The sequence below is a fragment of the Nelusetta ayraudi genome, unplaced genomic scaffold, assembly GCF_046127955.1.
Source record: "Nelusetta ayraudi isolate G7.1 ecotype Tasmania unplaced genomic scaffold, CSIRO-AGI_Nayr_v1 ptg000183l, whole genome shotgun sequence".
NCBI lineage: Eukaryota > Metazoa > Chordata > Actinopteri > Tetraodontiformes > Monacanthidae > Nelusetta > Nelusetta ayraudi.
In genome coordinates this window covers 1-115000 of record NW_027466232.1, presented here as the reverse complement: position 1 = coordinate 115000, position 115000 = coordinate 1, and the positions used below count along the sequence as shown (strand labels likewise).

Genomic DNA, 115000 nt, shown 5'->3' with positions numbered 1-115000 from the left:
AGAGAAGAAGGAGGAGGAGGAGGAGGAAGAGGAGGAAGAGAAGAAGGAGGAGGAGGAGGGGGAGTGAGTTTGGGTGGCCTCAGTCAGATAGCATCTGTATGATCTAGCAATGTGCCTTAATGCTTCGAGGGATAGTCACAACACACACACACACACAGGCTGTATATACACAGTGTCACAGGGCCCATTTGTAGCGTCTAAGTGCTCGTCTTTGTAGTGCGTGGAATGTCCCCATAAAAGCGCACACACACACACACACAAACACACACACACACACACACACACACACACACACACACACACACACACACGGCACTTTTGTGCACTTTGATATGAGGTTCATCTAATTCCACTTCAAAGGAGGCATTAGGAGGACTGGAGGCTCGGATCGCATGTCGCCCTGCTGGATGGAAACACACACACACACGCACGCACACACACACACACACACACACACACACACACACACACACACACACACACACACACACACACACACACACACAGTGTTGCAGGTGTGTTGCAGTGGACAGAAGGTCGTCTGCTGAAACCTGTGACTTTGTTTTTGTTTCCTTTTTTAAAACTTTGCTTTTTATAACCACAGAAATGAACAAACTGCTTCTGAACACAGGAGCAGAGGACAGGAATGTGTGTGTGTGTGTGTGTGTGTGTGTGTGTGTGTGTGTGTGTGTGTGTGTGTGTGTGTCTGACTAACATTAACCTCAGACTAAACAAAAGCGAGGAGGCCAGCTGCTCTGACTGATGTGTTACTGGTGGCTGAGGAAGAGGAAGAGGAGGATGAACCTCCAGGGATGAAGACTCCCACCACCACCACCACCACCGACAGCCTTGTGATGGTGGTGGTGGTGGGAGTCTTCTCCTTCTTCTTCCTCTTCTTCTTCTTCTTCTCCTCCTCCTCCTCCTCCAGTACCTGGAAGCTGCAGTCCAAGTCTGTCCTTTACCACCAGCCATCTTTCTTTCTATTCTCGCTGATGCTAACACTAATGCTAATGTCGTTAGCCTCCAGGGAGTAAACCCACGGCGCCACACCGGGCCGGGCACGGCGGGCACTGCATCCTCTTCAGTCGGGCCAGTGATCTTGAGAAGCCCACTGGGCCCGGTGGGCCGGCGGTAAACATCGCTCACCGGCGCCCCCCGGTGGTGTACGTACTGCGTGGCTGGCTCGTGGTCACCGACTCGATGAAGTTCTGCGGCGTCATGTACAGCTGCCCTTCGTACTCCACCGAGCTGAACACGCGGAAGCGGTGCTCGTGGGCCGACATGTACACGTCCCCGTCCTCCAGGTCCGACACTCGCTCCTGCGCGCACACACACACACACACACACACACACACACACACACACACACACACACACACACACACACCTGCTTGTTAGTTTAGTTTCCTGATGGTTGACACTCATTGATTTGATTCAATCCTTGTCACAACCAAGCAGTCGCAGTAGAAGCTGGAGAGTCCAGTCCTGCCGTTCTTTTTTATTATTTATTATTTAGTCTCTAATCTAATCATTCTAAGCGTTGCAGCCTCAGCCACACTCCACATATTTCTTGATGCCAGTGTCGTTTAAAAAAAACTAAAAAAATCGTTGTAATGTCGTGTTATTCTATACCAGGCAAGGACAAACTACGGCCCGGGGGCCCATATGCGGCCCTGTCAAAGCTTTTTAAAAGGCCGAACTTGTAGAAATGATATTAATAGTCAGTCAGTCATCCAACTGCTGCTGCTCCGCTAGCCCCCCCCCCTCCCTCTGGCCACCCCACTGTGGCAGAGAGTTGACCCCCTGCTGGTCTACTTTGGTTCCTGCAGCTCTTTCTTTCTTCACTGTGTTCACACTGGACTTTACATCCAGCACTGAGCATGAGACCAATAAAGTTATTGAATCTTGAATCTCTTGATAGTGACAGGATTTATTTTTGGCCACACGGCCTGTTAGCGCTCTGTGCTATCATTAGCGCTGTGTGCTATCATTAGCGCTGTGTGCTATCATTAGCGCTGCTGCGTGCCAATGAGGACCAACTGAGGAGAGACTAACGTGAGCTCGTGGTCTGGCTTCAAGCTTCAGGCTACTGGAGCTTGAAGAGCTGCAGCTCCACCTGCAGCAGCAGCAGCAGCAGCAGCAGCAGCAGCAACCCAGATGAATAATTAGCAGTATATAATAATTACCAGAGTGTTTTTTTCCCGCTTCAAACCAGTTTTAGCCGCGGGGCTCCTGCAGCACAGGAGGATGTTGCTCCGCCAGCTCGGCTAACGTGCTAATGAGCAGAGCGAGTGGTGGAGCAGGGCTTTGAGGCCGCCTCCACCACAGGGGGAAACCATCTGGCCACTGGACCTGGAAGTCAGCATTCAGGAGGCGTTGCAGTAGAAACTGAGTGACTGAGGCTGAACGTCATCCCGTCGTCTTCCACACAGCTGCTTCTTCCTGTTTGTCGCTGCACTGCGATTGAATGAGCACAACTACCGAGAGATTTTGGTCAATTCCCAAATGATCTCAGTTTCTACTAACAGAAGAAGAGCAACCCCCCCTCCCCCCACCACCACCACCACCAACACCACCTCCTCGTCTTTCACTGGCTCCAATCTGCAGCAGTCACTTTGCACCAGTGGTTCTCAGCTGGTGGAGTCTGAGGACCATCATGTATATACACTATATATATATACATATATGTATATATAGTTACTCCATAAATATATTTTGTGACCCAATCAAAAAAGCTCCACGACCCACTTTTGGGTCCTGAGCCACCAGTTGAGAAACACTGCTCTTTTCCTATCCATTTCGCTGCATTGGTTGCTAGCAGTGTTGCGTTGTTTTCCTCTTTGCAGCTGATTTTCCTCCAGATCTGGTCGACCTCATTATTCCGCAGGATCCCGCCGCTGCCTCTAGTGGCCAACAGATGGCTACTTATCCCCCCCCCCCCCCCCCTTACCCCCCCGCTGGAGCCGTCGCACTGCCAACCCGGCCATCTCTCTGAGGCCACCGTGTGGTCCAATCAGAGGGCCAGTCAATGGAGCCACACAACACACACTTCTCTAGACGGAACTTCCCAGTCTGGCATCGAGCCGACCCACTCTGGAACTGGAACCGGGCCAAAAGCAGTTAACTGGGAAACTGCAGCTGATCTGCTGCTGCACACTTAGCAGTTAGCATCGGAATCGGAATCAACTTAATATCACTGAATGAAAGTGCTTGAAAACAAAGCTGAGCATCTATTAATATTCTTCAGATGTAGCGTGACGTGATTGGCTATTGATCAATCAATCTCTCGGCTGCCTGCAGCATCAAGCATCCGGGATGACGCTTGAACGCAACACACAACCATCAAATAGACTTTGTTTGATGTGAGGGATTTGTGGCCACTGTAGTGTTTATATTATGCACTGTTTTAGTGCTGCATCAGTGAAGCTTCTCAATTTGGGATCAATAAAGTACATCTATCTATCCATCCATCCATCTATCCATCCATCCATCCATCCATCTATTCATCCATCTATCTAGCTATCTATCTAGCTATCTATCCATCCATCCATCCATCTATTCATCTATCCATCCATCTATCCATCCATCTATCCATCCATCTATCCATCAATCGATCTATCTATTCATCCATCTATCTATTCATCCATCCATCTATCTATTAATCAAATGACATCACCATAGAACAAACAACTGGACCGACCACTGTGAGTCAGTGAGTCAGTGAGTCGTCATCTTTCGGTTCTTCACACCAACTGAACTGAACCTGCTGAAACCGCAGCGACTGCTAACCCAACTAGCAGGCTGCTAACCCAGCTATCAGACTGCTAACCCAGCTATCGGGCTGCTAACCCAACTAGCGGGCTGCTAACCCAGCTATCAGGCAGCTAACCCAACTAGCAGGCTGCTAACCCAGCTCGCCTACTGGCTAACTGTGAGTAAACACCAGACCACCGCCGTGCTCTCGTTTCAGCACCGGCACGTGCGGAGAGCGCCAACGTTCTGTTGTGCCTGGTGGTGCGCGTGCGCGCGCGCGCGCGCCTCCTCCCTCCAAAACCTCCCAAAACAGTGAGCAAAGTGTTTCCACTGGAACCAGTGACGTCAGCTTAAACCGCCTGGGAAATGATTGGAAAGAAAGAGAAGCAGCAGTGAATCAGCAGGACGACAGAGTGGAGCTGCTGCTGCAGCAGCAGCAGCAGAGGCTCCAGCACTCACACTGTCGAAAAATAAAAATGAAAATAGAAACTCAGCGCTTTCGTTTCAGCTGAGACGTTTCCACGACGTCGCTGTTTTTTTTTGTTTTTGTTTTTTTAAATCGCGGCACCGAGTGACGTCATCAGCACCAGACTCCGTTCAAACTAGTGTGGGGAAAATAAATAAATAAGTCCAGTCTTACCTTCTCCTTGGCTTCCACCACGGCCGGGATGGAGGCCAGCAGACCGCTGATGCTGCTGCGGGTCCGCGTCTCCCTGCTGCCGAACCAGCAGAGCCCCGCAGCTGCTGCTGCTGCTGCTGCTCCGCCCGCCGCCACACACACCCCGGCGGCCCAGCGCCTCCGTGGCCGCCCCGCCGCGGCTCCCTGCCCGCTGACAGAGCCGCTGCTCCGCACCGCTGCTGCTGCGGCTGCTGCTGCCCGGAGACCGAGCAGCGCCACCACTCTGCGGAGGGCGGCCATGACTGTCCCCACCGAGGCTGCTGCTGCTGCTGCTGTGATTCCAGGCTTCCAGTTAGCGTCCCGTGCCAAAGTATCGCGAGATGTCTCAAGTGGACGAGAGCGAGTTTTTTCATCACTACTACGTGACAAGGAAACTTCAGTGTGATGAACAATTTAGCACAGACATTGAGTACACACACACACACACACACACACACACACACACACACACACACACACACACACACACACAGTTGCACATCATGAAAAAAACACACACACACAAAGACTTGAGAGGATTCAGGAAGTCAGGAGTTACAGTTCGAGAGCAGCGACTTTCATATTTCTGCCAAGTTTAAAGATCTAATATTAAGACATAATTCTGTTAGTGGATGAAGTGGGGGAGAGAGGAGGAGGAAAGGAGAGGAGGGAAGGGAGGGAGGGAGGAAGGGAGGAAGGATAGGAGGAAGGAAGGGAGGAAGGATAGGAGGAAGGAAGGAAGGAAGGATAGGAGGAAGGAAGGAAGGAAGGAAGGAGAGGAAGGAAGGGAGGGAGGAAGGAAGGGAGGAAGGAAGGAAGGGTGAGTGTTATTATGCTGCGTATATTTGAACAGCTGCTGTTCATAGTCGGAGGTTGAAGATGAATACCAGACTGGATTCGTGCAGTTGTGTTGACCAACCATGTTGACACAGTGGTGTGTGATGAACTGGATCAGGGCTGTCCACTGCAGTTGGACAATGAGCTCAATGTAGAAGTATAATGACTGCACTGAGTATGATTCCCCTCCAGAGAAGCAATGAAAGACATTTACACACCTGTCACATGATTAGATTAGAATTTACCTGATGATTCAATATCTTTTTTTTAAATAGACCTCGATAAACAGATTTTCTTTTTAGCCCGATGTTGAACACAGGTCACAACCTGGTGCTGCAGTAAGAGGGAACTGATTTTAAATACATCATCTTCCAACATCTTCTACCACCACTGCTCCTGCACTCACAGCATCTTTCTTCCATACCAGGCGTGGGCAAACTATGGCCCGGGGGTCCCACATGCGGCCCGTTAAGCTTTTGAATGGGGCCATTAGGCCGAACTTGAAGAAATGACACCATTAGTCGGTCAGTCATCAAACAGCTGCATCTCCTCCATGTCTGCAGTGTTCAGAGTGGTTTCAATAAAGAGCCAAACACATTTTATGTTGCAACTTTGCTTTGCTTCATTCTAGCCCCACCTGTCTCACCAGTTGGTGGTTCTGGGGTAGTTCTAGATGATTCTGGGTCGTTCTCGATGGTTCTGGGGTGGTTCTGGGGTAGTTCTAGATGATTCTAGGTCGTTCTCGATGGTTCTGGGGTGGTTCTGGGGTAGTTCTAGGGTTGTTTGGGTGATCAAGCTGGTTCTGGGGTAGTTCTAGGGTTGTTTGGGTGGTTGTGGGTGGATTGAGGTGGTTTTGGGGCAGTTATAGATTATTCTAGGTCGTTCTCGATGGTTCTGGGGTGGTTCTGGGGTAGTTCTAGATGATTCTAGATCGTTCTCGATGGTTCTGGGGTGGTTCTGGGGGAGTTCTAGGGTTGTTTGGGTGGTCTAGGTGGTTCTGGGGTAGTTCTAGGGTTGTTTGGGTGGTTCTGGGTGGATTGAGGTGGTTCTGGGGCAGTTCTAGATTATTCTAGGTTGTTCTCGATGGTTCTGGGGTGGTTCTGGGGTAGTTCTAGGGTTGTTTGGGTGATCTAGGTGGTTCTGTGGTAGTTCTAGATTATTCTAGGTCGTTCTCGATGGTTCTGGGGTGGTTCTGGGGTAGTTCTAGGGTTGTTTGGGTGGTTCTGGGTGGATTGAGGTGGTTCTGGGTTGATTCTGGGTGGTAGGTCACCAAAACACTCCATCCATCTGCTGCTGCTCCGGGTCCCTCTGTCACCTTTTACAACCCACTGTGGCCCCACCAGTCAAAGGGTTTCCCCCTCCTGGTCTAGACAGTCCAGTGGTGGTTCTGGGGTGGTTCTAAGTCAAACTATCAAACTGCAATCTATACGTTTTTCTTCCTATGAGGTCACTCTCCAAAACACTCCATCCATCTGCTGCTGCTCCGACTCCCTCTGTCACATTTTTAGAAGCCACTGTGGCCACACAAGTCAAAAAAGTTAGAGGCCCAACCTTTGACCTTCAGTGAAGGACAAAGCGAGTCGAGGCCTCGACACGCGGTGGGACGTCAGTCTTTTGTTTTTCTTCCTTCAGTCGAGGGTCATCGTGGCCACAAAGTTTCTCTGGGCAGGTTCCCAAGGATGAAAGGGGGAGAAAGGAGACAATATCAAAGAGATATCAAAGAGATATGAAAGATGAACTCCTCCTTCAAGTGTCTCCGTGCAGGACTAGCGCTCACCTGATGGGGCTTTTCTCACCTCTTTGATGGTTGCAGAAGAAAGGAGGGAGGGAGGGAGGAGGTGTGGCGGCCTATGTCACCTGTTCACACATGAAGCAGCAGCGCCGCGGTGGAGGTGGAGGAGGTGGAGGAGGTGGAGGAGGAGGAGGGGGTTCAACCTCGGCCCCATTTAGCCTCCAGTTTGAAAAGACATCAAACGGAGGCAATCACAAACCCACCGGGCTTCAAATGGGAGGAATTAGAAGGTTCATGAAGGCCATTAAGCTCTTAATGTGTCGCTTTGATATTCTCATTTCTGTGCCGACTGCAGAGAATTTTCCCTGATGGTGATAACAGTGGAGGAGGAGGAGGAGGAGGAGTGAAAACTGGAACATCTGTTTGGTTTCAGCATCTTTCACTACCAGAAGCCTTTCACTGTTCTCCACTGTTCTCCACTGCTCTCCACTGTTCACCACTGTTCACCACTGTTCTCCACTGTTCATCACTGTTCACCACTGTTCTCCACTGTTCACCACTGCTCTCCACGGTTCTCCACTGTTCTCCACTGTTCATCACTGTTCTCCACTGTTCTCCACTGTTCATCACTGTTCATCACTGTTCTCCACTGTTCATCACTGTTCTCCACTGCTCTCCACTGTTCATCACTGTTCTTCACTGCTCTCCACTGTTCATCACTGTTCTCCACTGCTCTCCACTGTTCATCACTGCTCTCCACTGTTCTCCACTGCTCATCACTGTTCTCCACTGTTCATCACTGCTCTCCACTGCTCTCCACTGTTCATCACTGCTCTCCACTGTTCATCACGGTTCTCCACTGTTCATCACCGTTCTCCACTGTTCTCCACTGTTCATCACAGCTCTCCACTGTTCTCCTCCCTTCATCACCGTTCTCCACTGCTCTCCACTGTTCATCACTGCTCTCCACTGTTCATCACTGTTCTCCACTGTTCTCCACCGTTCATCACGGTTCTCCACTGTTCATCACCGTTCTCCACTGTTCTCCACTGTTCATCACAGCTCTCCACTGTTCTCCACCCTTCATCACCGTTGTCCACTGTTCTCCACTCTTGGCTCATGGAATAAAGTCTTCATGTCTGTGTCCAATGATCAGCCACCTCCTCCTCTACTTGCTTTACTGTCATTCACCTGCCAACACTCTTGTACACACTGCAATCATCACAATCATTGTGTGTCAGTGAATTACTGAATGCATTGGAACAGGGCCATGCCCTAATAACAATAATAATAATAATAATAATAATAATAATAATAATAATAATAATAATAATAATAATAATAATGATAATAATAATAATAATAATGTCTCTCTCTGCTTGATGGAGCCAGATTGTGTTCACAAAAATAACATTTTACGCAGCAGTTAAACTACCGTCCAGATGGTCCCCCTCCGCCCCCCCCCCGCCCCAACACTTCCATCATTATTATTTATGACCCGTAAATTAGAAACTCGCCCCCCCCCCCCCCCCGACACCCCCATCCCAATGGAGCGGATTGATTGATCCGAGTCGCCTGCAGCTGATCAGTTCCTCACTGACACATTGGATATTGATCGGGGGTGGTGGGTGGGGGGGCTCGGGGGAGGAGGGGGTGGGGGGGGCAGAATGAAGACGTCAACTCCAATCACCATTCACTGCATGTGACCACTTTCCCAGGGTCACATGACTCCCACCCGCAGCTGTCACTGGCTGCTGCTGCTGCTGCTAGGTGAGTGACGCCTGCTATCCTACTGCAGGTTTGGAGAGGTGTGTGTGTGGGGGGGGTCCCCCCACCCCAAGGGTTATAACCCCCCACCACCACCATCACCACCACTCACCCACCCACTCATGCAGCCACAAAGTGACGAGCCAATGGGAAGGCAGCAGCAGCAGCAGCAGCAGCAAATGCATCAGTGGATTGGTAGCCTGGAGGTTATTAATGTGTGTGTGTGTGTGTGTGTGTGTTTTGTCAGGAGGAGGGGGTTCTAGCTGCGGTCTGGGGGAACTCCAGCGGTCCTTGAAGGCAGCACTGAGAAAGTCCCGCTTTGAAAACGAATCATCAGGAGCTTTAAATCCCTGAGAATGACAGAGTTCACATTAGATCAGATTAGATCAGATCAGATCAGATTAGATCAGATTAGATATGCAGACAGCTGTAAACCCAAACATGTCGCTGTAAATGTAAATATCTGGGGTTTTTTTTTCATTTTATACCCTACAAATGTTTTGTTATTCTTTATTGACTCAATTCTATTGATTGATATAATTTCCATCTTTGCACTGTACAGTTGCTGTCATTTCCCCACTGTGGTATTAATAACGGCCTTCTATTCTATTCTATTCTGCTTTACTGTCACTGCACATGTCACAAGTCCGGAGCAAATTAGCAGTGAATCCAATGCAAATGTCCAGTACGTACACACATTACATTACACATGATATCCTGCAACTCTGCTGTGGTTGTTTGTTGGATGGATTTCAGTGTTCTTCTCACTGCTGGAATTACTGTGGAGCTTTTTGGTTGTCTTGTTTTTTTTATTAGTGATGCAACCGTGTAGTTTCCCAATCTGGGATCAATAAAGTACATCAATCTATCCATCTCTCTCTCTCTCTCTCTCTCTCTCTCTCTCTCTCTCTCTCTCTCTTTCTCTATCCAGTGTCAAGGTGCTGCACTGCTACCTGCCTCCTGGCACATCAAACAGGTCCAACCCCCCCCCCCCCCCCTCCAAACCTCTTAACTCCGCCCCCCCCCCCCTTTTCCCTGGTTGTCGTTATAACACCCCCCCCCCCCCCCCACCCCCACGCCCCACTTTGAAGCACGTGCGCGTCTCCTATGATTGCTCTCAGACCACATGACAAGAGGAGGAGATCAGAGATCAATGAGGCGGGATTGACAGTCAAGTGATGCCGTTTGCACAGGTGTGTGTGTGTGTGTGTGTTACATAAAACAAGGGAGGCAATAAATCAACAGCTGAGTGCGAAAATTACGCAAATGGGGGTTTTCCTGCGCGGCACCTGAGTCACGAGGGGGAGGGGCTGTAAAGACCAATGGCAACATCTCTCTCTCTCTCTCTCTCTCTCTCTCTCTCTCTCTCTCTCTCTCTCAGCAGAGTTGCTGCCAGTTGATTCACCGAACGATATTAACTAAATAAATGACTGCTGCTTTGGAACCAAGAACAGCAGCAGCAGCAGCCACAGCCGTGGTGGCGGCGGTGGGTGGGAGATCCAGTCCAGTCAGTCATCCACTGTGGAGGGGCGTCACTCGCCCGCGGCGCAATATTTGCATTAAAAATCAGGGAACACGTGGGAAATTTCCATATAGTGCAGTGAGCTGCTGCTGCTGCCGCTGCCGCTGCAGGAGCCGAGAGAGAGCGCAGTGGAGCTGCCGCAGACATAAAAAAAAAAAAAAAAAAAAAAAATCCGAAGTCAATTGAGGGGAGTGTGTGGGAGTGCGTGCGTGTGTGTGAAAGAGAGAGAGGAAGAGAGAGAGTGAGGCAGCGCGTAAAGGGGCGGAGAGAGAGGAGGAGGAGGGAAGGAGGGAAGGAGGGATGAATAAAAGCAGCGGAGGGGTGGAGGCAGAGGACAGGCGGGCTTCTACCTGCTCGCACCAACAGCAGCTGCCAGTCGCTCCCAGTGGGATCCTGGACTAGAGCAGCGCCGCCGACCAGGACCACCGAACCTCCTCCTCCTCCACTCTTTCAGTTCACGTCTTAAATTGCATTTTTTTTTTTTTTCTTTTTTCTTTTTTTTTTTTTCATTTTGGGTGAACTTTCTTGCGCTTCTATCCGGACACGCACAGCGGACCGAGGCTCCCATCACCAGGACCGCTACTCGGATCCCGGACCACCTTCTTCACCTCCTCCCCCTCCCCCTCCCCCTCCGGGGAGCCTCTCTGTGATGGGGGCAGTGGCCGGGGTCGGGAGCTTCTCCAGCGGATTCCTGGACAGCTTCGGCCCGGTGGGCTCCCAGTTCGTGCTCACCCCCGCCGGGCCGGCGGACTACAGCTCGGTGACGGGACTGACGATGCTGGGGGGCGGCGTGGGGCGGCAGCAGCAGCAACAGCAGCAGTTACAGCAGCAGCTCCAGCTCCAGCAGCAGCAGCAGCAGCAGCAGCAGATGGTCTCCTCGGAGCGGCTCTCCCGCAGCCTGGCCAACCTCAGCCACCTGCAGGGCATCCTGAGGCGGCGGCAGCTCTACTGCAGGACCGGCTTCCACCTGGAGATCCGAGCCGACGGCACCGTGCAGGGCACCAGGACGGACCACAGCAGGTTCGGTACGGAGCCGCAGCATCACCACTCCATGTAATGTTCGTGTACTGTTCGGGCTCCGGCGGGTCTTTCACCACGATGGCTCCGCTGAGGCCCGCAAGATAGAATAGAAGGCGTGAAAGTCACGTGGAGGAAATGTGCAGAATGACAGCGAAGGAAGAGCAGAGCAAAGAGGAGAAGAAGAAGAATTATAGGAAGTCAACAGAAATAAAGACATAGATAAAAAAAAAAAAAAATCATTTATAAGTAAGAAGAAAACCTGAAAGGTGGAAACCATTGAACCGGAAAGTGTGTGTGTGTGTGTGTGTGTGTGTGTGTGTGTGTGTGTGTGTGTGTGTGTGTGTGTGTGTGTGTGTGTGTGTGTCGGTCAGGGACTCTGCTTCGATTGGCTTGAAGCGATCTTCTTCTTCTGAGGTGTCAAACCGGGGCCTCTTGCTGGACACCAAGCAGCGGGAGCAGTGGAGCAGAGAGCAGGAGATCAGGAGGTGGAGCACTGAGACATGAACAGCCAATCAGCAATCACTTCCACAACATCAGGCCAGAGAATCACCGCTCCACTGTCATCACTCAGAGGCAGCTCCAGCTTCAGGCAAATCCCAATCAGCAGCAGGAAGCTGCGAGTGTGGCAGCTTCCTGCTGCAGAAACACTGCAGTCCAAGCAAAGTTAGTTCCATGCAAGGAGGAGAAGGAGGAGGTGGAGGAGCAGGAGCAGGAGCAGGAGCAGGAGCAGGAGCAGGAGCAGGAGCAGGAGCGCCTTGAGGGGAAGAGTGTTTGCATTTCCTGGCCCAGATTGAAGTGGTGTATTATTTTGTTACAGCAGCTCCATCTGCAGGCGTCAGAGATCAGAAGCAGGTCTTCCTCCTCCTCCTCCTGCTCCTGCTCCTCCTCCTCCTCCTCCTCTTTTGGCTCTTCACTCGTTCCAAACACTGAGAGGAGGATGTGACTTTGTAGCCAGAGGGCCGCTGCACATTCCCAGCTGCTGCTGCTGCTGCTGCTGCTGCTCCCTGTCAGGTTCTGTCGAGTCACTTTAAAGACTCTTGACTCTTTTATTTGGAGCCTTTTGAACGATTCAGCAAATGAATCTGTAGGCGAGAGGCTGCAACCTTTGAAAAAAAAAATAATCGATGTTTAAACCCAAACTTACACATAAACAAGTTGGATGTGATTACTATTGAGAAGTGGTAGAATATTAGAATTAGAGCAGTGTGTGTGTCTCATTGACTGGGATCAGAAGGTCTTCGTTCATGCCACACTGGGCTGCGTCTTGCCTGCCTGGTGTTGCTGTAACAACTGCTGCTGTGTCTGCAGGCATCCTGGAGTTCATCAGCCTGGCGGTGGGCCTGGTCAGCATCAGGGGGGTGGACAGTGGCCTGTACCTGGCCATGAACAGCAAGGGGGCCCTGTACGGATCGGTGAGTCTCCACGTCCTGTCCCTGTCGCGCCACTGACGGCCAGCAGGTGGCACATGTCTGACTACCTCACTACTACACTCCCTCAGTGGTGGAGTCCGCAGCTATGCGCTGCAAAGCCACAAGAGAAGGTCCTGAATTACCGTAAAATCTGTAAAAAAAAACAAAAAAAACAACAACGCATCACTGTTTTTTTTTACACAACCTTCAACTTTCCCGTTTGAAATTGTGATAAAAAATGATGTTTTATGTTGTGATGTGTTTGAGCGAATCAGCTGCTGCTGTAGCGTCGCTGCAGAGAACTGATTGCACTGGATTGATGAAACTTAGACGTGTTAATTAATCTATTAATTTTTCTTTATTTTAACAACTCTGTCTTGCGACTGTACTGACTCCTCCCACCTCCTCCCACCCCCTGCAGGCGCGGCTCTCCGCCGAGTGCGTCTTCCGGGAGCAGTTTGAGGAGAACTGGTACAACACCTACTCCTCCAACATCTACCGCCACGGGGAACGAGGCGCCTTCTACTTCGTGGCGCTCAACAAGGACGGCAGCTCCCGCGACGGGACCAGGTCCCGGCGTCACCAGCGCTTCACCCACTTCCTGCCGAGGCCCGTGGACCCGGATAGGGTCCCCGAGCTCTACAGGGAGGTCCTGAGCCAGAGCTGAGGCCCGGCCCGTCGGGTCAGGGGGAGGAAGAAGGAAGGAGGAGGGAGAAAGACAGAAAAAAGGAGAAGGCCTTTCTTGGAAAAGCAAATCCGAGCAAGCGCACCCCTGCAGTACCGACGACTGCCAACAGGGGGGGGGGGGGGTGAGAGCTCCTCTGGGCGCCCGCAGCAGCAGCGGGACGACAGGAGGCGAGCGCTGCTGCTCACAGCTGGCATGGCTGGATGAAGGAGAGACCCTCACTGTGTGTGTGTGTGTGGGGGGCGGGGGGGGGGGGGGCTTTAACTCAACTGGTGCTGCTCTTCCTGGAGAAGCCAGACGCCCACTGACAGACACGGAGGCAACCTGAGCCCCTCGCTGTCGCCCCCTTTTGTTGGACTAAGCAGCAGCAGACACTCGAGCGGCACCCGACCCCCCCCCACCCCCCACCCCACGGACCCCCACCACCACCACCACCACCTGTGAATGGCAACCTGCTCATTCAAAGTGCATGAAAGCAGTGCAGGGTGTGAGATTTAATGACCGACTGCTCGTAGCTTCTCTTTTTCTGATGATAATTCTCATTCTCATTGTAAAAGCTGTGGCCCAGGATGAGACTCAGCATTCCCACGACCGCTTAAATTATTAAAACATTTACCCACAAGACGGCCGTGCGGCTGGTTTACACAGGAAGGTAGTTTAATGCACTGCAGAGAAGCCACGTCAGCTGAGAGAGAAGATGGAGAGATGGACTGCAGCACTGAGATGGGTGGATGGTGGATGGATGGATGGATGGATGGATGGATGGATGGATGGGTGGATGGATGGATGGATGGATGGATGGGTGGGTGGGTGGATGGGTGGATGATGGATGGATGGGTGGATGGATGGATGGGTGGATGGATGGATGGATGGATGGATGGATGGATGATGGATGATGGATGGGTGGGTGGGTGGATGGGTGGATGATGGATGGATGGGTGGATGGATGGGTGGGTGGGTGGATGGATGGATGGGTGGATGGATGGGTGGATGGATGGGTGGGTGGGTGGATGGGTGGATGATGGATGGATGGGTGGATGGATGGGTGGGTGGGTGGATGGATGATGGATGGGGATGGGTGGATGGATGGGTGGGTGGGTGGATGGATGGATGGATGATGGATGGATGGTGGGATGATGGATGGATGGATGGATAGATGATGGATGGATGGATGGATGGATGGCTACTGCTGGAGGAAAGAAAGAAAAACTCCAAAGACAGATGCTGCTCTGAAAATGTGACTTTTTTTTCTATACGAAATGCATGAGAGAAACAACCAGAGGAGGAGAAGATGGAGGAGAAGAAGATGGAGAAGTGACGGACTGGCTGGAGTTTTTTTTTTACCGCAGACGTTGGACAGATGTTGGACAGATGTTGGACAGACAGATGTTGGACAGATGTTTGACAGACAGATGTCAGACAGATGTTGGACAGATGTTGGGCAGATGTTTGACAGACAGATGTCGGACAGATGTTGGACTACCGTGCGGTTCTGCTGGGACTAGTGGAGCCCAGCGCAGAAGAAGAAGGAAGCAGCAGAGGCGCACGTTCACATTCTGGATGATTATTTATGACTCGTTCATTTCCTTGGACATACAGTATATATTTATTTCATATATTTATTTATTTTGAGAATATATATTTTTGCAGGTATGAGATGAAAAAAAAAAGAAAAAGAGAAATAAAGTGAAGAGCGTCCGGAGAGAAGGAGTCCCGTTTCCCTTCATTCACTCCTGTGTCTTTCTGCTGAAGTCACTTTGACTCTCTTTGTTTTTAGTTGTGTGTGTGTGTGTGTGTGTGGGGGGGGGGGGGGGGGGGGGCTGAGAGAGCATCAAAATATGTGACGAGGCAGCAGCGCCAGATGTTGACAGACGACGGCAATCAGAGCAGCGATTGACAGGGCGAGCGTGCGACCGCAGCCTTTCATCCTCCCTCCGTCATCATCATCACCCCGTCTGTCTGTCTGTCTGTCTGTCTGTCTGTCTGGCTGGATGGCTGAGTCACGCCCCCTTCGCATGGCGTCTGTCGCTGAGCAGGCCAGACGTCACTCACATTAGGAGACCCACAAAGTCTCTGGGCGGAGTCCCAGGATGAGAAATGAAGGAAGAATGGGGATGAACTCACTGTGGTGGACCGGACCAGGTATCTGTATTGGACCGGACCTGGTATCTGCGCTGTCTTCATTAGATTTAAGCTCTTTTTTTTTTTAGGTAGACACAAAAGGTCAGGAGGTCGTTCTTGTCTTATTTAACGTCACACATTTAATCTCATATGTGGGGAAACTGCGACCGCTGCTCCGCTGACAAAATACGCTAATGCTAATGGAATGAAATTTATTAGCATGCTAATAAACGAGTCCAACAAAAATGATTTGTTTTGGCTTCTTGTTTGTAGCTTTATAATGACGACGCCGGGAGGCGGGGGCGCCGACCAAGTACGTACATGGGAGAGGTGCTTGGAGGAGGCGGTCCTTAATGTGGACTGAGCTCGCATTCTGTTCGCACGTCCGTGACCAATGCGTTTTCATGCGATGCGACCACCAAAACCACCTCCCGAGGTGGTTTTGGTGGTCGCATGACAAAACGGATTTGGAGTGTTTGCACTTGGTTACTTCCTGTGTTTTTTGCCGATCAGAATACGAAAAACGCACGAAATGACCGAGTGCAAACAGCGCCTGAGTTTCCTGGCGGTGCAGCGACATCGGATTTTTTAACCCAGAATCGTTTGCGCGCATGGAGGGGAAGAAAGACATCCGTCTTCTTCATGACCCGTTCTCCGGTTTTTAGGATGGCAGGGGGGTTCCTGGATCCAATCAAGGGTGGGGGGCAGATGGTAAACAGCGGACAAATCGACCCAGCGTGCAAACCAGACACGGTGAGGACATCCTGAAAACAAAGAAAAATGGGAATCCAACCCGCAACCTTCTCTCTGCATGACGACAGTCGCCACTCACTGAGCTAACAGCATCACACCACCATCACCACCACCATCACCACCACCACCACCACGACAAACAAGCAACCAACCAAACCGTAGGCCTGGACTCTTCTTGCCATCTCCATGGATGAGGTGGAAGAAGAAGCCCAGCGGCCTCAGCAGAACCTTTCAGACCTGTGGTTGCCTGCTGCTGCTGCTGTTGCTGCTGCTGCTGCTGCAGTCTCAGGACATCGCTGTCTGTCCTCCCCCTTAATCATGAGGTGGCGTGGCGGCACCACAACACAACACAACACACAGCAAATAGCAGCGAATGATGCAGCAAACCACAGTCAGACGCCCCCTACGGGCCGGCCCCCTTTAGAACAGCTGCTGTCTCCTTCAAGCATCTCCTGCATCACACCATCGGCTTCCCAACACTGCCTTTTCATGTCCTGCAGCTGCACCGTCAGCCTGCATCAAGCGCTGCACACTTCCATGCAGCAGCACCTTGCAAACAGCGTCCAATCAGAAGCCACCTCTGCAACCCAGCGGGGGGGATACAATGTGTCTGGTTGAAGACACAGCTCAGTGCAGCCGCTCTGATCCGCTGGTGCGGGCGCCGGCCGGGGGGGGGGGGGTCTGAGCAGGACTGAAGGGGGCCGAGTAGTACTGGGAGGGGAGGGGGGGCACCGAGCAGTATTGAGGGAGGTATGAGGGGGGGCCCAGGTGGGTTGGGGGGCCCAGCAGGACTGAAGGCGGCGCTGAGGGGGGCTGAGGTGGGGAAAGATGGGGTTGGGGGGCTGAGCGAGGGGACATCAGACGGACGGTGGCACCTGAGTACCAGCATGGAGCTGCCAGGGATGGAGTGATGGCTGAGCGGGAAGAGAGAGAAGGGGGGGGGGGGGGGTTGGTGAAACATGAAAGTTTGCAAGAAAACAGGTGGGTTTCAGGTGAGGGGGGTGAGGGGGGGGGGGCATGTGGGTTCTCAGTATTGTCGGCCTGTCAGGTTACCGTCTCACTCTTTGATCTGAGTGTTTGCAGGCAGCAGCGGAGGGTGGGGGGGGGGGGTGAGGGTCGTGGTGGTGGGGGGGGTGATGTTTACGTGAGTCAAAGTGACGGCGTGGATTCATGTTGGTACAAATTCTGCCTGTGTGATCTGTGGATCTGTGTGAAGGTGAGCCAGGGGTTCTCCTGACTAGAGGCTGTCTGACTGATGTGTGTGTGTGTGTGTGTGTGTGTAGGGGTGTGTACTCTGGGGTTTTCCACTCTCTGGTTAGATCTTCCTCGCTGGCTGGGAGGTGAAACTTCACAGCAGAAGTGATTTCTCAGGAATATTTCACACTGATGAAGCTGAAGATCAATAATAATAATAATAATAATAATAATGATCACTTCTCTCTCCTGTGTGTGCGTCACTCCTCTCACGCCCACACGCTCTCAACCCACCCGGCTATGGTGCCTCATCACCGGGGGAGCAAGCGTTGCAGGCAAGGCCGTACCAGCGGAGACCAAGACCAAGAAAAGCTCCTCACCCTGACCCTGAGGGTGACCCAGAAGAAGAAGAAGAAGAAGAAGAAGAAGAAGAAGAATCAACGCAGCTTTGCTTCTACAAAGATTAGCATTAGCATTAGCATGGACGCTTCAGTAACAGACGGGAGGAGACCGGGTCAGAGAATCAGGCGCTGTTCTTTTTTTTCTAGACAAAAACATTCAGCAGCATTTCTCAAACCAGCAGTCTTGCATGTGTGTGTGTGTGTGTGTGTGTGCGTGTGTGTGTGTGTCTCTTCTAAAATGCAGGTGTAGAAGCTGGTGATCTCTGGCGGTACACATCCACACAGGTGTTCTTCCTGCAGTCGTCAACACACACCCCTACACACACACACACACACACACACACACACACACACACATACACACACACACACACACACACACACACACACACTCAGCAGAGCACTCACTGTCTCTCAGCGCCGCCATGTTTGGGACGAACGGCGGTGACTCAGCCACGGTGAATTCAGAGCGTGAAGAACAGAATGCCGAGGTCCTGCCGGGCTTCAGGGAAGTTCTTCTCAGACGCCGATGACCTCACGCTGTCGCTCCACTCACAAGTGACTCAACCTCCGACTCTGACGTAGTTTGCCGTTCCACCGCTCGCACGCACACGGACACACACACACACACACACACACACACACACACACACACACACACACACACACACGCTTTGCACTGGGCCTTGAAATAAAAGATACTCCTGGTCTGTGGAACTCCGGCACTGTTGCGTGGATTGGAGAGGAGTTACAAAAAAAGACATTTCACCACCAGAGGGCAGAGTGTTGCCCAGAACACCGCGAGAATAAAAAATAAAATATGAACAGCTTGGCTACAAATGCATGAACTTGAACACGAGTTTCTCGATGAAGCGCAGTACAGTAAGAGTCATGTGGTTTTCCTGCCCTTAGAACTGTTCTCATGTGAGAACCTCCACAGATCAACCAGGGTCCCAGTCGCTCCCAGTTTAGCTGCCATCTTGCACCAGCATATTTCTAAGGAAGCCTGGTGTGGACAATCCACACTGCCCGACAGTTGAGTGTTTGGTTTTAGACTGAACGCTAGGGGGCACCCTCAAAACAAACCCACCAAGTAGGAAGAAGAAGAAGAAGAAGAAGAAGGTGGATCAGGTACCCGGCAAAGCTCAGCAGGGGGTCTCCATAATGACACACTGGAGCGCTAACATTGCTACGTGACAATATCTATTGTTAGCATTTCAGCTCGCTACACGTCGTCGGATCGATGGTGACTGGGGGGGAACCTGCTAACCTGAAGCTAGCATTGTGGCTAACAGCTCTCGCGCAGGGACAGCAACTGTGGGTGCGAGGAGTCCCACTGAGTGGAAGCTTCTCTGGTCAGCGCCTCCTGCTGGACGCTAGAAGGAAGGTCCCTGGAGGTTCGAGACGGGGTCCGACTGCTGGCATGCGTGTCCGAGCCAAACGCCGCCAGCAGGCGATGGGGAAAGAGTCGGATATAAAAACACTCATCTGTTCTGAGATGGCAGTGTAACCCTATTATGCATCAATCCCAAATTAATTGGCCTCACGTTGAAGCCGTCTCAGCCTCTTTTCAAGGAAACAGCGCCGACTCAATTTTTTTGGCTGGGCACGACATTTCCTGTGGAATTTCAGATTAAATGTCTATTTAAATCTTTTTTTGGGGTCAAATTTAGTAAAAACAGGGGGGTGGTACAGAGGGGACAAAACTGAAAAAAAGCACCGCAATTCGCTGTTCCTACTTCAAAATCTGGAAATATTACACAACTGGTTTTGCTTGGCTTGCTTTTATTTTTCTTGATTGTGTTCATGCAGATTTTGAAAGGGAAATTAATAAATAATTAATTTATCCTTTTTTGGATGCGTCTTCACTGTAGTTTCATGGCAGGATACAATTCTACCCAGTGGAGAGAGCAGTGTAGTCTCTCTCTCTCTCTCTCTCTCTCTCCCCCTCTCCCTCTCTCTCTCTCTCTTTCTCTCTCTCTGAGAGTGATTGATGGGCGGTGCCAGACGGACCCGGGCGGCGCTGCTGGATGTTTCTCCACCCTGTCATCATCAGGAGCAGGAACACGTTGCCGAGCAGAAGGCAACCTGCTGCAAATACCCGGCTAACTACCGTCTCTCTCTCTCTTTGTCCGTCAGCTCTCATCCGCACGCCGCAAAATTACAACACGCGACGTGCCGCAGGAAATGTGATTTTCTTTTGAAAAAAAAAAAAAAAAAAGAGGAGGAGTTTGAAGTCACTTCCTGTTGGGCTCAGCGGTCCCAGGGACGGCTGCTCGATTGCAGCGACGCCTCAAAAATCCTCGTGCTTCGCATTAGTGTAGGCCCACCGTAGTTTACTGGCAAGCTCGAGAGAGAGAGAGAGAGAGAGAGAGAGAGAGAGAGAGAGAGAGAGAGAGAGAGAGAGAGAGGGAATGGGGGGGGGGCCCTTTAACGGCCCACTAAGCAGACAACACGCTAACACAATACTTTTTATTCATTAATGTTATTATTATTATTATTTTGGCTTAACGGTTGATCCATCCAGAAATATTCACTCGCTAATCATTTCAGTCTTGTCGCACAAAGCCCCCCCCCCCGCCCCCACTAGGCCCTTTGTGCGACGCCCAGTTGTGCAGTTGTGCAGTTGTGTAGAGTTGCCCCGCTTGATTTGACTGGATTTGGCTGCGACGCGCTGCGCTGCTGCCGGTGGTCAGACTTTGCGCTGCACCTGCTGCTGCGGCCTCGCCGTGTTGTTTCAGAACCGCCGTGGCGGGATGGATTTGAATGGGACGAGGTCGCCGCCGCAGCAAAACGCACACGAGACTCACAACCGTGAGACTCACGACAGTCACGATAAGAGCAGAGTTTCAAAATAAAGGAAGAAAGAAAGCCCCGAACGGATGGAAAGGAGAGGGTTTGACCCAGCGACTCGGTGCCGATCCGTGAGGTCAACGTGAGAACAAAGCGATGTGATTGGCTGAAGGAGGGCAGAGGTGAAGAGAGACAAGTGTGAGGTCTTTGGAACGGGCTCACAAAATAAAAGCCATACTTATGAAATTCCCCATTGAACTGTTGCGAAGATCGTCGGCCGTCACTCTGGTCGGAGCTCGTCCGGCCACCTAGAGGAGGACGGAGGCACAGAACATTTTGGCCATAAGTCTGCATTTCCGTCGCTCTATTTTATATATTGCGTCTCCTCCTCCGTCCAATCGTAACGCGCCCCTCTCACTGGTCAGTCGACTGGTCACGTGACCCCGCCCCGCACGAGGCCACCCAGTAAAGTGTTGCCATGACAACTTTAGCGATATTCCTCCATACGGAGGCGTCTGGAAAACCTCCTGATGAGATGAGAACCTTTCCAAGCTGAGCAGTTTTGTTTTTTTTATCATGGCCATGTTCAGGTTTGGTGCAGTGCTAGCTAGCTAGCGGTGCAGTGCTAGCTAGCTAGCTAGCGGTGCTGGGAACGCCTCGGCGCTCCGTCCAATCAGACACGAGGCCGCTCGGACGAAGTGGGAATTGGTTGTTTTTTTTGTTTTTTTGTTTTTTTGCAACAAGCCCTCTGTGATGTCACCGAGGGCTCCTGACTGCGGGATGTCAGCCGTGCGCGTCTCTTGTCTCACCCTGCACGGCCGCGTTGCCCTCGTGCTGCGCGGCCCCATTGTGGTTCTGCTACGGCCGCCGACGTCCTGCAGGGATCAATAAAGAACTGCGACCACGAGGGTTGGGAAATGTGTGGGAATCTGTCGAGGACTTTCCAAAGAATATTGAAGGGCAAAATATTTCATCATTATTATTATTATTAAGGACAAAATGATTGAGTTGTGATGCAGTGGAGTGCTTTTGTTCCTTTATGGTCGCTGCATCAGGAATATTCATCAGTAAATATCACCTGCAACAGTCACCACATTTACACACAATCCAGCATTTCTTTTCTGCGGCAGTGTACAAGTGTGTGTGCGTGTGTGTGTGTGTGTGTGTGGGGAAAGGGGGGTGGGGGGGGGGCTGCAGTGTGTAAATCCCCCCCAGCAGCCTCCTGCTGGAGACTCAGCACAGCACACAGCAGTTCAATAACAGCCAGAGTGATTTTTATTATCAGCCTTCACGGGGAGTCCAACACCAGTGGGACACACACACACACACACACGCACACACACGCACGCACGCAGGCGCGCGCACACACACACACACAAACACACACACACACACACACACACACACACACACACACACACACACGGTGGGTGGTGGTGGTGGTGGAAGTAATTAAAGCAAGTGGAGCCAAATTGAAGAATATTGAACTCATCTCTCACTGGCTGTCGATGGATCAGCGGCCAAGTGCTATCGACCAGCGCACTGTGTGTGTGTGTGTGTGTGTGTGTGTGTGTGTGCGTGTGTGTGTGTGCGTGTGTGTGTGTGTGTGCGTGCAAGCGGAGGAGAGATGGAGGTGGGGTGGAGGAAAAAGGAGGCTTGGAGGACGACAAAAGGAAAGAAAAGAGGGCGGAGCCAGCGAGCCCTCTGCTGGAGCGAGAAGCTAATTTTATATTTTGCTTCTCTCTTTCTTCTTCTACTTGTCTTTGTTTCAGTTGTTGATTTTGTTCAATTCCTCTTCTTCTTCTTCTTCTTCTTCCTCCTCCTCCTCCTCCTCCTCCCCCTCCCCCCCCCCCCCCCCCCCCCGCTGGAATCCCTCCATCCTCCATCTTGCCAGCTGCTACTGTTGCAACCAGCGCTAACGATTTGAACGTTACCGCACCCCTCCCCCTCCCCCCGGCCCCTCCCCTTCTCCTCCCCCAGTAGATTAGCGGATCAATGAAAGTGTGTTTGTTTGCGCGTCATTGTTGGAAAGACGCTGTGTGTGTGTGTGTGTGTGTTTAAAGCCCTAGAGATGATGCGGGGGGGTGAAAAAGAAAAACGACAAAAAGGCAGGATGACAGCCCCCCCCGCCCCCCCACCCCCTCCCCCCTCCCCTGCACGGCCACCAGGGGGAGCAGCAGAGCCGTATGGATTTTTTCAGAATAATCGTTGGAAATTCTCCACCAGGTCTCGACATGACAAATGTGTGTCAAGCACCAAGTCGTCAATGGCTGCAGGAGAAGAACGCCTGCTTGCCCCCCCCCCCCCCACACACGTCTGTCTGATGTGAATTCAATTGCAGCAGTATTGATTATCTCCTATTTGCAATCAATCTGGAGAGAGATTCTGCATCCAAGGTGCCTCCTTCCTCTCCAATGCTGAGCCTAGCCTAGGCTAGCCTAGGCTAGGCTCAGCCAAGCCTAGCCAAACCTAGCCTAGCCCCTTCTGCTGCTTTTCCCTACTAGCATTGAATAATACACAAATATGATTCATTTAAAAGAACCGTTGGTTTTTTTCAGTGAACGACCTGAACCGGATCCACATTGTCATTGTAGGAGCGACATTCCCCCCATTAGCTCGAGGCTAATGGGGGGTGGGGGGGGGGGGGCATTGTTGAGCTCCCAATCAAATCCATGACAATCACTTAAACAATAATAATAATAATAATAATAATAATAATAATAGAGATAACAACGCTAATATGGATAATAACAATGCTTTGATCAAGCGTTGCTCAAGAGTTTCGATTCAAACAGGAAGCCGCGCCCCCTGAGGCTGCGTCAGGATTGGCCGTCAGGATTTATGATCATCATAACAGAGGAAGAAGCTGTTTAACCTCACTGACAGCTCCCACTGAGCTGCAGTGCTGCCATTAGACCAGCGCACCCAAGAGGCAACACACACACACACACACACACACACACACACACACACACACACACACACACACACACACACACACACACACACAGGCCAACGCAGGTCCCAGCATGCAGCTCAGCAGCTTCAGCAGGGACGGCCTATCAAAGCACTGCGTTCCTGTGTGTGTGTGTGTGTGTGTGTGTGTGTGTGTGTGTGTGTGTGTGTGTGTGTGTGTATGTGTGTGTGTTAGAGCGCTCCCAGCTGGGCGAGGTGTGAACAGCGGTCAGGCTGCAGAGTCTAAAAAACACGATGACTTCACTTTGCTCTTTTGTTTGCAAAAAAGAGGAGGATTAATATTGCACGCGCACACACACACACACACACACACACACACACACACACATCGACTCAGGTATGGATGCTGTCAGCGCAGACACACAACCTGTGTGTGTCTCTACACAACTTGGTCAAGTCTCTCACCAAAGACCAAAAACTACACACTGGTGAAGCAACAACGAGGAAGCAGCCGGTGAGACACAGGCTGCGTCTCAGTCCAGGCTCTGCATCCTTCCAAGGCTGCATCTGAAAGGAAGTTGCATCACAGCACTGCGTGAAGGCTCCTCCCACTTCCCAGAAGTCAGAAGGACGCTCCAAATGCCCCCTACTGTTACCAAGGCTGCACCGCTACTATCCTTCACCTCCTTCTGTATCCCAGGATGCTTTGCGTGCTGCTGCAAAGCATCCTGGGATCCTGGGAAGTCGGCTGAAATTAGCGCCATCTACTGGCAAAGACACAACGTAGAAATTTAAGTATTGAAATTTCACATCAAATATTCAGTTTTTAACGCAGGGTTTTTACTTATTTGAATATCCAACCAACCAATGGTTAGCTTGATGCTATGAAAACGTCACTTCCGGGGTTGGCCAGCAGGGGGGGAACGGCGGTGACGCAACCAGGAAATACACAGAAGGCTAGACCGTCCCGTGTGGTTAGCAGGGAGGCGGGGTTTGGGTCGGTCCTTCTGGGCCGGGTCCTTGGGAGGACGCTTCCTTCAGAGGGAGGACTCTTCCTTCCAAGGATGCAGACCCTGGATTGAGACAATGAGTCCAATCCACCACCACCACACACAGACCAGGTGTGGCGGAGCAGCAGCAGGTGGATGGAGGGTTTTGGTGAGCCACCTAGTTTGCCCAGGCCTGGTCCAGCCCAACAACAACAACAACACACAACTACAAGCGATGATTCTATTGGTACCAAGTCCAACGTCTTGCCAGCCCGGTTTGTCTGCAGAACTCCTGGATCATGAACCCAGGTTGGTCTTTGCAGGGATCGGTCCAACTGTAGGCTCCCAAGAGATGTTGACTAGATGAATGAACGACTTGCAGATGACTTTGCACAAAGACTTGGACAGCAGCGTGGTGGGCCGCACATGGGCCCCCCCGGGCCATAGTTTGCCCATCCACACACTCAGCGCCTAGCGGCTAACGGCTAACGGCTAACCCTGTGTAAACTTCACACGGAAACAACAGGGACCTCTTAAAAAACTACCAGTGGACCAAGTCAGTGACGGCAAAGCACATCTCCCAGTGTGTGTGTGTGCGTGTGTGCGCGCACACACCCTTGTGTGTTTGGGTGTGTGTGTGTGTGTTTACGATGTTACACGTCGCCGCGATGTTTAATTATTATTGCCATTCACTGTTGGAATGACTTGCCGGGGCTTTGAAGTCTCTCTGACGCGACTGCGGCGCTCGACCGCTTCCATCTCGTCGACTCTCCACCGCCTCGCTGAGTGACGCAGCCGGAGCTGCAGCAGCTGTTTGCAACCAACACCGGTACTGCGGTGTGACGGTGTGTTTAGCGAGCAGCAGCAGCAGCAGCTGCAGCTGCAGCCGCAGGGGCTGCATTTGACTTTTATGTGGCTGTGTGTGTGTGTGTGTGTGTGTGTGTGTGTGTGTGTATCCATCCAACCACTTCCAAGACACTCTGACCTGCTGTGTAGCAGCGGCAAGTTGTTTACACCCGCATGTGCGCAGGTAAGCACTCGCACACTTCTCGCACTCACACACACACTCACACACACACACACACACACACACACACACACACATACACACACACACACCTTTTATCTTTGACCTTGGAAAGGTTTCTATTGACTCAGTGCTCATTTTAAAAAGCAGCAGCAGTTCAGTTGGTGATGAACTGATTGTTGCGTGGCAGTTCCTCAACCTGCCACTAGGAGGCTCTGAAAACTTTCCATTTGGAATTTGGCCCAATTTCCATTTCTCTTTTTTATCGTTTTTTTTTTTCCACCCCCCAAACACTTAGCTCTTGGAATTGATAGCGACGTTCCAATAGCAGTAGCACCAGTAGAGTACTTGCATTTCAGTACTCACTGATACTGACAGCGAGTACTTAACGAGGCCATTACACATTATCAAATGACTCTCATGTACTGTACACAGATATACAACTGGTATCGGTGTCATGGTATCGGCAGGTATTTCACAAGTACCAGTAGAGTATTCAACCCCAGTATCGGTACCGATGCCAGACACTGATATCGGTATCGCTTATCGTACCGATATCGGTACGGTACTGGTATCGGTACGCTGACCCGTACCGATACCAGAACGGAAAATGTATTTGTTCTGTGATCGGCATCTTTTGTCTGCCCAGTCAACAGCCATCTGAGCAGCAGCAGCCTGGGGCAGGTTGTGGGTTCGATGCCCAGCTGGGTTTTTGACAACTGCGTCCGATTTTCCCTCCAAAAAAAAATTAAAAATCTTAATTCTCCGAATGGAAAGTTTGCCGGGAAATTCAAACCCGAGTTGCAACCGAGCAGGAATTTTCCAAAATAAAGCGTTAAAATATATAAAATTACCATTTATTTTGAAAAATGTTTAACAACTCAACCTGTTGTGTGTTTTTTGTTTGGAGTTGTTTGTACTTTTTAAAAGCAGCTGCTGTGTTGTGGAGCCTCGCTGCTCTGAATCCAGGCTGATCCTGCCCAGCTGGAGAGGCCGAGTCCAGACACGTCCACACACACACACACACACACACACACTTATTGTGTGTGTGTGTGTGTGATTCTTGTGCGCTTTAATCGCTGAAAAGGAACACACGGACCCACACAAGTTCACACACATAGTGACAGGTGGGCTTTGCATATTGCAGTACACGTGTTGTAGGTGTGTGTGTGTGTGTGTGTGAACACACCTTCAAAGAGGGCCCTGGATGTGCCATCCGACTTCAAACACGGATATAAGGACACATACATACACACACACACACACACACACACACACACACACACACACACACACACACACCAGCTGTTTCTCTCTTCACAAATTCTTTGATGTTTCTACTTTTCCACCTTACCTGAATCGCTGCCTCCCAATTTTAAATGCGCGCGCGCGCACACACACACACACACACACACACACACACACACACACACACACACACACACACACACACGTTCTTTCTCTCGCTGTAGCAGAATCGACTCCAAATGTTTGTTTGTCTGGTTGGGAGGCATCAGTGTCCTGCGTGACATCACAAAGGGATCCGATCCAGCAGGAAGGCCTCGGAGCTCCTGGACCACTGAAGCTCTTCTCCCAGCTACACTCTGTGTGTGTGTACTCTGTACTGTGTGCTGTGTATCTGTACTCTAATGTACTGAGGAAGAAGAGTTGTGGGTCTGTGAGGAGGGTGTGAAGGCACCAGGAGGAGCAGAGCAGGAGGTCCGGGACTCCGAAGGTCCGGGGACTCCGAAGGTCCGGGACTCTGAAGGCCCAGGACAGGACTCTGAAGGCGCAGGACTCTGAAGGCCCAGGACAGGACTCTGAAGGTCCGGGACTCTGGAGAACATCTGGAGGCAGTGAGCAGCTGACAAACACTCCACACCTCCTCACTCCTGATTGGCTCAGAGTCAGCAACAAAAAGCCCAAGTGTGAAAAACAGCACAGGAAGTGTGTGTGTGTGTGTGTGTGATGGACCACTTTAAATCAGTTGATTGTGTGTGTGTGTGAAACTGAGTCTTAAAATTCTCCGGGGGAAAAAGAAAAGCAGCAGATTGCTTCAAATCTAGCATTAGCATTAGCAACAGACCTGGCTCCGCCCTCAACCCAGCGGAGTGTGTTGATGACAGTGTGTTGATGACAGTGTGTTGTCGTCACTCTCTGAGGGGCTTCGTGGGAACAGAGGACCAGGGTTGGTGGATGTCGGAGCCTCGGCTGGAGGAACAATGGTGGTCCAATCTCTGGCCACCGTCCCCTCTTGAGCCCGCAGTCATCAAGGACGTCTCGTGTTACTGGGACCCCCCCGTCTGCTGCCCAGCCGAGCCCCCCAGCCTTTGTCCACGCACCGAGGAGCCGGTCCAGGAACACCTGATACCTGGATCAACGCCCCACCCCCAACCCCAACCCCACTCTCCTCCAGCAGGGTCACCTGATCAAAATCCCTGCTGGACCCCCAGAAGACCAGAGAAGACCCCCCGGCCACCACCAGGTGTCCTCCACCTGCTGTCTGCTTCCTTCACTCACAGACAGAGAAGAATGAAGGATGTTATGGTTGATGGTGTTGGCTCAGCACGCTGCACCCCCCCACCACCACCACCTAACACACACACACCCCTTCAGAGTGTTGTGGATGTTCTCAGTTCCTTGCTGGATGGGGGCTCCTCTCATTCTGTGTGAACTCTGTGCCTCCACCTTTGAAGTCGGCCACCGTGGACCCCCCCCCCACTCACCCAACCATCATACCCCCCCAGCTGCACTTTCATTCCCTCTTCTTCCAGGACTCAACTTCAGAAAAACCTCCTGCTCTTTTCTTGACCCTGTTTTGTTGCTAAAAGTCCAGGAGACCCAGAAGACACCAGAAGACCCAGAAGACCGGTTCAACCAGGTCGTTGGTTTTATTTGTTGTTGTTTTTTACTGCTATTCTTGACTTTCTCTTGGAATGACTTTGACACTGAGCCAGAGTTTATATAATGTAATGTACTTAAAGTGCAAAGTATCTACAGTTTACATCAGGGGTGTCAAACTCATTTTGGTTCACGGGGCCACATCGAGGAAAATCTATTCCCCATCGGGCCGGACCGGTAACATCATGGCATGGTAATAATAACGTAAAAATAACAACAACTTCCAGTTGTTTTCTTTGTTTTACTTCGTGTTCTTCCAGCACTCTGCATCAGTGTTGCCGACTCCTCAGTGAGGAAAGTCGCTATTGGCTGTCCTGAAAGTCGCTGGAAGTCGCCAAATGACGTCATCATCTAATTTGCATAACTGACTATTTGCACTTGTAACAACAGCAGGAAAAGTCACTAGAGTTGTCAGTAGTCGCTTGTGACAAAAAAAAAAAAAAAAAAAATCGCTATGGGGAGAATCGTGACCTTTTTGGGGGAGAAAGTCGCCGAGTTGGCAACACTGCTCTGCATCAGCTTTGTCTGTTTAGACAGAGACGTTCTGGGGCAATGAGGGCAGCCAATAGGAGGCATTCTGGGGCAATGAGGGCAGCCAATAGGAGGCGTGAGTGGCTGTACTTGTGCCGGTTTGCTCAGCCCCATTGAGTTCATTTGAGAAGCAGAAACGATATTGCGACACCAAGTGGACACATTGAGAACGGCACTTTCTTTCATTGAGAAACTGCAGTTTTTATATTTTTGCAAAATCATCTCGTGGGCCAGAAGGAAAACAGTTTGCGGGCCTGATCCGGCCCACGGGCCGTATGTTTGACGCCCCTGGCTTACATTAAATGACATGCACCTGCACCTGTTCTGCACAGGCTGATAACAGGTGCGCACAACCACGTACAGAACGCCACAAATACGATAGTAATATTTTGGCTTTCCAACCTCCAGGTGGCGCTAAATCTCACACACTGAGCCTCTCACAAAACAGCCTACTGAGAAAAGCTACTATTACTTCTTTAGATATGAATAAATATACACTGACCAATGAATCAAGAACAATGGAACCCTCGTGCAAGTGTGTGCGCGTTGGAAATGATAGATGGTTCATTGTGACCTCCCTGCCAGTGGAGTCCTCTCGCTCTGTTTTCACACTTGGTCAGCAGAAATAAATGGTTTGGCGACACACACACACACACACACACACACACACCTCAGCTCCCATCCATCATCCTCACAGCTGACTGAGCCCTGGCCTCAGTGTGTGTGTGTGTGTGTGTGTGTGTGTGTGTGTGTGTGTGTGTGTGTGTGTGTGTGTGTGTGTGTGTGTGTGTGTGTTATTGATAGGCAGGTTGTGGAGGGAAAGAGGTGAAATATCAGCAGAAGCTGCAGGGAGCAGGACGGCGAGGCTGAGATATGGAATCACGGCCCCGAGCTTCAGAACCAGAACTTCTTCTTCTGTCTGACTGTCTGGAAAGTCTGATATCAAAGATATCAACCCCCCCACCCACCTCCCATGCCAGCACTGGGGTTTCTGTCTTTAGCACTGGAAACTCACCTCATGTCTAACACACACACACACACACACACACACACACACGACGATAAAAACAGTGCGACGCAGCAAAAGGCCGACAACACAAAGGGCGTGTGTGTGTGTGTGTGTGTGTGTGTGCGCGTGTGTGTGCGTATTGACGCAGCACCACAGAGCGATCGATGCTAATGATTTCCCATAGACACCTCAAGTTGATCTGGGAAGCAGAGGAAGCAGAGGAAGAGGAGGAAGAGGAGGAGGAGAAAGAGGCGGAAGAGGGAGGGAGAGGAGGAGAAAGAGGGGAGGAGGAGGCGGAAGAGGAGAAAGAGGGGAGGAGGAGGCAGAAGAGGAGGGGGAGAAAGAGGGAGGAGGAGGAGGAAGAGGAGGAGGAAGAGGGGAAGTCTTTTAAATCACTGAACAGCAGAACGACGGAGGAAAAGACGCAGTGACTCAGTGACTTGCTGCTCTTCCAACTGTTTGAAACCATTTTCCAAAGCAACTTTCCTTCAGAAAATGAAACGAGGAATAATTTGACTGAAAGTGATGGCGTGGCCGGCAGGAACAGAAAGCTGTGGTGTCCGAGAGTCTCAGCACTAAAACTCCACTCATCCATCTCACTCCTGCTGGTGGAAGACCTCAAGGTTCTGCAGAAGAGTTGCAGGAAAGAGTTGAAACAGTGCGGTGGCATTTCCGCCTCACATTGTTCAGCTGACAAGGACTCGCAGCAGCAGAGGTCGGGCGAGGCCTCGCCCTGTAGGGCGTCTCGGAGGAACCATGAACACTTCCGGGTCAAAAGTCCAGCAGGACGGCGTTAAAAACACACACACACACACACACACACACACACACACACACACACACACACACACACACACACACACCTGCTCCTTCCCTCCTACTCATCAAGAGGATTCAGAAAGTATGAAGAAAAAAAAAGCAAAAACAGATCTTCCATCTATTTTCATGCCCCCTTTTTATCTTTCCCACGGCAGGCAGATGGTAGGAAAATAGAGTAGAGGAAGGAGGGTGGGGGAAGAGGAAGTTTGTGTGCTGGTATCATCGTTCTTCCACTAGCGCTGAAGAGCAGCAGCAGCAGTAGCAGTAACAACAGCAGCAGCAGCAGCAGTAACAGCAGCAGCAGCAGCAACAGTAGTAACAGCAGTAACAATAGTAACAGCAACAGTAACAGCAGCAGTAACAGCAGCAGCAGCAACAGTAGTAACAGCAGTAACAATAGTAACAGCAACAGTAACAGCAGCAGTAGCAGCAACAGCAACAGCAGCAACAGTAGCAGCAACAGCAGCAACAGTAGCAGCAGCAACAGTAACATCAGCAGCAGTAACAGCAGCAGTAGCAGCAACAGCAGCAACAGTAGCAGCAGCAGTAACAGCAACAGTAACAGCAGCAGCAGTAAGAGCAGCAGTAACAGCAACAGCAGTAACAGCAGCTGTAGCAGCAACAGCAGCAACAGTAGCAGCAGCAGTAACAGCAACAGTAACAGCAGCAGTAACAGCAGCAGCAACAGTAACAGCAGCAGTAACAGCAGCAGCAACAGCAGCAGTAACAGCAACAGTAACAGCAGCAGCAGCAACAGCAGCAGCAACAGTAACAGCAGCAGTAACAGTAGCAGCAACAGCAGCAACAGTTGCAGCAACAGCAGCAACAGCAGCAGCAACAGTAACAGCAGCTGTAGATCCAATATGATGTGGCAAACTGTGGGAATTAAGTTGATGGTGTAAACCCCAAAAGTCTTGGAATTTTCCAGAATCCTTCTCGTTCTCTCGCTGCGTCTCTCGAACCGTCACCTGGAGCTGCTCGTGTAACATGAAGGCACACTGCTTTTGGGATATTCGCTTTGAATGTGGTCCCATTTGAAAAGAAAATATCGTACCGTCACTTTCATACTACAATGAAAGTTTGTTTTTATAAACAAATATTTATCATCGCATCAAATCGATTTGTGTCGAATCGATACCAATGCGAAAGGATATTGCTTTTGAACGGAACGCTAACCTGTTTACCTACACGCACATCCAACCGTTTACCACAGAGAGGCGCGCGACGAATATTCAGTGATTGATCGATAGATTTCAGTCCCCACAGACAGTCAGTCACGCGTGGCTCGAGAAAAGCTGTCCTATGCTGCCATCTACTGGTCGAATGAAAACTAGCGTCAAAACAAAAATGCCGCTCTGGCCATTTGAAGAAACGCTCGCGCTCAACTGAAGGATGCGAGGAATAATCTGCAAATATTTGGCGCGTTGTCCCCCCGGAATGAAGGACAAACTGTGGCACAATTTTTTTTATATATATTTTTTTTTAATATTTTTTACTTTTGTGTAACATTGCATTAACATAGCAACACTGGCAAAAGACAAGTGAGCGATGTAATAGAAAGTCACCGGCAGTAGTTTGTCACTTCCTACACCTGACGTCCTGATGAGTGACGCTTTCATCCTCGCGTGCTGGACTTGACGTGCGCGTTTCTCACGAGCAAGTCGGCATCAGACGAGGACGTCTTCGGAATCAATCGCGACACAATGGTGCAGCAAATGGGAGCCAAAACAGAGGCAGCGGGCCAACCGGAAGTGCGGTGTGCAGCTCGCGCAGGTGACGAAGCTTCACGCTGACGACCGTCAATCAGCGGCTGATCCGCGTCACCTGAGCCGCTGCTCTCCCGGATAAAAAAAAAAAAAAAACCCTCCCAGCGGGGCGCGGCTACAGTCAGCAGGTGTGACGGTCCAGGACGCGTCAACATCACCCAGAACCAGAACCGCGAGCAGGTCGCCATGCCCACCAAGAACGTCACGGACAAGAGGCTCTCCAAGTTCAAGAACCATGGCAAAGACCCGGCGGTAGGTCGAAACGCGCGCGCGCCTGCCTGGTGCCTGCGCGTGCATTCGAAATGTAACCGTCGGTTGTTGTTTTTTTGTTTGTTTTTTTGTTTGTTTTCTGCAGAAACTCCGCGACAAACGGATCTCCGAGTGCGTGGAGCTGCGCAAAGCGAACAAGGACGACAGCTTCCTCAAGAGGAGGAACATCACGCTGTCCTCGCTCCCGGACGAGGACGCGCTCTCCCCGGACTACACCACCAACCACATGGTCCGTTCACACCTGGAGGGGAGGGGGGGCGGGGCCGGACCGAGCTGGTTCAACGTGTGTGTGTGTGTGTGTGTGTGTGTGTGTGTGTGTGTGTGTGTGTGTGTGTGTGTGTGTGTGTGTGTGTCACTCAGGTGACCACTCTGTCCATCGAGGAGATCGCTGAAGCAGTCAACTCCCACAGCAGGGAGGTCCAAACCCGAGGCTGCCAAGCCGCCAGGTGAGCCAGCGCCGAGCCTGTCTGAGGTCCAACATACTGCCCAGAAGTACATGAATACTAAGTGTATACTGGCAGTACATTGCAGTTTTTCTTAGTCTTGGAATGGTTATTTAAATGGAAGAATACACGAGAATCAGTAAGGGTCTGGCTCCCAGTTAGTGGCCATGTTTCTAAGGAAGCCTGCTGTGGACAATCCAGCTGCCTGACAGCATAGCATTTGGTGTTTAGGCTGAACACTAGGGGGCGTCCTCAAATAAACCAACGAAGAAGAAGAAGAATAGGTGGAGCAGGTCTCCATGTTTGGGTGCACACCACCGCCACCGTAGTTCACTGGCAAACTCGGGAGAGAGAGGAGGGGAGGGGAGGGATGAGACAGTGAGTGACTAGAACCGATGGCCCAGCAGTTCTGCCGGTCTCCCCCTCCCCCCCCCCCCCACAGGAAGTTGCTCTCCCAGGAGCGGAACCCTCCTCTGAAGGACATCATCGACGCCGGTCTGCTGTCCCGCTTCGTGGACTTCCTGTCGCTGGACGACGAGCCAGCACTGCAGTTCGAGGCGGCGTGGGCCCTCACCAACGTGGCCTCGGGAACATCTTGGCACACTCAGCAGGTACGTGGCCTCGGGAACACTAGGAACTCTGGGCGCAGCTGAAGGATGAGCGTGGACATTTTTTTTGGGGGGGGGGGCTTTGCCGGTTTTGAGTTGAACCAGGTCTGGGTGGTGGGTAAGACCAGGTGAAGTGCAGTTTGCTGGCAAGACCCGTCTGGGTCAAAGTCTGGTTTCTCCTCCTCAGGTGGTGGAGAACGGAGCCGTTCCCGCCTTCATTGGCTTGCTGGCTTCGCCGTTGCTGCACGTCAGCGAGCAGGCAGTCTGGGCCCTGGGAAACATCGCTGGTAAAAAAACAAACACCGTGGTACTGATTTTATTCCCACTGTGTCAACTGGGAACGCTGACCCCTGAACCTGTTGGAAACTGCCACTGGACAGGCGACGGTCCGGTGTACCGAGACATCCTGATCGACTGCCACGTGATTCCCGCCCTGCTGGCCCGAATACGCCCAGACACGCCGGTAAGATTTGTGGCGAGGAAGACGGCAGAAAGTCTTGGACCTGGACTCCATGTCAAGTCCAGGGTTAGGGTTGACTGTCTTGGAATTGAGAGACGCGAGAACCAATGTTGAATACGAGTTCTTTTGGGGGGAGTGGAATTGTGGAATTGGGCTCAGTCGAAATTGTGTAGATCTGTCGTGTTTCCAACAATATTGCAGGGCAAAAATGACTGAAATGTGATCACTGATCATCTGGGTTGGCAACAAGAACCTTCAGCTAACTGTTCAAGGTGGCTCCATTCTGTTCTGAGGGAATATACTGTGCCAGTCTGTATAGAAGGTTTTGTTTTTTCCCTTTGTCAGTTGATTGTACATTGTAAGCAAAAACCAACCATTCATTCAGACGTTTGGACATGCAAGTCTTTGATGGATTTGCAGGTGGGGTACCTTCGCAACCTGACGTGGACCATGTCCAACTTGTGTCGGAACAAGAAGCCGTGTCCTCCGCTGTCTGCCGTCCTTCAGGTCAAAACCTCCCAAGCTGGTCCACTCCACTTTCTACAGTGCAGTTTTAACGTTGCAGGGGTTTCCAAAGTTCTGCAACGTGGCAGCAGCTTTAAACGTCTCAATGTGGTAGGACCTTCTCCAACTCCCCCCCCCCCCCCCCCCCCCCCACAGATCCTTCCATCTCTGATCCAGCTGCTCCACCACACTGACAAGGACATCTTGTCTGATGCATGCTGGGCAATCTCCTACCTCTCGGACGGCGACAACGACCGCATCGACGTGGTGGTGAAGACGGGCATCGTGTCGCGGCTGGTGGAGCTCATGAGGCACAAGGAGCTGGGCGTCCTGGTAGCACCACCGAGATGATTCTGGTCCCGTCCCCACCCAGGTAACCCCTCAGGTGACTGACCTACCTGGATCTTCTCCAGACCCCGGCGCTGCGCTCCATCGGGAACGTGGTGAGCGGCTCGGACCTGCAGACCCAGGCGGCCGTGGACGCGGGGGTCCTGGAGGTCCTGCCCCCGCTGATGAGGCACCCCAAGGCCAGCGTGCAGAAGGAGGCGGCCTGGGCGCTGTCCAACATCGCCGCCGGACCCTGCAAGCAAATCCAACAGCTCATCACCTGCGGCCTGCTGCCCCCTCTGGTGGAGCAGCTGAGGAACGTGAGTAGATGTGGTAACCGCGAGGTGGGACAGCCAAGGAAGAACCGAGGGGGGGGGGGTCAGGTCAGGGAGACGTCTTGACAGTTTGAGGTTTGACTGAAGATCAGAAGGCGGCTTTGTCTCAGGGTTCCACTTCCAGGTCGGTCCGGTGACTCGCACGTGGAGGTGAGTCTGCTCAAAGTGGACGAGTCATTCCCCAACAGTCGGGAATGCTGTGGCAAAAACTAGGAATTCCGGAGAAGCTCGCAACCACGGCCGTGTCCGCTGGAAGGGACTGCAACTCTTCAAGTTGAAGGCCACACTTTGAAATTGTGAAAAGCGGAACAGGAGAACTAAAAGACGGATGGACGAGTGCGTCATTTATCACGAAGGTCAATCGGTCTCTCGGCTACACAATCGGTCAACGGCAAAAACTGACAGTATTCAGATGAAGTTGTGTCCCTAGAGGACAAGATGGCTCACGGACGTTCCAGAATATTCTTCCCCCGCCCGACTCGGGACGCACGACGTTCCACGTAAACCCAAAGCGTCTCTTCAACAGGGCGACTTCAAGACTCAGAGGGAAGCCGTGTGGGTGGTGAACAACTTCACCAGCGGGGGCACCGTGGAGCAGGTGGTCACCCTGGTGCAGAGCGGAGCCCTGGAGGCCGTCGTCCACCTGCTGACCAGCAAGGACGCCAAGGTCATCCTGGTCATCCTGGACGCTGTCAACAACATGTTCCTGGTACACCAGCACTCTGAACTACCACTGCGTTAGCATTATTATTGATTCATATTTAGCGTTCCATCGTTTGCAACCAGTTGTATTCTACTGTGTCACATTGCATGATCTGTACTTGGCACTTTTTGAAAAAAAATCTTTTATAACATTGTAAACGTTTGTCAAACTCGGATTTAACTCGACGCTTGTAAAATTTCTTCTAATTTTTTACGTTTTCTTTATTCGTCGCAGTGCACAAACGCGTCGGCTTCTGCCGCAGCAACGTTTCACGAAATCTTCTGAAGTAGAAATTGACCGATTGGTCCTGCAGGCGGCGGAGAAGCTGGGCGAGACGGAGAAGCTGAGCCTGCTGGTGGAGGAGCTGGGCGGCCTGGACCGCATCGAGCTGCTGCAGAGCCACGACAACGAGCTTGTGTACCAGGCGGCGCACCAGCTGATGGAGAAGTACTTCAGCGACGTGAGTCGAGCGCAGGGAACGATTTCAGACCCCGAGGTCCGAGGTTTTTCTGGGGTTTGGCTGAGGGAGGTTTCTCCTGGCACAGGGCGACGTGGAGGAGGTGAAGGTGGAGCAGACGGAGGAGGCCTTCCTGTTCAACCCGGACGTTCAGAGGACCTTTGAATTTTAAAACGTGAATGAAAAGTTGCGTTGTCGTCGTCTCTGCTTTAAGTGTTGTGTAAATGTGACAAGGATTGTGTGTGAGTTTAATGCAAATAAAGTGACTTTGGATCAAAGGACTGAGTTGACTGAGTGTGGTGGTCCAGTGGTGGGTTTTGCAATGAACCAAGTGAAAATGAAGCAAAGTTGCAACCAAGTCAGTGTCTTTGAAGCTCCACCAGGCTGTTTAGCTCTTAGAACCACCCAGAACCACCAGGGTATTTAGCTCTTAGAACCACCCAGAACCACCCCTGAACCACCAGGGTATTTAGCTCTCAGAACAATCCAGAACCACCAGGGCGTTGAGCTCTTAGAACCACCTGGCTATTTAGCTCTTAGAACCACACTGAACCACTAGGGTATTTAGCTCTTAGAACCACCCAGAACCACCCGGGTGTTGAGCTCTTTATTGAAGTGACTCTGAAAACACTGCAAAGCTGGAGGAGATGCAGTGGTTGGAAAACTGGACTCCCCTGGATTAAATTGAGTTTTGCTAATCGGACCAGGGTGCTGAGTTCTGCCTCCTGCAGTTCTGATCAAAAACATTAAAAAGCTGATTTTTTTTTTTTTGCTTTCGTGTTCCAGTTGCGTCGTTTGTCGAAAACCCAAAAAGTAAAACCGAGATCATCGAGTTGTACTTGTCGGCGGCCGGTCGTCCCATCCCGGGCCGGGCGGCTGCTATTGGCTGAGAGAACGGAGCGAGTGACAGATTGTAATCCAAGTATCTGAGCAGAGGTTGCAGCCTCGGCTCTGGGAACAGCCGGCTGAGCTCCGGACCCGAGCTGCCGGGCAGGACCGCTGATTAGCGAGGTAGCTTCTGGGTCAACGCTGCCACCGAGCCAGTGGACCACCGCCTGCAAGGAACGCAGTACTAAAAGTGGATTGTTGGGTATCTGGACCTGGAAAAATGATTTGACTTTTAAAAAGTGGGCGGAGCAAAGTTCCTGGAAGGTCGACAGGTTTTAATTGGATTTCAAGTAGACAAAAAAAACGTATTTTACAACAGCATAAAAACACGATTTGTACATTTGTCATCGTCTTTCAGGAATTCAAAGAAGAAATTCAAACTACCGACACAAAGAAAAGCAAACTGCACATCTTCCATCCCAACTGCTGACGCCACTCAATCGCAGTCATCGGGATAAAGTCCAAACGTCCACGTCGGGAGAAATTCCACAGCGGCACAGAAACTCGGCCAATCGGAGCGCAGCCAGGAGTCACCTGAGGTTGCCCAGAACCAATCGCAGACGAGTCCTGAAGACGCTTCGCTGTCCTCCAGCTGGGAAACGTGCATCCGTTCAAAAATGTGAAAAAAAAAAATCCTGAAGTGGCGCCACCTTCTGGCTGCCTGCCGCAATAAACTATGTTTCAAGTACTATTATTATTATTATTATATTATTGGATCTTAAAAAAAAACATTTAAGGCTGTGTGTGACGTGGACCCAAGTTTCATGGAGGAAAAAAAACATAAATAGCAACAAGACAAAGATGAAGAAAAAGGAATCCGGGTCAGAAGGTGGCCAGACAGTCTGTGTGTGTGTGTGTGTGCGCTACATCTTCTCGTAGGTGAGCTGGTGTCCACAGGTGCTGCAGGTCTTCTTGTAGAGGTCCTCCTCTGCATCCAGCAGCTCCTCGGCTCCGTACTGGTGCTGGTGGACGCTGGTGTCCTTGGTCCACACGCTGCTGCGCACTGCCCTCCGCAGCTCTAGGGGGCGCACACACACACACAGTCAGATCTCTCACACACACACACACACACACACTGATGGCTTGCCTCCTCATAACGACAACTGACCTTTGACCTTCTTGTTGAAGCGTTTCTGCTTCTGCACCTCCTTGTTCTCCTCCCTGCTCTCCTTGGCCTCCTCCAGGGCCTCCTGCGAGCCCCACACCTCCATGCACCTCCTCTGCACCTACGCGCACACACACACACACACACACACACACACACACACACACACACACACACACACACACACACACACACACACACACACACACACACACACACACACACACACGTTCAAGGACTCGCTACTATTGTGGGTCTCGGTAGTTTGGTGCGTCATTAACAAGATTTTCAGCATCTCAAACCTGGCAACCCAAAGGTGGCGTTGCTCTCGGTGGTCGTTGATCCTCAACTCTTTTATTGGAAGTTTTGACTGAAACTCTTCACTACTTTGCATAATATGCATGCGTGCAATAAAATGTGAGTTTTTCTTCAAGGAGGAAACAAACTGGTTGTTATTGTGAAGTGATCTTATTGTCTTATTGTCTATTGTAATATTTACCATTGGGCTTTAATGAAGCAAACGCACGTTTAATCCGATCACTCCATTAATCGTCGGAACGTTCGATAGAACAATCAATGAGCAGAATATTCCACAGCTGCAGCCCTGCTTGGATACACATGGATATTATATGGATATTGAGAGGTGTTTTATTGTGCTACTTCAATAAATTGAAGGTAGTTTCTATATTATTTGTGCAGATTTTGCTTGCAGAACCCACCCACTGCATTAGGTAGTAAAATAGCATTAAAAGAAAAAAAAAATAATTCTTAAAAAATGAAAACACACGACAGAATTTCCAAAAATTAAAATGGGAAAATGGAATGTGGGGGAAAATGCCAGAGATTGGATGGGGCGCTGAGTGAGGGGTACCTGCAGCTGGAGGTAGAGCTTCATGTCACCCCAGCGAGGGTTGTGGGGGTTCTTCTTGAGGACGAACCTGAGCGGAGGCTCCCTCAGGTCCAGGTCGCAGTCCTTCAGCAGGAACTGCTGCTTGGCCTCCGTCCGAGACACCAGCCGGTGCTTCACCTCGTTGTCCCTGCAGGGGGGGGGGGGGGCAGCAAGCGAGCAGGGTGATTTCAGGGACCACCAACACGTTTAGTGGTGGTCGACTACGTGGCTCAGGCCTGGTCTTGGTCGGGTCTGGTGTGGTCTGGTGTGGTCAGGTGTGGTCAGGTGTGGTCAGGTCTGGTCAGGTCTGGTCTTGGTGTAGTCTGGGTCTTGGTCTGGTGTGGTATTGGTCTAGTATGGTCTTGATCTGGTCTTGATCTGGCCTTGGTCTGGTCTTGGTCTGGTCTTGGTCTGGTCTTGGTCTGGTCTTGGTCTGGTTTTGGTCTGGTTTTGGTCTTGGTCTGGTCTTTGTTTGGTCTGGTCTGGTCAGATCTGGCCTTGGTCTGGTCTTGGTCATGGTGTGGTCTCATCTGGTCTGGCCTTGGTGTGGTCTTAGTCTGGGTCTTGGTCTTGGTCTGGGGTCTCACCTGCAGCTGTCGCACACACACAGGTCAAAGTGGTTGCTGAGGTAGGAGTCCATGAAGGGCTTATCACAGTCGTCACACAGCAGGTAGTCAGGCTGCACCACCGGCGCTGGAACCACCAGAACCAAGAGTGAGAGAGTGAGTGAGTGAGTGAGTGAGTGAGTGAGTGAGAGAGAGGGAGAGACAGAGAGAGAGTGAGTGAGTGAGTGAGTGAGTGAGAGAGAGGGAGAGACAGAGAGAGAGAGTGAGTGAGTGAGTGAGTGAGAGGGAGAGAGGGAGAGACAGAGAGAGTGAGAGACAGAGAGACAAGAGTGAGAGAGTGAGAGAGAGAGTGAGAGAGAGAGACAGAGAGAGTGAGAGACAGAGTGAGAGAGTGAGTGAGAGAGAGTGAGAGACAGAGAGACAAGAGTGAGAGAGTGAGAGAGAGACAGAGAGAGTGAGAGACAGAGTGAGAGAGTGAGAGAGAGGGAGAGACAGAGAGAGTGAGAGACAGAGAGACAGAGTGAGAGAGTGAGTGAGAGAGATCTCAAGGTTTTAAGCGTATATTATATAAATTGAAGCAAGACAAACCAGTAATAAAAGAGTTTTTACAGTAAAACAAAAAAACAAAAACACTTCCTTCTAAACAGCAACGTTTCAACACAGGTGCACCCTAGAACTTCAAAACTTGAATGGGATCATAAGCCCTTTGTGATGTCACAAAGCAAGCATACTAATGATACTCCTCCTCCCAGATAAGTATTTGTTGTTGTTGTTGTTGCTGCTGCTGTTGTTGTTGCTGTTGTTGGGAACTCGAGAGGCACAAAAACGGTGGTCTGAGAGCGAAATGTTGAAATGAGAAGTTTCTCCAGGTCCCCTTCCAGTTTGCTTTACAAGAGCAGCAGGAGAAGAGAGGACCCCGGCTCATCTGCACGTCCTTTTTTATTTTTATTCTATTTTATTGGTATCATGTATCCTTTCTGTCTCGTTGTGTGTTGTGCAACATTCTGTGTCTACGCACTGCTTGCTATGTTGCGGCTGCAGCACGGCCGTCGGGGCCCAAAACAAACGAACAAAGGAATCTTGGATCTTGAAATACTTCAGCAAATAAAATACATAAAATGTTAAAACTAGATGGTTTTTAATGTATTAATTTATTTTTTAATTTGATCTTTAACTCTGTGACAGTCAAGTAAACCCAGCTGATGGAGACACCACACACCTGGCTGCTCCACGACCCTCCTGCTCCTCCGCTGCTCCTCCTCCTGCTCCTCCTCGTCCTCCTCGATGAAGAAGCCGGCTCCGGAGTCGACGGTGCGGGACACCTTGGCCGAGGTGGCGCCGTCCCCCGCGCCCAGCGGCCGGCTCGCCAACCGGGCCTGCCGGAGCATCAGCGCCCGCTGCCGGTTCCGCTCGATCTTAGCCCGCATCGCCGCGGACAGCTCCGGCTCCGGCTCCGGCTCCGGCGGTGGGGTCTCGTCCGGACCGGAAGCGGCTGCGTCCGGGCCCTGAGACTCGGACGGGTCCATGTCGGTTCCTCTCGAACATCCAACAGCGCCGGAGGAGGAGACCGAGGCTCGCAGGGACCGGACCGGCTCGCCGAGGATCCGGTGGCTGTTATGAAAGTGACAGACGGCGGGCTTCCGGTCTGCTCTTCTTCATCGACTGCTGGGGAACCGTTGTTGGCGCAATACCGCCACCTTCCGTTTGAAGGTCATACTGCGCAAACTGCTGGATAAACCAGTAAAAAGTTCAGACCATTTACTAAAAATAAAATAAAATAAAATAAAATAAAATGAAATAAAATAAATAAATGATTGATGATAATAATAATAATAATAATAATAATAATAATAATAATAATAATAATAATAATACTGTATTTTATAATTGTCATTATTATTATGGATGGATGGATAGATAGATAGATAGATAGATAGATAGATAGATAGATGGATGGATGGATGGATGGATAGATAGATAGATAGATAGATGAATGATAGATAGATAAGTGCTGCCGCCTCACAGCAAGGAGGTCTTGGGTTTGATTCTGGGGTCTCCTGGGACCTCTCTGTGTGGATGTTCTCCCTGTGTCTGCTGGCTTCTCTCCTGGTCGCCCTCATGCTCCCTCCTCCTCCTCCTCCTGCTCCTCCTGCTCCTCCTGTTCCCTCCTCCTGCTCCTCCTGCTCCTCCTGTTCCCTCCTCCTGTTCCCTCCTCCTGTCCCGCTCCTCCTGTTCCCTCCTCCTGCTCCCTCCTCCCGCTCCTCCTGCTCCCTCCTGCTCCTCCTGTTCCCTCCCCCCGCTCCTCCTGTTCCCTCCTCCTGCTCCCTCCTCCCGCTCCTCCTGTTCCCTCCTCCACTGAATCCCTGTTGCATGACAGCGGCGTGGCCGCCAGCCAGGGATGCAGCCTTAAGAGGCTTCCGTCGCTGCAAAGCTGATCAGCTGCTGACGGATGACACTGCAAATCTGCAGCAGTGGGAGAGGAGCAGGAGCACCCGGAACTTCAGGCAGTCTCTCGCGGGCAAACACACACTGCAGACGGCCACCATCAGAACCTGTTTGAAACGATCGAACAACTCCTCGACTGAAAGCACAAAAACGAGAGTCAAAGTGTAGTTTTTTTTAGTTTTTTTTATTTATTTGATCATATAACTCTTTACACAGGCTGGCAGATATATGTTTTTACAGTATATTACACAGTTCAAGTAAGTACATCAATAGGATTCAATCCTTGGATGGTTTAGGAAGAGGAGATTATAAAAGCATTTCACCTGTTTTGCATTAATTATCAGTTGTATGTGTGTGTGTGTGTGTGTGTGTATCTCTGCGTGTGTGCGTGTGTGTGTGTGTGTGTGTGTGTGTGTGTGTGTGTAGTGAAGACGCACTCACTCGTGCGCATACGTTTCTCACGTCATCATCATCATCATCATACAAAGCAGTAGAGATTTTTAAAAATGGAAACTGCAAAGAAGAAGAAGAAGAAGAAGAAGAAGAAGAAGAAGAAGAAGAAGAAGAAGAAGAGCGCCCCTAGTGGAGGGTTGGTGACAGGGCTGGGATTAGGATCAGGATCAGGTGCATATATTATACACATCAGCATCGTTAATACACAGTAAAACCTCACATCTTTAACAAATCAAAGAGAGCAAATCGCTGTCATCAGCTGAGTGGAAATGATTTTCACGTTTACACCTGGAACCAAAAAAAAAAACATATTTCATGAAAACGTTTTTTAAAAAATACTTCCATTTATATGGGATTGTTTTTCTCCGTCTTTCTTTTTTTTTTTTTGAAAACCCTCTTGGGCTTCCATTGCGCCGACGTCTCCGTCGCTAGCTAACAGGAAAATCAGATCCATTCATCTAAGATTTTGTTTCCTTGAAAAAAAAAAGGAAAAAAAAAGAGAGAGACTATGTTCAACAAAAGAAGACAAACAGACACAAACGCAGACTCGGAGCAAAGCTGAGAGCTTTTCAGGAGAAACCCCACAGAAAGAAAATCAATTGGAAAGATTATTATGATATATTTTGTGATGCTTTTCCTCTTGTGTGGGGCGGGGGGCTAAACCAGGCGTGGGGCAAACTACGCCCCCGGGGGCCATATGCGGGTCGTGAAAGCTTTTTAATCTGGCCCGTCCAACTTGAAGAAAAGACGTCAACAGTCAGTCAGTCAGTCATCAAACAGCTGCATCCCCTCCGTGTCTGCAGTGTTTTCAATAAAGCTAAACACCCTGCTGGTTCTGGGTGGTTCTGGATGGTTCTAGGTGGTTATAGATGGTTCTAGGTGGTTCTAGGTGGTTCTAAGAACTAAACACCCTGGTGGTTCTGGATGGTTCTAGATGGTTCTAGCTGGTTCTAGCTGGTTCTAAGAACTAAACACCTGGTGGTGCTGGATGGTTCTAGATGGTTCTAGGTGGTTCTAAGAACTAAACACCCTGGTGGCTCTGGGTGGTTCTGGATGGTTATAGGTGGTTCTAGATGGTTATAGGTGGTTCTGGATGGTTCTAAGTGGTTCTAGGTGGTTCTAAGAACTAAACACCCTGGTGGTTCTAGGTGGTTCTGGATGGTTCTAGGTGGTTCTAAGAGATAAACACCCTGGTGGTTCTAGGTGGTCCTGGATGGTTCTAGGTGGTTCTGGATGGTTCTAGGTGGTTCTAAGAGATAAACACCCTGGTGGGGCTTCAAAGACTCTGACTTAGGAGGATAGGTTGTTTCCATCTGCTGCTGCTGCTCCGCTACCCCCCTCTGGCACACTGGACAACCCACTGTGGCCCCCACCAGAGACAGTTTGACCACCACCTGGTTTAAACACTGCGGTGTTGCGTGGAGTCCACCGGGACAAACTGAGGGAAGCTCCTGAGAGGAGGGTCCAGTTGACTGAAGAGAGGTGTGCAAGAACCCCATAAGCTGTTGAATAATAAGCTGTTGAATAGAATTGTGCGACTCTCAGAAACATGAACACAGTGCGTTTCCCGCAGGACTTGGCTGAGGACGTGTCAATCATCAGGCTGCCTTCGCTTTCCTGGGAAAAAAAGAAAATCTGAAAAAAAAGAAAGAGAAACTGTGGGTCGAAGGTTCGAAGACGAAAGTGTGTAAAAGTCAGTCGCTTCGACCGCAACGCCTTCCAGCCACTCATCCACGGCTGTGCACGTTTGACCACGCCCCCTCACCCAGCAAGCCCCGCCCCCTCAGCCAAATCTATACCGCGCCATTGAAAGGATGTGTTTTTTTTCTTTTGGAACCAGCGATGAGAACAAAAATGAAAAAAGAAGACAAGAAAAAGGAAAGAAGAAACAAAAAAACGACAAATCAGGTCCTTCCGCCGCTTGTTTCTCTCAGAGTGAAACAGGAAGTGGGAGGGCCGGACCCCAAACTAAGCCCCGCCCCTTCCTCCTCCTCCTCCTCCTCCCCCTCTGACGGTGGGAATCTCAAAAGAAAAAACTCCAAACAGTTCGGATCAGAGTGTCCCAGGTGGTCAGAGGTCAGAGGTCAGAGGCTGAAGTCCTTCAGTTTGGAGGCGGAGCTGCACACTGCATCACACAGAGAGCTACAAGTGTGTGTGTGTGTGTGTGTGTGTGTGTTGTTGTACTGTCTGGACTCTCTGCTGTCAGTCAGTGGGAGTCCCTCCTCCTGCTCCTCCTGCTCCTCCCCTTCCTCCCACTCCTCCTCCTCCTCCTCCTCCTCCTCCTCCTCCTCCTCTTCCACCCCCCCACCCCCTGCTCCTCCTCAGACGGTGATGGGGCAGACGATGATCTTGTCCTCCAGCATGACGCTGACGATGAGGAAGACGAAGTAGAGCAGGAACATGAAGAAGCCCAGTACTTTGCTCATGCGCCACTTGCAGGCAGCGATGGACATGATGACGAAGAGCAGCATGAGGAAGAGGAGCACGATGGCGCAGAAGAGCCCGTTGCTGCTCACCACCACCGGCTGGAAGTCGTTGAGGATGTTGTAGATCAGCCAGGGGAAGGGCAGCCTGAGGGGGAGGGGAGAGACATTAACCCTGATGTATTGACCCTGCTATATTAAACCTGATGTATTAAACCTGATGTATTAAACCTGATGTATTGACCCTGCTATACTAACCCTGCTATATTAAACCTGATGTATTAAACCTGATGTATTAAACCTGATGTATTGACCCTGCTATATTAACCCTACTATATTAACCCTGATGTATTAAACCTGATGTATTAAACCTGATGTATTAAACTTGATGTATTAAACCTGATGTATTAAACCTGATGTATTGACCCTGATGTATTAAACCTGCTGTATTAAACCTGATGTATTAAACCTGATGTATTGACCCTGCTATATTGACCCTGCTATATTAACCCTGATGTATTAAACCTGATGTATTAAACCTGATGTATTAAACCTGATGTATTAAACCTGATGTATTGACCCTGCTATATTGACCCTGCTATATTAACCCTGATGTATTAAACCTGATGTATTGACCCTGCTATACTAACCCTGCTATATTAAACCTGATGTATTAAACCTGATGTATTAAACCTGATGTATTAAACCTGATGTATTGACCCTGCTATACTAAACCTGATGTATTAAACCTGATGTATTGACCCTGCTATACTAACCCTGCTATATTAAACCTGATGTATTAAACCTGATGTATTAAACCTGATGTATTGACCCTGATGTATTAACCCTGATGTATTAAACCTGATGTATTAAACCTGATGTATTAAACCTGATGTATTAAAGCCGAGGTGTGCACTGACCCCACGGTGATGTCGAAGATGTTGGAGCCCACTGAGCTGGACACGGCCATGTCCCCCAGGCCCTTGCGGGCCACGATGACGCTGGTGATGAGGTCCGGGATGGAGGTGCCTGCTGCCAGGATGGTCAGGCCCATGATCTCCTCCGTCACCCAGAAGGTCTCACCCACCTGGGGGAGGGGGTTGGGGTTGGGAGGGAGTCACGTGGTCACGCAACGTTTCTTTAGAGGTCAAACCTCAGCCAGACAGAGATGCAGAAATGTGTTTGCTGCATTGTTTGAAAACTCTTTCAATGTTGAATGTAAACTCCTTCAACTCACAGCAGCTTCATTGGAGTCATCGCTGGGAACTTTACATGCTACCAATTATGTTTCTGTTCAGTATCTGAGTCATTAAACTCTTCCTATAGCAAAACTACATTCTCATACTGGGATCATTAGTGTATGATTACACTAAAGAAGTCTCCAGGACGCGAAACACACATGAAAATCTCTCTTTGTGATTAAGTATCTATGTATCCAACCATCTCTCTATCTCTCTGCTCTCTCTCTCTCTCTAGCTCTCTGCTCTCTATCTCTCTATCTATCTATCTCTCTGCTCTCTATCTCTCTATCTCTCTGCTCTCTACCTTTCTATCTCTCTATCTCTCTGCTCTCTGTCTCTCTATCTCTCTGCTCTCTATCTCTCTATCTATCTATCTCGCTGCTCTCTATCTCTCTATCTCTCTATCCTCTATCTCTCTGCTCTCTATCTCTCTGCTCTCTATCTCTCTATCTCTCTATCTCTCTGCTCTCTATCTCTCTGCTCTCTATCTCTCTATCCTCTATCTCTCTGCTCTCTATCTCTCTATCTCTCTATCGTTCTGCTCTCTATCTCTCTATCTCTCTGCTCTCTGGCTGCAGCTTTCTTTGGGTCATCTGGTTCCATCAACAGGAAGTCAGACGTGATCATCAGGAGATGATTTGAATCATCCAGAGGAACAAACCAGCAGGTAAACAACCACTTATAAAACAGGACACACACACACACACACACACACACACACACAGCCCAAGCATGCATGCGGTTGCATCACACGCGGTGCTAAATCAGGAGTGTTCCAGGTGGATCTGGCAGCAGGTCAAGACAGATTAGATGGAGGATTATCTGCTCAGGTCACACATCCAACACCCCCCTGCAGCAGCAGCAGGACACTGAGAGTGTGTGTGTGTGTGTGTGTGTGTGAGTGTGTGTGTGAGTGTGTGAGTGGTCACCTGGTGGGCCCACCACACCATCAGGTAGGAGAAGAAGGCGATCCAGCAGATGGAGCCCAGGAAGGTGATGGGGAAGAACTTGGCTGAGGTCTGAAAGCACAAAAGAAGGAAAGAATTGACGAGCTGTGCAATTCTTCTTCTTCTCTCGTCTCCTTTAACATTGTGAGGAAGGGAAAACAAAACGTTGGTTTTAACAGGAGGCTGTAAACAGATGGCTAAATATGCTTTTTTTTTTACGGCAACCCAGAGATTTTACTCGTCACCTGTTGACACGTACAGTGAGTGGGACCCTAAAGGACCTTGAAGGGGCCTAATAATAAAAAAATGTGAAGGACATCGAGGCTGTTTGTCCAAGTGGTGTAGCCGTAGTTGGTCTGACTGAGTCAGACTGGGTCCTGTGTGTGTCTCAGTGTGTGTGTGTGTGTGTGTGTGTGTGTGTGTGTGTGTGTGTGTGTGTGTGTGTACCTCTCTCCTGACGTCAGGCAGTGTGAGCCACAGAGGGAAGACGATGGGCAGGATGATGAGGTAGGTGATCTGCTTCCTGCAGGTGTCTGGCCAGGCCAGGCTGAGGGGCTGGTCTTCGTCCTCCTCCTCCTCGTCCAGGACCTGCCCACACAGGTCAAAGGTCACACACGACACCACCCCCCCGGCACCCCGTTCTTCACCAATGAAAGCTAGAGCACATGTTCAAAGAAACAGAGAAAGAAAGAAGGTCGTACATCGTCCCCTCCAGCAACGCCGTTCATGGGTGGCGTGACCTCCACGGCGACCTTGGAGCTGTTGGGGATGCCCTTGTCAGCTGGAGGGGGAGAGGGAGACAAGTTGTTGCTATTGGAAGTGGATAAAAGTGAAGAGGCAGAAGAGGAGAAGAACTGAGGAGAGAAAGAAGAAGTGGGTACCGTTGTCCTTCCTGGAGGCCTGCTGGACGAGAGCACCTGTGGAGAGAGAGAGAGGGGGGAGAAAGGGGGGGGGAGAGAGGGGAGGGGGGGAGAGAGGAAGAGTGAGAGAGGGAGAGAGAGCGAGAGGGAGAGAGGGACAGGGAGAGAGGGAGAGAGGGAGACAGAGAGAGAGAGAGGGAGAGAGAGAGAAAGAGAGAGAGAGAGGGGAGAGAGAGAGAGAGGGGGAGAGAGAGAGAGAGAGAGGGAGAGAGAGAGAAAGAGAGAGAGAGAGGGGAGAGAGAGAGAGAGGGAGAGGTGAGAGAGAGAGAGAGAGAGAGAGAGTTAGTGAGGACACCAGTTCAACCAGTCACCAACCAGTGAGTCACTGGGCTGCTCAACATGGAACGTCAGATCTTTTTCACTCAGTCTCATTCATGACCTCACACATCCTGCTGGCTGCACGTCTGGAACCCCACTCACCGATGCCATTGGCTTCGTCTTTACACTTCTGCTTGGCCATCTTGTGCAGGATGGAGGCCTTCTCTTTGAAACGACCTGGAGGAGGAGGAGGAGGAGCAGGAGGAGGAGGAGGAGGAGGAGCTGATGATTATGTTTCTGGACTGCTGATTGGTGGAGCTCAGTCTGCTGACACCTGAGGGTCACTGCCACTGACTGAAAGGAAAGGTGGGCGGAGCCTCTGGTCTCAAATAGACGAGCTGAAAAACCTGCCTTCTCTAACTTGGCCAGCGGGGAGCGCCAGAGCTGGTTGCAAAAATGATTTAAAAAAAAAAGCAACTGGCTGTCAACACAGAGCAAAAATAAATTCATCCAGGAAAACAGGAAGTAGGCACTGGTGTAAATTTTGAAAAGTGGGCGTGGCTTCCGTTTAGTAACCAATCGCGGTCAGCATCTTCCGGTGTCAATGGAGCTGGACAATCCAGCTGTCTGACTGCAGAGCGTTTGGTATTGAGGCTGAACGCTAGGGGGCGTCCTCCAGGTTTGGGTACGCAGGGCCACCGTAGTTCACTGGCAAGCTCGAGAGGAGAGTGAAAGATGCTGCAATCTTAAATGTGACCACTTGATGTCGCCGTTCCTTCTTCGAAATCTCCAAATATTTCCACACCGGACCTTCAAGACACGCCCACAGTCCTCAACAACACACTAACCCCGCCCCCATCCTCACACACAGCCAATGGTAGGGCTGCGTGGGCGTCCGGAAGGACTCTCTCACTGATTCACTGACTCTCAGACTCACTCACTCACTGACTCACTCACCCAGTCACTCATTCACTCGCTGACACTTGTTCACTGCCCCACTAACTCTCTCATTCTTTCACTGACTGACTGAACCGCTGACTGACTCACTGACTCACTGACTCAGTGTACCTTCATTGCTGAGTGGGTCCAGTGTGTGGATCATCAGCTGGAAGATGCTGTTCCTCATCAGTGAGTTGTGTAGCGAGGCGCAGCTGCCTTCCCTCTGCAGCCGCGGCTTGGCCTGCACACACACACACACATAGACACACACACACACACACACACACATAGACACACACACACACACACACACACACACACACACACACACACACACACACACATAGACACACCGTGTTACACAGTGAGAGTGTTTTCACGCTGTTGCGATTGTGATGGTTGAAGAGCAGAAACTGACCGTCAGCTTGTTCTCATCATCTGCAGGTGCGGTCACCTGTTGGGACAAAGAGCAGAGAGATGAGTGACAACATCACCTGGGCAACATCACCTGGTCAACACTGACAACATCACCTGGTCAACATCACCTGGTCAACATCACCTGGTCAACATCACCTGGTCAACGCTGACAACATCACCTGGTCAACACTGACAACATCACCTGGTCAACATCACCTGGTCAACATCACCTGGTCAACACTGACAACATCAACTGGTCAACATCACCTGGTCAACATCACCTGGTCAACACTGACAACATCACCTGGTCAACACTGACAACATCAACTGGTCAACATCACCTGGTCAACATCCCCTGGTCAACACTGACAACATCACCTGGTCAACATCACCTGGTCAACATCACCTGGTCAACACTGACAACATCACCTGGTCAACACTGACAACATCAACTGGTGAACATCACCTGGTCAACATCCCCTGGTCAACACTGACAACATCCCCTGGTCAACACTGACACACCACCTGGTCAACACTGACAACATCACCTGGTCAACATCACCTGGTCAACATCACCTGGTCAACACTGACAACATCACCTGGTCAACACTGACAACATCAACTGGTCAACATCACCTGGTCAACATCCCCTGGTCAACACTGACAACATCACCTGGTCAACATCACCTGGTCAACATCACCTGGTCAACACTGACAACATCACCTGGTCAACATCACCTGGTCAACATCACCTGGTCAACACTGACAACACCACCTGGTCAACATCACCTGGTCAACACTGACAACATGATAACACCACCTGGTCAACACTGACAACATGATAACATCACCTGGTCAACGCTGACAACATCACCTGGTCAACATCACCTGGTCAACACTGACAACATCCCCTGGTCAACGCTGACAACATGACAACATCACCTGGTCAACATCACCTGGTCAACACTGACAACATCCCCTGGTCAACGCTGACAACATGACAACATCACCTGGTCAACACCACCTGGTCAACACTGACAACATGATAACATCACCTGGTCAACACTGACAACACCACCTGGTCAACACTGACAACATGATAACATCACCTGGTCAACGCTGACAACATCACCTGGTCAACATCACCTGGTCAACACTGACAACATCACCTGGTCAACATCACCTGGTCAACACTGACAACATCCCCTGGTCAACGCTGACAACATGACAACATCACCTGGTCAACACTGACAACATCCCCTGGTCAACACTGACAACATGACAACATCACCTGGTCAACACCACCTGGTCAACACTGACAACATCCCCTGGTCAACATCACCTGGTCAACACCACCTGGTCAACACTGACAACACCACCTGGTCAACACTGACAACATCACCTGGTCAACACTGACAACATCACCTGGTCAACATCACCTGGTCAACACTGACAACATCACCTGGTCAACATCACCTGGTCAACACTGACAACATCCCCTGGTCAACGCTGACAACATGACAACATCACCTGGTCAACACTGACAACATCCCCTGGTCAACACTGACAACATGACAACATCACCTGGTCAACACCACCTGGTCAACACTGACAACATCCCCTGGTCAACATCACCTGGTCAACACCACCTGGTCAACACTGACAACACCACCTGGTCAACACTGACAACATCACCTGGTCAACACTGACAACATCACCTGGTCAACATCACCTGGTCAACACTGACAACATGACAACACAAAGGCAGTGACTTTCAAAATAAGTCTTCTTCCTGAAACTTCAGCTTAAGCTGTAAAGATCTTCTTTTTCCTCTTACTCCAGAACTAACCAGAACCTGCATTGTGATGCCATTTGAGTAGAAGAGAAAAACTTTGGAACTTTTTTTTTTTAATTTTGTGGACTCTGCATGACATGAAAGCCGGGACAGTGATGGTTTTGCCGCGCTGCTGATGCACCAAACACAACTTTACTTGCACCATCCTATTGATGTGAACACGCTGAGATGATGCTGTTATAAGAGGTGATTGTGCTCTGAAACACTTGAGTTCCTGAGACACAGCGAAGCCTCACTGCTGGACGTCTGGGAACCAGGACCAGGGAATTAAAGGTTCAGTGCGGCAAAGAAGAAGAAAAAAAAATCACAATATTTTGAGAATTGTGCTGCCACAATGTGCACTGACACACTTGGCGGTGTGAGGCTCACAGCAGCCAGGTGGCGCCGTGACCAGAGGCTCCAAGTTGTTTGAGGACTGAACCACTGTGTGTTTTCTACTGCTCTGAAAATCTTCATCATCATAGTATATTAGTCACTGATGGTTGGCTCTTCATCATCACCACCATCATCATCATCACCATCACCATCATCACCATCATCACCTTCACCAGCATCATCATCATCATCATCATCATTACCATCACCATCATCACCATCATCACCTTCACCATCACCAGCATCATCATCATCATCATCATCATCACCATCATCATCATCATCATCATCATCATCATCATCATCATCACCATCATCATCATCACCATCATCACCATCATCACCTTCACCATCACCATCATCACCTTCACCAGCATCATCATCATCACCTTCACCATCATCACCTTCACCATCATCACCATCATCACCATCATCATCATCATCATCATCACCATCACCTTCACCATCATCACCATCATCATCACCACCATCATCACCATCATCACCTTCACCAGCATCATCATCATCATCATCATCACCATCATCATCATCATCATCACCATCATCATCATCATCATCATCACCTTCACCATCATCACCATCATCATCATCATCATCATCATCATCACCATCACCTTCACCATCATCACCATCACCATCATCATCATCATCACCATCATCATCATCTTCACCATCATCACCACCATCATCATCACCATCATCACCTTCACCATCACCATCATCACCTTCACCATCACCATCATCACCTTCACCATCATCACCATCACCATCACCATCACCATCATCATCATCATCACCATCATCATCACCACCATCATCACCATCATCACCTTCACCTTCACCATCACCATCACCATCACCTTCACCATCACCATCACCATCATCATCATCATCATCACCATCATCACCACCTTCACCATCATCACCATCACCATCACCATCATCATCACCATCATCATCATCACCGCCTTCACCATCATCACCATCACCATCATCATCACCTTCACCATCACCATCACCATCACCATCATCACCATCATCACCTTCACCAGCATCATCATCATCATCATCACCATCATCACCATCATCACCTTCACCATCACCATCATCACCTTCACCATCATCATCACCACCATCATCACCATCATCACCATCATCACCTTCACCATCACCATCACCATCATCACCATCATCACCATCATCATCATCATCACCACCATCATCACCATCATCACCATCATCACCTTCACCATCACCTTCACCATCATCACCATCATCACCTTCACCATCACCATCATCACCATCATCACCTTCACCATCATCATCATCACCATCATCACCATCATCACCATCATCATCACCATCATCACCATCATCACCTTCACCATCACCTTCACCATCATCACCATCATCACCACCATCATCACCACCATCATCACCATCATCACCATCATCACCTTCACCATCATCACCATCATCATCATCATCATCATCATCATCATCATCATCATCATCACCATCATCATCATCACCACCATCATCACCATCATCACCATCATCACCTTCACCATCATCACCACCATCATCATCATCATCATCATCATCATCATCACCACCATCATCATCATCATCATCATCATCACCACCACCATCATCACCATCATCACCACCATCATCATCACCACCATCATCATCATCATCATCACCATCATCATCCCCACCACCATGGCTGCTGCTGCTGCCAGGAACTTCCTGAGCTGGTCTCTCCTTGAGGCTGCAGTGGTCTGTGACCCTGCAGCCTGCAGCCTCCAGCTGACCGCCAGAGCTTTGGGTCTTAGCCAGGATTAATCGCTGCAGATCGCCACTTTTAGACCGAGTGATTTTCAAGTCTGCGTGTGAAGGTGCTGCTTTGAGCAACCTTTACAGGTCAGCGCTCCCCCACCTCGTCTGACTGCTGCTGCTGCTGCTGCTGCTGCTGCTGCTGCTGCTGCTGCTGCTGCTCATTCCAGTGCAAGGTGAACGTTAGCAAAGACTGCCAGTTTAAAAATGAGATGTGTGATCAAACTCTCTGTGCTTCTTTTGCTATTCTCTGGCGCATTCAGTGAACACGTGACCAATAAAGTTACTCAGTCTTGAATCTTGCATGTTTTTCCACCAACAGCCCAGTGAGGGAGCCTTGGGTCACCACACACTCACTGCTCCTGGCCCTGACAACCTTCCCCACGCAACAACCGGCATTGTTGCCAACCGGCAGCTCCTCAGACGACGGCCCGGTGTGTGCCCGTCCCCCCCCCACACCCTCCCCCACACCCCCGTCCCCCCCGTCCCCCTGCAGGACAAGGCCGGTACTGCGGCTGTGCTCTGCTGTGTGTTTGCTGTCGTCACCGCAGGTAAGCGGCCACTAAGGAGATCAGAGAGGATTGTCATCTTTGCTACGGGCGCAGGAATGGCGGGTAGAGACAGAGACGGCGAGGGTGAGGCGAGACACACACACACACACACACACACACACACACACACACAAAATGCTCAACTGGCTGAAACCAAAACCTTCCAAGAAAAGAAAACACCTCCACCACCATCACCTCCACCTCCACCAGCACCACCAGCAGCACCTCCACCACCAGCACCACCAGCACCAGCAGCAGCAGGTGGATGATTTCCTCCTTCACCTCCACTGCAGGAGGCTGCAGTTCCCTCTCCCCCAGCCGGGGGGCGATCTTGTGACTCCTGCTCCCCCAGTCAGCTAGCCAGCTAGCGTCCCCGCTATAATTAGCGGCTGTAATGGGATTGTGGGGCATTAGCCTGGCAGGGATTAGCCTGCAGCTAGCGACACATGAGGCCAAGGCAGCAGGATGCACAGACAGACACACAGACTGATGAACAGTCAGTGCTGAACAGCTGATTACCAGAAGGACACACACACACACACACACACACACACACACACACACACACACACACACACACACACACACACACAGGGCCAAATAAAGCTGGTGCAACACATGCAAACTGACACACACACACTGAGGAGATGTTTATACAGGACCTCCACCTCCACCTGCACCTCCACCTCCACCTCCTCCTCCTGCACCTCCTCCCCCTCCTCCTCCTCCTCCACCTTCCCCACCACCTCCTCAACCTCAACCTGCCCCTCCACCTCCTCCTCCTCCTCCTCCTCCTCCACCTGCACCTGCCCCTCCACCTCCTCCTCCTCCTCCTCCTCCACCTGCACCTCCTCCTCCTCCTCCTCCTCCTCTTCTGGAGGAACTGCTGGTCAAAGATCAGCTGAGGCTCCTGATAAAACACAGACACTCGTCTGGTCCTGGAGTGATTGGCTGAGCCGCAGTAAAGTGATTGGTTCTCTGTGCTGAGTGCAAATCACAGGTTAAGACCCAAATGGGGCTTTTTCAACAACAAACAAAAGAGAGAAGGAAATAGAAAAAAGGGAAGAAATGTTGTTTTTGCAACAACAAATGTTTGTTTTTAATTCACATTTTCCCACTAGTAGGTCTTCTTCTTCTCCTTCTTCTCCTTCTTCTTCTTCTCCTTCTTCTTAGGTTTCTCTTTTGTTTGATTGTTTTGTTTATTATTTACTTATTTGACATTTATTTGTTTTTCCATAAATGTATGACTTTGTAAATACAGTGTGCTTGTAAAAATCTAAAAAATCATCATCATCTTCATCTTCTTCTTCTTCTTCTTCTTCTTCACGTGGGCAATTTATTATTATTTTTTATAAATTTGAAGGATTTGTTTTTGAAGAGTGACGAGCAAAACAGACACTTGAGGTCTGAAGGGAGGAGAAGAGAAAGAAGAGGAGGAGGAGGAGGAGGAGGAGGCTGATTGGTCACTGAAGAGGCTCCTTGTGCTGCTCTGTTTCCACCACCTGCTGCTGTATTGACACACATTAGAGCTGTGGACCAGAGAGGAGAAGAAAAGGAATAAAGAGCAGGGGGAAGGAGGAGAGACTTGGAGATGCCACCGTGAAGCCACAGAGGTCCAAGCAAACCCAACCAAAGTAAGGGTGGACCTCTGAGTTCCCTCCACCTCCAAACCAAAGGAAAGTGAAAGATGTCGAACAGAACTTCTCTTCTTCTGGTGTGTGGAAGCAGCAGTTGCTGCTGCAGCAGCAGCTGTCCAGGACTGATGACTCTTCGTCTTCATCTTCATCCTCCAGCGAGGAGGAAACCACGGAGCCTGAGTGCTTCCAGGAGGACCTGCTTTGTCTCCAACACCCTGCCAGGGTTCCTCGGGTTCATCTTGGCATCTGGCTCACTCAAAAAATCCCCTCTTATTCACGCCGGTGAGGATTCAGGGGGGGCGGAGTCACAAAGCACCTGCTGTTGATGGGTTTTTTTTTTGCACGTGTATAATTAAAATCTTGGGGAAAAAAATAAAAGTGATGAATTGAGATGGAAGAGGTGAGATGTTTCTCCCCCCCGCTGCCTGGTGGAGGTCAGTCAGAGAGCTGACTGGAGGAGGAGTATACTGGATCTGCTCCTCTCACAGTGGTGGAGAGAGGATGGACAGAGGGAGGGGTCAGCTGACGGATGGATGATAGATAATGAAGTGATGACGCACAGATGGATGTATGGATGTATATATAGTGATGATGGATGGATGGATGGATGGATGGATGGATGATGATGATGATGATGATGATGATGATGATGATGATGATGATGGATGTATGGATGGATGAGGAAGTGATGTTGGATGGATGGATGGATGGATGGATGGATGGATGGATGGATGGATGGATGATGATGGATGATGGATGTATGGATGGATGGTGAAGTGATGCCGGACGGACGAAGAGCCGCGGGTCTCTCACCTTGGGCGGGGCCTCCAGCTCGTCCACCTGGTTGCTGCCCACCAGCCTCTTGATGAAGGACTCCACCCGCGAGTTGAACTTCATGAAGGTGACGTAGCAGGTGTAGCAGAGCAGCAGGCTGATGCTCTCGTTGAGCGTGATCTGGTTGTCCAGGAAGAAGTAGATGAGCATGAGGAGGCCCACGATGTAGAAGGAGACGTCCCGGAAGAGGGGCCACCAGGTCAGGTTGAGCACCTCCTTGGAGAAGAGGGCGCACATGCCGATGACGAAGAGGATGTTGAAGACGGCCGAGCCCACGATGGTGCCGATGCCCACGTTGCTGTGCGACACGAACACGCCGATGACGGAGGTGAAGAGCTCGGGGGCGGAGCCTCCGGCCGCCATGAAGGTGGCGCCGGCCACGTCGTCCGAGATCTGCAGCTTCTCCGTGATGACGGTGAGCGCCGGCACGAAGAACTCGTCGCAGACGATGGCGAGCGCGATGAACATGTAGAGCATGCCGAACATGTGCAGCGACACGAAGCCGCGCCGCCGCTCCTCCACGCTGAAGTAGTCGGTGGGGTAGTCGCCGTGGTTCATCTCCGCGTCCGCCGAGGGCAGGGCCAGCGGGACGTCCCCCTCTAGCGCCCCTGCTGTCAGGTTGCGGTGGTGCAGCAGAGTCCTGCGGAGAGGAGCGACCCGGTCCTCGTAGGCCGCCGGGTCCTCGTAGGCCGCCGGGTCCTCGTCCTCCGGGCCCTCCGGGTCTCGGGCCGCCGCCGGGCCCCGGGCCGGCAGTTGGGCAGCGCCCAGCGACAAGGCACTCCAGGAGCAGACAACGCAGACAGCCGCCAGGCTGACCAGCAGCCCCAGCACCCGGCCGGGACGCAGCTTCCTCCTCACGGCCTGCAGGTGGCGCTGTCTGCTGCCGTGGCTGTGGCTGTGGCGGTGGGAGGGGCCCCCCAGCAAGGGGGCAGAGCTACCGGAGCTCATGGGCCCCCAACTCCTCCCCCCGAGCAGCAGGAAGTCCATGACGTCCGCCGGTGGCTTCGTTTTGCTTTTTTTGGGGGCTTTTTGTCGTCGACGTTGTTTTGCTTTCCGGGCAGTAGGGGGCGCTGCGGGTGGATCCCCCTGTTGTTTGGCAGGTGGCAGCAGTTCTACCGGTGGGTGGTCATGCTGCCCAGAGGTTCTAATGGCGGCGGAGGCCCTGCAGCCTGATTCCAGGGTCCAACCCGTTCCCACACCTCCTCATAGCAGTGACTGCAAGACAGCAGGAGACAAAACCAAACAGAAAATAAATGCATAGTCAACAATACACCCCCCCAAAGAAACCTTCAACGCTTCAGAGTTTCACAATAAAATCCCTCTTTGTTCAACACAGAACTCAACAGGTTTCAGGTTCCTGAGAAGCTCCGCTGGTCTTTCAACCGATTTAAAGATACAACAGGATTACAACTGAATTCTGCACTGAAGGTGGTGCCGACACACCAACGTCGCCTCAGAAGCTAAAACTCCTTCAGTTCCATCCGGAAATGTCGACACCTGCACCTCAACAACAACCTTTTAAAAAGCTGCCACTCGCTCCTGAGATAGAGGAGGAGGAGAAGGAGGAGGAGAAGAAGGAGGAGAAGAAAGAGAAGGAGAAGGAAAAGGAGAAGAAGGAGAAGGAGAAGGAGAAGGAGAAGAAGGAGAAGAAGGAGAAGAAGAAGGAGGAGATTTAGATTTTTGAAAAATAACATTTATTTGCCGCTTTCATTTCCATTAATCAATCAAACTAAATAAATAAAAAATAAATAAATAAATAAATCATTTTCTTGTTGTTTTTTTTACACAAGCACGTCGCTCAAAAATAATTCCCCCTCTGTCACCGCACACAATGCACTGTTAAAAGTCCACATTTCACAGAAGAGCTCTAAGTCCCCTGCCCTCCTGTAAAACAGAAAGGAGAAGAAAAAGAAGGAGGAGAAGAAGTCATCAGCTCAGCGCCTCTTCCTGCTGAACACTTTGTCCTCTCAGGGGATTTCTGTCACTCCTCCACTAATCAATGCTGCCTCTCAGCGTCCTGATCAGGGATCAATGGCTCTGTACGGTCCAGATGCAAACGTTCTAGATGTTCCTCACGCGTTCTCTGTGCACCCAGCATCAAATTGACTGATTTGACACGGTGATTTAAAAGTTTTATTAGAATTCATTTCAGGTTGATGGTGGCCTAGTAAAGTATTGAATTGAATTGAATTAAATTGAATTGAATTGAATTGATGTTTTTTAATGAACATGGTGATGAAAGCTGCTTTTCTTCTTGCTGGCCCTTTTCAAACTTGCAGAAATACTTTATTAATCTATTTTATTTTTCTATGTCAATGACATTCTACTGTTCTCATGTCTTTCTATACGCGTTCAAAAAAAACCAATGACCGGCTCAGTCGTTCTCCGGTGAGCCTGCTGTTTGCAGCCGGTTCTCCGGGAACGTGACTTGCGCTGGGTTAAGTAAAGGCTCTGTCTGTCTGCGGTGGTTCTGCGAAGCCTCCTTGACTTTGAGCCCCCGGGAGCTGCAGCAGAGATCGCTGCTCTAAGTGAAGCTGGGTCATTAGTGGAAGCTCATTAGGAGGCTATTTAATCCCTGAGAAGATATACTTAGATTAGCGCCAGGGACCTGCTCAACGCTGCCTTCACCGTCGCTGGGAAATCTGAGAGACGGCTGTTACAAATTATAGCGTCAAGTCGACCACAGAGAGGGAATGGAAGGAAATAAAAACAAAGGTTTGCACTGCAAGTGGTGAACAGAGTGACGGTGAGAAGGTCCAGCCGAAGGTCCAGCAGAAGGTGGAGGAGAACATTTTTACCAGCAACTCTGAGTCCTTGAACAGCACTTGAGATGCAAAGTGGATGATTTCATCTTGAAAACAACTGACTGACTGACTGACTTACACACACACACACACACACACACACACATACACACACACACACAGACACACACACAGAAGATGTGAAGTTCTTACCAGTCTGGTTGTCCTCCAGTGCGACGGTGTGCAGCTGCTCCGCTGCTCCGCTGCTCCTCAACGTGCTGGATGTTCCTCAGCAGCTTCAGCAGCAGCAGGAAGTCCACAGGCCTGAAGGTTCTCCGGCTAGATGTTCCTCAGCAGCAGCAGCAGCAGCAGCAGCAGGAAGTCCACAGAGGGCTGAAGGTCTCTGCTGGTTAATTCCTCTTCCAGATTCTCAGCCAAAGGCAGAGCAGCCGGCAGGACAGGAGCCGATGAGCAGAAGCTCCTCCTCCTTCTCCTCACCCCTCCCCTCCTCACCTGTCCTCTTCCACTCCTCCTCCTCCCCCTACTGCTTTAGAACATCCTTAAGGTGGCTCCCATCCCTCCCTCCCTCCACCCCCCCCTCCACCCCCCAGCCAAGACTGAGGATCAGCGATGTCTCTCTCTCTCTCTCTCTCCCCTCCTCCTCCTCCTCCTCCTCCCACCTTCAACACCACCACCACCCCCAGGTGTCACACTTCTCCCCCCTCCTCCCACACCCACCACCAGGCCAGTGGATCTTACACAAGCGGCTGATCAGCGAGGGCCTCAATGGGAGCAGAGTGGGCTGCTCCATCAGTCTCATCAGGTCCATCAGATCCATCAGGTCCATCATAGGTTCATCAGACCCATCACATCAATCAGTCTCATCAGATCCATCAGATCCATCATAGGTCCATCAAAGGTCCATCAGGACCATCAGGTTCATCAGATCCATCAGGTCCATAAGGTTTATCAAAGGTTCATCAGGTCCATCAAATCAATCAAAAGTCCATCAGGTCCATCAGATCATGGCTCAGCTGAGCGCCTGGAAGCTGGTTAAAGGCCCCAGTGTGTGAGAGGGAGCAGCATCTAGTGGTGAGAAAGCATAGTGCACCCAAATGAGTTTGTGATTTACAGTCTAATTGCCCTGACAACCATCAAAAAGGACCAATCAGGAGGAGCCCTCACGAGAACAACCAATCGGCTTCTTGTTGTGTGCAATAAAAATAAATATTACAATAATATTTACAGTATAAAAGAAACAATGTGTCGCTCTGTGTGTGTGTGTGTGTGTGTGTGTGTGCGTGTGTGTGTGTGTGTGTGTGTGAGTGCGCGCGCGTGTGCGCTCACTTCAGGTCTGTTTGGACTCGACTCATGACAACTGCAGCACTAAGTAGCTTTGCAAAGGTTTAAAAGTTTAAAAGGACCTTTTCTGTTATGTAGCCTGTCATTGACATCATGGTAGCACCAATAGAGGAGGGAGAGAGAGGGAGTGTGTGTGTGTGACAGAGAGAGAGAGAGAGTGATAGTGTGTGCAGAGGAGGAAATACACACAAACACAACAAAGTGCAGATAAAAATCCATGATTGCAAAGTTGCAAACTGCTGTGATGTTTGACCTCCCAGGAACTCTGATTAATTCCTGATTAATTCCTGATTAACTCTGAATATTTTTTTAGATTAATTCCTGATTAACTCTGAATAATGTTCAATTAATTCCTGACATTAATTCCTGATTAAATCAGAATATTTTTTTTAGATTAATTCCTGATTAAATCGGAAGATTTTCGATTAATTCCTGATTAACTCTGAATAATGTTTGATTAATTCCTGATTAACTCTGAATAATGTTCAATTAATTCCTGATTAAATCAGAATATTTTTTTTTAGATTAATTCCTGATTAAATCGGAAGATTTTCGATTAATTTCTGATTAACTCTGAATAATGTTTGATTAATTCCTGATTAACTCTGAATAAGAAACTTCTCCGCAGCCTCGGTCGACTCTGCCGAGGGTTTTTTCTCTTGACCTCGGCTGAGTTTGTGACTTGCTGCCATCGCTGCTGCTGCTGCTGCTGCTATATTAAGTGTGAGGGAACGGGCTCAGCGTGTTACATAAGCGGCCCAGCAGGCTGCGCTGCTTCCTGGTAGCTCTCAGGAACATGGACCCAGTCAACCAGGGGCCAAAATAACCCGACTGGCTGACTTAATGAGGGGCCGCAAATAGACGCCGCTCAGATACAGGGGAGTTTGCTGGACACCCCCGCCCCCACCCCACCCCCTACCGAACTGGATGCCCAGAAAACCACTTCCATGAATATGAAGTCCAGGAACGGAGCAGAGGAACCACCGGCACCTTGAGTCTACTCTAACTCTTGAGTTCATTTGTTCACGTTGCCTGCCTTCCCACTTCCTCTTCCTCTTCCTCTTCCTCTTCCTCCAGCAGCAGCAGGGGGCGGAAGTCAGGAAGCTGCCAGGGGTGACGGAGCAGCTGACCTGCCAGGTAATGATCCACCACCCACCAGCTGGCAGAGTGAGAGGAGGTGAGCAGGAGCAGGTCTGGAGGTCTGACTGGAGATCAACACCTGCTTCCTGTTTCTTCAACCACAACTGAAGATTTTCACATCACAACAATTTCAAGTGCAGCTGCAGGCTGACGAGGAACTTCCTGCTTGGAGCTCCTCTGAGTGGTCCAGTCAAGATGTTCTGTTCTGGTTCCTGCTGAAGTGAAGTCCAATATATCGGCCCATCCATGTCATGGAAGGATTTTTTTGGGCAGCAGTAGCAGAAGATCCACGGTGAAGATGCAGTGCAGTGTGAACCCTCATCATGATATCAGCTGCAGCAGCAGCAGGCGGCGCATTAGCTAGCTTAGCAGTTAGCTCATTAGCTTCAGCTGCTGCAAGACATTTCTCACACACACACACAACTTTTCCTAATCTGCTGGGATCCCGCGAGGACGAATCAGCGCCGCCGAGGCTCCTCCATCACTGCGAAGCAGGCGTTGGTTTGAGGGTGCGTGTTTTGTGACGTCATGAATCAGCTGGCTAATGTTTTTAGGGTTGGTTGGTTGGTTTTGAACGTCTCACACTGAGGCGTTCAGAGGGCCTGGGCTTAGAAACACTGACGGGGGAGCGGTTCCATCTGGTGGCCAAAGACCGAACTACACAAACACCTCCACCGACCCACACAGTGATGTGACGTTGCCGCGTAGAACACCACGTAGAACCCCGTGAGTTGTGTTTCCCTTCATCGCGACAACGCAAAAAAAAAAAAAAAAAAAGACAAAGACGGAGTTGCAACAGTCGTTTATTCTCCACGGGTTCGTCAACGGAACAACACGCGTTCACATTGACGGCAAGTGTCTTCATTCTGCTGGAGGTCAAAGGGTCGGGGGTTTGAAAGGCTTCATTGGCACCAAATACACAAAAGTGTGACGATAGACTTTGTCAGAAATGCTGTGAATCTCAAGAGACGTTCATCCGCCCTTTATGATGTCAGACAGGGCGGTCAATGCTACTACCCCGCAGTCACGCTGCTTGTTTTCCTAAAATGAGTTTTAACTCATTTTGCAGGAGGGCTGTAAACAGCGGGCTAAATGAGACCGAGACAAAATGAGAATGGGATTTTATCATGATGAAAGTCGTAACAATCCGAGAGCCTCAAGGATGCGCTGGTACTTCACTTCCCAGCATGCACTTCTCCTCTCCTCTCCTCAGCACTTGGCCTTCTTGCCGTCGCCGTCCAGCAGCTCGGGGGTCAAGCTCTGGTCCTGGTCCACCTCCTGGGTCACCCTGCGGCCCACCAGCTGGAAGATGTCCTCGGCCGGGACCCCCGGAGGCTCGGCCACCTTCACCACCAGCTGCTCCAGGGTCAGAACCGAACCGCTGGGGATCCGGACCCTCGCCACCACCGACTTACCCAGCTGGAGGAGAGAGAGGAGAGAGAGCGCTGGTTGAGGACGAGGAGGAGGAGGAGGAGGAGGAGAGAGAGGAGAGAGAGCGCTGGTTGAGCAGGAGGAGGAGGAGAGAGAGGAGAGAGAGCGCTGATTGAGGAAGAGGAGGAGAGAGAGGAGAGAGCGCTGGTTGAGGAAGAGGAGGAGGAGGAGAGAGAGGAGAGAGAGCGCTGGTTGAGGAAGAGGAGGAGGAGGAGAGAGAGCGCTGGTTGAGGAAGAGGAGGAGGAGGAGAGAGAGCGCTGGTTGAGGAGGAGGAGGAGGAGAGAGAGAGCGCTGGTTGAGGAGGAGGAGGAGGAGGAGGAGGAGAGAGAGCGCTGGTTGAGGAGGAGGAGGAGGAGGAGGAGGAGAGAGAGCGCTGGTTGAGGAGAGAGAGGAGGAGAGAGAGAGAGGAGAGAGAGAGCGCTGGTTGAGGACGAGGAGGAGGAGGAGGAGGAGAGAGAGGAGAGAGCGCTGGTTGAGCAGGAGGAGGAGGAGGAGGAGGAGAGAGAGGAGAGAGAGCGCTGGTTGAGGAAGAGGAGGAGGAGGAGGAGAGAGAGGAGAGAGCGCTGGTTGAGGAAGAGGAGGAGGAGGAGAGAGAGGAGAGAGAGGGCTGGTTGAGGAGGAGGAGGAGGAGGAGGAGAGAGAGGAGAGAGAGAGCGCTGGTTGAGGAGGAGGAGGAGGAGGAGGAGAGAGAGCGCTGGTTGAGGAGGAGGAGGAGGAGAAGAGAGAGAGCGCTGGTTGAGGAGAGAGAGGAGAGAGAGCGCTGTTTGAGGAGAGAGAGGAGAGAGAGAGCGCTGGTTGAGGACGAGGAGGAGGAGGAGGAGGAGAGAGAGCGCTGGTTGAGGAGGAGGAGGAGGAGGAGGAGAGAGAGCGCTGGTTGAGGAGGAGGAGGAGGAGAAGAGAGAGAGCGCTGGTTGAGGAGAGAGAGGAGAGAGAGCGCTGTTTGAGGAGAGAGGAGAGAGAGAGCGCTGGTTGAGGACGAGGAGGAGGAGGAGGAGGAGAGAGAGCGCTGGTTGAGGACGAGGAGGAGGAGGAGGAGGAGAGAGAGCGCTGGTTGAGGAAGAGGAGGAGGAGGAGAGAGAGCGCTGGTTGAGGAAGAGGAGGAGGAGAGAGAGGAGAGAGAGCGCTGGTTGAGGAAGAGGAGGAGGAGGAGAGAGAGCGCTGGTTGAGGAAGAGGAGGAGGAGAGAGAGGAGAGAGAGCGCTGGTTGAGGAAGAGGAGGAGGAGGAGAGAGAGAGAGGAGAGAGAGGAGAGAGAGCGCTGGTTGAGGAGGAGGAGTCGGCGGGGTCTCGGCGGGGGTGTGGAGGGGGCACCTTGTCGTGGCAGGGCCTCTCGCAGGCCAGCATGCTCTTGGCGGGGCTGCCCAGCGCCGCCTCCACCAGGCGGACCGAGGCCACCAGCTCCTGCAGCTCCTGCGGCTCCAGCGAGGCCGCGTGGTCGCTGCCCTTCCACCGCTTGTCCAAGGTCACGTGACGCTCGATGACCTTTGCCCCCAGCGCCACGGCCGCCACCGAGACGTGGACGCCCGACTCGTGGCCCGAGTAACCGATGGGAATGTCGGGGAATTCCTTCTGGTACTCCTGGAGGGGAAGGAGGCAGTGGTGGAGACGCTGCAGTACATCACATGACCACTAGGAGAGGTCCCGAATGAACGTATAATTACTCGACACTGCACATCCGCATGTTGTATCGACTTGAATCGAATTGAATGTTCCGGCCGTGGCTTCAGTGTCACTGCAGGAGAATTTATTGACTGCTAATTTAAAGGGGCTGCTGGTTAGCTTAGCTTAGCATGAAGAGTGGGGGGGGGGCCTTCCTCGCCCCGTTTGGCTCATTTTGAAAACTCTTCTGCCGCGAATCTTCTTCCTCACGGCGGCCGGACGGAGACGCCGCTGTGTCTGTCCACCGGGTGGCGCTCTCTCTCTCTCTCTCTCTCTCTCTCAGAGAGAGAGATAGCACTGAGCTGTAAATATGCAGACTAGCCTCTGATCGTCGTTCTCAGCCCCCTGTCGCTTCAGAAGTCATGCAACTGAAGAATGCGAACAAAATATTCACACTTTAAATGAAAATAAATGTTTTTCAGTCAGACTTTGTGACCTGGATGAGGCCTGCTAACAGGGGACCTACTGACAGGAACCTCGTGGAAGGTTCTGGAGCCTCGTGGACGTGTTCCTCACCGTGATGACCCTGAGGTGGACGTCCTTGGCCTCCAGTGGGTAGGCGCTGGTGCACTGCAGGATGGCAAAGTTCCGGTTGTGCTCCTTCACCGTCTTGTAGACGCGGCGCATGGTCTCCATGGACTGCATCCCGCTGGAGACCACCATGGGACGTCCTGCCGGGAGGGGGGGGGGCGGAGGGGCACAAGGACACTTTGTAACCGCAAGAAACTCACTTCTTCTTCAACGTCTGCTTCTGCAGAGAATCCCAGGAGAACCCTGAGGAACATCAGCGTCCCGGGTGCCGTTCACCTTTCTTGGCCGTCTTCTCCAGGTAGGGGAAGTTGTTGGTGTCTCCGGAACCCACTTTGAAGAAAGGCACGTTGAGCTCGTGGAGGAACTCTACTGCCATCTAGAGACGGAGGGGCGTCAGGTCAAACTAAAAACAAATCCAAATCAAAAGGACCGCGACGGTCAGCGCGCGTGAGCGACGCCGTCCTCACCTCGTCCATCCCGGAAGCCGTGAAGAAGATGCCCACTTCCTCCGCGTACTTCTGCAGCTCCCTGTACTGCTGGTGGCTGAACTCCAGGTGGCGCTTGTGCTCCCCGTAAGTCTTCCCCCAGGAGTGCTGCGAGGTGTAGGGCCTCTCCAGGGCCCGCCGGTTGAACTTGTGCTCCAGCTCGCTCTTCTGGAACTTGGCGCAGTCCGCGCCGCAGTCCTGCGCAGGGGGGTAAAATTATATTCACGAATAAAGAAATAAAGGAATAAAAAAAAAAAAAAAAAAATATTTACGGTTTAAGAAAATGAAACAAATGAAGCCACAGTCAAATTTCTCAGGGTTTGAATTGTTTTGCAGCTGCCTCTGCTTGTGAAAAAATATATCACATGAATTCATTTATATTCCACCGGAAACATTTACAAAGCCCGGGTTGTTTTAAATTATAAAACGTACTGTGTAATGTAGTGTGTTATCATATAAATATTTTTTTTTTTCTTCCATGATTTTTCTAACCTGTCCAAATGTTTGCTTTCAACAAAAAAAATTCACCAAAAAAACAAAAATGATTTATTTTCTTCTTAATTCATACAGACTAAATACTGGTGTTCCGGTTGTCAAAGCGCAGCATGCGGGGAAATAACTTGACAAAGTCAAAAGTAGGGAATAATGAATGCTGATGACTCGGTGTCTTGCTTTCCCAAACCTTTGCCATCTTGATCATCTTCTTGGCGATGTCCAGATCTCCCTGGTGGTTCTGTCCGATCTCCGCTATGATGAAGCACGGATGGTTCCCTCCGATCATCCTACCGGGACATAGCTCGAACTCCAGCGGCATTCTGCTCACTCACACACGGCGTCCAAACGGAAGGAAGGAAGGAGTGAGTGAGTGGATGAGTGGATGAGTGGGTCGGTTCTCCGGCAGACAGAGAGAGCTGAGCGGTCCGGAGGCAGCGGCGGTCTGAGGCTGGAGCAGCTCACCGTAAGCCTTACAGCGCCGGACTTACTTCCGGGTTGGTGCGTCGACTTCCGCTTTGCTTTTCCTGCGTAAGAGCCGGGTTTCCTTTTGAAATAAAAGACTCGTTTTTAATAGAAATGTGTCGTTCTAAACGTGTGCTTGGCACATTTATACTCGTTGGAACTTTATACTAGTTTATATACATGTATACAGAATGTAAAAGAAAAAGTTTCGCTTTGCTTTTCTATAATTTGTAATTGCGATGCATGTTGACATTGCGATAGGACTAGAAAAGCTCTGTCCCTCCATTTCGGGTTTAAAGAATGATTTTATTATTTTAGTAACGTTTGTTTGGATTTGTAAATGTTCGAAATAAAGTTTAAGAAAAAAGTAAATAAATAAGCAGCGCTGTCTTTTTTTAGGTTGTTTTTAATTTACAATTATTTTTGAGGTTGTTGTTTTGTTTTTTCAATAATCACTTCATCTTCATTTTTTCCCTCGAGGCTCATTTGAGATATGCCAAATTATTTTAAGATTCAATGATGATACAAGCATAACATTCTGGCTAAAATACATAGCATTTGTGAAACTATCAAATAAAACATTATTTGTGATATATTCTACAATACTTGGTCCTCAGTGACTGTAAGTTTCACAACAGGAGTGTTGAATATAAAAAAAAAAATTAAAATAAAAAGCCAAGACAACTTTGTTTTCAGATATTTTTTGTTTTTACTGATATTGAAATCAAATGGATGATGAACACTTACGGTCAAGCAACAGCCGGCTAATATCTACTTCTCTTCAAAAACCCACAACTGGCTAATTTGAGTGACATAAACGTTTTATATACTGTATATATATTGCCTTCTGTATATGTACATAGGTACACGTATAGAGTACATACACACACTGTTGAGGAACACGCACACATTTACTGTAATGACCGGACTTTAGTTCAATTTCTGATTGGAGCGCTGGGGGTGGGGGTGGGGGTGGGGGGGTGGGGGTGGGGGGGTGGGGGGGGGGGGGGTGGGGGGGCTGGGGGTTGTCAAAAAATAGGACTATGCATAGTTTTGGAGAGAGAGAGAGAGAGAGAGAAACAGAACACATTACACCACAGTGGGGCTCTAACACACACAAGCAAAGTACAAACACTGGATTTGGAATTGTGTTGTTTGGTCCTTCAAAAAAAAAAAGAGAAAGAAAGTGACTTTCTTTTGTTAGGATGACGAAACCATCAGGAGGCGGCTATGGGTTTAGTTGGAGGACAAATGAAGCACTTAAAAACACCCATCAACCATGGTGGTGGTGGTGGTGGTGGGGGGGGGGGGGTTGCATACAGCATCATGGGAATTGTTGTGAACTGAGCCCCTGTTGAAGGAAGCGGGTCTGAAGCGGAGGCGTGGGGGGGATGCTCGACCAATCACATCATCCCCTGCTCAGAGGACCCCAGGAGACCCGGAGACCCCCCCCTCCCCCAACAGGTGGGGGTGTGTGGGAGGGGCTGAGCCCACCCTGCAGAGGAAGTAGACACAGGAAGAGACCTTCGGTGGTGGTGGGGGGTTATGGGAGCTGGTGCTTCAGTGTTGACGTGTACAGTCCTGCCTGGGGGGGGGGGACTTTGCACTGGGTGCAGGTAGGTATGCAGAGACAGGGTGGGGGTCCCCTTGTCCTGGGAATGAGGAGAATGAGGGTGGTGGGGATGGGGGGGTGATTTCTACCCTAGCGGACCAGCGGGGCCTGCTTGAGCGAGATGAGCACGGAGCGCATGCGCGACACGTCCTTGGCCTGCTTGCTGGACTTGGGGTTGAAGTCGCAGAGCCGGGCCACTCGCTCCCACTCGGTTCCCGGGTTGTTCTCATCCAGGTCCGACACCATGGCCTCCTCGGCCGCCCTGGGGGAGGAGAGGGGGGTTGGGGGGGGGGGGGGGGGGTGGAGGGTTAGAGGAGGGAGGGGCCAGTGGTGTCAACACATAACACACACACACACAGACAGACAGGTGGCGCTGTGAGAAAGGTCCTCTGCTGACTCCATCATACACTGAGGACCAGAGCTTCATCTACAGACAGCAGACCAGGAGGTCCATGGCCACTGGGAGTTTGTTTGACATTTTATGACAATAAAGCTTCTTTTTTTCTTCTGCTGCTGCTGCTAGTCAGCTGCCATCTTGTGTCCTGCGGTTTCCAGTGGGAACCTCCCACACTGTGAAGGATCAGCAGAGGGTCTCCTCTCAGCAGCGACACAACCACTACCCCCGTCTTCAGACTCCACGCTGAGCTAACAAGCTAACGCTTATGTGACTGGGTCATGTGACTGGGTCACGGGACACGCCTCTCAGGCCACATCCACGCGTGTATGGTTACCGCTTCTTTGTGTACTTAACATCGAAAACATTTTTGGTTGATTTAAATAAAAATAATAAAAACTTCAGCAGGACACTGTATGAATACGTGTGTGTGTATATATATGTGTATGTATGTATATATATATATATATATATATATATATATATATATATATCCTATATTTTTTTTAAGCAAAGCGATTAAGTCCCAGAGATAATGGCTATCAGCTGTGCTGAAGCGCCAGCCATGCACGCTGCTGCTGCTGAGATTGACGTGTTTGTTGGTGAGGTTTAAAAAAAAACAAAAGAAAACAAGCAAAGACGGCCCAGCAGTCGCCGGTCACACACCCAGAAATTAAAGCAGAATTAAAAGGAGACATTGAGTCACAACCTGAGTCACTGCTGAGCTACTTCACACAGTAACACCAGGTGTGGTTGTTTGTTTTTTTACTGTTTTCAACGCAACTGTTGGGGAAATAAATTTAATTTTTCTTTCCTAGCGTCTAACTCAAGCACGGCCGTTAAAGCTTTTTAATCCGGCCCACGAACTGATATTAATAATCATAGAACTGCTGCATCTCCTCCCTGTCTGCAGTGTTTCACACCCTGGTGGTTCTGGGTGGTTCTGGGTGGTTCTAAGAGCTAAACACCCTGGTGGGGCTTCACAGACACTGACTTGGTTGCAACTTTGCTTCATGTTCCACTGACATTACAGCAACATGTTTGCTCCATGATAACCCCCCACCCCCACCCCCCACCCCCCCGACGCAGCAGCATCATCACAGGGAGGAACTAGGAGGAGCACCACAGCACAGGAGGGACACACTAACGCACAACTAACACACACAAACGACAACAAGTGCTCCCCCCCCCCTCCCTCCCCCAAAATAAAGCAGAAGGTTCTGGAAGGTCGGTGGGTTTTGTCTTTTTACTTAACTGGTCTAGGCGGTAGCAAGGATGGTTAATGTGAGTGCTTGAAAGGTGCAGAGGAGAAGAAAACAGGGAGAAACAGTTTCACTGGTCAGCTTTTTAGAAGAGAGAGAGAGAGAGAGAGAGAGAGAGAGAGAGAGAGAGAGAGAGAGAGTGGGGGGGGGGGTGAAATGAAAGACAAAAAATGAGGGCGCTGAATGCAAATGACAAGAAGCCGGCGTGCAAGAAGCAGCGCTTCATTCCTTTTCTTTTTTTTTTTTTTAAAGAGGTTTCGGGAATGAAGCGCCTGTGCAGCATCGGGTCACGCGGGCTGTACTGAATTGCCTGCGTGGTCCGTTCTTCCTGCTGCTAACCCTGGGACAGAAGGTGGAGGAGGAGCACAGTGAAGAGGTCCTCGTGAATGCTGGAGGAACCTCCGCTGTTCCATCAGCGTTGATTTAAACCCAGCAGACAGTTTGCAGTGCGTCAGTCTGTGCTTTCCTGTCCCGGGGCCGATGGCCGTGAGTCAGTTTCCTCCTCCAGCTCCAACCAGGAAGCACAACTTCCCTCTCACTTGGCCACGGGGACCAATGGCTGCAAGGTGACTAGCTAGCTAGCTAGCGAGCGAGCTAGCAGAGAACATCAGCATGAAGCTGTGAGCCGCTGACGTCCCGGTGAAGCACAAGTAGAGCTCAGCTTGAAGCAGCTGTGAGGAAGTCAGAGGACCAGAAGAGTGCGACTGGGAATAGAGGAGGAGGAGGAGGAGCAGGAGGACTAAAGATCAGATTCAGTCTTGAAATCATCTGCAGCTGCAGGGTGAGTCAGTCATTTCAAATCATTCGATCCTGATTCACATCTGGCCGTCCTGCTCCCTCCACGGAGGTGATGTTCCATGAGCAGGCTGCAAGCCTGAGGAGCAGCAGTCCCACCTCCACGGCACCGCAGGAGGACCCACTCTCCTCCTCAACCACCTCTCAGGATCAAACTGAACACAGAGAGTGCGGCCTACAGACACCCCAGCGGCTGCTTCAAACCAGCATCACTCCTAACCAGCGCTGTTCTCCGGCTGCGCATCGAATCAAAGGAGGAAACCTTCAGGAGGCCAACGACCGCTGGTCCAAACCCTCGTCTTCACTACTGCTACAAACCCCAGGTGAGAGTATGCACAACATTTGGCTACAATGACAGAAGGAGGGAGTGAAACACAAGCACAATGGACGACAACGAGGACAGACTGGAGTCTGGGGCGAGCGAGGGGTGAGAGAGGGGTGAGTGAGGAGTGAGAGAGGGGCGAGCGGCGAGCGAGTGAGAGCCGAGCGATGAGTGAGTGAGGGGCGAGAGAGGGGTGAGCGAGGGGTGAGAGAGGGGCGAGCGAGAAGTGAGTGAGGGGTGAGTGAGGAGCGAGAGAGGGGTGAATGAGGAGTGAGAGGCGAGTGAGTGAGTGGCGAGCGAGGGGTGAGTGAGGAGTGAGAGAGGGGCGAGCGAGGAGTGAGAGAGGGGCGGGCGAGGGGTGAGTGAGGAGTGAGAGAGGGGCGAGGGAGGGGTGAGTGAGGAGTGAGCGAGGGGTGAGTGAGTGAGGAATGAGTGAAGGGTGAGAAAGGACTGAGAGAGGGGCGAGTGAGGAGTGAGAGAGGAGCGAGGGAGGGGTGAGAGGGGCGAGTGAGGGGTGAGAGAGGGGCGAATGAGGAGTGAGTGAGGGGTGAGAGGGGCGAGTGAGGAGTGAGTGAGGGGTGAGAGAGGGGTGAGAGAGGGGCGAATGAGGAGTGAGTGAGGGGGTGAGAGAGGAGTGAGTGAGGGGGTGAGAGAGGAGTGAGTGAGGGGGTGAGAGAGGAGTGAGTGAGGGGGTGAGAGAGGAGTGAGTGAGGGTGAGAGAGGAGTGAGATGACATGCTGGAACAGGCTGGTGTGAGGGGTGAGTGGGTGTCTGAGGAGTGTCAGGCAGGCAGTCATGCAGTCACCCTCTCCCCCCCACAGCTCTGACATGCAGTCAGATGAAGAGGAGTGAACATTAGTGATGATGATGTTTAGATGCACACATAACAGCTGCAGGCTCTCTGGATCAAACACACTCACATTCACTCAAAATGAAATCACAGCCACTAAAACAAAAAGGCACCAACAGGTGGAGCCAAACAGAAGGGCTGAGGAGGTGGTGACAGGGAGGAGGAGGAGGAAGAGGAGGAGGATGAGCAAGATGAGGAGGGAGGACGTTAGTTGGAGCAACATACACATAACCAATGAGCTCAGAGAAGGGCTGCTTGTAGAAGTCTTCATCCAGCACCCTGGATAAGCATCCAGGAGAGGAGGAGGCAGGAGAGAGAGAGAAAGAGAGAGAGAGAGCAACAATAGAGATCAAAGAAAGGATGGAAAGACAAGCAGAGTCAGTTAGCACACAGTCATTAGTCAACAAGAGGGTGAGAAGGTTTGAAGGCGCCGTGTGGTTCCTGCAGGAACCTCTGGAGCTCCTGCACACTGAGAACCTGCTGCTGCTGCTGCTGCTGCTGCTGCGTCCTGAATAGAGGCGCTGTGAAGTGCAACTATTGGAGCTGTTCTTGAGTGTCGGAGCAGCAGCAGTGCTGCGGTGCAGCCAGTGACTTTGAGAAAGAAGAGATGGATTCGCTATGAAGAGTGATGCAGCCCGATTCATCCGTTTTGGGCAAAGGCCATGAATCAGAGACGGACTGAACGTGTTGGGAGTCGAGGCCGCAGGTCGGTTCATTATTCATGAGGCCGACAGGCGGCTTCAACTGACACTGAGACTGAGACAGTGAGGCTGACTGGGGAGATTAAAGCAGACGTTATCAAAGACAACCATCATAGGTGGCAGATCAGATCAGATCAGATCAGATCAGGTCAGGTCGGATAAGGTCAGATCAGGTCAGATCAGATCAGATCAGATCAGATCGGGTCAGATCGGGTCGGATCGGGTCAGAGCGGGATGATTTAAAGTCTCTCTAGTTAAAACTAAAAGAAACAAAAATCTGATTTCTGCTTTTTGATTCTTTCAGGAAACAAGAAAACGTGTTGGTTTTGGACTCTACTATTATTAGGGAAGTACCGATACCGACACCGGTATCAGGTATCGGTATCGATATGTATGTAGAGGTGCTCGCGGTCTACTGGTTCTGTAGAAAGTGGCCCTGGTGCATCCATAGTTGATATTATTATTATCATTATGACATGTGATCATGTGTCAACTCCAGCAGGCGGCGCTACCTGTTGTTGGTCTTGGTCTTCTCCAGCTGCTCGTTCTGCCTGGAGTGCCACTCCTCCAGCTCCACCTTGGCCTTCTCCTTCCACTCTGACTCCTGCGAGCGAGAGTTGCTGTCTGCGGAGGGAGAGGAGCACATTGGAGGAGGTCAAGCCACTCCCCAGGCCAGTGGAACCAGTGTTCCCAGTGTTCCCCAGCCCAGGCTGTTCTCCTCACCCAGCAGCTCCAGCCGCTCCCGCTGCTCCTCCCTCCACTTGCGAAGACTCTCGGGTTCGTTCTGCAGCCGGTCCACGCTGGAGATGGCAGCGTAGGCGTCCGACGGCCCGTTGCTTTCCTGGAGTTGCGAGAGAGAGAGAGAGAGAGAGAGAGAGAGAGAGAGAGAGAGAGAGAGAGAGGGGGAAGAACGACGAGGTCACTCTCAGAGATTTCAAATCAGGAAAAACTGTGGATTACAGAAGCTCAACACTGTCTGGATTCTGCTCTTCTGAGGAGATTTATCGGTGGGGGGGGGGGAGAAAAATATCAGTCTCTGTCTCGTCCTTGGATATTTTTTTTCTCTCTGTCTGAAATCCTGACGGTGCAAAAAAAGGGCAGGAATGTTGCAATGACAGCACAGGAAGAGGAAGCTGGCACGGATTCAAAGAGCCACACACTCCAACTGAAATCAAACTGCCACAGAGCCACAGGGAAACGCTGGAGAACCCATGAACTCATTCACCGGGAGGAGGTTTTCCAATCGCAGGTTTAACCACCCGACACAACACTGGTTTAGAAAACATCAACCAGCGGTCAAGGTGACTGGCGTGACCAGAGTTACCTTGGGGTTACTTATTATTATCATGCGTCGGGTATGAAATGAGAAGAAGTTTTACCCCATGAAGATCTCCATTGATGGCACCATCTGAAGAAGAAGAAGAAGAAGAAGAATGAATGGATTTATTTATCTCACATGGTGCTGCAGTGCAAAGAGAATTAAGAAGAATTAAAAAATAAAATAAAATAAAACATATAGTTATTTACATATCTGAATACGTGTCAACAAGTATCAAAGCATCGGTGTGTACTGCAACTTTTAGTGAAATGCAAGCGGTTGAGGAACAGAAGAAGAAGAAAAAAAAAACATTGTGTCAGCAGAAGAAGCAATGGGACGGCAACATGGACAATAAACACACACCAGACACCAGAGAGGAGTGTGAAGAAACCCTGCCAAGGAGGGAGTGACAGAGTGAGTGAGTGACAGAGTGAGAGGTCTTTCTCAAGTGTCAGCAGTTTGGAAGTGCTGCTGCTGCTACTGTTGCTACAGCACCACGGAGCTCCACGGCCTCCAGGAAGTGAAGAGCTGCTGGCCAAAGGTCGATTACAACCGTCGAAGAGGTGGTGGCTCTGTGTGTGTGTGTGTGTGTGTGTGTGTGTGTGTGTGTGTGTGTGTGTGTGTGTGTGTGTGTGTGTGTGTGGCGATGTCACGAATGACACGACACCAACACAACCCGCTCGGCTCAGCTGATCTTATCGGACCGCTCCATTCATTTGACGAACGTTTTTACTGTTCATCGAAGCTTTTAATTGTTTCCCCCCTCTTATTATTTTCATTTTATTAGCGGTTTTGTATTTATATATATTTCTGTTTCCACCCCCACACACGGCAACGCAGCGTCTTGTCTCAATGTAACACAGGTGAGCCTTGCCTCTGTGCGGCTAACCCGTTAGCCACACAGAGGCTAGGCTAACACTAGCCAGCTTGTTAAACCCCCCACCGTTTCAACTACTTCGTCGGTGTCGGACGTCAATTAAAAAAAACACACACACACATATATATAAATATAAATTATAGGTATCGAATAAAAAACACAGCTTATCGCTACCAGCCTCCCGGGTGTTGGCTGGTAGCGACCGGTCCGGTCCAGTCCGGTTGACAGCGGCGGACCCACCGTTGGAGTCTCCCAGCGACGACGGGACGTCTCCGCCGTCCAGGATGCTGAAGCCTTCGTCGTTCTCGATGCCCGCGATCTCGCTCTCCTGCTGGGCCAGGAACGCCGCGGCGGGGTCCTCCTCCCCGCCGACGCCGTTGCCAGCGGCGGGCGCGTTCAGCATGTCGAAATCATCCATGTTGCGGGCGAAGTGTGTCGGTGAGAAGACGGAGAAGAAGACGGGCGGGCAGGTGTAAAAAAGCAACCGGGCGAAGTCGATGCAGCTCAACCCGAGGAAGAAGGACGTCGGCGGGAGGAGGGAGCGAAGAAGAAGAAGAGGGAGGAGGAGGAGGAGGAGGAGGAGAAGAAGAAGAAAAACTACGGAAGCGAAGCAAAGCGGAAAAGCGTTGCTCGGCCAATCGCAAAGCGGGAAGGGTGATGGATAGTACGGGAGGGCCAATCAGAGTGCGGCAGCGTCGACGGTGGACCAATCACATACGCAAAAGACGTCCACAAGCGGGTCCCGTGATGTGCTTACGTGCTGCTGTGTGTGTCAGACGGCTGCGAGTCAAAAAGCTGCAGTTTGTAATTACTGCTGATTCAATTATTACAATTTGACTGGGTTTGAAATGGGGAACATTACGAATGTGGCTTAAAAAAAACAACAACAAAAAAAAAACTCGCAAATACAACACATTACAAAGTACACGCTTTCCACACACGGATACACGGATTTTGTTTCTTCCGTCTTCCAGTAATTAATCGCACGCACACGGCTGTATTGGAACGGAACCTCCGATATTAATACATCAACATTTGTGTTACAATGTCAGTCACTCTCTCCGGGACAAAGCTAACGGCTAAAGGCCCAACGTTTGACGTGCCCAGTATAATGCGATGACCGTTAATAATTTACAAGTGCAAGCGGTGTGGAAGAGCTCAGGTGACAAAAGCAGCTCGACTCACCTGTTCAAATTGGACCAACATTCACAGCGAATGGTTTTTTACTTCCCGTAAAAGATACAGGGTGATGGTAAAGTCAGTTGTTCAAATTTATAAAAATAAAATAAAATAAAATAAAAATCACAGCCATTAACTTTGAAATAACGCTGAAGCAACACATTCTGAGATAAAATGAGCTGTTTATTTATTCACGTAAATAAATGCCCCCCCAAGAAAGAGGAAAATGGCGGCCCTTCTTGTGTATGTTGGAACAACATAGTTTACATGGATGAATAGCAAAAAACTATTATTATTATTATTTTTTTTTTTTTTTACAATTACAAATTATTTTTTAATAATGTAAACGCAATGTACAAAAATCACATAAATATTTGGAGATGAAACACACATTCCGATGACTTGCAGTTGAAGTTGAGTCTTCATAAGGTCCTTGGTGATGACAAACATAAAGACACACATCTGATACACACACACACACACACACACACACACACACAGTCCAAATCACACCGTCGCAGCTATTAAGGTTTTGTTCCTTCTGTCAGTAACACCTTCATTGTGACAACTCAGCGTAACATTGCAACTTTTCTTTTTCAATAAAGTTTTTTTTTTTTCTCTGCCCCCCACTGAAGACTAGCAGCAGCTCAGTCAAGTCATTTAAAAGCCACTCTGACTCTTGAATAAATTATGGAAAAGAAAACACAACACAACGTCAGAGCTCCTCGTGTTCAAAATGGTCCAAAAGGATCCAAAGTAAAACAGTTAAAAAATAATTCGGCATTGGTCTCGACCTCAAGACAATTGACTAAAAAAACCCAAACTGATTGGACTGTGACTTCGTGCACTGGACCCATTGAACAAACACGCAGGTCGCGTCTGACCTGCCGGTGACTCAATTGTCACACGTTTGAGAATTTGTGTGCGTGTTGACCAGAAACATTAAAAGGTGGTATAGACAAAAGGTAATAGATTAAAATGCAACACATACTGTAAATACTGATATTACTATTATTAAAAATATCATCTTGTCCAAAACGTTTTCCTTGTGTACCTTTGAGCGTGTCAGTTGATTAAAAAAAACAACCAATGAGGATGTGTGAGCCAATAGCACTACTAGCATGCTACGGAGGCTAACTTCGCTAAAGGACAAAGCTCAGTCGATTTGTTGTCCGTCTCAAACGCTGGTGGGCCAACAAAGTCAGTCCTGCTTTTCTGCATTTCCGCAGTGGCCCAACAAAGACGAAGACGACAACTCGGGGGAGGGGGGGGGACATGAGGCCAAGGGCCGCCGATGTAGCCTTGCGTCCGATGCTATGCTGCGCTACATCGGCTATGCTGCAGCAGCAGTGCAAGACACAGGTGAACAAGCTAAACGACACAACCGACGGCAGCCGCTGTCCCAACGGTTTGAGATCAGTCCCTAGCTAGCTAGCTTAGCATCGGGTCACATGGTTCAGTGCGACAGAGACACTTTTTCCTAGATTCTCTTCATATGAAACACTCCCATTATTCCTGTCGCTCTCGTTAGCAGCCATTCCCAGTTTGTACAGTATGTTGTAAATTGTGTCATCCCCCTGCAGCCTGTAGACTAGAACGGTGAAGCAACGGGGGATGAGTGCGACACCTAGTGGCTGGGAGGTATGACTGTTGTCCATCTAACCGTGAAAACAAGAATTTCTTTTTCTTTTCTTTAGAAAAAAAAGAAAAAAAAAGTAACATTAAATTGTGGCACAGTAACAGAATTACGACGCGCTGAGGTGTCGAAACCTTTGCACGTCCGGCACTCCCTGCAGGTGCGGGTGGGACATTGCAGCGAAAGGGGGTCCTTTCAACCAAACCAAAACTACAAAATAAAGCCTTCAGTAAATCCTTCTGGTGGCGTAGTCCAGCACCATGCTGGCGGCGCCCAGCAGCGCCGGCTCCTCCAGGTCCGAGGTCAGCACCTTGATGCTCTGGGCCGAGGCCAGCGCTCGCTCCGAGATGAGGCGCTGCACTGGCGCCTGGTAGTAGGAGCCCAGCACCCCCGACAGGATGACCAGCGCCGGGTTGACGATGTGCAGGATGTTGATGATGCCCACGCCCAGCGCCGTGGAGGCTGTGGGGGGGAGGGAGGGACAGAGGGAGGGAGAGAGGGCGGGGATGATGATAACAGAAAGCACTTTGTCATGTAGTCGTCCAGGAGAAAAAAAAGGAGCATATTTAGCCCTGTGTTTACAGCCTCCAGCTATCACAAATGCTGGGTTTCAGCGTCGCGCTTTAAAAGGTCCAGTGTGTAAGAAACAGCGACATCGAGTGGTTACACTTTAGATTGCAGCATCTTTCACGCTCTCCCGCTCTCTCTCTCCCTCTCCTGAGCTTGCCAGTGAACTACGGTGGCCCTGCGCACCCAAACCTGGATATCTGCTCCACCTTCTTTTTGTTCTTGGTTGGTTTATTGGAGGGCGCCCCCTAGCGTACCAAACGCTCTGCTGTCAGGCAGTGTGGATTGTCCACACCAGGCTTCCTTAGAAATACGCTGGTGTAAGCTGGCAGCTAACTGGGAGCAAGATATATATGAGAACTGTATGGGTTAGGAAAACCACATGACTTTAATTGACTTTTATGAATGTATTTATAAATCAGGACAAATTTTACCGACTGGACCTTTAAGTCATTTTGTGATGGGTCACATGACAAAAGGTTTTTTTTTGTTTTTTGTTTTTTTTTACGTAACAGAGGACCTTCACGTTGATACAAATGTGTCTGTTTTCCTCCAGACCGGTGGAGATGCTTCACGCTCGGTTCTCTCACCCTTGTTCAGAACAGCATCGGCTTTGGAGTTTCCCAACCGGGCGGCGCTGATGAGGTGGCCGGCCGTGATTGGCTCCGAGATTTTCATATCCATCCCTTCCACCTTCAGCAGGTCCTCTGAGCAGTGTGAGAAGAAGGCGGGGTCAGTCGCTGGGGTTCTTCAGAGGAGGATTCAATGTTCCGCACGGTGCAGAGGCAAAAACACTCATTACAGAAGACTTGAGCTTCTTTCATTTGGGGTGTAAACAGACAAGATCGGCGTTTCTCAACCGGCGGGTCGCAGCCCAAAAGTGGGTCATAGTAGAGCCATTTTGATTGGGTCGCGGCTTCGCGGGCATTTTTTTTAATTTCTCTGAGTGCTGTGGGATCAATGAGTATTGCGACTTCACGATCAGGAAAATATGTGGTTGCTGAGACTCCACCTAGTGGAGAACCACTGCACCAAGTAAAGACGCTCATGGAATAGAATAGAGTAGAACAGATGGCCATTAATCCCACACTGGTGAAAAGTTGCATAATTAGAGCAATAAAATGTAGTTCCAAAGAGAAGGGAAATTCTAATCATAAAAAATAAATTCATTAATAATAAAAAATGAATACATATAACATCTAGAGTGAGAACGGGAAAACAAGATATATACACGTTATGAACAGTTGGATTATTTACAGTGATCTACATCATGCTGACATGTAAATAAGTGTTTTATTATTTTTTATGATTTCTTATTTTTTCTTATTATGTTACTTTAGTTATATTTACTATATATTTATTTATTTATTTTTATTTTGTCCTTTTTCTAATTTTGTTCTTAAATTGACCTTTTCCTCTTCCCTGCTTTACTGCTTTGTTGTTTGATTGTTGTATTTATTCTTATCTATTTTTCTGTACAGCACTTTGTTTGTTTGAGGTCGTGTTAAAGGTGCTTTGACTTGACTTATTGCACCTTAGTGAAGGTTTTATGATCTTCACAGCCATTCAGAGAGAGGCTGTCACTCCCCCCCCGCCCCCCCCAGCCCACCCACTGACCGTCGTGCAGCCTCTTGGCCTCCCGCTGCAGCGCCAGGCCCGAGGCGAAGGCCTCGATGCAGCCTCTGCTGCCGCAGGAGCAGGCGGGGCCCTCCAGAGACACCATGATGTGGCCCAGCTCGGCCCCGCAGAAGGTGCTGCCGTGGACCAGCTCGTTCTGGTGGACGATGCCCCCGCCGATACCTGGGGGTCGCGCAGGTCACGCAGGGTCAACGAGCGCCAAACTCTCACGTAGGCACCTGCGGTTGTACTTTAAATTCCTGTATTGCCCACGAGAAATGTGGTGATGGTTTTCGCTCATTAAGCTACGTTAAGGTTCTACAACGTCCCCGTTACTGTGTTTGAACACAGCTCGTAGAACTGGATTCAGCGGGATGTCTGGAACCCCAAAAATCCTTTGAGTGGCTTCCGTAGTTTGCTGCCACACGAGATTGAAGCAGGGCTCAGTATCACGTTATAACGTGAAAATGATCACAAAATAACGTGAAAATTAGCACGTAACAATGTGAAACCATCACATTTTTACGTGATAATTATCAATAAATATCGTGATAGTTTCACGTTGTAACGTGAAAATGGTCACAAAATAACGTGAAAATTAATATTATCAATAAATATCGTGATAGTTTCACATCATAACGATATACTGAGCTCTGTTTTTTTTTTCTCGGGTGGCAGCAACTGTCATTGTACCTGATTGCATTATGATAATAAAGGAATTCAATTCAATTCAATTCAATTCAATAACTGAAGGCAAACATCACAAACTCATTCAACCATTGTGACATTTCAAGTCATGGTTGTGGTATCGGTGATACCAGCCCTGTGTTAACCTGGTATGGGATCGACACCAGAACCCTCCAGGTATGCCCCCCCCCCGCCCCGACTAGACCGCCCCTCCCCCCTCCACTCCCCCCTCCACCCGCCCCTACGATGACGGTGATGAAGCTCTGCACCCTCCGCCGTGGTCAAACTTCCTCTTCCTTACCCGTCTCCCCCCTCCACCCCCCCCCCCCCCTCCCACACACACACACACACACACAAACACACACACACTCACCCGTCCCTGTGATGACGGTGACGAAGCTCTCCACCCCCCGGCCGTGTCCGAACTTCCTCTCGGCCAGGGCGGCGCAGTTGCCGTCGTTGTCCACCCACACGGGCAGGTGCAGGGCGTCAGAGATGGGCGTGCGCAGGTCCACCGAGGACCACTCCTTGATCAGCTTGGTGGAGTGCAGGACCACGCCCTCCTGAGGGTTGACACGCCCCCCGGTGGACACTCCTGACACAGCCAGAGAAAGAGCGTTAGCGGTGTTAGCTGATCGCTCCCAAAGTCACCTTTCTTTACTGTGTGTGTGTGTGTGTGTGTGTGTGTGTGTGTGTGTGTGCGTGCACGGTTCCCACCGACTCCCAGTATCCTGCAGTTGAGGCAGACGGCGTCCCGCATGGCGTCCGCACACATCTTGAGGATGAGCTGCATCCTGGCCTCGAAGGTCTTTGGGTTGGCGTGAGTGTACTTCTTCACAATGTTACCCTGGACGGGAGGTCAGGAGGTCAGGAGGTCAGGACGAGGGGAAAAAGATCAAAAAATATATATATTCATATATATAAATGAAGATATTGCACAAACTGAGCCGACCTTATCACATCTGAGGGATCCAGTGCAAAAAACTGCGTGTATCACTTCGCATCACACCTGTGGGAACTCCCATGATGCATCAGGACTCGTCAGCCAATCAGAATGAGCTGAGACTGATTGTCTGGCCGTTGGAAATAGCGTTTTAGTTTCTTTTTAATTTGTTCTTTTTTTTTTAATATTAAAAGTCCAGGAGTTAAAAATCTGCAATAGAAAGATTTGTTGAACCATGTTTCAGGTCAAAGGTCACGCTGTCAGCCGTTCAACAGATGTTTCTATGGGGAAAAATGCTTTTTATGGGGTCGTATTGGTGTTTTTTTTTTTTTAGTTGCAGTACCTCGAGCGGCCACTACTTCCTGGGGAATTTCTGGTCTTCATAAATAGTCTCTTTTTAAATAGTTTCCAATAACAGTCTTAATAATTAATGAATTCATTATATTCAAAGACAATGACCATGTTTCAGGTCAAAGGTCGTCCTGTAAAAGAGCTGTTTTACAACCTTTTTGTCCATTGCGGTCTATGAGGAAAACTGCTTTTTTATTTTGGGCCGCACGTTTTTTTTTGTGGCTGCAGTGCCTCGAGTGGCCACCGGGGGTAAGAATACGCATCGCTAGCCTGGCATCCAGAGGTGTTGTGAGGCGAGCTTCTGTGGTGGTACCCTCATGCAGACGATGGCCACCCGCAGGTTGGTGCCCCCCAGGTCCACAGCCAGGGCGCTCTGGGTCTCCAGGATGTGGTCGATGTCCTGGGAGATGGACTCCTTCACCGGGGGGAAGCAGAAGGTCTTCTGCAGCGGCTCGTCCAGGTCGATGCTGCGCAGGAACTTGAGGATGCGAGGCACGGCGTTGCCGTCGCCGTAGATCTTGGAGCTGGCAGGGGGGGGGGGGGTATTAATTATTAATATTATTATTATTATTATTATTATTAATCATATCATCCTGCTGGTTGCACCCACCAGGGGTATCGCTTCCCAAACTGCAGCTCCAGGGCGTGGTAGATCTTATTCATGGTGTCGGCATCTCTGACGTGGAGGACGTTCTCACCTGGCAACACACACACACACACACACACACACACACACACACACACACACACACACACACACACACACAGTTAGAGCAGTGTTATAAACAAGCAACACACCTTGAATCAATCATATTCAACAGCCCAAATCAAATATTAGTTCTGACGTTTTGCATTTTCACCCTGACTGCTTGTCATGCTGCCCTGTAGTCTGCCCCTCTGGTGGACTGCGGAACTGCAGGCAGGCTTCATGGCTACAAACTGTCATTCTTGATGGGTTTTTTTTCTTCTTCCCTCCTACTGTAAAAACACTGGGCAACACAGTGGTGCAGTGGTCAGCAGTGCCACCTCGCAGCGAGGAGGTCATGGGTTCGATTCCCAGGGTCTCCTGGGACCTTTCTGTGTTTCAATTCAATTCAATTCAATTATACTTTATTGATCCCCTGGGAGCATGTTCTCCATGTTCTCCATGGGTTCTCTCCAGGTTCTCCTGTGTCTGCTGGGTTCTCTCCAGGTTCTCCTCGTGTCTGCTGGGTTCTCTCCAGGTACTCTCCATGTTCTCCATGTGTCTGCTGGGTTCTCTCCAGGTTCTCCTTGTGTCTGCTGGGTTCTCTCCACGTTCTCTCCAGGTTCTCCTGTGTCTGCTGGGTTCTCTCCACGTTCTCTCCAGGTTCTCATGTATCTGCTGGGTTCTCTCCATGTTCTCTCCAGGTTCTCCATGTGTCTCCTGGGTTCTCTCCATGTACTCTCCAGGTTCTCCTTGTGTCTGCTTGGTTCTCTCCACGTACTCTCCATGTTCTCCATGTGTCTGCTGGGTTCTCTCCACGTTCTCTCCAGGTTCTCCTGTGTCTGCTGGGTTCTCTCCACGTTCTCTCCAGGTTCTCCTGTGTCTGCTGGGTTCTTTTCATGTTCTCTCCAGGTTCTCCATGTGTCTCCTGGGTTCTCTCCATGTTCTCTCCAGGTTCCCCTTGTGACTGCTGGGTTCTCTCCAGGTTCTCCATGTGTCTGCTGGGTTCTCTCCAGGTTCTCTCCAGGTTATCCTGTGTCTCCTGGGTTCTCTTTAGGTTCTCCTGTGTCTGCTGGGTTCTCTCCAGGTTCTCCATGTGTCTCCTGGGTTCTCTCCATGTTCTCTCCAGGTTCTCTTTGTGTCTGCTGGGTTCTCTCCAGGTTCTTCATGTGTCTGCTGGGTTCTCTCCAGGTTCTCCATGTGTCTCCTGGGTTCTCTCCACGTTCTCTCCAGGTTCTCCTGTGTCTGCTAGGTTCTCTCCAGGTTGATGACGGGCGTTCCGAAGGCCCCGGCCTCTCTCCCTCTCACCCCTGACCTCTGACCCCCCCCCCCCACTCACCGGTCTCCCTGCCGGTCTGCCTGGTGCCCAGGTTGATGACGGGCGTTCCGAAGGCTCCGGCCTCTCTCACTCCGCAGCTGCTGTTTCCGATCATGCAGCCAGCGTGGCAGACCAGCTGGATGAACTGCTCGAAGGGGATGTGCTTCACCGCCCGGAAGTTGGGGTGCTGCTCGATGCCCTTCTTCCGCATCACCCGCACCATCTCCTTACTTCCTGTGGGGTTCGCACACACACACACACACACACACACACACACACACACACACACACACACACACACACACACACACACACACACACACACACACACACACACACACACACACACACACACACACACACACACACACGAGAGAGATTGAGTGTATAGACACAGTTTTCAGACATGAAGAAGCATTTTCTCCACGATTGATGAGCACCTCTGGAGAGGAGGAGGCCCAGCATGGACAGCATCTATGGTTGTTGGAGTGGTGGCAGTGGGCCTGACCTCGAGATAGCCACAAACACTGTGCTGATGATGGATGCCTGTGTCCAGTCATGAAGCTACCTTGGTTTCCAGGTGTCTGTAGTATCTCTGCCCTACATTTGAAGACAAACCTCTGTACTTCCTACTTCATGTCTACTGGATGTTGTGTTGAAGTAGAGCTACTGAACCTCTGCCGCTGTGTGGTCAAGCCTCAGAGTGGATCATAGCTCAGCGCCGCTCACTTCACTCCGGGACTATCGTGTCACAACTTTTCCATCTTTGCAAAAATTTCCAATGAATGTTTTCTTTTTCACTTTTTTTACCACCGCACACTTCCCAACCTGTGCTTTCTTTACTTTTACCTGAGTGAAGGAGTTGAGTCAGTACTTTGACTCGTGATATTCTTTGACATAATGACCCATACTTTTGCTTATACAGTACAGCGTGTGAGTGCTCACCGGCGTCGATGTTGGGGAAGAGGATGAGGGTGGTCTTGTTGAACTCCAGCAGGGCGTCCAGCATCAGGCCGTAGATCTTGATGGAATGCTTGATGTCGGTGGTGACGGGGTGCTGCAGCGCCACGATGTAGTCGTCCTTCTTCACCTGCTCACCTGCACGCACACGTGAAGACATGGGGATGAAGATGTATAGATACATACTGTATATATATATATATATATATATACTGGGTGGTGGGCCAACTGGTTGACTGCTGGGGTCCACAGTGGGCCAGAGGGGGGGTAGATGGATGGAGTGTCTTGGTGGAGGAAACATGTTGTTGTAATGTCAATGAACCATCCAGAACCACCCAGAACCACCAGGGTGTTTAGCTCTTAGAACCACCCAGAACCATCCAGAACCACAAGGGTGTTTAGCTCTTAGAACCACCCAGAACCATCCAGAACCACCCCTGGACCACCAGGGTGTTTAGCTCTTTATTGAAATGACTCTGGCTCTTCCTCCTCCTCTTCCTCCTCCTCTTCCTCCTCCTCTTCCTCCCCCTCTTCCTGATCTTCCTGAAGGGCCTGATTAAAGAGCTCAACAGGCTGCATGTGGCCCCCGGGCCATAGTTTGGCCATGCCTGATTTAGATTAATATAGAAGTGGTGGGACTTGATTTAAAAAATGTATCAAATTAATTAATTATTAAATGATGTCTGACTGTGTGCGTGTGTGCGTGCGTGTGTGTGTGTGTGTGTGTGTGTGTGTGTGTGTGTGTGTGTGTGTGTGTGTGTGTGTGTGTGTGTGTGCCTGCCCCACCCAGCCAGCTCCTGATGATGTCCATGTAGTCGTCCCGGTGCTGTGTGGACAGCAGCTTGTCGTAGGAGGGGCAGCCGGCCAGCAGGATGCGGGAGTGGTCCTCACACATGGCGATGAGGTGCTGCTCCGCCATGCGGGTGCAGCAGGCGTGGTAGTGCGCCAGCTTGCTGATGGCGTGGCGGATGGAGTCGTCGATGGTGCCGCTCACCTGCGCAGGGCGGCGACGGTGGCAAGGAGGGAAGAGAAGAGAAGAAGAAGAGACGTTTGTTTTGTTCTCCACTCACACTGAGGTCCTGTGTGAAGCTCTCCTGTACGTTTCTGATTGTTTGTCGTCTTCTTTTCTCTCCGCGTGAAAGCCGAGCGTTGGCGTTTTGCTGTGTTTGAGGTAGGGCTGCACAATTCATCGAATTTTGATCACGATCACGATATTGGCTGCCACGATTAAATTAAGCTGCGACGTCGCCGATATTAACGTTTAAAAAGCCGGCTACCGTACGTGTCAAATCAAGCACTTTCAGTCATCCAACCACCAGGGGGCGAACGCACGGTTAAGACTTCACTAAGCTGCCGAAATATAGTAAATCCTGCAGCAGCGGTTAGGGTTAGATGAGAGAGAGAGAGAGAGAGAGTGAGAGAGAGAGAGAGCGAGACAGAGGGAGAGAGGGGGAGAGAGAGAGAGGGACAGGGAGAGAGAGAGAGAGAGAGAGAGAGAGCGAGAGAGAGAGAGAGCGAGAGAGAGGGACAGGGAGAGAGAGAGAGAGAGCGAGTGAGAGGGAGAGAGGGGGAGAGAGAGAGAGAGAGGGAGAGAGAGAGAGAGAGAGAGAGAGAGGGAGAGAGAGAGGGAGAGTCTTATTGCAGCGGAATTTAACCCACAGCCACGGCGGGAAAATGTTGGCTGCTGCTTCCTGCTTATTTATAGCATATTCAATAGAAACAATGTCGTTAGTTATGAAACTATGAGTTTAGATGTACGTGGTTTTTCTCATGTACTGATCAGCTGTGCCTGTCTCGAGCTCACCTCTCCTCCCTCCAGGTGCAGGATCCTGATGTTCATGAGAGCGGCGGCGGTGGCCAGGGCCAGGGCATCGAAGCGGTCCCCGTGGATGACCAGGATGTGGGGGCGGAGCCTCTGCAGGACGTCGGGCAGCTTGACCAGCGCCAGGCCCACGCTCTCCACCATGGCCGCCTCGTCCTCGCCGCGCACGATGGTGTGCAGCTTGGAGCCGATGTCAAAGTCGTCCTGCTCGATCATGCGGAAGGTGTTGCTGCGGCGGGGGGGACAGAGTCACACTTTGAAATGGAGTAAAAGTGTGAGAGGAAACCTCACAGGGGGGAGGGGGTCTCGCTCCGTCTCACCCGTAGTCGTCGATGAGGTGAGAGCCCAGCACCACCACCTCCAGCTCAAACTCGTCGGCGTGAGACTTGAGGCCAAACATGAGGGGAGCCAGTTTGGAGTAGTCGGCCCTGTTGCACGTGGCCACGCACACTCTCAGCTTCTTCCCACACTGCAGAGGATGGAGCCAGAGGGTGAGACAGTCAGAGAGAGGGGGAGGGAGAGAGAGAGGGGGCGGGGGGGAGTGAGACAGTCAGGGTGAGACAGAGAGAGGGAGAGAGAGAGAGGGAGGGAGTGAGAGCGAGACGGAGAGTGAGACAGTCAGAGAGAGAGAGAGTGAGATGGAGAGCGAGACAGAGAGTGAGACAATCAGAGAGAGAGAGGGAGAGAGAGAGAACGAGATGGAGAGTGAGACAGTCAGAGAACGAGAGAGAGAGCGAGACAGAGAGTAAAAGCGCGACTATTTCCCTGTGAAATGTCGGGCTTTGCTCTTGGTGAATTGTTGAGTTTCAGTTCGACGCGCCCAAGCGTGCTTGTGATAAACAATAATTCTGGAGGATGCGGCGATCCACTGTTCAGATTGTTTATTTGTAATCCAAAAACAAAAAACAAAAAACAAAAACGGTCTTACCGCGACAGCGGACAATGCGGCACAGGTTGTTTGCAAACTCACAGATCGACAAAGTAATCCAACAATCGTCAAAAAATGAGAAATCCAAAGAGTGCTTGAAAAGCGGTCTAAAACTGTTTGGCTGCATTCAACTCAAGAGACCTGCCGGCCCCGTTAACCACCCTAATATAGTGCAGGTGCTGCAGTCACCTGCCTATGGTGATGTGGGGGCGTGGTCCTTAGCGCAACCAATACTAAGAAAATACTAAATAAATAAAACAATTACTTTTGTGTCCATAATTAACACATTAAGCCACAGTGCAAATAAATCAGAAATAAGGAAAGAAAATAAATATTTTGGCTCCAACATTCCGGCCCCTAATTGGCATGCAGGAAACAAATGTCAATTATCAAAACAAAACAGAGGAGCCAAAGTTCTTTCACATCTTGTACAATATTATCGTCTTTTTTTTTTCTTTCTTTTTTCTCCTTTTTTTTCACAATATTGCAAACTTTTCAGTCTCTTTTGAAGATCTGCAACAGTTGATGAGTCCAAGATGTGTGCATATGTGTGAGTGAATCTTCAGGTGCTGCTTGTAGGTGTGTGTGGTGGGAAAGGGAAGTGTGTGTGCGTGAATTTGTGCGGGGACGGGTGTGAGTGTGTGTTTGGCATGTATATGCGTTAGTCTCCTTCTGATGCCTCCAGAAGAAGCACGAGTTTGGTGATAGGCCGGCAAAGAGTGCTGGTCTTGGTCCGAACTTGTACTTGTCTTACGGCTCCCTTGGAATCAGGCACGGGTTGAGTCACTTGGCCCATAAGCCATGATCCTCTTGGTGCCATTTCGTCCACAATTAAAACGATGTCTCCTTTTTTGAAGTTTCGTGTCTTCCTTGTCCATTTTTGTCTTTGTTGCAGTTCTGGCAGATATTCTTTTATCCATCTTCTCCAAAATACATCTGCCATGTACTGAACTTGACGCCACCTCCTTTTGCTGTAACAGTCGTCCGCACTGAAGACCCCCGGGGGTAAAGAAGGCTTGGTTTTCAGTAAAAGAAGGTGGTTCGGTGTCAACGGTTCCAAATCCATTGGGTCGTTGGAAGCTTTTGTGATTGGTCTGTCATTGATGATAGATTCCACCTCGCAGAGCAAGGTAGCTAGTCCTTCGTCGTCCAGTATTGTGCAACTTCGCTACTGCAGCCCTTTGTGCATCGGTTGCTTTATTCCTTTCTTCCAGCAACACAAGTTCCTTGGCTTCAAACTTCTCCTTCATGCGCTTCACCTGGCTCTCCAGTTGAGTCAAGAAGTCTGTCTTCTCCTGCCACTTCTTGATTGTCTCACCGTGAACTCTTTTGGCCTCTTCCAACTCGACATCCTTGTCCACCAGCTGCTGTTTGAGCTCCTCCTTGCGGAGGCTCAAGTGCTCCAACTGCTCTCTGGCTTCTGCCTGCTGAGCGCGGTCCTCCTCCCGCTGCTGCTGGAACCTCTTCTGGGCCTGCGTTGCCTCTTCACACATCCTCCGTAGCTGGTCGTCACGCTCCTGCAAGGCCTCTTTAAGTTTGCGGATGGATTCAGTCTGGTCATCGACTATTTTGGCTTTAATTTTGAGGGCATCGCCGTCCCTCTCACTCTGCTTCTTCCGACTCTCCAGCTCAGCACCCAACACCTCTATCCTGGCTTCCAAACGTCCTCGATCCTGAGCCAAGGACACTCCTTGATGAGCGAGTTCCTGGCCCCAGATCTTCCTCTCTGCCCTGAGGCCGTCTATCACAGACTCGTGGGCTGTGAGCTGAGACATCAGTTGTGCCTTCTCTTTCTTCAGCAGCTCCAGCTGCAGACTCGCACGTCTGTCCTGCTGCAATTCTTCTTCCAAGGAACGGAAGCGGCTCTTCAGATCTGTCACAGTGTCATTTTTGGCTTTGTTCAACTGAGAGATGCGGCTGTTCTGTTCTTTGACCATTGCTGTCAGCTGCTGCACCAGAGAGGAAGATTTCTTCTCCTTCTCCTGGAACTGAGTGAATGCCGCCTTGTGACCCACAAGCTCCTTGGTCATCTGGTCACAAACGTCTTTGACCTCAGAGAAGCGAGCAGCCTCAATGGTGAGCGCCATGCGGAACTCGTCCTCCAGGGCAGCGTACTGTTTCTTGCCCTCTGCCAGTTTCTCCTGCAGCTCAGACTCCCTTTGGCCGTGTTTCTGCTCCATCTTTGGGTTTACTTGTCACGTCAACAGAGGCTCCAATGGCTCTTTGCAGGAACTTTCTCACTGGCTCGACTGCTTTCGCGCCGCGTGCAATGTTTACTTTTTTCCGGGTTCTCACTGTGGCCTCTGAACTCGTCTCGATGCGACACTGTGGATCACTGTCTGATTTCCTGCTTCTGATCTCCTTGGCAGGCCCCTTCTTCGTAAGGCTGTTGCGATGTCTGGGGATCCTGGACCGCCTCCGGTTTTCCTTCCCACTGTCACACTCGCTCTCTGACGTGTGATCCGTGTCCCTCTTGAAGATTTGTTGTGTCACGACAGCAGAGGAGCTACTGGTTGTTTTATCAGCAGGGGTCAACTTGATGAGCTGGTAAACTTGTTCCTCCAGTTTTTTGATGCGTTCTTCATTGACAGAGTCCACTGTTTCAGCTACACAACGATTGTTTGGAAATTGTGTGTCCTTTTTCTTTAATGGCAAAGCAATGCTGTAATGTCCATCTACCATTTTGATGGATGCAGAAACACTTTCCATGAACAATTTATCCTCCTGCGACATTTCAAGACGCTCTTCTTTCTCACGCTCCGGGAAGTCTTGCTTGATTTGCTGTCGTATCAAGTTCTCCAGCTTGACAACAGAGATCCTGTGAGCCATGACAACCCGTTTACCATTTTTGGAGACACTTGTTTTTCGAAAGGGACCATTTACAGTCCATCCTAAGGCTGTCTTAATGGCATAAGGTCCATTTTGCTTGCTGTTAATTACCTTCCAAGGTTCCAGTGCCATTGGAACGTTGCTGCCGATAAGCAAGCCGATATCAGAATTGATTGGATTGAGTTTTACCTCCTTTAGATATGGCCATTGCTTCAGATCCTCATGCGTGGGAATATTTTCCTTCTTAACAGGGATTTCATCTTGCATGTATGTAGTCGGAAGATCAAAGTAATCGTTACTGTCGACACTGCACATCTCTAGATCACATACAGATGCTGTCTTGACAACTTGAACTTGAACCATTGTTCGTAAAAGTATATCTGTGGTCCTTCCAGTGAGTTGAAGCTGCTGGAGAAGTGCCTTGCTGCAAAAACAATCAGTGCTGCCTGGATCTAAAAAGGCATATGTGGTGACTGTTTTGTTGTTTTTCTTGTTTCTTACCTTTACAGGCACTATAGCTAAGACCGGTTCCACTTCTCCAGTGTTGTTATCACTTGATCCAGTTTCTTTGTCAACTTCAACTAGACCACTTGTGATAGACTTTTCTTGGTCTTTATAAGTTTTGGCTCCTCCTTTATTGGTGATGTGCAAAACAGTAGGGTGCTTGAGAGAACAAACTTGACATGTCAGCCTTTGTGAGCATCCTTTGCTCATGTGCCCTGACTCCAAACATCCAAAGCACACTCCTTTCCTTTTCAAAAAATCCAGTTTTTCATTGTGAGCTTTCCTGTTAAATTGAGAGCAGGTATCAAGCGTATGAGCGCCACTGCAAAATAAACAAGGCTTTCCATTATCTTTAATAGATTGGACATGGGAAACACTGCCCCCTGCTGGTCTTGTCAATGGGGACACGCTGGTAACTAAACCACTCTTGCTCCTTCTCACCATGCTGCCTTTTGGCAGCTGTGGTACCTGGAAGTTTCCTTTTAAAATTGGTGCAACGTCTTTTAAGCTGCCGAATACTGGGTGGGATAAGACTTTAGCTTGATTATCCACAAAATTCACCAAATCTGCAAACCTGGCTCTTCTTCCACTCTGCTCTTGCAGGTCACAAGCTTTGAACCTCCATTTTTCTTTCAATTTATAAGGAAGCTTGGAAATGATGGCTTTCATATTCGTTGGATGATCCAGTTCCTCCAGATAATCCACCGTGTTCATTGCGTTGAGGCAGCTGTTTAAAAACAATGAGAAGCTCTTCAAAGATTCAGCATCCTCCACTTTTATAGATGGCCAACAGATTGCCTTATCCAAGTAAGCTGTGGCAATTGTGTAGTCATCTCCAAAATGTTTTTTCAGCAGTCTTTTTGCCTCCAGATATCCTCTGTCTGCTGGCATATACTGGCAGCTGCGCACAAGCTCCTGTGGCTGGCCGGCTGTAAACTGCTCCAAAAAGTGAAGTCTGTCCCTGCTGTTGTCCGTTCTCTTCTCAATTCCATATTCAAACGCTCTGATGAAAAACAGATAGTCCAATGGTTCGCCTTTGAAAACTGGTATGGAAAGTGAAGGTAATGATGACATATTGTGCTGCTTTACCAGAGCTTCTGTAATTTTGTTTTGCTTTTCCATTATTTCCGCTAACTTGTCAACGCTGGTATGCTCTTGCCTTGGTGCAGAGTTGAACCTCTGCATGGTGGTTGATTTGTGGTCATGCTGCTGAGCGCTCACGTGAGTTTGCATGCTTTGTTCCACTGTGTGCGGCAGGTCATAACCTTTGACAGAGGTTTCTCTAGTTTTTGGTCTCACCACTTGTGGATGTTGTACCTTTTCAGTGGAAACTTCCTCGTGTGGATTTTGAGCAGCGCCCTTTCTGTAGTACGAGCTCATTCCATCAGATTGAAGAGATTTTTTGGAGCTGTCTCTGGCTTGCATAGACTCCAACACACTGATTTTTGCATTTGCTGCGGCGAGTTCAGTTTCCAGCTCCAATTGTTCCTGTCTCCTCTTCAATAGCTCCTGTTGCGCTTCAAGCTCGTGTTTTTTATCCAAGGCCGCAACTCTCTCCATGATGGCTGCTCTTTCGGCACGAATACGAATATGCGATGATGTTCCGGATGAACCTGACCATGACGTAGCCTTTGATTTTGGGGCATTAGAAACGCTGTCATCTGGTCCAATGTCATCACAGTTTACATCACCTGGTTGCTTGTCGTTATCCACCATAGTGAATGAAGTCATCTGCTGTCCATCTCCAATACTTGACTGTTTGACTTCACACAACCATATTTGCACATCCTGTCCAAAAGCACTCAATTCAGCAATCTTATATTTAAGCCACTGCACTTGTTTAGCATATTCATTGTCAGGTAGCAAACCTTCAAGTGAATTCTGACATGCATTTGCTTCGTCACAAAGTCTGTTCAGTTCATGCAAATGGCCTTTTACTTTATTAGCATTTTCATTTGATTGCATGAGCTCTTTCATTATTTCCATTGTTTTTTTTGCTTGTTTGCACTTCAAGTTTCTTGTTTTTTGGGTGTTGAATAAAAACATCTCCCAACCCTTGGCAGTTAGTTTGATAACCCTTTTTTCCTTTACAGGGCCCGTCACATTTTCCATTGCGACATTTTGCTTTTCAGCATCACCATCTTGTTGCTGAACAACAGGATCAATGTTAGACGTGACGTTTTCATCCATTGCTTATATTCAACTTTGGCGTTACATTTACAGACTTCAATCCTTCGGATGTGCGAGTGCGACATTCCCAATGAATGACGCTTCATTGAGTGGGCGTGACAGATTAATGTTCATTGACGCTGCGTGCGTTCCATTTGTTTGCACAACAGCGTTCGAACGATCGTCATGCGCCAGTTTTAGACAATAAAAGCGCGACTATTTCCCTGTGAAATGTCGGGCTTTGCTCTTGGTGAATTGTTGAGTTTCAGTTCGACGCGCCCAAGCGTGCTTGTGATAAACAATAATTCTGGAGGATGCGGCGATCCACTGTTCAGATTGTTTATTTGTAATCCAAAAACAAAAAACAAAAAACAAAAACGGTCTTACCGCGACAGCGGACAATGCGGCACAGGTTGTTTGCAAACTCACAGATCGACAAAGTAATCCAACAATCGTCAAAAAATGAGAAATCCAAAGAGTGCTTGAAAAGCGGTCTAAAACTGTTTGGCTGCATTCAACTCAAGAGACCTGCCGGCCCCGTTAACCACCCTAATATAGTGCAGGTGCTGCAGTCACCTGCCTATGGTGATGTGGGGGCGTGGTCCTTAGCGCAACCAATACTAAGAAAATACTAAATAAATAAAACAATTACTTTTGTGTCCATAATTAACACATTAAGCCACAGTGCAAATAAATCAGAAATAAGGAAAGAAAATAAATATTTTGGCTCCAACAGAGAGTGAGACAGTCAGAGAGAGTGAGAGAGAGAGATGGAGAGTGAGACAGTCAGAGAGAGTGAGTGAGTGAGAGAGAGAGCGAGATGGAGAGTGAGACAGTCAGAGTGAGCGAGAGAGAGTGAGACAGAGAGTGAGGCAGTCAGAGAGAGTGAGCGAAAGAGAGAGAAAGAGAGGGAGTGAGACGGACAGTGAGACAGTCATAGTGAGGCAGTCAGAGAGAGTGAGAGAGAGGGGGGAGTGAGACAGAGAGTGAGACAGAGAGTGAGACAGTCAGAGAGAGTGAGAGAGAGAAAGAGAGGGAGTGAGACGGACAGTGAGGCAGTCAGAGAAAGTGAGTGAGAGAGAGCGAGCGAGCGAGATGGAGAGTAAGACAGTCAGAGAGAGAGAGAAAGAGAGGTAGAGAGTGAGACAGAGAGTGAGACAGTCAGAGAGAGAGAAAGAGAGAGAGAGAGTAAGACGGAGAGTGAGACAGAGAGAGAGACAGAGAGAACCCTGGAGCACCACAGAGGTGTTTTTCAAACTAACACAAGGCTGCTGGAAAAAACATAATATATCATATAATATAATATAATATGGCATTAACTGTGTGAAGATGTTTAGCTGCATACAGTATATACTGTGTGTGTATGTATACATCCACATTAGTTACCAGAGTCAGCCGCAACAATGTATACACACATCAGGAAAATAAAATCTTGCATACATATTTCAACACCAAATGTATTCAGACATCTGGAGAGATGACGTATAGATATAGATACTGATGAGATATACATATAGATATACTTATACAAATTAAATGTTGTACATATACATATATATATATATATATATATATATATATATATATACATATATATATATATATATATAAATGACACACTCACCAAGTTGTGCTCCTCTGTCCGTTTCCTCTCCATCTTCTCTCGGCCCCTTTGCATACTCATGTAGTAAAACCTCTGTGGAGGAGAAACCAGAAAGGACGGATGTGAGAAGCAGATGTGAGAAGATAACAAACACGGTCATCATGTCATCAACACAGCTGGCACTCACGGGAAACAACAACACAATGAAACACAACTGAACTGCGCTGGAGCTCAAGAGTTTCAGCGGCAAACACTCCGCTTTCTTCCTGCAGCAAAGAGTCGCCCCCTGCTGCCGTGAATGCGTCATTACACCGGCCAGAGTTTGACTCAGCGCCTCGGTGGTAAATCACTGGAGCCATATCTGAGTGCATGGACGCCTGAGGTCCACGGGGATCCAGTTGGGGGTAGGGGGTGGGGGTGTAGGCGGGGACGTCGTGAAGAGCGACAAACAAGGAAGAAAGAGAAGAAATGCTGCCCCCTGCTGTCGGCTCAGGGCTGAATTCCACCGCGTCTCCGTGGCGTGATCAGTTACCGCTGACCTGCCCTGCAAACTGCACCGCTGGCAGGTGGTCCAGCACCCCCCCCATCCACCGGCTGTTTCATCAGAGTTTGGATAAGGCTCTTGCCTCACAGAAACCACTCCATTAAAGAACACTGTGTGTTTGCTCTGCCCGCTGTGTCATGGTGACTGACCTGCAGCAGAGCAGCCAAACCAAACAGCGCTGAGGGCAACACTCTGGACAGAGGAGGAGGAGGAGGAGGGGTGTGGGGGCGGGGGAACAAAGTTTCAGGTCAGAAACTCAAAGTTTTGGACCGACTATTAAAGAAGAAGAAGAAGAAGAAGATTTTTTTTGTTGAAGAAGAAGAAGACGGTGGACGAGGTATCCAAAGTTTAGGTGTTCAAGGGCCACCGTAGTTCACTGGCAAACACAGGAGGGGAAGGGAGAGTGAAATACGCTGCAATCTAAAATGTGACCCCTAGATGTCGCTGTTTCTTCTTTAAAAGAATCTCCAAGTATTTCACACAGGAAGTTTAAAAGTTACCTCAGGCAACTTTTCAGCAGCGATTGCAGTGATTAGACTTGAACAGTGGAACGATGCCTCGTGTGTTTCCCTGGAGCAGCAGATAAGAGTCACACCCAGCCAATCAACCCTCGCTACATCATGCTTTGCTTCATGTTACGACAGTGCCAGTGGGAGACCAGGTGGTCACATGACCGGGCCACATGGTGCGTCTAATAGGGAAGAACGCCAAGAACAAAAAATCTAAATAAACCCAGAGTTTCCAACGAAGAAGAAGAAGAAGAAGAAGAAGAAGAAGGAAGCCAGCGAGTTGCTAACGTTAGCACCTCCTGCATGCTAGCAAGCTCCAGTTTGGCTGCAAGCTAAAGGCTAAAGGCTACACCCTCATTTGATTTTATGGACGCAGATGAACTGATCCATCATGCTAACGTGAGCATCAGAGTGAAGGGGAAAAAAGGGGAGTTGAGAGAAGAGCGATGAGTTCCAGCCAAGAGGGGGCGCCGTGTAATTTATTTTAATTTAATTTCATACTTTTTTTACTGTCTTGTTCTCTGCATGCTGTCCTTACACCATGGACCGCCGACTAACAACATTTCAGTGCTCGGTGTCCGTTACGCAGATGGGCAGGGACGGACACACACAAACACACACACACACACACACACACTGTCCACGAGGAATGCGTCTTTGCGTTTATATTCATTCAATACTTTCATGTTCTTTTCCCCAGAATGGTGAACAGGGATCAAAGTGGCACTGATGATGATGATGATGATGATGATGATGATGATGATGATGATGATGACGTGGACTCTGAAGGTGATCCACCTATTGTTCCACCAGAAACAGGAAGGAACCATCATCACCTGGCCAAACGTCCTGTTTGCTGCAGTCTCATCAATGTTCTGCCACATTTGGAGCCACAAAAACAACACAAAGACGCTCTAATAAAGGCTCACACCAAACTTCTGATGGAGACGGTGGTGGAAATTCACTAACAAACACACACACACCACACACACACACTGTGCTCAGGTATTTACTAAAAACGTGTCTTTTGTCCACACACCAAACAGGGTTTTTTTTTCATGCCACCAGAAAATGAAACTTGTGGGAAAAACTCCAGAGAGGAACTTGGCATTGTGGGTAAACAGGAAACCACATGGGGTTTTCTTGGCGTGCTAGTACATTAGCTAGCAGAACGTGGAACCATTCTACAGGGATTTATTTTACATATACAGTACATTGTCATACAGTACAGCCAGGAGTTTCCTGACCGTGTAAACCCTCTGGCCATCGTCCAGGAACCGAGGAGGCGGTGGTGGTTTAGATGCGGGCACCAGGGAACTCTCCTTGGCAGGTTTCAGGTTGGAGACGTGGAAAGTGGGCTGAGCTCACACACTCTGGGGAAGACTGAAGCTAATAGGGGAAGATTGTTGGCCATCAATATCAAAGGGGCGTTGGCTTGGAGACCGTGACATGCCTCACCTCCTCCCAGCACACTGACTCTGTGTACAAGAAGGTGAAATCAACCAGGAACAACTCCCAAGTCGAAGCCAAGCTCATCACTCATGACCCTGGCAAAGTCCTTCCAACTCCTGCCATCAGGCATCCACAAGAATTCATTGGATACGACGGCTTGATATGATCTATTTTATTGTCTATTCATTCTTTTAGAGTCTTCAAATCACACTGTGCTGAAATGTCAAACTTGTCTCTCTGGTTTCATGTGGGCCACCTCAAGGACGGTTTCACATTTACAATGCACGTTGTCGTATCGCAAAGCTAGCTGTGTATTTTGCTCACGTTCCCACTGCGTTACCACACACATTTCAGACAGACGGTTGTCGTGGGTGATGACTTTTGTTTTTTGGAGGAGATTTCCCTGCCAGTGACCGACAAGCAGCTGGCGGTGCAACCACACGCTGCTGCCGCTGCTGCGCCCGATGCAAATGACGGCGTTGTGGAAACACTGCCGCTTCGTACTTTTGCTTCAGCAGCAGACTGGCTGGAGTGCAGGAAGCTGCTGGCACACACAGACTAACAACAAACAAACCTGTTGTTCAGTCGGTGAGTTGTTTGTCAAGGCATTGTTTCCAAGTCTGAACTGTTTGAGCTCGTCATCACCACCTCTTGTTGTGATTGCTACCTTTAATAGCAGCGCCACACACGTCTGAAGTTTAGAGTTTCAGTTCCACTTTAAAAGGGAGATTCCGGCCCGGCCCGGCCCGGCCCGGCCTGGCCCGGTGGCCAACACTGGGAGTTTCCACCGGGGTGAAACTGAACCATCGAGTCAGCGGCTGTGTTTCCACAACACTTTTTCACACAATAAAAGCAACATTTCTCAACTTTAGACACGGTAACAGTTGCGATTTGCAGGTGTTTCCGGTGAATGGTGTGAAGCGCAGAGGCCGTAATTAATTGGACATTTGTTTTTGTTGTTGTTGTTGTTGTTGTTTCATTGAGTATTATTAGGCTTACATATTTTATTATTGTATCTTCTTATTTCCTTTTTCCTTCTTTTTATGCTCGAAAAAAAAGAAAAAAAAAGAAGCGTTCTAAGGGGAGGAAAACCACATGACTTTAATTGTACTGCGATTACACACTTCTATCAATGTATTTATGGGCTGTATGTTACGTTTTTTTTTTACAAATATAAAAATTGTAAATGAAGCCAAACATTACACACTGGAGCTTTAAGGTCTATTTGCTGAACTTTACAGCCAAATCCTGGGATTGTAGCCTGAATCTCATCACACACTCAGCACACGGGCATCACATGACAGCATCAGCAGGAGGGGGAGGGTCGGGTGGGGTGGGGGGGACGGGGGGGGTACAGTGAGGCATGCTGGGAGCAGAGACGGCAGCAGGGATGACACGGCAACAGAGGAAACACACAGCGAGGTGAGACTGACAGAGCGAGAGAAACAGAGGGAGGTAAAAATAAGACAGGAGGAGGACTGGATGGAGGAAGGGAGGGATGGAGGGGGGGAGGGATGGAAGGAGGGAGGGAGGCTAAAATACAGCAGACATGAGGAAGAAGAGAGGAAATCCTGACTCACGTGGGGATTGATGCACAGCGAGCCCGACTGCTGCTCCATCCCAGCACTCTGCTCGCTCTTTATTGGCAAAAAAAAAATGGAAAAAATAATACACTGTGTGTGTCTGTTATATCCTCCCACCGCCTTGGAACGTCTGTCTTTATCCCAGCCGCATGATTGGCGGAGAGGGCGGGAGGCGCCGGTGCTGGCTGGCCGGCCCGGCGAGCAGCAGAGGAGGGAGAAAACAGGCAGGACAAGAAGGCGGCGAGCGGAGGGTGAGATACAAGAGGGAGGGGCTGGGGGAGGGGAAGGGGAAGGGGGAGGGGCTGCCTGAGAGCAAGCAGGGCCCTGGTTGGTCCAGAGGAAGGAAGCTCAGTGATTGGCTGAGCAGAGAGAGAGGAGAGGACGCGTGGGTTTTCCTCCAGCAGCATCGACAGAGTGTGTGTGTGTGTGTGCGCTGGTGGAGGGGGCGGGGCTTGGCTGAGGGACTTGGGCTAATTATTGTCCCAGTTCATGTGATGCATTCACTGGGCTGTGGCTCCTTCACGGTCCAGTGTGTAAGAATGCATTTGTCCTGATTGTGATGACAATGTTGCTAAAAGCTCAACAACGACAACTGACCTGGCCGCCGCCCTGCAGCACAGCAGTGTCTGTTTTTTCATTGAGTATTATTAGGCTTACATACTTTTATTATTGTATCTTTTTATTTCCTTTTCCCCTCTTTTTATGCTCAAATAAAGAAATGAAATAAAATAAAATAAAGAAATAAAACGAATACGTGAATAAAAGTGTCGCTGCCCTCTCGCGCCACCATATTTGAAGGTATTTCAGAAAGCCGCCCTAAATAAACACAAGGACTTCCTTCAACACTGAGCCGTTCAGCTGAAGATGACTCGTCAGTCAAACAGTACTTCATTAATAATCCAGCAGAGAGGAAGGGGAAGGATCACAACTCCCAGCAGTCAGTGAGAGAGACGGTAGCTCCCTGTCAGGACCTGCACACTCCCATAGGTAGGCAGCAAAGCCCTGGTTGAACTCTGACCTTCCTGCCACTGGCGGCTGGGGGTGGTCCGGATGGACCTTCGGCCACTGCAGTTATCCGTGGACCGAACACGACGACAGACCGACGGTGACTTCTGCCACACTTGTGCTTGCCGGCCAGCAGTGAGCATCGATCCCGTCTGTTTGCACCGGAGGTTCAAGGACCTCGCGGATTCCACTCGTTCACAACTCGCCCACATGCGCTGTTGAAAGTAGCAACGTTGGACCACTGGTGGTCAAACTGGTGGTGCAGTCTCAGGACCATCGTCATTATTGTCCTCATCGTAAAGTCACCGAACAAAATGATTCCACAAAGACAACGACGCTCAGCGCGTCGGCTCAATAAATGATTCAAATGATTCAAATGAATTGAGAGAAGAAAAAAAACTGCCCCCGAAGCAGCGACCTGTTCAAAACAGCTCCGCGACCCACTTTTGGGTCACAAGCCACCATTTGAGAAACGCTGCTTTGGAGAAAATGCCATCCAGAGAGGAGTTTGTCACTGCAGGAGGAATTCCTGAGTCGCTCCCTGTTGCAGTCAAACACAGGTCGGCATTGTGGGCCAGTGGACGCAGAGCAGCGAGCTGCTGCTCATCATGTGACTTTGGTCCTAATCCCCCAACACTCACTGACTCACTGACTCACCCACTCACTGACTCACTCACTCATTCAGATGCCACTGTGGTTCCTCTTTCAATCAACACAGATGAGAAAACTACCGGTATATTAAAAAGTCAAAACCCAAAAATTTTCACACCGAACCAGAACCGATCCGATCCCCAACCCCCAGAAACAACAAGAACTCAACAGTAAAATTCTAGAGAGCCAAATTCCAACCATGCCCAATGCTTCCTGGTGTTAGTATTCATTCATACTCCATATATATGTAGAAACTCATTGCTATACCATCTTTGAGTTGTTTGAGTCGTGTGACTGTGCTGGTGACTCAGTCACATGCTGCCATCTACTGTCTGAGGCGGGGAAACAAACAGACACTCCCTCTGATGTACTCTCATGAAAACATCTTCATAAGAGGTTCCCTCCACGCTGCAGAACTGCTGGCAGTGGCTGTGTCTCAATTCAGGTTCTGCACCCTTCAGACCGAGTGTCCTCCGTCTGAAGGAAGCGCTCTTCGAGTACCCAGCCTAGAAGGACCGACCCAAACCCCGCCTCCCCGGAAACCACTCGGGACGGTCTAGCCTTCGGCGTATTTCCTTGTTTCGTCATCGCCATTCCCTCCTGCTGGCCAACCCCGGAAGTGACGTTTTCATAGCATCAAGCTAACCATTGATTCGCCATCTAACGATGGCGTTGGATGTTCAAATAAATAAAAACCCGATGTTAAAACTGCATATTTGATGTGAAATTTCAATACTTAAATGTATATGTCGTGTCTTTGCCAGTAGATGGCGCTAATTTCAGCCGACTTACCAAGATCTCATGATGCTTTGCAGCAGCACACAAAGCATCGTGGGAGCCTGAATTGAGACACAGCACAGGTTTGGACTGAGAGGAGTCTTGGAACACCAGGACTGGAATCCATTCACGCTGGGATACTTTGGAGAATATTAGGATAGAATGACTGAAAACGCGTAGGTTTAGAACGACGACGTTCATTAACGTCTTCATCGTTAGATAGACGTCGTATTTCTTTTTCCAAGACCAGGGGTTCTTTCTCCTCCAGATGGTCTGACCGTCACGCCTTCTTCAGAAGTGTCACTCGATGGTATGTGTGAGGCGTTTAACCAGCTGGTGTTGACAGGGCGGTCCCGCCTCCCACTACTCCAGGACGCTGCTCCAGGTGTGGGGGAAGCCTGTAGGCTCTCTCGTCCCAGGTCATCGTCTTCAGGCCCCCGCCTTCCTTGTCTCCATCGCCTGGCTGATCCAGGGTCAGTAGTACCTGTTGTCCTCGGTGCGGACGACTCCGACCATGGTCCAGCCCATAATATGATTTTCTCTCTCGCAGTGGTCGGTTACAGCTGACTTGTGTATTTCTTGTTGTGCCTTTTCCTTGATGGCCCATTACTGTCATATGATGGAGGCGTGGCCGACCTGACAAATCTGACAGGTAGGTCACGCCTTCGTAACACCGGCTGGTTAAACGTGTGACACTTGTGAAGAAGTCGGAACCTCGGCTGAAACTCGTCAAGTGCCGTGTCTCAATCCAGGGTCTGCATCCTTGGAAGGAAGCGTCCTCCCTCCGAAGGAAGCGTCCTCCAAGGACCGACCCAAACCCCACCTCCTCGGTAACCACCCGGGACGGTCTAGCCTTCGTCGTATTGCCTGGTTGCGTCACCGCCGTTCCCTCCTGCTGGCCAACCCCGGAAGTGATGCTTTCATAGCATCAAGCTAACCATTGGTTCGCCATCTAACGATGGCGTTGGATGTTCAAATAAATAAAAACCCTACGTTGAAAACTGAATGTTTGATGTGAAATTTCAATACTTAAATTTATACGTGGTGTCTTTGCCAGTAGGTGGCGCTAATTTCAGCCGACTTCCCAGGATTCCACGATGCTTTGCAGCAGCACGCATCCTGGGATACAGAAGTACGCGAAGGATAGTAGCTGTGCAGCCTTGGAAGACACTTAGTATGAATTGAAGCGAAACACATCCTGAGTGTGTGCGGGTGAAACCGTGAGACTTCCGGCCACATCGCGTCGCCGCATGACTGCTACGCTCTCATAAAGCACGACTTCCCCCAGGCTGCACCTGAACGCAACACACGCACGGCCACCGTCTAGTTCTTCTGATTCTATTGACTTTGATTAACCTTCGCACGTCGTTGTCGGTCGCCCGGTAGCCCCCACAATGCACCGCTCGTGTCCCTCAACGGGATGAACTGCGTGCTTACTTACACACACACGCGTGCATCCACACGTACATACTACCCACCCTCTCTCTCTCTCTCTCTCTCTCTTTACCGTTAGTTTGCGCGTCGCCCTTAGCGTTACAAACTTGTGCCCGTCCCACTAACTCAACCCGACAACAACACAACGAGGGGGTTCACAACCCGACGGTAGCAGCCAGGCGGGGCTTGTGTGGACAGAAAGGCCGGAAGAAGGGCAGTTGGCCCCGGGGGTTAACAGTTAGCAGTGACCGGCTGGCTGCGGGAGGCTCCGAGACCGTTAGCAGCATGCTAAGCTAACAGCAGCCTCTGATTCTTCACTGAAATGGTGGGAGGGGTGAATAGTTTTGCCGTTTACCTTGAATTAGCCCGTCACGGTGCTTATCATGTCGACGCTCCGCGTGTCGACCGGTTACCACTGGTTACCAGCAGCACCACCAGCGGCCAGAAAGCGACAGGGAAACTTAGGAGGGAGGTTCGGGTAAAGGTAGCGTACATCCGCGACCACTAGAGCCAGAAGAGACGAGGAGGGGGCTTTCAAAGTAATGGTCTTTGATGGTGGATCTCGCTGATTCTCAGCGGGTGGAAAATTGTGATTATTATTCGGATATATTTTCTCAGTTCCACCGTGAGAGATAAATCCCAGTGACGAACTGCAATCTATAAATAAACAAACAAATGAATAAAATAAGATTAAATCTGCGCCGATCCGAGACTGCTTCAACTGTCGTTTGCTCTCTGACCGGAAGTGGTTTTGTTTGCAATGTTGTCACGCAGCACATTGCCACAACAACAGCAACGTGGCAGATGTGTTTAACTGTTAGGTACTGGACACGCACGGTCGGTTCACGGTGTCATCACTCTATTTGACGCAAAACACCAAGAACTGTTGTCAGAGTGTTTAGATTGCAAACATTAAAGAGAACGACTGAAGTGACGAGTGCCAAGTTGTTTTTTTTTAGACAGAGTAAAAAGAAAGTGATAAATCATCTCCGACTGTCCTGACAGAGTCCAGTCAGTCTGCTGGGCTGCCATTAGAAGGCGCTGTTGCCGCAAAACTGCACTGATTTTATATTAAATTATATTATATTATATTATACATCATGGCAGCAGGAGCCCTGAAGGCTTTTTTAACAGGTGGTTGTGGCAGCAGCGCCTGCACTGCTGCTGCTGCAGTGGCTGCGGTTGCATGAGAAGGACCGAACTGCTGGGCCAGTGCTGCTGGTTCATGACAAACTAACCAACTAACTAACTAACTAACTGTTAGAGGGAGCTGGAAAGCGTAAGTCACTAGCTGGACTGGACAATAGGAAAAAGAAAAGGCTTTGACAGACAGACAGACAGACAGACAGACAGATAGATAGATAGATAGATTCAAGATTAAATAATTTCTCTGACTGTATTTTTCAGTATTTTTTAGATGAGAACTACCTCAAACAGTCACGTCATTATGTGCACACAATAACAATAAACTATCTTGAACAATGAATGGTGAATAGCGACACTGATGTAGTCCTAACTCTGAGCTCGGGGGTGATGTGAACAGTTACAGGAAGAGAGAAACCAGTGTGCAGTGGCACATCAATAGTTGACTACACACTTCCAGGTTGAGCAGACGTAGGAGGAAGGAGTGTGTGTGTGTGTGTGTGTGTGTGTGTGTGTGTGTGTGTGTGTGTGTGTGTGTGTGTGTGTGTGTGTGTGTGTGTAGTCATGGAGGATTTCTCAGTTGGCTCGTTGACTCTAGCTGCGTTTCCATCACCCCTGGAACTGCTCAAGACCTAACATTGTACTCTAATATATTGCAGTATATGGTATTAGTGTGTATAATACTTAATGTTAATATATAGTACCTGAGAGACATCTGTGAGCCAGAGCAGCAGCAGCAGCAGATCAGTGAAAACCCACCGTGGTCTCAGAGGTCATCGGCTCTGAGCAGATCATCGTCCTGATCCACCGGTCCGTCCAGGACCGCCCTTCCTCTTTGTCTATCGGTCCGTCACCTGCTGTGCAGAAATGAGCCGTTCAGACACGCGGTGAAGCTCGACACTAAAAATCACACTGACTTTGTTTGGTTAGTTGGGTCCATTTTTCAGAGAGAGTGGAAAAACAAGAAGATGGAGAGGACGAAGAAGAAGAGGAGGAAGAGGAAGAAGAAGAAGAGAGCAAGAATGCAGGAGATTAGAGGAGGAGAAGTCGTGACAAATGACCGACTCACACGACTCTTTGTGAGGTTGACGAGTGAAACGGCTCTTTGTGTGCACCTGTGTTGGAACACCTGCTGACGAACGGAGCAGCATCAGTCAACTGTGACAGGTGTGGGAGCCAGACACTCACAAACCAAGCAGTCAGCAGGCCGGTGTAGTTCACAGCTAATTATATTCTGCTAGCCTAATTCATTTATATACATATATATATATATACATATACACACAAACATATATATATACAGTTTATATTTGTCATGCATACAGTATCATATTCTATATTATATTACACTAAAAAAGAAAATTGATTTGTATATGACCAATTACAATTCAATTCAATTCAATTCAATTCAATTCAACTCAACTCAATCCTTTATAGTCACTGCAGAACTCAGCTTTAAGCAGCCGCCCCACATGGCAGTGAGAACGCACAAAAGCAGAACTAATGCAGAGTGACACCCTGGACCAGTGGCCACTTCATCAGGGACACATCGAGACACGCAACCAACAAAACTGGTTTTTCGCACTTAACGTTGGTGACAATGTTGACAGTGACAATACAGTGTTGCAGTGGAGGGTGGAAGTTCTCCGTTGTTAACGTGAGGACAAAGCGTTGCTGCCTCTCTTCACAGTGGCCAACAGTGCATCGGCTGGTGGTGCCATCACTTTACTACGAGTGCAATAAAAGCGGTTGAGAGTGAAACTGGGCCCCTGCTGGCGTCGGGTGAGAGGAGGAGGAGGGGGGGGAGGAGGAGGAGGAGGAGGAGGAGTTCCGTTCCAACAAACCAGTGAAACTGAAGAAGAAGAAGAAGAAGAAGAAGACATGAAACCAGGCCAGAAATAAACCTTCCCTCAAACCAAATCCAGCCCTGTTTGTGTGTGTGTGTGTGTGTGTGTGTGTGTGTGTGTGTGTGTGTGTGTTTACACCACACGCCACACGAACACCATCTGTCTCTGCCTCTTTTTTCTTCTTTTCCCCCACAACTCAAACAAATAGATCCTCACTCACTCTCATTTCACACTGCAGAGGAGCATCATACCATCCATCCAACCATCAATCCAACAACCAACCAACCATTCCAACCAAGCAACCATCCACCCCACCATCCAACCCACCATCCATCCAACAACCAACCAACCATCCAACCAACCAACCAACCATCCAACCATCCAACCAACCATCATCCATCCAACCATTAATTCCATGCGTGCCCACATAACATAACCAAGTGTATAATTAACAATTAACAACAAATGAGACAAGTTGAAGAGTGAATGTGTGCTGCTCCCCGGTGGCCAGACGCAGCCGCAGTGGGTGGAGGGAGGTTGCACTGCTCCTCCTCGGCCGCTGGGGGGCAGCAGCAGGTGGAGGGAGGCGGAGGGAGGTGGTGCACTGCTCCTCCTCGGCCGCTGGGGGGCAGCAGCAGGAGCGGGAGAGCAGCGCTGCACCGCCGCTCCTTCTCTCTGTCCCGCGCTGCACCGCCGCGAGCGGCACAAGGTCTGCTTCAAGGGCACGCGCTCCCATCTGCAAAGTCACATGCAAAAAGAGCAGGGAGGAGCAGCACGCTGCCGCGTTATGAAGCCATCGGTGCAACGGAGGGGGGAGGGGTGTCAGAGAGCAGCAGCAGGAGGAGGGGGAGGGGGAGGAAATAGTTCACAATCTGCTGAGGATGGAATAGAATATAAAAGATATAGAATAGAATAGAATAGAAGCCTTGATTAATCTTTTTTTAATGAAATTGGGGAAATTTGAGTAATTACAGGAAGATTATGCAAAAGAATGAAATTACATTAATAAAAAAGACAATAAAGAAATATTATTAGACTTAAGAAAGGAAAAAAACAAACATTATATTTAAATCATGTTGACAGTTAAGTTATTGTACAAGTTCTGTACATAATATTGATATTGAGACTGCATTGTTTTTGCTTCTTTTTTTTTTTTAAAGAAGCCGGAACTGTTTATTTGTTATTTTTCTAAGAAGACATATTACAATACATTTGACCTTTAAGATTGAAGGTTCAAGGTTTCTTTATTTGTACCTGACGGCAAATCACAGCTGCTTTTAGTCAGCTTCATTTGAATATATAGAATAGAAGAAAATAGAATAGATGTACTTTATAGATCGCAAATTGGGAGACGACACTCATCAGAGTGATCAAAAGGAACAACAGCCTATACAACAAACAAACGAGAGCAGAATGTGCAGAATGGTTCGATAGTGAATGTTGACATGCGAGCTATGACAAACAACAGCTCCAAAGAGGAGTAGAGGGAGAGTGAAGAGTGAGAGAGTGAAGAGTGAGAGAGTGAGAGAGAGTGAAGGGTGAAGAGTGAGAGAGAGTGATGGGTGAGAGTCAAGAGTGAGAGAGTGAAGGGTGATAGAGTGAAGGGTGACAGAGTGAAGGATGGAGGGTGAGAGAGTGAAGGGTGAAAGAGTGAAGGATGAAGAGTGAGAGAGCGAAGGGTGAGAGAGTGAGAGAGTGAAGGGTGAAGAGTGAGAGAGTGAAGGGTGAGAGAGAGTGAGAGAGTGAAGGGTGAGAGAGTGAGAGAGTGAAGGGTGATAGAGTGAAGGGTGAAGAGTGAGAGCGTGAAGGGTGATAGAGTGAAGGATGAAGAGTGAGAGTGAAGGGTGAGAGAGAGTGAGAGAATGAAGGGTGAGAGAGAGTGAGAGAATGAAGGGTGAGAGAGTGAAGGGTGAGAGAGAGTGAGAGAGTGAAGGGTGAGAGAGTGAGAGAGTCACTCTGAGCAGCCGTGGACCAAAAGCTTTTTCTCTCCATCAAATATGCAGCAGCTGCAGTCAGTGTGATGTATTCACACCACTCCAGTGCAGCGTAAAGCTTCTCTCAGCACTTTCTCCTCCCTCCATCCCCCACCTCTCCCTCTCTCCATACATCTCTCTGCGTGTGTGTGTGTGTGTGTGTGTGTGTGTGTGTGTGTGTGTGTGTGTGTGTGCACCTACAAGATGAGACACAAAACCATAATCAATAAACACTGATTCACTGTCTCCTGGAGGGAGGAAGTTGCAGAGGACCGAGAGAGGAAGACGGCCCCAAACCGCCCACCCACCCCCCCCCGCCAACCCTTACCTCCCCCCTCACCCCCCCCCCCTCACCTACCAATCAGCAGTTCAGCCTAATTTAAATTAGAATTAGAACGCTTTTATTATTTCACCATTGGGAAAATTCAGATAATTACAGCAACATGCAGTGCAACAGAGAAGAAAAACGATATCATATTTACATATAATAATTTAAAAATAATGTAAAAATATATGAAATATATAATAATACAGGAATTGAAAAGTAAAAATTAAAAAAAATAAATGATTGAAAGAGTAAGAAAGAAAAAATGTTAAAAGGGAAAAACATATTAACACAACCCCCCCACCCTCCCACCCCCAACCCCTGGTGGTCACAGTGCTAATTACACCCCTGCCAGCTCTGCTCTGCTGTGGCTGCAGTTTTATCTCCCCGTCCCTCCGTCAGCAGCAGCGTTACATAAAGACCACCGGGGGCAGCGCTGACTTGGTGCAGGGGGGCGGAGCCAGCAACATGAGGAGTGGCTGAGCAACAAAAAGAAAAAAAAAAAGATTTTTATTTTTTACGGACTTTGTCCCCCTCAAGTGATGGTGTGTAAAACTGTTACACAACTGAAGGAACTGGAACAGAACAGAACAGAATAGAAAAGTTAAGGCCGATATGAGGCCCATTAAGATCCTCAATCCGGCCCTCAGAACCTGAAGAAGTGATATTAACAGTCAGTCAGTCGTCAAACAGCTGCATCTCCTCCGTGTCTGCAGTGTTTCTAGAGTCATTTCAGTACAGAGCTCAACACCCTGGTGGTTCTGGGGTGGTTCTGGATGGTTCTGGGTGGTTCTAGGAGCTAAACACCCTGGTGGTCCAGGGGTGGTTCTGGGTGGTTCTAGATGGTTCTAAGAGCTAAACACCCTGGTGGGGCTTCAAAGACACTGATTTAGTTGCAACTCTGCTTCATGTTCCATTGACATTCCAGCAACATGTTTTCTCCATGGTATCCCAGGATAGATGGTTTCCTCCATCCATCTGCTGCTGCTCCGGCCCCTCCTTCACACTTTACAACCCACTGTGGCTCCACCAGTCAGAACGCTTGGCCACCACTGGAAGTGCAAAGAGAGAATTCATAAGAAATAAAGGAATAAAATAAAAATATAAATAATATAATATAAATGTATAGGGTAAGAAAGGAGATGAGGTACTGGTAAATATATATGTATACAGTATATATATATATATATATATACTGTATATGTATATGTATATACAGTGTATAAAATTGCCGTCGCTGCCTCTGTGTAGCAGGATGTTTGACACACGCGTGTCAGAGTGTCATCATGTTGCTGATCTTCTGGGCGGCCGTCAAACTGTAGCAGCAGAGATACACTGTCTGCCTACACCTACACTGCACACACACACACACACACACACACACACACACACACACACACACACACACACACACACCTCCTCCCCCGTTTGACATGAGATGCGGGTTGCTACAGTGAAACTGCTCCGTCAGCACAATCTGCTGCTGAGGGGATGGATGGTGGAGCCTGTGTGTGTGTGTGTGTGTGTGTGTGTGTGTGTGTGTGTGTTTGTGTAGCTGATTAAAGCAGAGTGACCAGTTTGAGCTTCAGCAGGAGCGGCTGAGTATTGACTGAAGCTCAAACTGGTCACTCTGCTTTAATCAGCTACACACACACACACACACACACACACACACACACACACACACACACACACACACACACACACTCACACACACACTAACAGTCAGCGTCTGGTGGCTGCTTGGTGCTGCCAGTTGGACGATGGAAGCTTTTCTAATTTCGGGGACGCTGCTTTCAGGCCAAAACGCTTTGGGCTATTAATTAGCAGGAGGACTTCAGAAAGAAAAAAGAAAAAAAGCCTCAGCGCGCACACACACACACACACACACACACAAGCGGAAACACACGCTCACAAAGCTCTTTTCTCATTTCTTTATTTGTCACGTCTCTCTTTGATGTGCCGTCATGAGAGGAAGTGCGAGTGCTTGTGCACACACACACACACACACACACACACACACACACACACACACACACACACACACACACACACACACACACACCAATCTGGGGGCGGTGGCGGCTCTTTAATCTCCTGCATCACTCTGCTTCTCCTCCATCTCCTTTGTTTTCTCGCCCAAATCACAGTCGCTTCCACTCTGCTCACTCTTCACCTTCTGCACTCACAACCAACCAACCACACAGCAGCAGCAGCAGTACCAGCAGCAGTAGCAGCAGCAGTAACAGCAGCAGCAGTAGCAGCAGCAGTAGCAGCAGTAGCAGCAGTAGTAGCAGCAGCAGTAGTAGTAGCAGCAGCAGCAGCAGCAGCAGCAGCAGCAGCAGTAGCAGCAGCAGTAGCAGCAGCAGCAGCAGCAGCAGTAGCAGTAGTAACAGCAGCAGCAGTAGTAGCAGCAGCAGTAGTAGCAGCAGCAGCAGCAGCAGTAGTAGTAGCAGCAGCAGCAGCAGCAGCAGCAGCAGCAGGAGCAGTAGTAGCAGCAGTAGTAGTAGCAGCAGCAGCAGCAGCAGGAGCAGTAGTAGCAGCAGCAGCAGCAGTAGTAACAGCAGCAGTAACAGCAGCAGCAGCAGCAGCAGCAGCAGGTGCGGTGGGTTTCTAGTCTTAATGCAGGAGAGCATCACTGGGTCACTGGCAGTGAGTCAGCTGGTTCTGAAGACTCCTCCTGGCCAGGCTGATGCGAGGCCTCCCTGCCAGGAATCCTCTTCCTGCCGCTGTGGATGCCGGACAGCAGAGACGCTGAGGTTCGTCACATCTCGCTTCCACTCGCTGGACCTTCAGTGGTTGTTGGACATTCAGTGTGTTTTTTGTTTGGTGGTGTCTTTCAGTTTTTCCAGCGGGAGGTTGTGGGTTTGATTCCCCAGTCACTGGCAACACTGTGGTTCAACCTGCATCACAGCGTCTCGTCCACCGCTTCCACTTCCTGGACGTGAGGGTGGAACCCCACAGAGATGCTGGGAGAACACTGGGCACACTGGGAATCAAACCCTCAACCTTCCAGCTTTGAGGCCACGGTGACACCACTGCACCAGCACCACTGGAGACAACTGACGCTGTCTCCAAACCTCAAGAACAGTTTTGATCTCAACACTGAGAAATAAAGGTCCAATGTGTCATAATTGGCAAAAGCCCCCCCCCCCCCACACACACACACACACACACCCCGAGAACCGTTCTTATTCATATATGGGTCAGAATCTCCACAGAACAACCAGGGTCCCAGTGCTCCCAGTTAGCTGCCATCTTGCACCAGCATATTTCTAAGGAAGCCTGGTGTGGACAATCCAGCTGCCTGACAGGAGACACAGCGACACCTAGTGGTTGCATTTTAAATGGCAGCGCTCTATTGCTTGCCAGTGACCTACGGTGGCCCTGTGCACACAAACCCTGGACACCTTTTCTATTTTTTCTATGAGATTTTGAGGGAGAAACAGCGACACCTAGCGGTTGCATTTATAGATTGCAGTGTCTTTCACTGTCTCTCCCTCTCCTGAGTTTGCCAGTGAACTACGGTGGCCCTGTGCACCCAAAGCTGGAGACCTGTTCCACCTTCTTCTTCTTCTTCTTCTTCTTCTTCTTCTTCTTGGTGGGTTTATGTGAGGACGCCCCCTAGTGTTCAGTCTAAATACCAAACACTCTGCCTCAAAATCTCCACATATCCCCACGCTGGACCTTTAAAGGTTAGAATTTCATAGAAAAGGTGTCCAGGCCTTGTGTGCACAGGGCCACCGTAGGTCACTGGCAAGCAAAAGAGCGCTGCCATTTAAAATGCAACCGCTAGGTGTCGCTGTGTCTCCCTCAGAATCTCCAAATATCCCCACAGCGGACCTTCAAAGGGGCGTCGACCTGCTCTTGTGACCGTCGGGATGTCAAACGGTCCCTTTCCACAGAAAAGCTCCCGACTCGACACTTCCGACTTGTCACACGTCAAACCTTCCGACGGGAATCTCGGCTGTCGCTCGGCTTCGTGCCGCTTCTGTGGGCGTGAACCCAGCTCCCGTCACGTCTCTCCCCCTCTCTCTCTCTGCCGCATCGCTCCGTGACTGTTGCACACCGCACTGGCGTTCCTTCCTTACTTCCTTCCTTCCTTCCTTCCTTCAGCTCTGGGTTCTTTCCAAGCCAGAGCCAGAGAGGGGTTGCGGCTCCCTTCTGTTCCTTCATCTTACTGCGAGGAGGAGGAGGAGGAGGAGGAGGAGGAGGTGGATTTTATTTATTCATTCTGTGTGAGGCTGTAAAAGCAGGCAGCAGCCTGCAGGCAGAGCTGGAGGGGGGAGGGAGGAGGGAGGAGGGAGGAGGGAGGACAGAGGGAGTACCAGGGGCACAGCCAGGACACGGAGCAGCCTCGGGCTCACAGCACCTGCAGGGATGAAGGTCCAGACCGGGACACAGTTCACATCGACAGACGGAGCTGCGAGACCTGCTGAGGGACGGAGCTGCCCCCCCCCCCCCCGGCGTCCAGGGCCGGGACACTGGGCAGAGTCAAGGAAGTGCAGAAAGTCCTGGTTGTTTGGAACAGAGAGCATCTTCTTCATCACCACCACCTTCATCATCATCATCATCATCATCCTCTTCCCCCATGCTCCCTCTGGAGCAGCTCCAGCTCCACTCTGAGCAGCTTCCTCCTCAGTGGCTGCTGCTCCTCCAGGAGGCTCTGACCTCTTGACCCCACAATATGGCGAGCGGTGATGTCACCGGTCGTTTTTAGGGGCTTTTTAGTTCCTTTGTCTTTGGTTTTTTTCTCTGCGTGTTTAATGGAGCCGCGCCTGAGAGCGAAGGCTCAGCTCAGTGCGGAGGAAGCGGCTTAAAGGCATTAAGGTGACGGTGAGTTACGGCTGAAGATAATCGCTGGGCGGCGAAGTCGTGGGATTTTCTTTCCTTTTTGGTGGCGGAAAGACACTGAAATCACTCAACACTCCGCTTTACTGCCACTCTGCACCCACGTGAACTCCTTCAGCGTGCAACACCGGAGATTCTGAAAGGCAAAAAACAATATTGAGTCGTTACATTTTGGGATTGCAGCGATCCCTCGCCCTCTCCTGAGCTCGCCAGTGAAGAAGAAGAAGAAGAAGAAGAAGGAAAAGTTGCATAAAAATCTTAAACGTCCAGTGTGTAAAATTTGGGGATTTTGAAGAAGCAACAGCGACATCAAGTGGTTGCATTCTAGATTGCAGATTCACTCCGCCTCCCTCTCCTGCGTTTGCCAGTGAACTATGGTGGCCCTGTGCACTGAGACCTGGATATCTTCTTCTTCTTCTTCTTCTTCTTCTTCTTCTTCTTCTTCTTCTTCTTCTACGGTTTATTGGAGGGCGCCCCCTAGCGTTCAGTCTACCAATAGCAAACGCTCTGCTGTCAGGCAGCTGGATTGTCCACACCAGGCTTCCTTAGCTAACTGGGAGCACTGGGACCCTGTGATTGATCTGTGGAGAGTCTCATATAATATATATGAGATACATATAATATTACTTATTTCACTATGAAAATACACTCCATTCATGTATTTACGGTGAGAATTTTCAGTGTTAACCAACATAAAAACCATCAAACAGGCCCAACTCTTCACACTGGACCTTTAACTGCCCGCGCAGGTTCTTCTGCAGCAGTGAAAACAATTCCGGGCTCTCCGTCTCCTCAACATCTGAGGTCTTCCGTCCCTCTCGTCTTCCTCCCTCTTCATCCTGCTCGCTGGATTCTCCAGCTCCCTCCGGCTGGACCTTCTGCCCTCGACCTTCTGCCTTCGACCCGGACCTTCCAAACCATCGGCACCGGTGTCTCAATGTTCCGCGTCACTCTTAAAATAAACAATAAAAAGCTTCCTTGAGAAGCGACGTCTTGCAGCGCTGAGCGGACGACTGGCAACCTTCCGAGCAGGGGTCTGCGGAGGAAACACTGCTGAGGAACCACTGCAGAGGAACCACTGCGGAGGAACCACTGCAGCTTCTGAAGGAGACTCGAAGGCTACGGCAGCAGTTTAACCCTGGAGCACAATGGGAACAGATGTGTGACCCAGAAACAGGTGGTGCAGGAAGAGAGTGGGGGAGGGTGGAGGTGGAGTGTCCTGTGAAAAATAATCACAATCATTCCTGAGGAGAAGAATCTCGACTCACCTCAGCAGCAGCAGCAGCAGCAGCAGCAGCAGCAGCACAAGGTCAGTGAAAGGTCAGGAGACTTTGCAGAGAACTTCACTGCTGGGAG

General features: G+C 49.9%; 8 protein-coding genes across 10 annotated transcripts in view; 2 read left to right on the top strand and 6 right to left on the bottom strand.

Annotated features, from left to right (window-relative positions):
- LOC142881162 (calcium uptake protein 3, mitochondrial-like) overlaps window positions 1-4701 on the bottom strand; it is a 12297-nt gene extending 7596 nt beyond the window's left edge. Inside the window, exons 1-2 of the mRNA XM_076015250.1 lie at window positions 4394-4701; window positions 1172-1319 (exon numbers count right to left, since the gene is read on the bottom strand). Of these exons, the coding sequence (XP_075871365.1) occupies window positions 1172-1319; window positions 4394-4672 (427 nt within the window). The 5' untranslated portion in view covers window positions 4673-4701. The remainder of the gene's footprint in view (window positions 1-1171; window positions 1320-4393) is intronic.
- A 6071-nt stretch (window positions 4702-10772) lies between these two features.
- LOC142881160 (fibroblast growth factor 9-like) lies at window positions 10773-13493 on the top strand. The gene is made up of 3 exons (XM_076015249.1): window positions 10773-11294; window positions 12598-12701; window positions 13120-13493. Exons 1-3 carry the CDS (start codon window positions 10919-10921, stop codon window positions 13363-13365), a joined length of 726 nt encoding a protein of 241 aa, XP_075871364.1. The 5' UTR covers window positions 10773-10918; the 3' UTR covers window positions 13366-13493.
- A 19238-nt stretch (window positions 13494-32731) lies between these two features.
- kpna7 (karyopherin alpha 7 (importin alpha 8)) lies at window positions 32732-36949 on the top strand. The gene is made up of 12 exons (XM_076015255.1): window positions 32732-32855; window positions 32959-33102; window positions 33234-33319; window positions 33759-33927; window positions 34112-34211; window positions 34305-34387; window positions 34805-34891; window positions 35045-35221; window positions 35302-35535; window positions 36077-36259; window positions 36567-36713; window positions 36799-36949. The coding sequence occupies exons 1-12, from the start codon at window positions 32790-32792 to the stop codon at window positions 36880-36882; spliced, it is 1560 nt and encodes a 519-aa protein (XP_075871370.1). The 5' UTR covers window positions 32732-32789; the 3' UTR covers window positions 36883-36949.
- Window positions 36950-37852: 903 nt separating this feature from the next.
- xpa (xeroderma pigmentosum, complementation group A) lies at window positions 37853-41801 on the bottom strand. The gene is made up of 5 exons (XM_076015252.1): window positions 41378-41801; window positions 40180-40285; window positions 39575-39740; window positions 38707-38824; window positions 37853-38616 (listed from the first exon to the last, which is right to left on the bottom strand). Exons 1-5 carry the CDS (start codon window positions 41682-41684, stop codon window positions 38462-38464), a joined length of 852 nt encoding a protein of 283 aa, XP_075871367.1. The 5' UTR covers window positions 41685-41801; the 3' UTR covers window positions 37853-38461.
- Window positions 41802-45376: 3575 nt separating this feature from the next.
- On the bottom strand, window positions 45377-58324 carry LOC142881159 (sodium/potassium/calcium exchanger 2-like). The gene is made up of 10 exons (XM_076015248.1): window positions 57293-58324; window positions 50203-50238; window positions 49914-50025; window positions 49008-49082; window positions 48549-48584; window positions 48369-48448; window positions 48115-48255; window positions 47650-47739; window positions 46400-46566; window positions 45377-45627 (listed from the first exon to the last, which is right to left on the bottom strand). Exons 1-10 carry the CDS (start codon window positions 58298-58300, stop codon window positions 45378-45380), a joined length of 1995 nt encoding a protein of 664 aa, XP_075871363.1. The 5' UTR covers window positions 58301-58324; the 3' UTR covers window position 45377.
- A 5083-nt stretch (window positions 58325-63407) lies between these two features.
- Window positions 63408-67481, bottom strand: nansa (N-acetylneuraminic acid synthase a). The gene is made up of 6 exons (XM_076015251.1): window positions 67347-67481; window positions 66647-66862; window positions 66456-66555; window positions 66165-66319; window positions 65301-65567; window positions 63408-63978 (listed from the first exon to the last, which is right to left on the bottom strand). Exons 1-6 carry the CDS (start codon window positions 67476-67478, stop codon window positions 63769-63771), a joined length of 1080 nt encoding a protein of 359 aa, XP_075871366.1. The 5' UTR covers window positions 67479-67481; the 3' UTR covers window positions 63408-63768.
- An 825-nt stretch (window positions 67482-68306) lies between these two features.
- On the bottom strand, window positions 68307-76323 carry clta (clathrin, light chain A). 2 transcript variants are annotated; one of them, XM_076015246.1, is made up of 7 exons: window positions 75993-76323; window positions 74937-74965; window positions 74281-74398; window positions 74070-74181; window positions 73082-73135; window positions 70883-70918; window positions 68307-69495 (listed from the first exon to the last, which is right to left on the bottom strand). In XM_076015246.1, the coding sequence occupies exons 1-7, from the start codon at window positions 76168-76170 to the stop codon at window positions 69324-69326; spliced, it is 699 nt and encodes a 232-aa protein (XP_075871361.1). In that variant the 5' UTR covers window positions 76171-76323; the 3' UTR covers window positions 68307-69323. The 2 variants fall into 2 exon arrangements, with proteins under 2 accessions (XP_075871361.1, XP_075871362.1); XM_076015247.1 differs by lacking the exons at window positions 70883-70918; window positions 73082-73135 and having other exon boundaries at window positions 75993-76317.
- Window positions 76324-78629: 2306 nt separating this feature from the next.
- On the bottom strand, window positions 78630-104018 carry gne (glucosamine (UDP-N-acetyl)-2-epimerase/N-acetylmannosamine kinase). Of its 2 annotated transcripts, none has more exons than XM_076015245.1 (14): window positions 103861-104018; window positions 95572-95643; window positions 87838-87986; window positions 87500-87746; window positions 86482-86689; window positions 85681-85833; window positions 84757-84969; window positions 83343-83430; window positions 83046-83256; window positions 82156-82285; window positions 81812-82033; window positions 80752-80934; window positions 79725-79841; window positions 78630-79029 (listed from the first exon to the last, which is right to left on the bottom strand). In XM_076015245.1, the coding sequence occupies exons 2-14, from the start codon at window positions 95629-95631 to the stop codon at window positions 78794-78796; spliced, it is 2217 nt and encodes a 738-aa protein (XP_075871360.1). In that variant the 5' UTR covers window positions 95632-95643; window positions 103861-104018; the 3' UTR covers window positions 78630-78793. The 2 variants fall into 2 exon arrangements, with proteins under 2 accessions (XP_075871360.1, XP_075871359.1); XM_076015244.1 differs by lacking the exon at window positions 103861-104018 and adding an exon at window positions 99636-99869.
- Window positions 104019-115000: the final 10982 nt, after the last annotated feature.

Bases quoted from the DNA above. Each gene is read 5' to 3' on its own strand.
- gne (XM_076015244.1), bottom strand. From the start codon at position 99,674: ATGGAGCAGCAGTCGGGCTCGCTGTGCATCAATCCCCAC. The intron at 85,834-86,481 runs GTGGGGCAGGCA...GTGTGCGTGCAG, and splicing joins CATCATCAGGAGCTGGCTGG to GTGAGCAGGTGAAGAAGGAC. The intron at 83,431-84,756 runs GTGAGTGGGGGG...GTGTGTTGCCAG, and splicing joins GCAGACCGGCAGGGAGACCG to GTGAGAACGTCCTCCACGTC.
- clta (XM_076015246.1), bottom strand. From the start codon at position 76,170: ATGGATGATTTCGACATGCTGAACGCGCCCGCCGCTGGCAACGGCGTC. The intron at 74,399-74,936 runs GTAAAACTTCTT...TCGCAACTCCAG, and splicing joins TCAATGGAGATCTTCATGGG to GAAAGCAACGGGCCGTCGGA. The intron at 70,919-73,081 runs GTATGTTGCTCC...GCACCTTTCAAG, and splicing joins TCTGAGCTCATTGGTTATGT to CACTCACATTAACCATCCTT.
- kpna7 (XM_076015255.1), top strand. From the start codon at position 32,790: ATGCCCACCAAGAACGTCACGGACAAGAGGCTCTCCAAGTTCAAGAAC. The intron at 32,856-32,958 runs GTAGGTCGAAAC...TGTTTTCTGCAG, and splicing joins ACCATGGCAAAGACCCGGCG to AAACTCCGCGACAAACGGAT. The intron at 36,714-36,798 runs GTGAGTCGAGCG...CTCCTGGCACAG, and splicing joins TGGAGAAGTACTTCAGCGAC to GGCGACGTGGAGGAGGTGAA.
- xpa (XM_076015252.1), bottom strand. From the start codon at position 41,684: ATGGACCCGTCCGAGTCTCAGGGCCCGGACGCAGCCGCTTCCGGTCCG. The intron at 38,825-39,574 runs GTACCCCTCACT...GTGTGCGCGTAG, and splicing joins AGCTCTACCTCCAGCTGCAG to GTGCAGAGGAGGTGCATGGA. The intron at 38,617-38,706 runs GTCAGTTGTCGT...TGCGCCCCCTAG, and splicing joins CTTCAACAAGAAGGTCAAAG to AGCTGCGGAGGGCAGTGCGC.
- LOC142881159 (XM_076015248.1), bottom strand. From the start codon at position 58,300: ATGGACTTCCTGCTGCTCGGGGGGAGGAGTTGGGGGCCCATGAGCTCC. The intron at 48,449-48,548 runs GTACCCACTTCT...CTCCCCCTCCAG, and splicing joins GGCCTCCAGGAAGGACAACG to CTGACAAGGGCATCCCCAAC. The intron at 45,628-46,399 runs GTCAGTGCACAC...CCTCCCCCTCAG, and splicing joins ATCTTCGACATCACCGTGGG to GCTGCCCTTCCCCTGGCTGA.
- LOC142881160 (XM_076015249.1), top strand. From the start codon at position 10,919: ATGGGGGCAGTGGCCGGGGTCGGGAGCTTCTCCAGCGGATTCCTGGAC. The intron at 11,295-12,597 runs GTACGGAGCCGC...CTGTGTCTGCAG, and splicing joins GACGGACCACAGCAGGTTCG to GCATCCTGGAGTTCATCAGC. The intron at 12,702-13,119 runs GTGAGTCTCCAC...CACCCCCTGCAG, and splicing joins AGGGGGCCCTGTACGGATCG to GCGCGGCTCTCCGCCGAGTG.
- nansa (XM_076015251.1), bottom strand. From the start codon at position 67,478: ATGCCGCTGGAGTTCGAGCTATGTCCCGGTAGGATGATCGGAGGGAAC. The intron at 66,556-66,646 runs GTGAGGACGGCG...CTCCGTCTCTAG, and splicing joins CGGCTTCCGGGATGGACGAG to ATGGCAGTAGAGTTCCTCCA. The intron at 66,320-66,455 runs GTGAACGGCACC...CCCTCCCGGCAG, and splicing joins GGAGAAGACGGCCAAGAAAG to GACGTCCCATGGTGGTCTCC.